General features: G+C 39.9%; 3 protein-coding genes across 8 annotated transcripts in view; 2 read left to right on the forward strand and 1 right to left on the reverse strand.

Annotated features, from left to right (window-relative positions):
• The first annotated feature begins 305 nt into the window (after positions 1-305).
• igsf9ba (immunoglobulin superfamily, member 9Ba) lies at positions 306-71,001 on the forward strand. The gene is made up of 20 exons (XM_040130104.1): positions 306-410; positions 21,435-21,632; positions 28,363-28,509; positions 36,623-36,774; positions 41,415-41,532; positions 46,225-46,366; positions 47,883-48,028; positions 50,520-50,662; positions 51,727-51,867; positions 51,979-52,098; positions 52,246-52,396; positions 54,884-54,995; positions 56,219-56,394; positions 60,584-60,810; positions 61,397-61,481; positions 61,603-61,764; positions 62,160-62,205; positions 63,817-65,442; positions 70,549-70,679; positions 70,776-71,001. The coding sequence occupies exons 1-20, from the start codon at positions 347-349 to the stop codon at positions 70,982-70,984; spliced, it is 4,296 nt and encodes a 1,431-aa protein (XP_039986038.1). The 5' UTR covers positions 306-346; the 3' UTR covers positions 70,985-71,001.
• A 6,643-nt stretch (positions 71,002-77,644) lies between these two features.
• arhgap32a (Rho GTPase activating protein 32a) lies at positions 77,645-102,495 on the forward strand. 2 transcript variants are annotated; one of them, XM_040130097.1, is made up of 23 exons: positions 77,645-77,728; positions 80,335-80,547; positions 84,990-85,103; positions 86,029-86,134; positions 87,427-87,518; positions 87,811-87,895; positions 90,722-90,808; positions 90,920-91,057; positions 91,242-91,334; positions 92,064-92,186; positions 92,379-92,456; positions 92,982-93,063; positions 93,182-93,331; positions 94,299-94,401; positions 95,264-95,408; positions 95,800-95,882; positions 96,346-96,453; positions 96,607-96,752; positions 96,860-97,073; positions 97,618-97,763; positions 97,968-98,042; positions 98,158-98,820; positions 99,001-102,495. In XM_040130097.1, exons 2-23 carry the CDS (start codon positions 80,465-80,467, stop codon positions 101,280-101,282), a joined length of 5,196 nt encoding a protein of 1,731 aa, XP_039986031.1. In that variant the 5' UTR covers positions 77,645-77,728; positions 80,335-80,464; the 3' UTR covers positions 101,283-102,495. The 2 variants fall into 2 exon arrangements, with proteins under 2 accessions (XP_039986031.1, XP_039986032.1); XM_040130098.1 differs by lacking the exon at positions 92,379-92,456.
• Positions 102,496-117,570: 15,075 nt separating this feature from the next.
• The window catches only part of cadm1b (cell adhesion molecule 1b), a 164,630-nt gene continuing 138,021 nt past the window's right edge, over positions 117,571-144,179 (reverse strand). For 3 of the 5 annotated variants that reach the window (XM_040130132.1, XM_040130133.1, XM_040130131.1), the window contains 3 exons: positions 135,588-135,638; positions 121,015-121,143; positions 117,571-120,854 (listed from right to left, as the gene is read on the reverse strand). In XM_040130132.1, coding sequence (XP_039986066.1) covers positions 120,736-120,854; positions 121,015-121,143; positions 135,588-135,638 — 299 coding nt within the window. In that variant the 3' untranslated portion in view covers positions 117,571-120,735. Of the gene's footprint in view, positions 120,855-121,014; positions 121,144-130,843; positions 130,928-133,466; positions 133,553-135,587; positions 135,639-144,179 lie in introns of those variants that run through there. The other 2 variants (XM_040130134.1, XM_040130135.1) reach the window with 2 other exon arrangements.

A 144,179-nucleotide genomic window follows, 5' to 3' on the forward strand; every position in this document is an offset into this window, starting at 1 on the left:
GGTGCGGGGCGTGCGGGGAACCAATACACGCCCCAAAGCCTCGACCGGCAGCCAATCCGATGACGGCAGAGGCGGACCCGCGGCCGCATTCTCACACTTGGTTTCACTATGCGCTCGTAAAACGGCTCCGTCTACTACAAACGCGGCGGTGCAGGTGCTCTGTCTCTTCGGGAGAGGATGCGGACGGAAGGACGGGGGAGGGAAGGGATGAAGGGAAACGCCACGAGGAAAGAAAATAGGATATGAGAGCAGACTTGTGCTGAGAGACCGCGAGGCGCAAGGTCGAATATGAGAGATTGGTCGAACGGGGCACTTTGCGTGGTAATAGCTGGTCGGCAATAGTACTATGATTTGGTATGTGGCCACTCTGATAGCAAGTGTATTCAGCACCAGAGGAACGGCCGCTCAAGGTGAGTTGAAGTGCAGTATATCTTGTGCCGCACATAGCATATGATTTGTGCTGTCTTAGTTTGCGCCTGCTCACGCTTTCTCTAATCGCATGACATTTATTTTTTTATTTTTTTATTTTTTATTTTTTTTTGGTATGTTAGGTCAAATGAACTGTGGGAGTATCTCCCTCTAACAAATGGCTGCACATCTCGTATTTTTCACGTGAAAGTTCAGCCCTGGTGAGAAAACGTCTCAGGGAAAACAACAATTGTCTCGGAGTGGCCTGGCCAAAAATGCACGATGTGGTATCTGAGATGGGATCGTTCACATGCCCCTGACAGAAATACTAGTGTCCACAATGATTGGCCGTGGCAAAGGCGGCTTGGTTGACGTGGCTGCGGGGTTAGGCCTGTATTGTGATATCTGTCGGGCTCATTTGTGTGATAAAACAGCGAGTAAATTGGAAAACAGCGTTCCCGCTGCTGTGGGGGGGGATGTGTGCAGGGTATCATAGCAAGCAGTCCCATTTGAGTTCTCCAGAGAGGGGTGTGACCGTCTCAGCCCTCAAGATGGAAAAAAAAAAAAGTAACTAAATAATGCATCACGTGTCGGATATAATGCACTCTAGGATTTGATAGAGCCCTTTGCAGCAGGCATGGGATTCATGTGCTGAATTTCACATTGCTCATGGACAGGGTCTCAGTGTTGTGTGGGATGCACTGAGCAAATATAAGCTGCAGCGCTCGCCTGGTGCTGATCTCAGTGCTTCAAAAACTAGTCATTCCTGGAGCTACAAACTGCACAATATCCCTTTTGTTCCTATTTTTTTTTCCTTAGCACTCTGTATTGACCCATGTACTTACTTAACCTTGCTTTTCCACTTATGTCCAGATGAGGGAGACATGTGCCAAGCTGTCGCCTGGTAACTGATCTCAATGACCCCCGCATACCCAGTCAAAACTGGTCTGCTCACAGGTCTGGCTCCTCCTGTGATGACAGCCAGATCCGAGCTTAGCACAATGTGAAAACTTCCTCTAATAATGCAGTGGAGCACATTTGATTTAGGAACAGAGGACCGCTCAGTGCTGTCATTGCTTAAAGCACAAATTTCCCATTTTATGAAGGCATAGATGTGGCCCAATAATATTGATTCAGAGGTGTTGTCTGGCATCGGCACTGCACTGAAGGTGATTTACTTTAGAATTACAGGCTGCACCAGAGTCACAAAATCACAACATATTAAAAATGAGAGCTGGTGCACTTCTTCTATTACAATGTCCCAGAATATACTGTCCGATCGTATTCTGGTGCTACACAGAGCCACTGAAAAGCATGTGAACACCAACTGTGGTTTAGTTTTCATCCCTTTTTGCTACTGATGAAGACAACACAGCCACCTGTCATCAGAGTTTAAGGCTTTTTTTGACAATATTTACAGTCAGAGTACTGAGAGTCGAATACCTTTTTGTGCAGCATGTTCTATTTACAGGTTGTTGTTTGCAGAAAGACAAGTGTAAAGTACAAAATAAATAAGGTACGATAGAAAATAAGTCAAAATGTCTGAAACATTAAGATAAAATATCGACTGAAGTTTTGTGTAGTTGGATATTTTGGGCAATATATCTTACATTTAGTAATAAATATATATTTGCCTTCTTGCTGAGAATTACATGAGAAAATTGATACCTCTCTCATGTTTGCCAGTTCAGTATTAAGCGTGAGCCAGCAGCCAGTTTACTTAGCTTAGCACAAAGACTGGAAACGGGGAAACAGCTAGCCTGTTTCCCCGTTTCTCCTAGCAGTACCACTATAGTAGTACCACTATAGCTCACAAACACGTTTGTTTAGTCCTTACAAAAATGAAAATGTAAAAACAATAATTTTTGGTTTTATGGGGTGTTAGGTGCGCGGCTGTTTCTTCGGCCGGGAGTAGTGACTTCCAAGGGTCTTCTCGTCACAATGCCAGGCGACCAGCAGAGCCTCCAGGAAGTCACTCTTCCTAGCCAATAAGTAGAGCAGCATGTAACCCCTTGTAGTTTTTTCACTTTGTTTTCTGTACGGATTGAACAAGCAAAACATAATGTGTTAATCTGTGAGCTTTAGAGTAATAGGCTAATAGGTGGATTTTGTTATTTTTGGGCAGAGCCGGGCGAGCCGTTTCCTCCTCTTTCCAGTGCTAAGCTAAGCTAAACAACTGCTGGCTCCATCTTCATACTGTCTGAGCAAACACGAGTGGTATCCATCTTCTCATCTAACTCCCTGCAAGAAAGTGAACAAGCGTGTTACACAACATGTCGAGCTATTCCTTTAAGTAATAGTAATTAAATAAGCTGATGTTTGCTCACTCTGGGATATGACGCTGCAAATCACATACTTGGAAACCAAAGGCTAATGATATGCATGCCCTCTCCATTGAGAGCCAATCTGATCCCATCCTGTTGGACGGGATATAATACTAACAAAATGGTTGTCCAGACCTGAAAGTTTGATTGGTTTTCCATGGTCAAATTTGGAGGTAATTGTGCCTATAATGTGATTTAATCCGTGTTGTTACTTTTCTCCCTTTAATGCATGGGAGATGCATTTCAGATTTCCAGGTACCAACAGACACGAATAAAAACAGAAGGTCGAAAACTAGTGTGTTCCAAAACAAACAAAAGAAAAGTAGGATTAGGTCAGGTCAGCTCAGCTCAGCTGATACTCTGCTCCTTTCTCATGAGTGGTATTTTGTTATATTTGCACTTTGCTTAGTGTTAGGCATTAACAAAGGACCAATGAGTCTACAGCAAAATGTCGATATGAAATGCTTTAATTACTGTATGAAATTACATTTCAAAATAGAATGAAATTTCCTGAGACAGTTATTGTAAAAATATTCATCTTGGCATCTTGCACTTATCATAACAACTTAAGTGAAAGGTTGGATAATATATTATGAAATTAGATATAATAAGAATCAGTTTGCTGTACCACTGTATTTTTATAATGCAGTGCTCCATGATATACTGTAGATTTATGTTTTTAGTTGGGAAAGATTATATTAAATTCCACATTTACATAATGATAATACAGAATATTTGTTGTTATAACTGAATCATAATAGACTATATTAGGATTAAAGCCACAGAATACAACATTTTTACCACAGAGAAAGTTGTAAATAAATACTTTAATTACATCAATGTCATTTCAACTGAAAAATCCCAACACCAACAGATTTATTATACCCTGGAAATGACAGAATTTGGAGAGATGATATTTTTAATTTTAACAAGCTTTTACTGAAACTCACACTGGTCAGAACTTTGCTCTGGGTGTGTTCTAAAAGTCAGAAACCGGTATAATTTGGGAATTTAAAAAAAAAAAACAACTTCATGAAATTATTTCACACAGCCCTTCTTAAATCGTTAAATAAGACACTGGCACAATATGTGAGTTTTGTTAGTGACACAGCACAATGTGACGCAGATCATGTTCCTCACAAAACTGACTTAAAGTATTATTTACAGCTGTGGTGACCATGAAGGTGGCATCATCTGCATACATGGGTAGTTTGAAAATGTGAGGCGCACAGGCATCGACGATAAAGGAAACCGAAGCAGAGGTCAGTCAGAGGGTATGTCATATCAAAAGTAAGATATACCCAAAGGTTTACATGATGATTGGTCTGATGTTTCTCTCGTAACCTTTTCCGTTGTTGATGCACGAATGGCTAAAGATTTTGTGCTACGCTGTGTTTACGCAGGATGCGTTCGGGCACAGTACTGAGTGTAGGTCACCCGCATTTTGGCAGTGCTCAAAGCACAATCATTGTAGTTACGCACGTAAAACGGAAGAAAATAGGCTTGAAATCGCAGTTACGTCTGTATAAGTGTGGCCTGTGTAGACAGCTTTATTATTTAAAACTAAGCGTATCTGTTCTGTCAGACCAACGTGAGACGGACAGCTGTAAAAACACCTTTAGTGCTTCTTGTTGTTGGTGTTTTCTGGCCAAAAACACAGATTTGGAATTTGTCTGTGATTGCTACAGTGTGTACAGGGTCAGGCCATTCTCAGACAGACAAAGAGCCCTGCGTAATAAAAGGCCCCCGAATCATTTGATGAATCAACCCTGTCTCCTAGAAATTAATGTTTACATAGGCTACACCTAATTTGCAACAGTAAATACATTTAGAAGGAAACGTCATATCGACTGGATTACATTTTCTATTAACGTGATGAGGAAATGTTGTTGATTTATATGTTAATACTGAATGTTTTCCACCTAAATATCCGATCTGTCAGTACAGTATTCACTTATAGTGTCTACAGCATTATTAAAACTTTTTTCTCAAATTTTCTTCTCGACTGGTCAGTAAACAGCTGTTAATGCTAACGTTGGCTCTGTAGCGATAGCAAGAACTTACAAATAGCTCCTTTTAATACAGAAAAGGTTTACAGTTAGTTCACAGCATCTTTATTTACATTTAACCAAAAAACCAAGATCGTTCCCTAACCAAAGAGCTTTTCTTGCCTAAACCTAACCACCAACGGGGCTCTGGATGCGAACTCCGGTGTCTGGTGTTACAGCTGTGCGATTTGTACTCCCACCATCCACCCCAGCCACCTCCCAGCGAGTCCGGTGCAGTTCATAGATGTAGCACTTAATTTGTACAAAAAATATTGCTCAGCTTTTGTTTAACGTAATGCAATATCGGCTGGCAAGGTGCCAATCAAATACAGGCAGGCGCACATTCCTGAAGGATCACTTTGTAACATAAATAATGTTCAAGGGTTTTAAGAGCCTTTCTCATAGTACTATAAACCTCATTTGCACTTTTAAGATTAATTATAGAAAATTGCAGTCCACATCTTTCTGAATTAATAATTGAACAAGTTTAATAATTAAATAATTATTGAACGTGAAGTTGTGTAAAAAAAATGAGTCCAGTTACAAAAAAATGTATTTATGTATATATGTTTACCTCTTACTGCAAGACTCTTTTTACAGCCAGTTAACGACATCAGTCAGTGACTTACACAGAACTGCTCAGGTATGAGCAATCAGTCACGGTAAATGGACAGTCAGAGAAGTTTTCTTGTGCCAAGTGCCCATTGGGGAGGCAGCATATGGTCAGGGAGACTCGAGGTTAGTTCAACAAAGTCAATGGTGGCTTGGCAACCAATCAAGGTGAAGCAAGAGGGAAGCTAATGGCAATATAGAAGTAATTAAATGTCAGTGGCAAGTGTCGGGGATTGGTGTATTTGAAGGACTATTTTGAGCCTGAGTCACTGATGGCAGACTGACTCTCCTCTCAGGTCCTGTGCTGGGACTTGGTGTTTTTTTAAGTGTTTGTTGAGCTGGCTTTTGGCCAGATGGTATCCATCTGTAATTCCCTTTTTGTGGGCCGGCTCCTTGATGTTTCACAGGATCCAGAGCTCCCTCGAGAACCGTGCCTCGGCACGCTTGTTCTTGTCCCTGGGTTTCTTCCAAAGGCACATTTCTTCAAAGACAGAGACGTATAGAGGCAGACAGGATTTGTGAAGGTGTCAAAACTGTCACTCACGTATTTGAGGACTCCCAGTAATGCTGAGTTGGTGTCTGAAAGCCCTCCTGCTGTCTTTGGGCGTCCAGTTTCAGATAGATTGGGCAGTGTTCAGTTTTTGTCAGGATGTTGAAACTGTCTGGGACATTGTCTTAGGCTGCTTTCCATGAAATTGTTGAGAAAATGTTTTGACAGCAGTGTCTTAATTTGTCTGACATCTGCATTGTGTTCAAAAGTTTTAATGATATGAGTAAGGGACATGAGTGCCTTTTCTTCACACATTCGCTTCAATGCAGTTTAATAATGTTTTTATGACTGTTTTGCCACACCGGTTGAAAATCAGAATACAAACCTCATAAAACTAAGAAAAAAACAATAGAAATTTCATCTTTTTACTCTTGGTAAAGTCCAACCAAAAGTCCATTTTGTGTTTAACTTCTATTTAAATATGTTTGATATCAATGAATCGTACTTGGCAATTCATGTCAAGTTGTTTGGCCCTCACCATCTGAAAGAATCAAGGTCTTCTTGGCCCCTGAGAGCTCTTGCAAGTCCTGGCAGTATAACAGTCCGATGATGGGAACTAGATGATATAGTGCCACTCAGTGCGGCTGAGGTTAGGTCAGTTTATTTAAAAGCAATCAATGCTGCAATTGAATACAGGAAAAACAATATTTGAAGGATGCAGTTGGTTTTAATTTTATTTCTGGCTCGATAATGCTGTGAATTTTAATTTGTTACAGGTTTTTATTCTTGTTTTGTTCAGAGGTTGTGGTCAGAAATGCTGTGCTCTCTGCACCAGCCTGTTAATGATCACAAATTGTCAGTTGTATTTATTTTTTTTTTTACTTGCATTTTTTTTTTTTGTACAATCAAAAATTAAGACACTATTCTTCTCCAGCACACGAACATGGCATACTGGAGACCATGTTTTAATTTTGATGGACTTGCGTTGAAGTTCACGCTCGTCTGCACTCGCTGTGTGTGCGCTCTGAAAGTAAAATATTTTTATATAGCAGTATGAGAAGATAAGAGAGGAGATCAGTTGCCCCTTTTAATAAAACATTTGTAGCTTTTCAGTGCATCGGATGCTCAAAGAAAGTCAGGCAAACTATCCAGCAAAAGTCACAAACTACCACTGAAGTTTTTGTCAACGCTGCACACTGCTGAGTACGTGGGCATATTTGTGTGCTGACATAATTATGTGCGTTGCCATAGTGACAACACCATTGTGTACGATGCACAATATATTTTCTGTACTTACTAATAGAGTGAACGGGTTTATATTAGGTGGTATCGGTCACTGCTGACTAAGCTTGACTTGAGAAAGAGCAGTAACGTCTCATCATATTTCCCTTCTCATTCATCGACGGATTTCTATTATTACCTACTGTCAGAACGGAGGAAGTATTCAGAGCCTTCTGTGAACTAAAAGTAGCAATACCACAATGTTAAAATACTCCATTAGAAGTAAAAGTTCTGCACAAAAAATGCTACTTAAGTAAAAATACACAAGTATTAGCGGCAAAACGCATTTAAGGTATCAAAACCAAAAGTACCACCCTCTAGGCTCCGCACCATGGGTGACAGGGCCTTCAGTGTAGCCGGCCCTAACCTCTGGAATGCTCTCCCTAAGGGCCTGCACCAGTGCACATCTGTTGCTTCTTTTAAGTCGCAACTAAAAACTCACCCGTTTAGAGTGGCTTTTCCTGGTGCTTCGTGAAGTTTACGCTGTGAATTTCGTTCTTTTATCTATATATATTTCATAGGTGCTTTTGTTTTATCTTGTTTTATGTGTCGAATATTTTATAGGATTTATAAAGTGTGCTTGGGTGTCTTGAAATCCTTATAAATGAAATGTACTATTATTATTACTCATAATACAGATGGACCGACTGAGAATTTTAGCTTATAACTTAATATACTGTTTTAATTTCATTTATAAAAAAAATGCATCATGTTTTATAAACGCATTGGGTTAAATTTTTAATCTGAAAGATAACCAGTGGCTGTAGCTATCAAAAAAAATGTCAATAAATGCCCTTAACAATTTTGCAGAGTATCAAACTGACGTCTTCAAATGCCATTGTGTTTGACAAGAAGTTCAAATACCCAAAAATACTTAGTTTGTAAGGATGTATGACAAAGACAAGCGGGAAATCCTCTCATCGTTCACATTGTTTTACTATTTTTATTTGAAAAATGACCGAAAGGATTAATCAATTATCAAATAGTAGCTGATTATTTTTGTCTGGGAACTCATTGATTAATCGACTAATCCTTGCAGCTCGAGCATGAAAAGTGTAGTCTTGTAGTTCCCTCTGAAAGGCAGTGGAGTATAATCAGAAGGTACAAAAAAATGGAAACACTCAAGTAAAGCATGTAAAGTAAGGTTAAGTGTACTTAGCCACATGCATTAAAAGACAAATTTACCTCAAGTCTTTGGCTCACCTGAGCTGCAAGAACCGAGACCGGGATCTGAACGAGGGTGACGGTCCTCAGCAGCACATGCAAACATGCAAACTAACTGCATTAAATAAAACTCCATCAGCCAATATAACCTCCTGTTTCTCTTCATTTTTTGCAACATTGTGTCGTTGCTGTTCTCACCTATCCAGTATTTTTTAACTATGTCAAGTGAACATATTTGTTTGACTGATGCTTTAACTCGCCTGCCAAGCTGTTCTGAAATGATCTCCCCCTGATTTTTGCTCCAACCAGTTTCCTAACAGACACACAGTGCAACTTCATCTCTCTCTGTTTTGTCAATTTTTTTTAATGCTGTTATTTCTCACTCGCAATCATGAGAATAAAGCTTAGTAGATGAGCCTGTGCTCAAGGTGTGGATGGCAGAGTCTCAGTACTGGGCATGTGCCAGCTTTCTTTCTGGTGAGGCCCCAAGTCCCCCTCCCTCCCCCCTCCACTCTCCTCTCTCCTGCTTCAGTCAGTCCAGTCCCCGCCGAGTCTCCTGGCAAACAAACCCTGCAGCATTCTGGGAAAGCCAGTTTTTCAGATCATGTGGTATCTGGTTGGATGGACTAACTCACTCAGCCACTAGATTATCATCTCTCTGATGTAGTGCTACTTATAATAATAATAAAAGTGTGTTATTGTGTTGATAATACATATCATAGGTCCAGTTAAATTATCTTAAGTAAAAAAGTCTTAAGGTGGAGGTTGGGTATTGCATATTGCATTTGTAAACTTAAGACAGGAATGCTTTATGTTACAGGTCCTGTAATTTCCTGCAAACTTTCCTCATAATGTCCAAAAAATCAGCTCGTCTTTAACTATTAATCACAAGGAGATGTCCAAGAAAGACCTACGCAATTTGGTTCCAATTATAAGGGAAATTAAGAAAGTGTTAGTGTCTACAGTTATTAAGGACCTGCTCGTTAATTTGAGCTTTTAACAAATGACTAGGAAATTGTGTAGTAGGTAAGTGAAAATTGGTTCATAAACAGACGTCAATATCCGTAAGTGTCCTAGAAAGACTTAACAAAACTTTTTAATTTTGAGTCCCCATGACTTTGAACTGCCATACCTTACAGATCTGCTTGGTAAACGTATGTATTCATTTAATTCATGGTTATGCTGCCTGCTGGTTGAATTGCCTGCTTACCTGTAGTTTGAAGCTCTGTCGGAAGTTCCTTTGTATTGTGTTTCAAACTAATATTAATGATCAACAAAGAAAACACTGCATTCTATAAAATCTCACCAACTCAGCAGTTGTACTTTTAAACATATCTGTACCTAATTTCCACAGACCAGACCTGTAAAATAAAGTGACTTAGTGTGGCACATTTTCCATTGAATCAAGAATTTTTGTTTTGTCTTTCTAACTCCAGTGGATGTTGACGTCTGTTTGTCAACCTTTTTCCCCACTTACCTAGTACAAATGTCCTTTATTTAACAAACAAGTACTTAATAAGTATAATAACCAACATATACTTAATTTCCCTTATACATAGTACTAAACTGCATGGGCCTTTCTTGGAAATATCCTTGTAAATTACATCTAAATACCAACTAACCTTTGAAAAATTAGGTTCCAAGAAATTAGTCGGCAAACACGGGAGCCATTCCACCTTCTACCAATACTCAACGTTAGTTTCTTTTAAATATACCATGCGATCTTTCCCAAACCTTAGCCGAGTAGTTTTAGTTGCCTAATCTCATACATACCTTAACTCTAGGGGGAGCATACGCTGTAAGAACATGCTTATGATTATGACATATTTTGTTGTTTAGTTATGAGGACCTGTTGGATGCTGTCGGGGGAGTGGCGTAGTTGGTAGTAGTTGGAATCAAAGTCCATAAAATTAGATAGAGAGTAATGGAATTTTGAATATAAAGAGAAGTCGCCGACCCCTCTGATTATCCAGGTTTGGGAGTTAGAGATAAGGATAGGGACACTGGGCTGGACTGAACAGATAATATTGAGGCACTTCATAAAGGAATGCAGAGTGGATCTTCTTCAAGAGGATGGTCATGTCTTTGAATTTATACAATCAGCTACATATTCCTGGAATCAATTTTCATGGTTCTTTGCAGTGGTGGTGGATAAAGGCCCACGGGCTGATAGAGGTTTAACTGTTTTAAAAAAAATCTGGCTGCTGTCATCCATCCTGAAGGAGGACTGGACTCTGTCCCAGAAAACACCTCCCATCCTGTCAGGGGTGACCTGATGAAGCAGTTTAGTCAACTCTTTGTCTTAAGAGCTATCAGACTGGACTCTGCTTCCTGCACAGGCAGCTCCAACCTTAATGTTAGATTACTGTTTATTCCTGGTTACTATCTTTTACTTTTTCCACATCTGTCTTTGAGAGGTATCCAGAATGCAGATGCTGAACCCTTCAGGTCCTACTGAAATATCCCAACTACTAGTTTGTTCCAATGTCTGTCTGCATTCATCAGCATTTATAAGCATAATCTATCAAACTTAGTTGGAGGCCAAAACCTGCCTGTGGTCTAGGCATAATTTTTCATGTTCATTTTCAGATAACCCTGATAGTCCGGAAAAGAGGTGCAAAATATATTTGAAGCAAATAAGTTTTAATAAATTTTTGAGACAGATAAATGGAAGTACTGAAAACACAGTTTGTATAATATATACAGATTTTATATACATGGTGACATTATAATACTATGTCCGAAAACTTGTTAAAATTTCCCACAGCCCAAAGTGATCTATTTTGAAAGCTTGTTTTATTCAATCGTCAGTCCAAAACCCAAAAATATTCCGTTTACTATCATATATGATGAAGAAAGGCATCAAATACTCACATTTTAAGAAGCTGGAACTGGCAAATAATTGGCATTTATGCTTTAATAATGACTTAAATGGTTAATCACTTATCAAAGTAGTTTCCGATTAATTTTCTGTTTATCAACTAATCGATTAATCATTGCAACACTAAAAGATTTAAGTACATTTACCTCCATTAACTCATGGATGAAGTCTTTGTATTCTATCATAAATGATAGGGTTATATTTGACAATAGTCCTCAGGATTTCTATATTTTTCATAACGCTTAAAAAGTAACAAAAACATTGACAAAAGACAATAAGGCAAACAAATATGCCAACGTCAAACAACACTAATGGTGCTACTGAATCTAAACTTATATAATAATGCTGAGACATATAAATCATCTGATAAATAAGAAGCCACTATATACTGATATAGTATTGATAATCAGCACTATTTTCATTTTTCCTCAAAACACCAGTACATTATCCAGACTTACTCCACCTTCAATCAAGAACGCATTTCATGCATCTGAAAGAAACCCTTCAAACCTGAATCTGTCTTGTCTTTCCTCTATTTTGGGGAAACACATATATGCATCTGCACAAGAAGTACTTAGATAATTGTTGAATCCACACTGAGCACACTTGTGTCGCTCTGAGCTGCAGCTCGAGTGTGTATGTGAGAGAGTCATAGAAAGAGGAAGTGAGCGTGAGAGAGGGAGGGAGTGAATAGGAGTTATATGGAAGTGGATGCCTGGACTGGAAGATATGTGGAGCTGATGTTGTTCTGTTGATGTCTGAGCAGTTCACATGTTGCTTTGACTTTTTCACTCACACTGTTACATATGATTAACTGATGCTGAATATACACATATCCAGCTGTAATAGGACAAGGCACATGAAAGCACTAATAAGCGCTATTTGCAGCAATATGCTCTTTGTGTATTTACTTTAAAACACCTTGGCTAAAGCATTTATAACTTATAAATGGAAAAAAAATTGGTGTGAGTAACGAAACGACTGCATTATGGGTTGACTGAGGAATTTCTGCGACTTACAGCTCCTGCCAAAGATGCCCTGTAACGTGCACCTCTGGTAGTGCAGTGCGTAGCAATGTTGGTTCGCCCTTTGTGCCTCTGGCAAGGCAAGCCCATTTCACGCATCTCTCTCTCTCTGTCCTCGCTGTGTGTTGGAGCAGGTGTCAGCACATCCATTGCCTCCCTGACTGAGCATTGCTTGTCCGAGGGGGGAACTTTGCCATTAAAGACGGCTAAATAATGAAGAAACCAAATCTATCTTGGATTGTCCCACATCAAAAGTAAAAGCAGCACACACTGAGGTCATTGTCTGCTGTATGCCACCCCCTGGTCAGCATCTTAGTCTGAACTGGAAAGTACCTTCTGGCCTGCTGACTATAGTGTAAAATTGTGTGCCAAATGTGTTAGTGTACACTTTGACTATACCAGCTGTGAATGCGTGCTAGTGAGTAGTTATGTGTAGGGATAAGGGCTGTCACTTTATATTCGAAATACAAACTTTCATTTGAAGATTGAAAAAAAAAAAAAAACAGACTGTTTAAAGTACTTTGCTTTGTGATCCAGCAGAGGGCATTCCTAAAATTCACTATCAGCTTGACCACCAAACATCTGAAAAGCAGTGCGTTGATATATTTTGGGTTCCTCACTGTAGATGGCAAAATTACCAACAAAATTTTAAGGCTGGTCTCGCCGACCTCGTAAAAAGCAGCTGCCTTACTCTGCAACGACGACTACAAAAGGCTGAGGACTCACCTGCTGCATTGCCACCTAGGTTGGGTGGGCTGATACAGAGAGTCAAAGTGAAACCTGGTTCCTGGTTCAGGAAGAAAACCTCAATCCAAATCCCACTGACATTTGTAACTACATTAATAACTAAAAATCCAGCCTTGGAACACAGTCTTTCTCAACAGTATGTTGTGTGGCTTGCTTCATGTGTCCAGATAAGGACAGTGGTTTTCTGGAAATCAACATACTATCATTAATATCAATATTTATGTTTTTTAGCAGCCTTTAACGAAAAAGAAACATCATGGCTCAACAGAAGAGGTGAGGCCAAGAACGAGTCAAAGGGTCGTGGTAAGTTCAGACATGTCTGAACTTTGTAGAAAGTTTTTGGACCACAGGGACTACGCCTAGAAAGGTGAAATATGACCTTTGAAGAGTGTGTTGGTGAGTTCTATGGATATGGACGAGACCAAGTTATGATGATGTAAGTACCCTCACCGCTGTGGATTGTAGTGTTTTTCATGGGAGCTGTAATTTTTTTTTTTTTTTTTTTGTGCTCACAAAGTAAATGTTGTTTAACTTTGTTAAAATCATGAAGGTGTCATTTTTCTCAGAAAGACCAGTGAAAGATATGCTAACTGCGAGATTACACAGAGATGTTTCGTCAGCTACAGACTAGCCTTGACGTGACATTATGACTTCGTCTGTCTGTGCAAACAGACTTACGTCTCATTTCACGTTCTTCCATTCTTACACTTGCTCTTTTGAGTGCACAAGTGTGTTCACTCTGACAATTATGGCAACACACAGTGCACTATGAGTACCTGGATGGTGTACTCATAACAGTCGAAAAGTTCAGTGTGAAACGTGGGACACTTTTCACCCTCAATGGGTGCCATCTTGGCTACGTACTGGAAGGGGAGGGACCCCCAACCTATTTTCAAACTTGTGAAAATGGCGGCCGAGGAGGCTGCAGCTGTTGGGAAGGTCTCAGTGGTGAACACCGCACCACAAAAATTCAACTTATGTGTAAACAAGTGTTTTGTTTTTTTTTCAATAAGTACCATTATAGTGTTGTTGGATAGAAGCCATCAGTATGTTTAATGCTAGCTAGCCAGTTAACAGCTAGCCAGTAAGTGCACAATGGCTGTCATCAATGTGAGACAACACTACCCGATCGAAATCCACGCGCTATGCAGGTAGGTAAGTAGTGTACACAGTTTACTACATGGAAGTGTACTAACGGAAGTATCCAAAATGAGACAGAGAATTAGTGAATAAATCATGACGCGCATGAAGCGTGCGATTTAAACGACCACTCAAGCTCACTGAAGAGGCAAAAACATTAAAGCTGTGTGGAGCGATGAGGAGACTGCAACCTTCCTCAAATAAGTACATGACACAAACATAAATGTCATATTTCCATGACCTTTTCCATATTAGTTTGTTTCGTTGGAGATTTGACTGACGCGTCATCTTGTTGCGCCGTCTTCTTCTGCAGTGGTTTCATGGCACTGGACTGGAGAATTAGCGCCACGAGCTGCTTATCTTGATGCACCCAACTCCTAATATTTGCATGAAAGTAGCGGTTGTAAATGCGCATTAAATAGCATTTTCTTTTGCCAATTTTCTGGAAATTCAGTTAGGCCGCATCTTAGGCTGGACTGAAAAATAGAGAGATGTAGAGTATGTTTTTTTTTCCCCTGCTAGATGCTTACATAAGGGAGACGGAGAGTGATGACTGATAGAGTGGCATGGACCTGAACATGTTGCCAGTTAAAACAACAACAGTGTGGAGGAGATGAGCGCAGCTATCACTCACAGATCATTTCTGTAAGGGTTCAGCAACAATATCACCCCATGTCAGTCTGCAGATGCCCGTCTGCTGTAGTCATCTGTATTTTTGACAAATCACATGCACTTTCTTGTATGTGTATCGCTGAGTGTGTTATCCTGGATTTCCATCGGTGAAAAGTAACTAAGTGCATATACTAAAATACTGTCTTTAAGTACAGTTTTCAAAGTGTTTTCATTTTATGCTAATTTATACTTCTTTTTCACCACATTTTATTGGGAAATGTATTTTTATTGCACTATATTTATTTTACATCTGGACCTAGTAGTTATATTTCGGATTAAGTTTTCTGATTATTAGTTTGTTAAATATGATGTATTTTTTAAAATTAAACTATCCAACAGCACAGTATATAAAGTAGTGGAAAATAATAATGCTTTAATGTTAATGCATCAGTAATGATAGTATAATTAAAATACATAAATACTTTCATTTTAATATTTTAAGTACATTTGGTTGCTAATACTTCTGTACTTTACTATACTAAAATTGTGATTTTGATACTTTAAGAAAAGGATCTTTAAAGCAGTTCCTGATTATGAGCTAATATGTTGTTTTAAGACTTCAAATATATGTGAATACCAAGTTACAAATAGAACTAATATGTTTCAAGTTGTATGTTCGTCAACCTCCTGCAGCCACTGTCTGCTAAAGCCACATGTTGCCATCTGAGTCTAGTCCAGTCCAGTTACACATATTAAAACACAGAACACTCACTCGTATATTTAAAGTGAAGGTAAGTTTGTGCGTTATGGCCAAAAATATTATCACAATATTTCTTTTTTTATATTGGTCAATAATTATCCATGTACATGTACATTTAAATGCTATTAATGATGAAACACATGAAACGTGTTTATTAGATCTCGAGGATACACACAATGAGTTACGTTTTCATGTAAACATTGTACCACTTTATTTGACAGTTCAAGGGATATATTCAATTTCGTTTTGAATCCTATATAGATCGCAAGGTTTGTTGTGGCTCTCATTTCATTTTCATTTCGTTATCTGCTGCTGGGATTCAAACTAACGTTGCCACCAGAGGCTTGCCTGTGAGCTTGGCTGATGGCAGTTAGGACTGCAGACTCTGGCTTTCTGTAGATTTGGCGGAATGGTAAGGTTTAGCGATCCAAACTATTTTCAAGTCACCAATGTTGTGTGACTTCTCTTTGTCACAATTTCATCATCTTGTGTAGCCGACTGACTGTTGTTTTTTTCCCCTTGCTTTAAGTCTATCGCTGCAGCTTGATTTGGTAATCGTGTAGATGAGGATAGACCCAGTTGTAGAGCAGATATCGAAAATTACTCATCAGTTCATCATCGTTATTGTGCAAAGTTTTTCCGTAATCATTATCGAGATCGTTTAAATCACAAATAAAGCCTGCTAACATATTATTTGATGCACATGACCTCCTATACAGCCAAAAAGACAACTTTTATCCCAAACATGTTCATCAAACTCTGTGGGTTGAACTAGCAGACAAACTAAATTAGCCATCATACCACTTGAAACTCGAGGGAGCTGACTGGCTCCAGACATGCTGTCCAACGAACCCGAGCGGGGGCGCTGTGCTCGAATCAATGCAAACTATAAGTCTTCCCAACGTTAGTCGTGTATAATGTGTGGGATAAACTGTGTTATTGCTGTACAGTGATACACAGATATGTAAAGATACTCAGAGGCATATCCCCAGCACAATCAAACACACACACACACACACACACAAGCACTTTCAGGCCATTCTTTGATCTGACCTTCACCACATGCAGGCTGGCATTCAATTACCCCCTTGTCAGTGGCCCATCCAGCCCAGTGGCTGCACGTCCTTGATACTCTCACTCCTGCCTCTGTCCAGTCTATATTCCCTTACGTCCTGGAGCTCTGTCCAGCATAAAGTGGTGCTCATATCCTCACAACTGTGAAACAGACACAGATTTTTCAGCTCTTGATGCTCTTGATCCTTTAGAAAATCTCCAACTGCAGTGAGCAATGGTTGTCATCGCTCATACGCTGAATCAAATCCAAGCGTGAGGTAAATATTAGATATTAGTTTTACTGGGTGAAATATAGGGCTGGTGGCATAAAAAAAAAGGTTTAGGTACTCTCGACCAAAAAATCCAAGCACTTCTCAACAATAATTGTCTCTCATTGAACTCACTCAGTTTTCGTATTTTTTCTCCATATTGTTCAGTGTGTTATTGAACCTCATTACTGTCAAAACATTTCGCCGGCTCTGCTCTGCCTGATTATTGCCCAAAATTGCCTTGAGATACTATTTACTGTACAAATGTGTGATCATTACTGAAAGTGCAGTGTAGTAAAAGAACCATTATCAGCCACTTGAAAAGCGCTCCGAGTTGAAATCTCTTGCAGATTTAACCCCGTGTGCCCCCGCAGTTCTGCTTTAATGATTCACGTGCCAGTCTGGACAGCTGTTGATTGACATCGAACAGATGCCTCCTATTGGTTTATGATGTTTGTTACATCACATTGTGTTTATCACTAAACATTTTTCCTTTGGCTGCTTCACTCAGCTCTGGATATTGTTGTTCACATGTGCTTTGCTAATACAAGCCAAAAAGGTTGGGAGACACGTCTTATATGATATAGATATTTGAAGACATCACCTTCAGCTTATGGAAATTGTATAAGGCATTTTTCACTATTGTCTGACATTTTATAGACCAAATGATTAATGGATTAATCGAGAAAATAATGATTAATTTCAGCCCCAGCTTTCGCTCTTACTAACTCGCTGTGACACTGCCTGTTTAACCTTTGCTCAACAATGAGGAATTATTCCCACTGTATTTTGCTTTTGTACATGATCTGCCTGCAGTATAGGTGTTTTATCTGGCAGGTGACTGAATTATTACCCTTCAGGGATTCATGATCGTAGCAGTAAATTCACTATATGCAGAGGATAGATACATAAGACATATTGGTCTCCTGGATTTATTAGCTGCCTGATCTATGCAGGTGTTACTCAACAGATTTACGCCTTTGTGTATTTTTTCGGGGGTTTCACTTTTCATTTTGCAACTTCAGTTGAATGGATATTTACAGTGCCAAAGCAATCACGAGTTGCCATCATCCCTTAACTGTAAGGATCCCTTTAAATCTAAAGTACTGTTCGTTTGGAAGATCTTAAGCATGGACCGTTGTATCACATTTATGTCTTGTTGAAAGCATAAATAGCTCCCCTGAATAAGCCCCCATAAACCCTACTGGGTCACCACATCTCCATTAAGGAAATGGAAAAGGCAAAAGTATTGACCAAGCTTGTGCTGATCGTCTCCTCATGTGGATCTCATAAACAAACTTGAGAATTGTTAGCCATCCAATATATTGTATTATCTAAAGACTTTAAAGTCTCTTCCCTGTCCTAAACCTGCTCCCCTCACCACAAGCATCTGAAAATAATTTCAGTGAGAAACCCGAGCCACTAAACTTCTGCAATCTGAACTGTCTGCAGAGAAAACAATGGATTTCAGCGGCAGGCACTGTTGTGCCACAGGGTTTGAGCCTGTGCTTCATGTCAAGTGACTCTACTTACTCAAACCAAACAATGTGTCCAGTGTATTTCATTATGGATGGGAGCCTGCTCACTGTTTACTTCTGAAAGCCATAGAGCACAAGAGGACCCATTCAGTAAGTTAAGACAAAAGACACTCCAAGTATCTGCCATAATTTGTTATACAACACCCCTGGTCCTGAAAATCTGCAATTGTGGGTCCCAGACTCAGTTTTCTCAGTTCATATTAAGGACTGAGATGTATCTTTGAGCTCTTTTAACAGTGACAACCCTTTCTATTGCTTGGTCTCACTGGTAAACTTGCATAACTGCGTATTTAACAGCGCTCTATAAATGGTGATTTTGATGTTGATCCTTTTCAAATCATAATATAAACAAGTAGTTAATCAAAAGTAGTTATCGTCATGTTTTTGAAAATGTCCTTTAAATGTCTTGCCAAGAGTCTTGCCACACACCCTTGGCTGTCCTTAAAGAAAAAGTTTGTCATTTTGAGAAATACCCTTGATAATTGCATTTTACCATACGTGAGAGGTGGTGGCTTGCAAATGAAATCAGAATTAAAGCTGCAGCATGCAACTTTCCAAAGGTATAAAGTGGTAGATTAACATTTTGGGAAATATGCTTATTTTCTTTTTTGCCAAGAGTTACATGAGAAGATTCACACCACTCACGTGTGTATACAGCAAATATGAAGCTACATCATGCAGACAGTTACCCTAAAGACTGGGAACGGGGAAACAGCTAGCTTGGCTCTGTCCAAGGGTAAGAAAATTCACCTTCCAGCACCTTGGAAGTTGTTAAACATATGTACGTAATAAACAACCGAGATATATCATGTTAATTAGTGAGTTTTAGAGGTGCCGGTAGGTGGGTTTTGTTCTTTGCACAGAGCCAGAAAAGCTGTTTCTCTCTGTATCCAGTCTTTGTGCTAAGCTAAGCTAACTGTCTTCTGGCTCTATAGCTTCATATTTAATGGGCAGACATAGGAGTGGTATCAATCCTCTCATCTAACTTTCAGCAAAGAAAGAGCATAAGCGCATTTTCCAAATTGTGTAACCATTGCTTTAAGACACCCCAAGGTGCCACGGCACCCACTTTGGGATTCAGTGATCAAAATTTCTTTTCCTTCTTTTCTAAACAGAATGTAACAAGTAGGTTTGATGTCATATGCATCGGCACTGGCACTGTATGGGGTTTTGAAAGGGGTTATTATAAGCATTTTTAAAGGTGTTATAAATGAGTCTGCAATGGAGCGTGCTCAGGTGTGAATTTCAGGCTTTTGGCAAGCCTGAAAGGATTAGTTCAGCAGATTTCTGATTATGTTGTGCTTATAACTGGATGAGACAGGTTTCCTTAGAAGCACATTAAAAGGTCATGGCTTGTACAGTTTGCAGGGTAGCGTCATGGTCACAGAAGCTCTCTGCAACAGTCAACTTCCCACTCGTTGGTTCTCAGCAATCTTTGTGCATTTTGACACGCTACACTGTGCTTGATCAAACACCGACTGCCTCTCAGTTTCATTTTCATGAAGATACTGCTTTGTTACTGGCATGATTTAGATGGTCCAAATTAGTACATATTGTTTTGTTCTTTCTTTGATGTACAGCCTCTGTGGCTTGTAGCCGTCAGTCTGCTTCCATACGAGCTTTTTCAGTTGTAACACCTACGGTAGTTTGGTTGGAAGTTAATTCTGTTTTAGGTTAGTATTCCAACTTGTGCAGCCTCTTGTATTCTGGTGCTGGTCTATTGAGGAACCAGGGGCTGCTAAATGCTCATGTGGAGTCGTGCACATGTTTCATTTGGTTTCCGTTGCTCATTAGAGCTCAGGGTAACATAGCACAGCTGCTTTTATCTTCTTACTAAAGAGACACAATAGTAAAGCAGATTCAAGGACTGAGGCCTGTAACTTGCTGACCACATCTCCACTGTAAAAAGTGTTATCTGATTAAATCTGCTCTGTTTCAGTCCAGAATCTGTGCTGGTTGAAACAAATGAAGTGGATTAAATCTATCACAGGATAATGCAGATTAAACTGGTAAACACAATCACTAAATGATTGTACATATGGCCTTTAGGGGTGGAGTTAAAGCTTTATTCTTCAGACAGAAGAGCTGGGTGAAAACATTTGGGTTTTAATTTCAATGTGCACAGTTGAAAAGGCACAGTGCTTGTGCTCATATGAAGATTCCATTTCACACAGCAGTTATGCTGGTGCAACATAAAGCAGAGAAACGCCCTTACAGACATTAACACCAGTGCTGCTTGAGCCCATAATACCTCCAAGTCCCAGCATATTTGTTCTTCCTTTAAAAAATTAGGCCTGATATTGCAAATGATAGTGCTAATAAAAGTGTTACGTTATTCAGCTGGTGTTTCTCTGGAGTGAAACGTCAGCTTGTCTCTTGATCCCTGAAGCGATTTTCACCCTGGGCGAGGGCGGGTAGTCATGCCTGCTCTGACGGTGGAGATATAGCCGGTTCAATGAAAGCGGGGGTGGCAGCTGGAGAAAATCCATTCCCAGAGTGAGAGTTCTGCTGAGGCAGGTATGCCGACCTTTCAGTCATCTGATAGGTCAATGCTCCGCAGCGTGCATGGACATTCATGGCTAAACGCCAGGCTTGGTGGTGCTCATAGTAAAGCTCATCTGAGCAGCAGCCAGCTATGATCAATGGAACCCCTTGGCAGCTCATAGTGTACAGTATGGCACAGGCACGAAACACTCACCAACAGATAAAGGTGACAGATGACGATGGAGGCATGAGGAAAGTTGATGAAAGGGAAAAGGGTTGCCCATGTTCACGGTGACCATTCAGAATCTGCACAGTGATCCTGTTGTGGGCCATGACTGTTCAGTGCATCTTAAGCAAAATGTAGTTTTAATCCATTGTGCAGCAGTTCAGTCAGTCACCTTTTATTGCCACCCAATTGTTGTTTGTAAATTTGTCTTGGATGACTTGAATGCAACGAGATTTTTCTGCTTCGTCCGCAGGAATTCTCTGCAGAAGAATTTCCATGCACATTGTTCTCTAGCAATTCGGACTGCAGCACCATTGAGATCAGCATTAAAATTCCGTGGTTGTACTGAAAGCTGCATCTTTCTCCTTTCAGGTGCCCACGGAGTGAGAGAGGAGCCCCGGTTTGTGACGGCACGCGCTGGAGAGAGCGTGATCCTGGGGTGTGACGTGTCCCCTCCCCTGGACGGCCAGCAGCCCCCCTATGTGGTGGAGTGGTTCAAGTTTGGAGTGCCTATTCCCTTCTTCATCAACTTCCGCTTCTACCCTCCTCATGTGGATCCAGAGTACACTGGTGAGATAAATGTAGCTAAATAAACTCTGAAAGAATATAGACATTGTGAAAAGTCTGTTTAATCTTTAACGGATTAGGTTTAAAACTTCTGAGTTAATGAGCATCTGGATGCATCTTGGGATGAATCAGGATCAAGATCTTTTCAACTGCCAGGTACAGTAAATAGACAGGACCCTGCAGCAGATACAAAGCTGACAACAGAATTTCACAGTACATACTGATAAACAACTGCCATATAGGATACAAAGGGGGAGCAAAACACATACTGCGTGATCCACATGCTCTAAAACTACACTTCTCACCCTTCCCATGCCTCGTGTTCAATTTTGAACTGCATTATAGGATATGTGAAAGATGGTGGCTTGCAGATTAAACCATGATTAAAGCAAGTTGCAATACACAACTTTCCACGGGTTTAAGGGAGTAGTTTGACATTTTGGGAATTTACGCTTATTCGCTTTCTTGCCAAGAGTTAGACTAGACGATTGATGCCATTCTCATGTCTGTAAGGTAAATATAAAACTACAAGACTTCCAAGAAAAAAGCAAATAAGTAACTTCTCATACTATTCTTTTAGACAGCAGCAAAGATAACAGGACATACAATTTTTTGTTACTGAAGTTTTTTCACCCTGTTTCAAAAATGTCACTGACCAACCAGATTGGATTAACAGAGATCTAACCTGATGGCACTGGTTCTGTCAACTAAGCGAGCGTAACCTGACCAAAACATCTATGTAGGAGAGTACGGAGTGTTTCTCCAACTTTGGTAAATTTACCTATATGAGTCCATCAAACTGATGGATATAGTAATGACATATTAAAAAAACATAACATATTTTAGCTTTTAGGGTCCTGCGTACCAATATGATTATACAGTATATAGATTTCCCTACACTAATGCAGACCTAATTATGAGGTTCTGGCTGAAAGCAGAGCCATTTCTGACTATACTGCTGTCCGAACGTGCTTTGTCCCTTTTCAATCCTGTTTCATTGAAAATATTTCCCTGCAGTTTCAGCATGATCCAGAGTGTTTTCCCTTAGAATGGTACTTGAGCTTTTTGGGCTTTAACTATAAGGCATGGTACAGTACAGTGAGGCCTTTATTAAGTACTAAGAGAAAGATTTGGCCGTCTTTGCAAACCATGCTGGCTCTTGAGCTGCACTTCATTCTGTTCTACCACGGCGTTCAGGGCTGTGCGGGGACATCTGCTGTGTCCAAGTGCATAGAGGGAAATAACGGTGTCTCAGCAGTTTATGACTGCATTGTGCATACATGCTTTCCTGCACACTTCAGTGATGATGCAGCACAGAGCACTTATAGTATAGAGTCAATACAGTAGATTGGAAAAAAAAAACGCTACGTGCTGTACATATAGAATCGGGGTTTTAGAAATTTTTAGAATTTTAATCAAAAACTGAGTGCACTGTATTTGGTCCTTTTAAGTTGATATGGTGATAGCACACATTTGTTAATTTACGCAGCTTGCAGTACAGAGCATTTGGAGTCATGTTTCTGGCCACCTGGTGAATCACTCTGTTTTTGGTCTCTACAACTCCTGAGGGAAAAATCTGGCTCTTTTGCTGCTAAATGCTCCACTTTGTCCACCAGGTAGACCCAAACTTCGTTTCTCTGCTGCCTGGCACTGGGCAGGTAGCTTACAGTGGCTTTTTAGAGCTTTTTCACTGAAAACAGTTGCCTGTTGTAGCCTAAAACTATGCTATGAGAGCAGAGCAGTGAGACTGAACCAAAACAGTAAAGTTGCAGGCAATAAAACCGAAAGCACAGCTGGCTAATTGCATGAGCAACCCCTTTCAAGTTTAATCCATAGTTGAATAAAATCAAGATATTGATTACAGCAACTTTAAAATTTGGACAGCACAATGTATTTGATAACATTGAATATGTGTTTTTCCTCACATTCGTCACAGCATCACACAACCTTAAAATCTCCCTCTCCTGGCTTAGACAATATGTCTGCGACTGCCTTCACTCAGGCTCCTTACAGCAGGAAATTGGTTCTTCTGATGTTCTGATGCTTTAGTGTCTGTGAAAAGATGGCGAGCTGTCAGAACGAGGTCAGAATTATTCCCTCCTGTTCCCACCTCTTTACCAAGCACCGAACCCCTGCCCGACCCGGCAGTATGCTGTGAAATAAAGGCAAAGCACAGCTGGAGGACTCATGTCCCTAGTGTTAGCATCCTAAACGTGGACATAGCAGATTTTTCTGTTTTTCATTAACAGGAGTTGAATGAAAGTGGTGTGAATAATATTGAATTAAATGAAATTCCTCCCTGTGGGCTTTTTCAAGCAAGGTTATCGCTGCAAAAAAGCCTAATGGCAGTGACTCACTGTCAGGGGAACCGTTCTTTTTGTTTTGTAGAGGCTACTGTAGATATTCTAGCTGCTGGACTGTTTCTTTGTTTACTTTAACCTCCTGACTAACAGCAGGGTAGGAGCGAACAGCACATTTCAAACAGCATCACACTCCGCTGTGCTCACTGGGGCTCTAGTAGTGGGCCTCTGCCATGTGCCGTCAAGTCCACAGTTGAGGAATTACCAGTGAACAGATGCAACACAAATATGGCCAGTCTCATTACATAGACTTAACTGTATTTTGGGGATTGCATGTGGATGGTGACAGTATGATAATGATACCAGACTTCAGTTATTTAATGCTCTTTGGGGCTCTTAATAGGTCCATAATAGGTCACTTGGGCTATCGCCATGAATTGTTATCACTCAATATGATTAAAATTGGTGAATAGAGTAAATGTGCTATTATTCCACCACACCGCTGCTACTAAAACAGAGCAGATTATCTATGAATGCTGTACTTACAGAATGAACAAAGTGCAGAGTAGTGCAGATTTTTTATTCCAGTGATACTAAATCCATCCAGTTTCAATGTGACTCAGTTTTACTGGATCAGTGACCATTGTTCAGTTTCCAGTCTTAGTAATTGTTAAGAGGCCTACACTACATTCATTTTAATATGTAATTCAAATGTAAGAGAAGACATTTTCTCATTACAGCTGTGTAAGTTCCCTGTCTAATTCACTGCTAAATGAGAAACAGTACATATCTCCTTGCAGACTAAAATCTATCCTAGATCATTGTGGTTATATGGAAATTACAACATTTAAAAACATCTATTTTTGTGCCCACTCAAGCAAAGACGCAATCAATAATTCAGATGTACAGCTTGTGAAATTTTAGTGTCATATTCTCCTGCTTTGGGACAAGCTTTTGGAAAACTAAATCCTATGTCTCTTAGCACCGCATTTAGCTGTAGCCTGCTCAAGGGTAATATGCTTGTGTGTATATGTAATGCTTTTCTCATGATCTGAACTTCTTTTCCTTCACGTACGAAGGAGGCTGTTGGTTATTGATGTAAAAAGTCACGTTTTTCTTACTGTTAAAAGAAAGAGGGAATTAATGATATTAATTATTTGTGGCCTGGTCATTTGCTTTTTTTTCTTGAATTGATTTGCAAGTTGCAGTTAGTGGTTAGCTTGGCACTACATTTTTTTCCTACTTGGTCTACTTGGACTACAAGCAGCCACATGGGAAAAAAAGCCATGATTTCTCCCAGTTGACAAAAAGAACGACACAAGCTACAATAAAGCTGCTACAAAACCACCATCACTGGCATTTACATCTAAATAAATAAAACACTAAATTTCGCCTGTTTATCTGGTTTGACGACAAGGTTAGCTATGTACTTACCATTGTGGAATAATGCTTGAATGCTCACAAGTCACAATAACATGAGGTTTTGCCGTTCTTTAAATTGTGCCGGCATTGCATAAATGCAGAGAAAACACATTAATAATGGCAGTATTCCATTTAGGTCTTGCAGGTCCAGGGTCCAGTTATTGTGCATGCAGCACTCACTGACTTACTTTACCGGGGCTGTGTTCAAAATCACCCCGTATTTCATATATTGCTGCATTCGTGCAGTATCAGCAGAATGGGAAGAACAGGAAAACCCCTTGTTATTTCAACTTGTGAATGATCATGGATTATTCCAAGAGGGTTTCCCTGAATGCTAGCCTTGTAGTCACACCGGATGATTAGCCGGAATTAGCTACCTGTGATGTTATGTATTTGGAGCAAAACCAGATACAAACAATTTCTGTTTATTTAAATTAGCAGATTATGTTTGAGTTGATATTGGATTTTATTTCACTGTAACTCCCAATATCTCTGACTCAGAATTAAAACTAAAAGCTGACGTGAACGTTTTTTTCTGACTTTCGTGAACATAAAAACACAGCTATATTTAGTGTATTTAGTGTCGGTGTCCCGGTTCTGGGTGTGAAATTTATGGTTTATATAATGTCCTCAAAAATCCCTGTAACAAAAAAACCCCCCACTATTTTATGCGAACATTCCCACCATGCAATATGTTGCATTTTATAGATGTGAAAATTACAGTCCTGCAACACAACACCTGTCAGGTGAGGCAAATAGATGATTCAGCTTCGTCACTTTGGATGTTTAGTATTTCCTGTCAAAAGTTTTCCTATCAGACAAAAGCTTGTGATCTGAACAAGGTGTTGGCTCCACTGTTTTCACAAAAGACAGAACCCTGTACTGCGTAAGTGGTGTATGCCCAGGGGGACGGTCCCGACGTGGATACAGTGCCGTTAACTCTGTTTACAGCAACACCCTCTCACTCCTTGACAAATGGGATTTGAGGCTGATCCTTACCCTTCCCTCCACCACCCACCCCAGTCAACACTTCAACACCCAGGCAAGAATAGACCTGACTTTTTAAAGACAAGCTACCTTTTTATTGCTAGACTTCAGTCCCCACGCCTCTCTCTCCCTCTTTACTGCATTGATTTTCTGCCAACAAAAAAAAAACGTCAGTTTTCTACCCCACTAGGGCAGCAATCCCAGGGTTGGGGTATCTGTCTCACACATTTATATACAGTGTTGGTAAAGCAATTCATCCTACACTCAACATCAATATATTTGCCTGACACTCAGTCTGAAGTAACAGGAAACAGTGCTTACAGTACACCTACACATCAAAGTTTGGAAAAAAGGCTTCATCTGAGAACACTCGTCAGACAGAGCAGAAGCGAGTGTTTTAGTCTGTTGGGCTGTCAGAGGCAGTCATGTGAGCAGCGGGCTGGAGGCTTGAAGACAGACAGCTTAGCAGCTGAAGATTTCACCATGCTTGGTTTCCTGAACTTCTCTTATCCCTTGTGATTTCCTCCTTTTAGAATTCCAATTTATCCTCAGCCTTGAAGAAAAAAAAAAAGGCTTGCATGGAGAAGTTTTATAAGAAATGGATGATTTCTGGGAAGTTTAAGGCTGGTCTTCTTCCACACTGACACCAAATACTTAATTTTAATTCAGATGAAGGTGTGGATCCTTGGTGGTTTTATGCATAAATCCTAATACTTCAAGCCAGATGGTTGTTCATTTACGGTTAAATATTGTGACAGTTAATTGGAATATGTTCATTCACTTTTTTTTTTTTTTGCTGAGAGTTAGATGAGAAAATCCATATTGGTTTCCTATGTGTCACTTAGATATGAAGCTATAGCTAGCAGCCGGTTACCTTACCCTAGCAAAAAGAGTAGAAACAGGGGCAAACAGCCAGCCTGGCTCTGTCCAAAGGCAACAAAACCCACCGACCAGCACCTCTAAAGCTCACTAATTAACATGTTAAAAGAAGATAGACACCACTCTCATGGCTGCACGCTCTCATGGCTGAGATGGAAACAGCTAGCTTCTGTCCCCAACTAACAAGATGTCTACCAGCACCTCTAAAGCTCAATATACATAACATTATATACAGTATGGCTTGACTTTCTCATCTAACTTCCGGCAAGAAAGCAAATAAGCGTATTACCCAGAATGTCAAAACTATTCTTTTAAATCCACAAACAAAATTCTTTTGTTAATAATCCTTTGAGTTCGGAGTGTGTCTATAGAGTCTGCATGGTGTGTATATTACCATTTGTGTTTCCTCCAACCAGTCCAAAAACTTGTAAGTCAGGTTGACTGAAGGCTCAAAATTGCCCGAAGATATGAATGCACGGCAAGTGTTAGGGAATGTCCGTCTCTGTTAGCTCTGGGAGAGATTGGCAACCTGTCCAGGGTATGTTCCTGCCTTCCATCCAGTGCTTGGGCAAACTCCAGACTGTTGTACTCCCTGAATAGGAGAAAGTGGGGAAAAACCATTTGTTTGTCACACCCGACTTGGACTTCGTGCTTCAAAATAGGCTGTGTAATTGTGTTCATTTCAATATCTAGTAGTTCAAAGTCTGGGTTTATGGAGCCCTTTCAGAGAAAGGGAAAACAGGAGATTTATAAAATTTCCCACTTAATCCAAATAACATACAGTACCCACTTTATGTTCTTTATAATCTCTTTAGAAGACAGAGCATTATTTTGAATTTCTAGATCCTTCTCAAAAAAACTACACCATGACTTGTAGGCTACTGTTGATGCAAAAGGCCAACCCAGCATGTCATAAATGTGTTCCATGCTGCAAGAAAAAAGAAAAAGGCTGAGGTGGAGCACTTAGCCCCCAACTGCTATGATGGATCTTTGTGGTGACCAACAAAGCTACTAGGTGCAAGTTTAATTGGAGAAGCCAACCATTGCTGGAAAAGAGCACAGATTTGTCTTGAAAAGCAGAAAAAGATAAATGTATTCTGCCAAAGAGGTTAATTCTGGTGTTACCCCCCCCCCCCTTTCTACAGGTAGAGCCTCTCTGCATGGGAAGGCCTCCCTGCAGATTGACCCAGTGCGCTCCGAGGACCAGGGCTGGTATGAGTGCAGGGTCCTGATGCTGGAGCAACAGTACGACACCTTCCACAACGGCAGCTGGGTGCACCTCACAGTCAATGGTGAGTCACCTGCTCATACAGCCTGCTCTGTGGTAATCTAGTATATGTTCTCAAGGTCAGAAGGACAGGCATTTGTAGTCTGACGATAACCGTATATGCAGCCATTCAGTTTGGAGCTATCCAATAAAAGGCTTTCAGGGTTTATTGTGATGCTGCATAGATAAGTACTTTTCAGTTTTTATATTAATTCTTTGGTTAAGTTTCAGTTTGTTTTTTAGCGTGGAGATGGAGTAATAATAGTAATTATGTAACAGAACATTTACATTCATTTTCTTTAACTTTTTGTACTTTTGAATGATTACAGTGATTTTTTTTTTGCATCGGGTGTAATGAAGAAATTCAGATCAAAGACGGTTATTTATATTTATAATGTACATGCTGGTGTGTTTTTATTGTCTATATCTCATCCTAGTTCTGGTTTTAGTTTACAGTTGTAACTTGATTTTGATGGTAACACTTTACTTTAAGTCCCCATATTTAGCATGTATAAGCAGTAGGTAAAACACTTAATAAATAGTTTATAACACACTATAATGTAGTTGGGACTTTTTATTAATGTATTCGTCAACAACTATAATTCTGACTGAGGTGTACCATAAGTGTTGGCTGATGTATAAACAGATAACAAATGATATGAATGTAGTAAAACAGTATTAATAATATAAAATATATCTTCATAGGAATAGTTATAATTGTTGACTAATACTGTATATTTATAAACACTTAATTTGTCCTCATAGCTGCTTTAAAGCTAAACATTTTTTAATGGTTTAAATGCTGCTTAGACATGCTATATAAGTGGACTCAGAGTAAAGTATTTCTATTATTATTGTTATTTTAGGATGAAGTAAAATATTTCTTGAAAGTATCAAACACTTAGAGCAGAAACAATTAGCTGATTAACTGACTAGTGGACTGACAGAAAAGTATTTCCTAAATGTGAGGATTTGCTTCTCTTTTCTGTCATGTTTCTGTAGCATTGTGAGATTTGGGTTTTTCACTATTTTTCTGACATTTTACGTGGGAAAAATATGTATTTAATAAATTACTTCATTCCCCTTTGCTTTAAATATTTACATTTACAAACATCTTAAAATATAGTCCGCTGTGTTTGGTACAGAGACTGAAAGGACAGAATTAAAGTCACGCTGTTTGTTCTGGGTGAAGAGTTTGGTTTAGTACGTTTTTGCCAGGCCAGTCTGGATGAGTGACTGTTGGACACTGTTATGGATCATTCCTGCTAGCTCCATTTCAAAAATGCCTCGGGTAAAAGAGGGATGAGATTCTGGTTAGAAGAGAATTGATTGAGGCCTGTTTAAGGCAGTTCTGGCCTGAGAGCTATCAAACTGATGACCAGGCGGAAAAAAAATCTGCGCCTTTGCATTTCCTAGGAATGCCCCAGTGGCTTAGAGAACCCTGTGTGAGGTGTATCTTCACATTGTTACACAGCACCCGAGTCTACAGACAGTGATGTCTTTGTGGGTTTTTTTTTTTTTAGGCCCTTTATCTGTTTCATATGAGGAATGCCTTTTAGACAGATACTATATTAAGCTGCTTAATATGTTTTGCAGTAGATGTAAATTAATAAATGCTTGCTGTTGGCGGATGCATGATGCAGCAAAGTAAATAGCTCAGATTCATGTATAGTAGTATGTTTAATTTGGTAGTATTGCATTCCTCTGCATTTCTTATATGAAATGCGGTGGAATATTTTCCAAACAGGCATTTAAAAAAGAAAGGTTAGAACAAAAGTGGTGATTTTCTTGCGTTAAAGCTTCACAGGTTTCTAACTTCAGAAAGCTATAATCCTCTGTGTTGTGAGAGAGAGAGACTTTGCGAGCAAAGTACTGTCAAGCTCATTCACATGTATATTTTTGGTCTGTGAACTTATGAGCGCTGTGTAAAACTCATGCATATTTGATTTGATCATGCATATGTTTTACAGTGGATGCAATTCTCGTATTTGAATAATGGCTGCAGCGCGCTGTAAGCAAAATACTGTGAAAAGAACCATTTATAAAGTCCATTGCACTGCATAATCACTTCGGAATAAAAAATGCTGATCTGTATAAATGGGTATTATCAATGCAGAACATAATTTTCGTTTGTGTGTATTTGTGTGTCAGGGTGTGTTAGAACGTCACATGCTGCAAGGGACTTTCTGCACTTTTTTCCTGTGTATAGCTCATTACATCAACATTGACATGTGAGCTCCTCACTGTGCTCGTTTCTATGTGCCTAAATGAGATTTCTGCTGGTTGAAGTTGTAGTTCAAGAGTGAATAGGTCGTACTCTGCCGCCGAGTCTCACCTGCACACTCTCATGATGTTTGGGGTTTGTGAACGTCTGTGGGCGTGTGTGTGTATGAACGTCTTGTTGTGTAGGCATACTGCATCTCTGTAGCTTGCCTCATCAGTATTCACTCTTAACTTCAACTGCCCCCCCCTTCTGCTGCTCTCCACTCCTGTCAGACCTTTCAACAGAAACTGAGCTCTTTGGGCTGTAGCAGAACTAATAATATCCCTGAATGTCACATATATTTGGCATTTTAAATGATGCCATTTTACATGACCTCGTGTATTTAACTTGTGTAGCTAAACGGATGCTGCACGACTCATGTACATTTGTAGGAACAAATATTTAGTTTTTCTGGGGGGTGTTATTTGAATAATAGACAGACATTCATGGAAATATCAAAAGCAGCAGTTGTTTGAGTGTCTAGACCTCTAACAGGGGAATTAATATGAAGACTTTATGCTAGTGTTGTCCTCTAAATGGCTGTCTGTGAGGGAAGCAGGTGCCATTTTCGTCTGGCCTCCACACAGACACTAAGGGCACCCATTTCCTTTGGCCGTTGGTATTTGCATATACTCCTCCTTTGAGTTCCTCTTTGCTGGCCTTAACTTCCTGCCAAGCGGACAGGGAATTCATGCCCACTCAGTGGCAGGTGTCAGATGGCAAGGCCTTGTGCCCGAAAAAGACACTAAGGCTACTCTCTCTCTCTGCCCTCCCCCCATCTCCTCCTCTCCTCTTTAGTCTTGCCTTCTTCTATTTACTTTTCAAGGATCAGCAGGCTTTTCGGAGATCAGAAAGTATACCATCACGCTGTCGAGTTAACCATCTACACTGACAGATAAAAAATTAGACCCTGCCACTGTGTCGCTGTGTTAGCGACGGCCTGGCATTTAGGTCCCATTTGGTTGACCCAGTTGGGGCCCAAATGCCAGCTCATTTGTACAACAGCTCTGTATATTCCCCATGTGTGTCTGTCCTTGTCACTCACTAATGGGCCCTGTGTGGCTACAAGTGGAGCCCATGTGAACAGTCATCCTCAGGGCCATATGGGACCTCAACGTGCAAAATTAAATAATGCTCACATGCTCACATGGACCCAAAAGTCGTAAAGTTAGGAACTCATGTGTGTCCTACGTAGGCCAATGGACAGATTTTTTTTTTAAATGAAAACATTTTTTAAAATATATGTATCTGCATTAGTGCAATGCCGGGATCGCACAACTGTAAACACGTTGAAGTGAAAGAGGAGTGATTTTTATTTCGTTTCGGATTCCGTCAGCAGGACATTGCACCAAATTTAAAGAATAACTCAACACCAGGCTGAAAAGTAGTGCTTTCCAACCATCTCTAGTTAAAAGTTTCAAGCTGTTTAACCACAAAAAGTCAAAAGTGTGCTCTGTTGCACCTGTAACTACAGCCAACAGTGGTGTCACGGTGAACTGACACACCCTGGGGTTCATCTGTACTTCAAGGTGAGCAGTTAAAACACTGCAGGTCAGCAAAAATGAGATTTTCAGGGGTTGTTAAGTTATTCTTGAAACACGCATGTGGGTGCGACATCACTCTGCACACTGTAGCTGAAATCACTTACTTCCTCACTCCTTTACTATTCCCTATATAATAGACAGTAGCGTATACTATAGTAAACTGGGATTTTAGACATTAGTGTTGCTTCTTCAAAATGGGATAGATTTTTGTGGGATTGTTAGCAAAAAGTATTGTGCATGCTGTGGATGCTACGTGTCTGTTTCATTGTAGGAACTTTATAAGGCATTTATTTTCATTCAGTATTCACATACTCAACTCAGCAAATATAGTGCACTATATTGTAAATATGGGGCATTTTAAACACAGTGTATTACCCCATACACGTCATTGCGATGCTACCATAATTAAAAGTTTATGACTTGTAAATATGTTATACTTACATTTACTTAAGTAAGATTTTCAATGCAGGACTTTAACTTGTAATGGCATATGTTTACAGTGTTGTTTTAGAACCTTTACCTCTGCATACTTCCTCCTTCGCGTGCAAAAGGCAGAGCCCACATTCACTGCAAAGTGAGGACGAACACGCTTAGACATTTATTGCTGGTAAAGTGGAACAGTGAAGTTAGTTGGCAAATTGTGACTGGTCAGGGTCCAACTTGTAGTCCCCATGTCTGTCAACCAAGTCACGGCAAGACATTATGACCCCGTGTTCACATAATGTGACCATCTCAAAGGACAAAAATATCATGTAGTCTGATCCTTCCATAAAAGAAAGGGAGGATGGGAGGATGGTAGTAAGGAAGTTAGTACCTTGAACTAAAGGAAGGAAAGTCTCTTTGTGTGCCTCTTTCTTCTCTTTGTAACGGTTTACACTGAAACGTTTCAGGCTCATAACGAGAAATCAATGAAAAATGTTTCCCTGTTCTCTGAGGAGCAGAGACATGAAGAGGACAACCAAGTCAGGGAATAAAATGATGTGGACACACTCCTGAGTTAGTGAGTAAATAACAGCGAATGTAAACCTTCAAAGAACAGGCCAAACCCCCGCGTCATAGCATCCAGGCCATCTGCTGATGTGCTGTTGTGGTCTACAGAGAAGAACAGTGGGAGTGCAGGATCTTCAAGCATCTCTTAATGTATATAATTGATGAAGTGCCGCAGTAAGTAGGTCGAAGATTTGATGCTAGGCTCACTTTTTCTGTAGAGCAACTCCCAGGTCGCCCAGCCGTAGTGACACTTGTTCTGTGACGGGCTGTACCTGACGGTGTGAAACAACTCCCAAGTTTACCAATGTACCTGCTGCTGTCACCGCCATGTGTACCACCTATTTCCTCTCAACTGATGCTTAGTCCCTTTTGAAAAATCTGAATTAGGATAAAAATTAATAACAGCACTTACAGTGGTGAAAGAAGTACTCAGATCCTTAATTAAAAGCAGTGGTGGAAAGTATCTAAGTACATTTACTCAAGTACTGTACGCAAGGGCAGTTCTGAAGTACTTGTGCTTTACTTGAATTTCACCATTTTCTGCTGCTTTATACTTTTTTACTTCACCACATTTATTTGAAAATTTAAGTTACTAGTTACTTTGCAGATTCAGATTAATAATACAAAATAATTATTTAAAAAAATACATTTTTAATTAAAGAAAATATAATCAATCAATCACATAATGTAAATTATTTTGGAATGGGCGATTCCGCATGAGTACTTTTACCTCTGGTACTTTTAGTATGTTTTGTACTTATGTACTTATGTATGTACTTTTCTACTTTTCCTTAAGTAAAATTTTGAAAGCAGGACTTTTACTTGTAATAGAGCATTTCTACACTGTGGTACTGCTACTTTTACTGAAGTAAATGATCTAAGTACTTCCTCCACCACTGAGTAAAAGTACAAATACCACAATGTAAAAATACTCTGTTACAAACAGAAACATCCTACCTTGAAAGTCTACTTATTATCTGCTAAATTTTCCAGTAAAAGTACTTGTTCTGCACATGCAAAAATATTAATCATGCTGATGCATCAATGTGTAAGCAGCATTTTACTGGTGTAGCCAGCTTTTTCTACTCTATATAAAGTTAGGTGGTTTGGTCCAGTGTTCAAGTTGATGGTTAATAGGACAGGGAGACCTTTCACTAATCTTTGCTTTATTTGTGAAATATTGAACAATTTTACCTCTTTGGGCCTCAAACAGTTATTTAAATGAAACCAGGAGAGAAGTTTAGAGGGGAAATGTGTCTTTGTTGGTTCATTCTTTAACAGTGTATTGTACTGTATCAGCTTATCATACATTGTATATGTAAGATCTTTAACTGAAAAGTAACGTATAACTAATATATTTTGCTCTGAATTGCAGTGGAGTTGAAGTATTAAGTAGCAAAAAATGGAAATACTCAAGTAATGGTATCTCAGAATTGTACTTTATTCATTACCTCAGTAAAAATTACTTAGCAATGCATCACTGAGCACTTAGATATACGAGGTGGATGCAGATATGTGAAGCTCAGTGGTTAAATAATTAGGTTAAGTCAAATCTCCCAATGAGAATCAATAAAGTTTATCTTAAGATAAAAGCACAAACTCACAATGAAGCAACTGCACAAGGTTCCCTCTTAATAACTAAAATGATGCATCATGATCTGTTTACTGTAGCCGTTGACCCATCAACTACATTAGCGAGGGAGACATAAACCAGTCATGTATTTTATTAGGATCTCCATTAATCTAAGTTAGGGACTGAGAGGGAAGTATGGACAGGCAGATGTCTAAATGTGCTAATTGGGCGATTTGTTTACTCCAATACCAGGTGTTTGTGTGCAGTCTGAGGCATGGCAACACTCCCAGCGGCAAGCGGTGACCCACTTGTATAGCAGCGCTTTTTTTTCTCTTTAACTAAACACACTGCCACTATTTATAATCAAAATATTATGTTGAAACAGTGAAAGCAGCTGGCTGAGGAAACTACAGTTCATTGGCATGCAGTAGGTGGTGAAGAGCTCCCCTGTGGCTGTCAGAGAGGCTCGGAAACATCAGGTGGAAAAGCAGCGATGTTGCTGAGTGGTTTCGAAGAATAAATGGCAGATTGTCACCAACCCTGGTACATGTCCACTGTCCAACTGGGATGCAAAACTGTGGCAACCACATCACCCAGTATCTGATTTACTTTTGTCTAAGAGCATTCTTCTTTCTGTCCAGTTTCCCTTAGATACTGCCCTCATATCTCAAAAGCACAATTCTTCCACATGTACACAATACAACAGCCCTGCAAAAAAATCCTACTTTCAAGGAGGTTATAATTTTCAGTTTTTGTTGAAACTGTATTTGTTCAACTTGATGATCCCTTAGGAGGTTGTAGTTTGTGGTGCATTATACCAAGAGGTGTTTCTAATAATTAATTTAACCTGATTGATACAACTGTGGTGAACAATATATTGAAGACACCTCTCAGTATAGCACTGCACAATAAAACAGCACAGCAAACTACAGCCTTCTAAATGACCAGTGAAGCTGAATCAACACCTTTCTGAAACATTTTCAACACAAATTCAACATGGTAACCTTCGTGAAGGAAGGATTTATAGCAGGACTTTTGTTTTAGACTCCATTATTGGTTGGCAGTTTACTGGGTGTACCTAATAAACTGGCAACCGAGTGTATGTTTTTATTAAGTAAGAAATAAGTCATGCCATTTCTGTTTATATCATTTGACCCATTTTAGCAGCAGATTAAAGGGAATGTTTGGCACAGCAGTGCTTTGAGCTAAACGCTAACATCAGCGTGTCAACATGCTCACAATGCTAACACGCTGATTTTCAGCAGGTATGATGTTTACCATGTTCACTATCTGAGTTTAGCGCGCTAAAAATTAGCTAATTTACATTAAACACACAGAACGCTTGAAGAGTCTGGGAATGTGCTTAGTTTTGCAGGGATTTAGTCATAAACTAACCAAAGTATCGGACAAATGAAAGTTTCGACTTCATGGTGGCGCTAGATGAAAAGTAGGGGGATCATCAAAGTCACTGGGATTCATCCTTGGGGGACCACGAATGTCTGTACAATTTTTCATGGCAATCCATCCAGTAGTTGTTGAGATATTTAACTCTGGACCAAAGTGGTGGACTGGCCAACACTGCCATCCATAGAGCACGACTTAAAATCCTATGCATGAAAACAGCAATCGAATCTAGATTTGGGAAAGAATCGGAAATCTGAAACACTTGACAGTACATTTTAATGCAATTTGATGATTACTGTTTCAATCTGAATTTTATTCCTCTACCGTTGTAATGATGACTGTTGCTCTTTCACTTTCTCCACAGCCCCACCTTCATTTACAGCGACGCCGCCGCAATATGTGGAGGCGAAGGAAGGGGGAAGCACCCTGCTCAGCTGCTCTGCCCAGGGAAATCCAAAACCAATGATCAGCTGGCTGAGGGAGGGAGAGGAGCTCGCAACCAACGCAAAATATTCAGTAAGAGAAAACAATGGCCATAATTCTGATTCATGATTTGCACAAAAATAGAAGCAGGGTTTGTGCACAGATGGTGTCATCCAATGAGTCCATCTGTACTGAAAGTATGTGATGGACTGTATCTCACGCAGACATATATCAGTTTATTATGTTGCTGTGCTGCAGAAATATCAAAATTTTTTTGTAATAAAACCTCTGTCAATGGGTCAATACATGCTTTAGTCTTTAAAATTTGTGGTGCTGAGACTTTAGTTGATGATAAGGCGCAGTAGGTTTACATGTAAGAATATGGTAAGAATAGTAAATTATAGAATATTATATATTTTTTTTGAGACATATTGTATCACATACACTGTAAACTGATTTCAGTCAGTATTTAGTGTGCAAGAATGTCAAAGTTGTAGACCTTTGGTTAATTAGGGCCACAATCTGTCATTGGCCCAGCTGTACTGTCACTCAGGCTCGTGCTTCTCTGCAACGTCTTAAGTAAAAATAAATATAAACGTTGAATCACTTTAGCAATGTTAAGAACAGCTACTGGCAGCACACCTCACATTTCTGAGCCCTCTTTGTTGTCTGGTGATGCCTGATTTTTATTCCCGTGGATAAACTCCCAAATGTAGACAGCCCGATGTCATGACAAGATATTTCTGGCACAGCCTCAGTGTGGTTTGATAGCAACAAAATGTCTCAGCTACATCAACAATAAACATCAGGTTTGTGGTGTCAGTCGCACAGAATCAAAGACATTTCACACGCCGCTCCATTACAGATGACTCAGAATCACCGAAACCTTCGACAGACGATGATGCACTGCAGCAACAGGATATTGCGTCTTGAGTAAAAGGTGCAAATGTCACTTTTTCTCAAGTGGAGAAAGTCATGCTCTCTTGCGCTTGAGATACTTTCACAAGTTCTCTCTCCACCTACACGTGTAGCCGACAGCTGAATGCAACAAGGTCACACCTGGAAAACCGAATTGTCAGGAGTCAGTCTTGCAAAAGTAGGAATTAAAAGTAGATGAGGGAGGTCAAGGTGAGCAAAAAATAAAATCACAGCAGCTTAATACAAAAAGAACTCGAGTGCTTTGACAGTAACGGGTTGTTGATTATGTATAAAAAGTACAAGAGCATTGAAGGGCGTTTTTTTTGTACTGCTTGTAATTGTTTTTGGAAGTTTTTTAAAAGTGGCCGCCTACTTCCTTTTCTACATGCCTTCACATTCTCCTATGTCACTGATATGGCAGTCTGCTGCCGGCACTATCAACTCTTTTCAGCTGCCTGTAATGCTACAGTGTACAGGACGTGCCAGGAGCATACAGGAGTGTCTGTTAAGGGCCCTTCTTCCCCTTTTTACTTTTATCTTTCCCTTTTTGCTCTACTCTCTCTCCCTCCAGTCGCCTCTTTTTAACACCATCCCCTCAGTAAATGATTAGACAACATTCTGATGCATTATTAATCTCCTTCTCCTGCATCAATATTACATTAGTCCTAATATGAATGTTACACTAAAAATGAAAATCGCTAGTGAGAGCCAAATGCCATGCTTCACTGGCTTCATCATTATATACTGAGAAATATAAAAAAGCAGAGCATTTATCAGCTTTCTTCATCTATTTTCCAGTTCTCGGTGTATGCTCAAGCAAAGACCTCAAGCTTGGGAAAGCTCCTTCTTGTGGTGAGAAGAGAGCTGTGTGTGTTTGTGTGGGTGTGTGTGAGCGAGCATGAGGGTCTGTTTGCTCACCCGCATGCTCAGATCCATGGAGACATCATGGAGAAAGGGGGGAATGTGACAGACAGGGTTAGAGAGGAGGAGGAAGGAATCCGCATCCTCCGCCTCTATTCACTTCATTACTTTTTTCTTTTGCATGCATGCAGCGAGATGAGATTATAAGGGTCTACTCCAAAGTGCACTCAAATCCCAAACAAAAAATACAAGCGGGAAAACAACAGCGGGCTCCTGCTGTTTCAGAGCCCGATGTCGCTCTCCCTGGATGTGTCCGTGAAGTGTGTGTGACAAAAATTGAGATTCCGCCTTCATCTCATGCCTCACCTTATCTACTGTTTCTGTCCCTTTTTTTTCCCTTCATCTGCTGCACACTTCCTCCTCCTCCTCCTCCTCCTCCTCCTTTTCTTTAATCTTCTCTCCCTCACTTTGGATTGAGTTCAGCTATGGCACAGAAAGTATTGTAACGGACTGATGACCATAAGGTATTATCAGATCCTGTTTTATTTTACTGTCTTTGAGGTCTGCTACAATCAGGACTGCTCGTGTTGACTGTGTTTGATTTGATTCTGATAGACTAAAAAAAGTATTATAACTGTGTGTTTGGACAGAATGCGAGGCAAATTTTAAATGAGGCACGATTGCTTACAGAGTTAATGGAAAGACACGATTAGATGCAAATTTGCCTGAGCTGAAAATGTTTCAACTTGGGAGAAACATTTGCGCGTATCCTGGGGCTCAGTCTGCTTCATAAAGAGACGAAAGGAAACGGGAGTCTGGAGGGAAATAACAGGAAGAAAAAGAGTTTCTGGTGAACAAAAACACAATGATACACTCCCATACGGACAGTCGATGCGTCCGTCGCTAGCTAGTTTACAGTTAATTTCTGTATAGTCAGTACCAATTCAGTACATTGGCTGTTCAGAACAAACAAACATTAACAATGAAGACCTACTGGAGGTGAACAAAATGCGCAAAAATCGCGAGTAGCTTGCTCATAAGCAAACATTGAGTAAATAAGCAACCTGCACTTTTCTCCAACAATTTCTGTGACTTTTCACCAAGCAGCACTCAGTTTTTTTGTTTGTATTTGCAATCCTGGAGGCCAGGGGCATAGAAAAGAGGAATCCCAGAAAGTACAGTAATGATTGTGTTCCTCTATAGGTGTGTATCCACAGCAAGTAAAGATTAAACTTAGGCCCAGCACTGCAGTGCTTTTCTTGTTAGTTTTTTTTGGCAAAACACAGTGTGCCAGGTGAATTTTGCACTTATTTGCATAGTGTAAAGATGATATTTTTCAGCTTTTGACCCCCCCCCCCCTTTCGCATCACTGATGAGCCCCGTATACGTTGCTCAGGAGCGAGGCATTATGAAGGAGGCTGAACAGGAACAGAAAATAAGCCAAATCAGTCGGACAGTTTTCAGTGCAAATGTGTGAATAAAATAAAGACAATTTTAATCATTCAATCTAATTGATTTAATCTCTTCCACCTTTTTTAATCAATGCAAATGGCTTTCCAAGCCTCGAACCGATGCTTCACAACACATCAGTGTTTAGTTTACACTCCTAGCTCTCAGCACGCCACACGTGTTGTACATTGCAGCAGTGGTACACAACGTGTTATCTTGTGATAGACAATCTGAGGGGATGATGATACAGTTTGCCAACAGACTGACAAAAGTTGAATGTTGCTCGGGTTGATCTTCTAGTATCATCTCTTGGCTGTAAAACATTTGCGAGACAGATGAATGATTCTGCAGGCGTAGAAGATTCCCCTCAGCTGCATGAATGGACAGACTACAGCTGTGTGTGACTTGAATGGACAGAGGCTCTCGCAACCTGTTGCATAATTTATGAGGTTTTTTTCTATTAGGTTTGGTTAATGTGTTTCTTAACCACTTATTGGTTCCCATCAGTGCCTGGACACAGGGACGCGCAGCAACATAGAGTTAGGTGTTTCCACGGTTACCACATGCAGGAATCAGACTTGGAGTTAATTAAAACATGACACATTCATGACTTTTAAGTGTTTGATGTATTTTCTTTGGAGAAGTCTCTCATCACAGCCTTGCTTCAAGAGTTTGGGCTTCATATATCTTCCATCTATATCTTTATCTTCCTTCTGTGCCACTTAATAGTTCTACTCTGCTGCATTTGTCAGCTACAGTTACCAGTTACTTTACAAATTAGGATACAACATTTACACACAAAATATGTGAAGAGCTTATGAAACATGATGCTATAGATTAAACTACCCAACAGTTTATAAATTTAGAGCTGAAACTGTAAATTGATTAATCAGTTCGCTGATCAACAGAAAATTCATCTGCAACTATTTTAATAATTGATTGATTTAAGTAATTTTTCCCTCCCAAATGTGAGGGAAAATTTTTTTTTCTGTATTGAGTATTTCTACCTTTGATAATAATACTAATGTACTTTTACTTAAGTAACATTTTACTTTTAATGGAGTATTTTTACAGTGTGGTATTTCCAGGATCAGAGTTATGGCTGCAACTAATGATCATTTTCAGTATTGATTAATCTGCCTGTTATTTTGTTGATTAATCAAATATTGTAGTTTTAAAAATATCTGAAATAGTGAAAAACAGCCATTGCAATTTCCCAGAGTCTGAGATGATGTCTTCATATTTCTTATTATGACTGATCGGTAAAAAACTCAGGTTGGACATTTTTGCTTAGATTACCAAAATTGTTGCTGATTACTTTTCTGTCAGTCGACTAATCGATTAATCAACAAATCGTTGAAGCTCTAATCTTAAAACTTCCACCACCACTGTCATTCACAGCCTGTAACATGACTTGCGGCACTTGGGTTTTTTTCACGTTATTTAACTGCTTTGTGTTGGGTGGTTGGATGTTAAATCTGTTTCTCTTGCACATGTCACCGCAGGTACATGATGGCAGCCTCACCATACTTGGCATCACTAGAGATGACAGAGGGGCGTACACGTGCCGAGCCTACAGTGACCAGGGAGAGGTGCTCCACACTACCCGTCTGCTGGTTCAAGGTACTGTTTCTATCAAATGATCGCACTCTAGCAAGGCCACTGCAAAGCAATTTATTAGTAAGTGCTGTTCATAAATGTATTTTGCATGGATCACCAGATTTTGAAATGAAAAAAAAAACACGTTTCCTACTCTCTACCTGCGGCCAAATATCACATTTGCATCACTTAAGTTTCATTATTTGTACTTGTGGGCATTTACTATAGTAGCATTCAAAAGCAAAGTCATGCAACTCTGTGGTGTGTACTGACGTATGTAACACACCTTCTGGGGCTGTATCAGTCAGTCAATAGCTCAGTCTGGGGCCGCTTGGTGTTCATGTGTGCGTGCTCTTGTGCACAGCCATGTGTATACAACAGGATCTGTCTGTGACAATGTCACTGTCTCGCTCTGGTCCATTAACTAGGATCTCTGCTAGACACAGATCAGATAGATGGCTGTGACTCCTGCCTCCAGCTCTCTCTGTCTCCTGATACAGCAGGGAGTTAACAGTGTGTATTTAATAAGCAACCGAGCCTCTCTTGCTTTTACGGTAGAGGTAGCGTAAGGTCTATTTTAATCCCTGACTTCTGTAGGTGGAAACAGAGCAGAGGACTTACTCTTCTCTTTGTTCCTGGTAGAGTAAATGTATGTGCACACGCACTGCAAACACGCATTAAAAAATCATTGTGTTGTAACCTAGTGAAGTGTGTAACCAGTGGTGCATGTGATGCGACTGTAGACCTCCACCAATTCGACTCCACCCGTTCTTTCACCCACCACGCGCTGCAGCACCGGTGGTGAAATTGTGAACAGTTGTGCCTCCATCATGTGAAACCAGGTTTATTCTACTGATCTGTTCAGCTACAACATAGAGGAAAACCTCACAATAAAAAAGCAGACTGTATATACAAAACTACCTTTCTAAAATTTTTGTGGACACCAGCTTTGGATAATGTTTTTTTATCATTTTGAGAAAAAAGATGGGATATTTTGAGAATACAGTTGTGAAGAGAAAAAGAGTCATTATATTATGAGAATTAAGTTACAGTATTTGGAGAAAAAAGTTGTGTGGAGAAGTGGGGTATATTTTGCTTGGATTAGGTCGACTGCATTTCAACAAAATTTTAACTCTACTCTTGAATTATTATGACTTTGTTCTCAAAATATTATTACATTTTTTTGGTAATATTTTAACTTAATTCTCAAAAATAGCAGATTATTGCGGCTCTAATATCTGCATTATGGTAATATTAGAGAACTTTATCATTGTTAATCGGGCTGCAACTCAGCTTTATATTCATTATTGATTAATCTGCCAAGCATTAATAAATTAACTGATTCATTATTTTATCTATACAGTCTCAGAAAATAGCAGAAACTGCCCATCACGTCTTCTTAGCGATGACACAATGACGTGTTTAAATCCCTCAGTTTTTTCTAATCAACAGTTCAAACCCGAAGATAACCAATGATAACAACAAAGTATCCAATGAAAGCAGAAATTTCTCATATTTAAGAAGCTGATACAACATACTTTTGGCATTTTGGCTTGAAAAGTGACTGAAATTATTAATTTTCAGTCGATCAACTAATGGATTGATCGACTAATCGTTTAAGCTCATTTTTTTATATTACAGTATGTTTAGAATTTTTTCTTCAATGTGATGATGAACCATAAACAAGTCTTAACTTATTTTCCAGAGAATGTACCGTATTATGGTGTATGTCGTTACATAATATCTATTAATTTTGTTTGTTCGAAGCAACTTACACTTCTGCAGCCAGCAACCTCATGGCTGGCCCACTATACCACTGGAGCTCCCTATATCAATATCACTGTATAATAATTATTGTGTCAGACGTGTTATTTAATGTTAATTAGCACGTAGTCATTCTTGTCCACCCCCTGTAAATATAAGGAACAGCTTATAATACAATCATTGCTCTCCAGTGAAGATCATGTATTTCCAATTGTGGAGATTTTGAATTTTTCAGATAAACTAAAGGGATTAGGTTTTCCTTTATGGTTTGAGCTAAATCAGCCATTTACATACATACATTGGGTTATCTGAAAAAAATTTATCGTCACAAAGCTAAAAAATGGTCTGTTTTTTTCTTATGTTTTCACAGGACAGTGACACAACGTAATCAGCTACAAGCTGCTACCTCGAAGTGCAACAACACCACTGTGACACAATGTTTAGAAATACTAAAGATTTTAAATAAGCTTCTTAAAAGTAGTTCTTTTTTTAAAGTTTTTAATATGTGGGCACAACAGCAGACTCTGAAACACAGGGACACAAAAATAAAAAAAAAATTCCCTTACATGAAATAAGTATAAATTAACAAGGAAAGAAAAACAAAAAAACAAACAAGTCAACCCTCATTTATTTTTTCTCCCGATATTTCCGATTTGGACAGACATTTCCAGTTTTTCCAAACGTTGAACAGAAATCAGTTCTTGTACCATCTTTGGAAACATGGTGGAATTGTTGTCTTCCAGGCTCTGAAAATCTTTTTTTTTTTTTTTTTTTTTTTGGCTAAAAGTGTTCACATCATGCAAAAATAACCTAGTTTCTGTGGGAGAGTATAGTTTGTTTATATACAGTGGAAAACAGGCCAAAAATATGAGACCAGAATAAATCTAGAACTGGAAAATCCTAAAATAAATTATCCGTGTTCCTTCTTTAGCTTTGCATCTATCACAGAATTGAGACACTGAGACTTTTGAATTCGCACCTGTTCTCACCTGCCATGTGTGAAGTTGAGGTTTTCGAATCTCAGCCACTGCAGTAAACTTATTAACTTCTGTCATATTAAATCACCATCATATCGGCATCAAGTATGACACACCTCTGGCTGTACATGCACATAAACAGTTTTATCTTCTCCCTCATAAAACCTTCTTAATGTACGAAACACTTAGGTAAACCCAGCAGAAATCTAGAGGGAGGTTTAACAGGAAAACCACAAAAATAAAATGCTCTTCCTGATGATGGGTTCGGCTGGATATTGGCATGAAGAGTGCTGCGAAATAAAATGGAAGATATGATTAGGACTCATACCCAGAGCAATAACAAACATATATCTTAGGAGTCATGATTCTCACTCCGGTGATCGGTTTTTAATTGTTTTGTGTGACACTCGCACAGTGCCATCAGCAGTCCAGTCTGTCTGATGTATAAAGCTGTGCAAGCTGAGGGGAAAAATAACCAGGAGGCCTGTATCTGGGCCCACTCATAAAAGACAGCTTACCTTTCATGGCTTCTTCTGGTTTTTTTGAGAGTTAAGAGCAAACCGAGAGTGCCTCGGGGGATGAAAAGGTTACGATGTGAAGCACGCATAAGCTTCAACACTGACTACTGTTAAGGTTATGAGAGCTGGCTGCTCACTGTATTTTACATCGGACTGTGGATATTGTAAATAATACACAGTGTGTGCTCTGTCTCACTCACGAAAAAAAAAGTTGACATTCCCGAGGTTGGGTCCTGCATATGGTTTAAAGGAGCTATATGTAAGTCTTTGCTGTTGCTACATAGCCAGTCTACAAGTCAGTTCAGCATCAAACTTCATGTCTTTTCTCACCGAGAGCTGTCTCCGGCTGTGGAAAGCAACGCCAGTGTTAACGCTTGTTTCTGCTTCTGTTTCTATCACTCCTTCTCCTCCACTGAAGTTAGCATGCTAACCAGCGAGCCCCAGCCCGGCCGGCCCGTCCCTTCGCTTTCCGATAGCGAGCCACTGTAGCATCCAGTTTGCCCTCAGTCCAACATGAGAGGAGCAAGAAGTAGCTTCGCTCAGAGGGCGTACTCTAACCTCTTCTTTTATAAACGCAACAATGGATGAGCCTCCTGGCAAGTGACCATTATCACCACCAGCCGCTCCCGGCAAGAAACCACGTTCGGCGGCAGAGAAAACTTACATATAGCCCCTTTAATAGCTAAATCCAAGGTGATACTTACTACTTATGAATATTTGGTGATAATACATTTATTTTAGAAGTCAAATTTCAGCAACACAACAACTGTGGAAAAAAACAAAAAAAACACTAATCACTTGGGGATGACGTGCCTTCGGTCCGAAGATTATGTCAAGATTGAGGTGAATTGAAAATACTCAGTTATCTTGTCAGCACAGGTTTGTAGAAAGCCATAAATTGTTACATTTATATGACCATTAGTTAATATTTTTATTTCATGTATTCGTCTTTTAAATGTTTTATGCTTATGTTATATGTAAAAAGTTTCACATATTGGGTTTTGCACATTGCTCTTGTCCATAAAATGAGATGTGTGAAAAAGAAAAGTGTCTTTATTTTCACTTCATTGGACACAAAACTATGCAGATTGTAAAAAGGACATGGTAGAGGTGTAATTTAAAAAACAGTGTTTTTTACTTTTTGCAGCCCTATTTAGCTTTTATAAGCACTGTATATGTATATACATTTAATAAATGGTTTATCACACCCTATAGATGTAGTTGTAAGCAGATATAAGTGCCTTTTTGAATGTTTATTAATGTACAGTATTTATTAACAATTATAACGTCTACTAAGTTGTGTTTATGTACTGCTTATAAATGCTAAACATATGGGGTTGAAGTGTAGTTACTGCCCAGAGGAACAAAGAAAAGCAAAATTACTTTTTACAGTAAACGGTAGACTGAACTGTTACAAGTGCACAACAAACTGAAATGTATGTTTCTGTTTCTCTTAGGACCACCATTCATCGTGTCACCACCAGAAAACGTCACTGTAAACATATCCCAGAATGCACTCTTCACCTGCCAAGCGGAGGCGTATCCTGGCAACCTGACGTACACCTGGTTTTGGGAAGAGGACAACGTCTACTTCAAGAAGTAAAGTTATGATCAAGTACACTTCTGTACCGTAGCTGCTTTAACTCTCTGTGTCAGGAAACATCTTAGTTAAGCACGTGGGTGAGGTTAAGACTTAAGGGCCCCTTTGCTTAGAGGCTCAGTCATTTAAATCACCACCACACAGGCTACATGAGGCTTTTATCCCAAAGCTTTTGTGATGTGAGTGACATTGTGTGTGTCTGTGCCCTTTGCTGTGTTGTATTTTAAGTGACTTTCAAAGGATATTTGGTGCATGTGCCTATATATCTATATCTATATGTCTGTGTGTGTGTGTGTGTGTGTGTGTGTGTGTGTGTGTGTGTGTGTGTGTGTGTGTGTGTGTGTGTGTGTGTGTGTGTGTTCGTGTGTGTTCGTGTGCCCGTGTCCTGTCCTGCTGCGGCCCTAGGGGCATTAAGAGCGGACCTGGCGGGGGTCTGTCTGGAGCGTGCCAGGCGAGTTAGTGCACTCTGATGACAATATCACATGACTCAGGCCTTGTGTCCCCACGTGCCTCTCATGCAGTGATGATCTGAAGCGTAGCCAGGACCTCTGCGGGCAGGTCTTTAGAGAATGAGAGGGTTTTTACAGCGAACAAGTGACGGACAGAACAAGCGGGAAGGAAGAACAAGTGAATGGGGTTTTGACTGGCAGTTAAAACAGGTGTCTCTGGGACTCTCAGAGGGGAAGTGCACTGAAGTGTCCAGCATAATTTTAAACAGCTTTTGTGGTGTCAGCCTTGATTTTTTTTGCAGGATAGGTAAAAATATACTTGGTAGAATTGCATTAAAGGCACCCTTTATATTGAGTTTTTATATTGAACTTCGCAACTTGGGAGCCATTAATAAATAATTAATAGATTAATGGACCTAATAATTAATTTGTTGTTTTTTTCCACCCAGATTCTCTACATCCTTTTGCACAAAGAAAGTTGTCATACAGTTCAATCAGTCAAAGGGATTTTTCCCAGCCAGGCAACCTAAACGGTATTCTTTTGATTGGCCTATACCTGATCTGTAAATCTTTAGTAAAATCACATGTTAATCATTAATAAAGTCATTAGCTACAACTTATAAACCCGTCAGAAAGGGGTCTTTTTAGAAAGAGGTACCTTTTTATTTAAAAAGTTTGAGCTTCTCTTCTGTCGCGTGATTAAATGTTGAATCATTTCACTGTTGGACAAGGAGAGCAGCTCAATTTAAAAAAAGGAAGCAAACTGAGTATGTGCTCCATCATTAGTGTGTTTAATTTAAAATGGTGTCAAGGGGGAAAACATGAAGGCTGTACCATTTGGCGATGATGACAATTAGCAGATTTATTTGAATCTCTTGCTCTGTACTCTGTGTTCTTTGGCTCCCTCTCAGAGCTGGCTGCTGTTTGACTCTCTGCTGCTCTCTTATGGCACCTTGATGTAATTTAGCAAAAAAAAAAAAAAAGGGGGAAAAAAATTAATGAGTGCCCTTTCCTGTTGGTGTGTTTCAGCAACACGGTGTGAAAAAACATCTGTGTCTTCTTGCAGTGATCTGAAGCTCAGAGTGCGCATTCTCATCGACGGCACCCTTATCATCTTCCGGGTCAAGCCGGAGGATGCTGGGAAATACACCTGCAGTCCGAGCAACAGCCTCGGCATCTCGCCCTCAGCATCGGCCTACCTGACTGTTCAGTGTGAGTGTTACCGTGGCAACAAAGTGGAGGGGGAGGGGCGGGAGCGAGCTGTGTGAGGAGAAGGGAGCAGCAGCAGCAGCAGTATGGAGGCTGCTTGTGGCGGAGGCTGCCGTACTGTTTGGCAGCACTGCTCTGCCACTGTAATGCAAAGTAACCTTCTTGAATTTCAAGGTCAGACGTTACAGAGAGGCAGAGATTCCCCCTCATCATTTTGACTCAGCCTCTTTGACCATTTTCATACTCTCAAAGGAATTTAATGATTCAATTATTATCTGTTCCGACTCAAGCCTCATTCCTGTGCACAAAGATGGAGACGGGCTCGTCCGCAGACTCCATTTTTCCTGGTCTCTTTTGAGCCCCCGCCTCCCCCTAAAACGACATGGTGACCTTCCTGTTCATGAGCTGAGACTAATGAGAGAGAAACGACACTTCTGGCCATCTGACGTTCCATCGTCAGCCCTTGTGTGTTGAGCTAATTTGCTCCCAAGTTGCTGCTGGTCATTGATCACTGTGCTACAGTATGAGAGAGAGAGAGAGAGAGAGAGAGAGAGCTCGGGGATTCACAGCACTGCAGGCACTGATTTCATCACTGACTTCAGATACAGCAGACCATAATGAAACCAGTGTCCTCGATGAGGCATGCAAAACATACTCTGAGCTCACATTTATCAAGCATCATAGAGTCACTCCCAGGAATTGCGCTAAAGTTAATTTAGGACTAAAAATACCACTACTTCAGATTAGATACTTGAGAGTCATCTATTAAATGTCCTACACTAACTTTGAGCAAGGAACAGGACTACTGTTTGATACATTTTAAGTGTCTTAATGTTTGTTTTTGCTACATGTACCAAGGACTCCCTGAAAGCAGTATTGATTCCGAGTGGATTGTCCTTATGAAATAAAGCAAATTTAATCAAATTCAATTTGCTGCAATAGCAGGTGGCTGTTGAGGTAGCCACTTGTCCATCAGGCTCATTTACTCCCATTGTCTGACGCTGAATCTGTTTGTTACATTCATTTATGATTCTCTGACAGTTTCATGGGTTTTCTATGAATAGGTAAATAACTTTACCACGGTTATACTGTATGTGCAAAAGCACGATGACAAAATTAATTAGAACTCATATTAATAGTTATAAATATGCCATTTAAACTGGAAGTAAACATTGCCGAGCCACTCACCTGACCTAAAAAAATAAATGTAGTCACTAACATTTTAATTTAAGTCCCCCTATGAAGCATTCAGATCCAGTATATAAACATTTAACAAAAGGTTTATAGCACACTATAATTCAGCTGTAAGAAGTTTACTTTCTGTTAATCTATTTTTATTTGGAACTATAACTACTCCCGTTGGCACCCATATGTGGAGGCTGCTGCGAAAACAGATAATCAGTGACAAGTTAGTTATAATTGTTGACAAATACTGCTCATTAATTAACACTAACAATGTCCTTACAGCTGCTAAATGAATAGACGAGAATAGGGAGACGAAACATAAAGTGTTACCATGTAGTCCATATGTGAATTAAAACAGTAGGTAATATGACCAAGCTTCGTCTAATGGTCCAACCTGACATCGATTTACAGCCTCTATTCTTATATACTAATACTGCCACACTGCATCTTGCACATGCTGCACAGGCATATGCAGCACTAGTAGGGCTAAAGCTGGCTGCAGCCCTGTCTTCTCTTCCCCTATAAAGTTGTTTTGTTCTGTATTGTTACCCAGTCTTGGAAAATGCAATGTACCAATATGAAAGCATCTCTCAAGTATTATAGCCTTGCTATTATTTGAAATGAATTTAAAAAATAATAATAATTAGCTGGAGATAAAACCTTACGTTAAATTTTGTCTGTTGTAATAAAGTGGAGGTATTTTTCATTATACAGATGACATAGTCCGTTCTCACTAAGGACCCTCATTGTTCAATCAAAGTCAAAGTGATCAAAGTGTGATAAATGAATGTCAGAACTGTTGGTTCTGACAGAATCAACAATGTTGCACAGCTCATCATTCGTCCTCCTCTGTATCCTGCACAAAGTCAATCTCAAAAATTATTTTGTCAAAACGGTCTTTTAATGAGCTCATTGTCATCGAGGGCTCCCGAGACTTCTTTCCTATCACGGATTGTTTCTACCTGATCGCCATCTCCTTACAGCTCCTAACAGGTTAGGACGGCTCTGGAGTGCTCCTTAATTGTAGGTGAGATAGAAATGATTCCCTAAGTTGAGAAAGTTGGTAAAACGCTCTGACTTCTAGACCTGACTGGTGCTTCTGTACCAAAAATGCTCTCACTTTGAATTTTTGGCCAGTTCAGAGGGATTTCCTGCTCTGACACCCTGGTCTTTTCTATCAAATAGTACACAACACGTACATTTTCTGCTATGAAATTTCTTTACACATTAGATTATATCAAACATTTGACTCAGACATTATTGATTATGTATCCAGCATCCCTAACAGTGATCTTTCCTTTGCGTCAAGACCCTGCCCGAGTGATCAACATGCCCCCGGTCATCTACGTCCCACGGAAACTGCCAGGCATCATCCGCTGCCCGGTGGACGCCAACCCACCTGTGACATCAGTAAAGTGGGAGAAAGACGGCTATCCTCTCCGAGTGGAGAAGGTCAGTCTGCCTCAGGACTGCATTTACCTCCTTTATAAGTCAGTCACTTTTTTTTTTTTCATGTTTTGGTTTGCTTTCCTGAAGTTCTGCATGTCTTAGTGTAAATTGTTTGAAAATTGGCCCCAAATTCACGTGAGGTGTGATTATGCTGTGATATATTTGGTGCACTTGATAAAGAGGTGGCTCAGTCCGACCTCACTCCATCAGTACTGGAGCTTTGATCAGATCTATGATAGATTTATTATGATCTTAATAATAGCGACATGAACATTGTTTTTTCTTTTTAAACAAGTGCGCTTTGATTTTTGCTTGACTGAGATTTTTGAGTGTTGCTAAAGTCTTTACTAGTTTCGTCCAGACACAACTTAACACAAATGCAATATTTTGATCATTAGACATAAACATTTTAAGGATTTATTATATTGGTGGAATTCCAGAGTGTAATATTTGTATATTTTTAATAACAACCAAAAAGAGAAGAGTTGAACCTATTAACGCAAGCATTACATGTTCATATTCAGGTAACTTTTTATAATAGTAGCAGTCCATGAAAGTCCAAAACTTCTCCTTTTCTTTTCTTGTGTCTGTTTTTTTTTTTTTTACTGAACTGTTAAAAACAGTAACAGCAGTTTGATCATTTAAACTGTCCCATTGAGTTCCAAAGATTATGATCAATTGTCCAGTGACTTTTGCAAATGTAGTAGTCTGCAGCGATTAATACCCCAGCTACGCAGTTTCATTATCATCTCAGCAATATCCTGTCTGTGTAAGGCAGTGTCATTTTTAAACTTTTCTGAAATGTTCCATCGATGCGTATCTCTGTGCTCAGAGCTCTCTGTCTGTTTATCTACTATCTCATCTACTGTCACTGAGATCACACTGTATTTCACGCTGCTGTTGAGGGCGGACTTGCATAAATATTCACCTCTTATTCATCTGATTTAAATTAAGTTTTGTTTTGTTTTTTTGTTTGTTTTCTTGTGCAGTTCAAAAACATTTAGATGGGACCCTGACATTTCAGGAACCCTGAAATCAAGCATTTTAGATGCCCCCTTGTCTTGTAGTACCCCGGTTGGAGCCTGATGCCAGATGGAAGTATCCGGGTGGCAGAGGCCACAGAAGACTCCCTGGGCACCTACACCTGTGTGCCTTACAACGCCCTGGGTACCATGGGCATGTCCCCCCCTGCCACTTTGGTGCTAAAGGTACATCACTGCTCATGTTTGGTAGTGTCTGATGTCCAGTTGCTGCATGTTTTAGCGTTGACTGATCTGCTCACAGGTTGGCACGATGTGTGTTTGTCTGTGTTTATAAAGGATCCCCCTTACTTTAATGTGAGGCCTGGGGGGGAGTACCGTCAGGAGGCTGGGAGAGAGCTAGTAATCCCCTGTGCTGCCTCTGGAGACCCTGATATACCAACCATCACCTGGAGAAAGGTGCGGTAGACAAACACACAGCGTAACAAATCTCCTGAAAGTAAATCATCTTGTGTGTTTGTTTTTGATTTTGCCTGTCGTATACTGAAATATGTCTTTGCCCAGCAATTCTTGACCATGTTACTGTGATTTTCATGTCCATTGAAGGTGGGGAAGCCAAGCAGGAGTAAGCACAACATCCTACCCAGTGGCAGCTTACAGTTTCTGTCCCTCAGCAAGGAAGACCACGGAGAATGGGAATGTGTAGCCACCAATGTGGTCACAAGCATCACTGCCAGCACGCGTATCCTAGTCATCGGTACAAACAATCTGCACAGTGCTCTCAGCTTCCTCAACCACTGACCTTTCTCAGTTACTTTGAGTTCATTTTGATCCCACTTTGTTGTGACTTTTAAATGATTTGCATGAAGAAGAGATGACCCTTATCCCTCAAACTCCTTGCCTCTACCCAATTTCCCCTTGGGCATCATTAAAATTTCAGTTGATCTTATCTGTAATAGCTTCAGACAGTTACATTAAAGCCTGAATCTGTAGCCACGGTGTAATATCCACCCCTCTGCTAAAACCCTGTCTCTACAGCCTTTGTCTGTTCAGTCATTGGGCCAAGGGCATCTTTTTACTCTTAAATTGATTGAATGAAGCGTCGACAAAGGCTTTAAACAGGGTTATGAAGGTCCAGATGCATTAAGATTGCATTGTGAAGTCATTGGTTACACATCTTTGTACCTCCTTTTTTTTCAATTTTCATATTTAGTCAGAAAAGTGTCTTTGTATATAAAAGTTGCGGTACAACACCAACACCAACAATGCGAGTTATAAAGTTCAGATTTTAATAAATAATTAAGGTGCCTTTGCCTTTAAGTACAACTGTAGTGTTCTCTGATACAGTTTGAGATTGTAGCACTTACTATGCCCTTTGCTTGCTTAAGTTGTGACGATGTTTTTACAGCAGTAATAGCAGCCATTTTGAGTAGATAAATGCCTAACAAAAACCGCCTCACTGAATTAGCAGGATTATAGAGGTGTGTAGCCTCATTGGCATATAACTATTATGGGAAATGATGATTATTATGTTAAATATACATATGATTAGCAACAAGAGACACAAAAGTCTTGTTCTCTGGGGGTGGTTTGTGCTTTCAAGCACTCTTTTCAGTCATTGTACACGCATTGCTTTTTCCCGTGCAAACATTTAGTAAAATTGTGCTTTATTTCTGTATTCTAGCCCAGGCTTTTAAAGGAATACTCCACTGAAAATCCATCTGTTGATGATCAAATATTCATCCCCCAAAGGCTAGAAAGATAGCTTTATAATATATGTACAGCATATGTTTCAGACCTTTAATTGCAAACGTAGGTACAACGTCACTAAATGTTTGCCCAGGAAGAGCTCTACTTGTGCATTACTTTTTTTAAAGATTGTTTTTATTTGACAACGAGTAGAAAGAGAAACAGGAAAAATGGGGAGAGAGAGAGAGGTATGACATGCAACAGAGATCCCCTGGGCAGGAATCGAACTGAACCATGGATTTTGTGGCCATATGACATACACCCCAACTACTAGGCTACTGGGATCCTCCACTTGTGCATTTCTTGAGTATTGTTTAAAAAAAACATGCTGCAACTACTATAGCATCTTATTGAAAGACTAGTAAATGTGTATTTTTTACCTTTTTAGGTGTGTTGGTTTAAAGGAATAGTTTGATAATTGTGGAAAAACATTTATTCACTTTCTTGCTGAGAATCAAATAAAAAGATTAATGCTACTCTCATGTCTCCAGCTGGGAGCCATACGTTTAGCTGAATTAAAATTAAGTATTCTGTGTCAGTGTGAAGAAAGACCAGCCTTCTACTTCACAGAAATAATCTATTTCTTATAAAACTTCTCTACCATCCCACCTCTTTTTTTATTTAAGGCTGAGGATACACTGAAATTCTAAAAGGAGGAAATCACAAGGGATGAGAGAAGTAGAGGAAACCATTTCGTCCGTACAAAAACTAAGCTACTTTGGGCTAACTTTTTACTAAGCTAGCTATCTCTTGGCTCTAGCTTCATATTTTAAGCACAGATATGTGATGGTGTGAATTCTTTCATTTAACTCTCGGCAAGAAAGCAAATCATTCTATTTCCCAAATGTCGAACTATTCCTTTAAGTCTGTTAGCCTGTGAAAAGTGAGCAAGTCAGTAAGCCTGCCCCGCAGTAGCCCATTGCCCCGCTGCCTATGGAGCCGTTATACTGTGGCACAGCTGTGTGACCAGCCCTTGGCTGACAGGTGTCACAGGGCGGCGCAGACAGCTGTGCTCCTCAGACCGCGCTCAGGTCTCTCCTTTAGTGAGAAGCAGCTGGCTCCGGGCCCCGCTGCTCGGCTGTTAGGTGGGTGGGATGAGCAGAGCCGCAGACAGCGCTGCTGCTCTTGAACTTGACCTCACACTGGTCACCACCTCAGCCGGCATGACATTATCCACGGAGAGCAGACGCATGATGCAGCACAGCATTTTGGGGATGAAAAATAGCAACAAAATGCGCGTAGTTTGCGCTATTTGACTCGAAGTAGGAGTCTGACTTAGAATTTGAATAAAAGGTTAATACAGCATTCACATTAACAGGATATCCATTGCTTAATTACTGCAAGTGATATTAGGTGATAATTGTAAATAGTTATATATTTGATAAGTAAATTAGTACTAATTACTAGTTACTAGTTTACTTATTAGTACTATAAGTAAATTAGTGCATTTTAAATGTGTTCCCTTTCTCTGTCTCTGTCTCTATGAACCACTCAGGCACCAGCCCACACGCTCCTGGCAATATCCATGTATTGCCCTCAACAACCTCTGCTAATGTGTCCTGGGAGCCAGGTTACGATGGCGGCTTCGAACAGACCTTCTCTGTGTGGTATGGTCCAGTGTGAGTGCACTTAGTTTCCTTCAAATCAATGGCAGCAGTCTACAGATGTGGAAACACTACCTGCGCTATCGGCGTACTTTGACATACAATAGGAGCAGGGTTTTTTTTTTCTTCTTCTCCTTCTTCTGCCCTCTTCATTGATGATAAATGGTAAAATATGAAATCTAATCAGAAGCTATTTTCTCAGGGTATTTTACATATGTGTATGTGCATAATTCATAGTGTGTATTGGGAAGGTAACAGAGTGTCAGGGCAGGAACATCCCACTCGGCATCATTTGAGATATGCACTTGACAGTAGGCAGAACAGAGTGTATTTTCGGATTTTTCCATGCTTGTGAGTAAATCATCCATCGTGGTAGCACTAGATATAAATTTGAATTTTGGCAGACACGACTGTAAAAATGAAGAAAGTGACACATCTGAATTTATGCCAAAGCGTTCTAATGAACAAAACATTTCACATGGAATTGAAACCACACATTTGTGAGTCAAAGCCCTGTAGTTACGTTGATAAGGGATAATTATATCCAAAATACATTTCACATTGTAGTCTAGTGGAGTTGAGTATTGTGAATGTAACACAAGTAAATAACAGTGATTTGTAGTTTATTTTGCTGCATTGATAACTGACAGAAGGCCATAACTTTAATAGGTAAAATGCACAAAAAGAAATGGGTAGGTTTACATTTTAATACTTGTGTGTTATTCTGTCAGTGTCAGTCATCACTTTTTTTTTAAAATTACAGTTATAAATAAGCAAATATAAATCAAGCAAATTTAAAATTAAGATTTTGTTGCCGTAGTGATCATATTTCCCGGATGGATCATTCAAGCAGTTTTAAAAGTTAGAAGATATTGCCAGTCGTCAATGTTCAAACTTCATTAAATGTTCTGAATTCAGGAGTTGGCTTGAACCAAATGGTGTAATTGTCACTGGGCATTGGAGGAGGACATGTCCCCTCCACTTTACGGTACACTTTTACAGTTTGAGTCTGATTTACTCAGTACTTACGCACTCACTTCCTACTGTCCAGCAGAGAGAAATCTATGCCTGACCCTTAAATTAACTGCAAATTTTCAGCACCCACCTACTGAACAACGCTGTCTTGTAACTAATTACAGTTAGAACATTATTCACCATTAAAAAGTTTTACCCTCTAATCATGCTGCGTGTAACTTTCTGTTTTTCTGTCTCACTTCTGTTCTTAGGTCAAAGAGAATAGACTTTGGTTCTCACGACTGGCATTCGATGCCAGTTTCTGGTGCTCAGACCTGGTTAGTGGTGCCAGGGCTGGAGCCTGGGACAGAGTACCAGTTCAGTGTGTTGGCACAAAACAAACTGGGCACGGGCCCATTCAGCGAAGTTGTGACAGTCAACACTGCAGGTGAGTGCAGTTAATCAAAGGTTTTTCCATCCATGTTTTCCACTTCTTGACTTCAAAATCAACCCACTGGGCTGCACTGAGACACTATCTATCATTTTAGAATATCATCGAACACAGTGTGGAAGATACTGCCCTCTAGTGATGTTTAAATTAATGTATATAAGGGTATAATTTCCACTGGGGATGGGGTGGGGCATTTTCCCCTCACTTCAAAATCCCATTCTTGTCTCCATTATCTCACTAAAATCTCTTTAAACAACAACTGTCTGACTGTCCAGCTGCAAAAACTCAGATGAGAGAACGTCTGAGTTGATAACAATGCTCATCTCAGTCAGCTTCAATTACCGCTTGGCGCTCAGAGCAATAACCCTAAAGAGCAGCAGTAAGTGCTTTCTGTCTTTTTTTTTGCCCTGGGTATTCACCTCTCAAGCTACATACAGTCTGCCCTACCTTGTAGGTAGAGGTTGCTGTCAGGAGAAAACCTGCAGACACTGTTCAGGGCAGAAAACGTGCGTCCACCTCTCCATCTCCTCTGCATCATTAAAAAACAAGGCAGTAAAGTACAAAACATATTGTAATAAAGATGCAAATAAAGATAATCTATCATCTACTATCATCTATTATCTATTATCGATCAAGGAGACTAAACATGATTTTGAGTAAGGTTAGTGCATGAACAATACAGCAGAAGTATGCACATGTATATTCCTTTTTCTATTTTTTTTTTTTTGTTATGCCATCATTATTATGGAAAGTGCCATAACCATTTTCATTGTATTTTCGAACCCCAAAAACATATATATGTATATAAACTTTGTATATCCTACAAATAAATGAAGAAATCTCTGTCTGTCTTTCCTTGATTTTTCTCAAAAACCGCTCATCCAAACTACCTCAAACTCCACATGTGTATTGTTGAGGACCCAAGGAAGTGCAGTGTCCACAGTGAAGGTTCGTGGATGAGCGGTTCTTGAGAAACATAAACAGAGAAATATTAAATGACGGTTAGGCCTGCGGCGACTCATCCACGCAGCCGACGTCATCGACGTCTCCCATCATGGTATCATAAGAAAAGAAGCGCACATAAGACATGAAGTGCATAGAGCACGTCAGGAAAGCATTCAAATGTGTTGAACTTTGAAGCTGCTGATATTTCTTAAGTAGTGCTGTAGACACATTTTGGTGCACTGAGCAGTGCAGTAGATAATTCTCACTGCAAACATTTTGAATTCTCATAGCAGGAAAAGCAAAGGTGTAACTAATGACATTAATGATGGCACTGTTCCATTTAGGTGTGTCAATAAACCCGTATGTACAATACCAGAGGCATTTATTAATGTTATTAGTTCCACCTGTGTTTGACAAGTCAACGTGTTTGCCGTGAGAAAGATCCATTAAAGAATAGCTTGTCAGTCAATTGAGCTGAATGTAGCTGCTATTAAGCAAACTCATGTTTTGATATGGGGTGTATTTTAGATGTTAAAAAAGAACAGATTTACATGTTTTAGATTCTTGTGTGTTTTAATCCAACTCGTGCATCAAAGGCATGCTGCCAATGCAGCCTTTGTCTGCCCTCTGCCTGAAAAGATACTAAATAAAAATGTGTATGGTATTTAAAATCAGTGCGTCAGTGAAAAGAAAGGCATGAAGGGAGAAAAGTGCACGGATGGATTTTTCCACCACGCCAGTGGAAAGGACAAAGATGGGGAAGGTTTTGAATGAAGGAATGCATAAAAAAAGGCACACCCAAAGTCCCTGTGTGTACAAAACATCAGACTCTAAGAAAAGAAGCCGCACCGATACCTCAAACAAACCCTTGTAGTCTAACTCTGGCACCTGAAGGTCAGGTTGTATCACATGTCCTTAAGTATGGAAATCAGTGCATTGAGTTTCCTATTTACCAATGAAACCCTTAGCTGTGAAGAACTCAGCTTTAAAAACTATTAGCTTGAAACACCACCGTTTTTTTACAATCAAGAGCAGGGCTGAAACCCACCCGGTGATTTACGAAGACATATGAATGACTGCATGAAAATTCTATTATGGTGTAATACATATAACTATGCCCAGGCAGCATGGGTTTACGAGACACCATAAATTCAATGAATGCTCGCACAGTCTGTTTTCCTCCCGAATATTTTTACATCGGCTAGCCTCAATGGCCAGAGGAAGAATGCCAACTCACAAATGTGCAACTAAAGATCATCGGCTTCTAAATAAACGAGATGTAGCGTACGATTCAGGTCCAAACTTTTGTTTGATTTCACACATATCCTTAATTTTGGCTTTGATTTGGCTTTACTGTCAAAACCGTTTTTCTTCAAACTTCAGTAAAAATGTAATTTTAATAAAGTTAACATTACAACACAAATTAATCCTGAAGATATGCAGAATAACCACCAACTCAAAAATTGAGTAAAGCTAATTTGCCCACTGAAAACTGGATGACTTACTCCACATAAATGCTTTCTTACATAGTCTATCCTCTGCCATTTTGATCAGACAATTCCACAGTCGAATCATAATCTCTAAAACTTGATGAAGGTAACTTCCTCACAATACTGGTCTTCTGTGAAATAGTGTAAACCCTGATTCTGTCACAAACAATGTGCTGGAAATCTTTCCTTCATTCAATAACGGCTAAATAAAGCGTGCAAAGTTCTGACCTAGTTCACACACTCAGATAGCAGTCTGTGAATATAGATGGATGGCAATGGGGAATAAGGTTTCTGCTGTATATTGTGTAACCCATAGTCTAATTTTTGTTATTCAGATGCTTTTGTTGATTTTTCACAACATAAATCAAATTTACAGCCAATCAACTCAGCTTATAGCCATCACCCGTAGTTTTATTACCGAGCAACATTTTTTCCTCTTTTTTTGAAATATAGAGAAAAAACAAGCGAATATGTTCGATTTGTTAAAATGGAAAATACATTTTTGATAACCTAAATGTCACAGAGCATCTTTGTGACCCAGGATTAGGTCCAACTCATTCTCAATTAATGTGTCACTCTGCAATATGTCCTGCGCTTCATGACAAATGGACTGTATTGTCGTTTTACTGTAATTTGCTGTGTTACCATATCACTGATAGGATGTCTGTCACTCATGACATGACATTCAAGAGTTTTCGATTTGATTCATTTTGCTTTGAATTTTTGCTTTGGTCATTTCAGACATTAAATTTGCTTTTCGGGCAAAATTGTACAACAGAGTAGCGAATTTCTGCCTGCACAACTTTGGGTAGTGTGCCTATTTTTAAGTGTTTTTATGGTAACACTTTACTTTAATTCCCCTATTTAGCATTAATAAGCAATCTATAAAAATTTAATAAATGTTTTGTGACACACTTTAAATGTAGTTATAAGCAGGTCTACATACATTTTAAGTGGTTATTAATGTAGAGTATTTGTTAGCAATTATAACTTCTATTACGCCATAGTTTATAATATCACAGCTGTGTTATACTGTAATGTCATTCTTTACCTGTTTAAAAAGCAGGAGTTACAGTTGTTTAGAAATACATTAATAAACTTATATTTGCTTAGAACCACATATTACTGTGTTATAAGCCTTATATTAAATGTTTCTATCCTGCTTATAAATGATAAATAGGGGGATTTTTTTTGTGGGTAACTAGGGAAACTGTGTCTGGTCTCAAAGCTTTTTATCATGATACAGAAGAGCTACCAAATCATTTTTTGTTCCATGCAGCCCTGTTTGTAAATTCATTGAGTCCAGTCAGTTTTTAGCTATGCTAGTGAATTGCTCTAACAATGGCAATTTTGGTTGGTCAGTCAGTCCACCACTTTGGTCCAAACTGAAATATCCCAACAATTATTGGATGGATTGCCCTGAAATTTTTCACAGACATTACTGATCCCCAGAGGATCAGTCCTACTGACGCTGGTGATCCCTCCCCTTTTCCCCTAGCGCCACCACCAGGTTGAAATTTTTTTGGGTTTTAGTTAAATGTCATGACAACTATCAGGATTTTCATGAAATTGTGTACAGATATTCATGGTGCCCAGAAGATGAATCCCTTTAACTTTGGTGACCCTTTTCTTCTAGTGCCACCAGCAGCACAACATTTTCACATTATCCTGTGAAATATGTCAAAATGTGCTTGATGGATTGGCACAACATTTGTTATAGACATTCATGGTGCCCCATTTCTGGTCCACAGGCTCTCCTCTGGGTACCCCAGAACCACTGGTGCTTCTTACTCCACCACGGTGCCTCACAGCCAATCGCACGCAGCACGGTGTCCTCCTCACATGGCTCCCTCCAGCCAACCACTCCTCACCCATCGACCGATACATCATGGAGTTCCGCCTCGGGGAGAGGTGGGAGGTTCTGGATGACCTGATCCCATCCACTGAGACTGAGCTCATAGCGAGAGACCTTGTTCAGGTCAGTTACATACACATTTTGATGTGCAGTCTGTGGGAGGTTTTCTGGCTTCATGCTTTTACTTTGTTGAATGTACATGGCACAGGGGATACTTTATGTTGGAGGAATAATTGACTAATATAATTGAAAAGTTAATGAACAGAATCCTTTCTTGTTAATAATCTCTCAATTTAATGGTGCCAAGCATATCTGGAAATAAATTATTTTCAATATTCTGTTTCTATATAGTTTTATCATATGCAATGAGTTTTAGAGGATTTATTATTTTTTTTAGCATTTTTGCATTTCAGTGCATTTTAATAACAATTCACTACTACACTACTACTACACTACAGTTCGCTCAAAATTACAAAAAGGTACAATCATCAATATTTGTGAATACATACATTAATAAATAAAATAATTATAAAAAATAGAATAATTATAATATGTATCATTATTATGTATAAATCAATTTTCAAAACCTAGCCACAAAGTGCTTTGAACATACAGTGCAGTGTCTTAGCCATGATCTAGTAAGCTATACACAAAAACCAGTGTTCGAGACAGTTGTAAGGAGAGTGTGTGTCGTGTGTCTCTTCGACAGGAGTCCTGGTATGAGTTTCGAGTGATGGCTGTCATGGATGACCTGATCAGTGAGAGCAGCAATGCCGTGGGAGTATCTAGCACGGGTCAGTTTCTTTACAGAACAGAATTAAAAACTACACACAAATGATTGGATCCTGTGGGGAATAGATTTGTGAGTTTTTAGTTTGCAACCTCTCCATTTTACCTTCTCGCCTGCCATGTCAGATCCCTTCACTCCTGCGGAGTTGCCTGATGAGGGGCTGGCGCGGCCTGTGGTGGCGGGTGTCGTGGCAACTATCTGTTTTCTGGCAGCGGCAGTACTGTTCAGCACTCTAGCAGCTTGCTTTGTCAATAAGCAACACCGTCGCAAACTCAAGCGTAAACCAGGTCGGTCTCCCTCTCCACTTAATTCACATGCATTAAATATAGTACATCTCACCATGGATGGATTACTGAACAGGCCTACTTGGTACATGCCCAGTGGTCCAAAGGGTCAGGGGGGGCTAAGCCAGAGCCTCTTGTTTGAAGGGACTTTTAGACTACAGACTACAAAGTGATGCAAAATGACTACAAATAGACACAAAATGGCCACAAAGGGATTCAGAACAACCACAAAGAGACAAAAAACAACAACAAATGTTGCAGCGTATGTATGAGGGTGGGAGGCCTCTTACATGTCTGTGCCCAGGTTCCCATTGTCTCATAATCCATCCATGTGTCTGACTTCTGCTCATAGTGTTCAACGGAAGAAATGCTAAATTTAAATATTTTTATCCTCTCAGATCCTCCCTTGTCGGTGACACACTTCAGGAAAAGCATTGAGTCACCGTAAGTAAAGCCAATGCCAGAGCCCCTGCAGTCTACCAGAGGTGGCTACTACTGTGCATCTTCTTTTGCACCTTTCATAAAATTTCTCTTCCCATGCACGCTGTGAAAAGGCATGCATTTTAGCAATGAATAACAGTAAAACATACAAATAGCACCTGGAAATACACAATCTTGTATTTGAGATGATGTATTTGTAACAAAGTGCAAAATGAGTCAGCATACAGAAGAAAAAGCAGCCCAGGTGGATGACACAAAAAAACCCCATTGATTATATGCTCGAGTTTTTTTGGAGGGTGCGGAAGAACATGTACCGTAGCAACCTCTAGCGGATCATGGGCAGATTAAGGAGAGGTCAAAGCAGTCAAGTCAGCATTTTAAACACATTACCCAGAATGCCGAAGCTGCAGTATGTGTATTGATTTTTGATCCATCTGTATTCTTTAACCTCAAACGCTGTCCGCTTTCTGCATGATCCTCAGTGTTTAATAATGCTGTTTTCTGTTTAGCTGCACATTTAATGTACAGTGTCAGCTACATGTGTGTACTTGTCTGTCTGTCTGTAAAACTTGTGTACATGAATGACTGCATTTCAATCTCAAAAGAAGCTCATTTGTGACAGTAATCTGTGTAAATCCCATTCCTGAGTAAATGTTTGTTTGCCTGAGACTTTAGCGAAATCATTAGTGTCAGATACTTCTGTCTGTTTTTATTAAATGGTCCAGGCAGGTCAGGGAGTTCACACTTACTCCTTCCTGCAAGTGGCATAGATAAAGATGAACCAGGCCCATGTCGTTTGTCTCCCATCGCAGGCCTCCTCTCACCCCCTTGCCAGGGGTAGAGCCCTGCTGGGACGAGCCTGCCAGGAGCAGTTTCTTGCCCCCGCCTGCCAGCCCCCTGTGAGTGCCTGCCTGCACCAAAATACAGAGTGTGCTGCACTGCACTGGCTTGGCTGCATGGTTAATGCATTGCGTAGAAATGATCAACTGCCAATGACTATTTGTTGTAGTGAAGCCTACTGCTGGTCTTATTGCATGCACAGACTTTCACACACCATACGGGGATTAGACTGCATTAGCTCAGCTGCATGTACAGTAGAATGCACTCTTTATAATGTATATCTACATGATGCATTCAGTGACACAGAAAATGTAGACTATGCTGCTCCTGGTGTGGGCAAATGAGGCCTGGTTAGATGTCATCTGCTTTCCTCACATCACCATGTGGTGCAGCATATGGAAATTGGTCTGACGTCTGCTCAAGAAGGTGTAGATTCGATAGATAAGTGATACGGTTGTCATGGTTGCATGGTTGGTTCTCCTGTCATCCTGTCATTCTGACTTGGTTCATTAGCTGCTGTCCCATCAGGACGCTGCCGCCGCCATAGATTGGTCATTATCATAATGCTCTTCATTACGGCCGCCTTGATAGAGTGCTTAGGCTTTGTATTGTGTCATCTATTTATTTTACGAATGAAACTCTAATCATGCCCATTAGTTTACAGCATCAGAGATTTTTCTTTTGTTTTAAAACACTTTTGTGTGTGTTTCCCTTTGGGTTTCTTTTGGTGTATGTTAAATCAAGCCAGCGTCTTGTGTCTGCATTTTTTACCAGGTTATCATCGGGGAAGATAAGTCCAGAGAGCTCCCCTCCGTCTCGGCCACGCTCTCTTTCTTCAGAGAGTTCCCACGGTCCAGGCCTGTATGTCAGGAAGCTGCCCAGCCCTCAGAGAGAAAAAGAAAAAGAGCTCTCCTTCTACAAGAAAACCAAGCGTGCCATAGCCAGCAAGAAATACAGTGTGTCCAAGCATGAAGCAGAGGTCACCACACCTATTGAGCTGATAAGCCGCGGCCCCGATGGCCGCTTCGTCATGGAGAGCAGCCCACCGCCCCGCCGCATCCAGGGCTTCCCCTTCGCAGAGGAGTCTGACATGTACCCTGAGTTCCGGCAGTCTGATGAGGAGAATGATTTTGACCCCGGGCCTCTGCCGCCCATCATGCCCACGCTGCGGCCACAGCTCTCCCCAACGTCCTCCAGCCTGGAGTCAACGCAGCCCCCCACCTACAGCCCCCGCCTCCACAGGCCCATGGAAGGTATGAGTTTTGCAGAGGGCAGTGCACTTCACGCCTCAGGGCAGGCCCCAGCCTCCCGCTACAGGGGCTTTCCCCAGGGCCCATTCTATGGGTATCTAGGCAGCCGCGCTGAATCAGGGATCCCACCACCATTCTACATGCCTGACATCAGCCCACGTAGCTCCGCTCTGTCCTCCCCCCCAGGCAACGCCGAGGGGCCATTTGGTTACCCCTCCATCCCCGAGGAGAGTGGAGAGATGGAGCACCATCAGTACACTGCCTCTGGCCATTCTCTGTCTCACACACACAGCCCTCCTCCTCGCTCACCTGAAAGCTGGCAGCCTCATGAGCTACCCTTCCTGGGTCTAGAGGGGCCACGGTTCATATACCCACCTCACCATCCCTTACATCATCCCCAGGACCTCCCTGACCCACCCCCATACCCTCCTCACTCTCTCCCCCCCAGTCGTCTGCACCTTCCCTCCCTAAAGGATCCAACAAGCCCTGGACTCCTGCAGCTGGAGGTCCCTGTGGCTCCCCCAGGCAGAGACAGGCCCCTGGGGCCTCCGGTTAGGCGTTTAGCTATGCAACAGGCCCAAAGTCTCGGCCAGCTCAGACACACCGCCCACGGTGTGGGTGTACCAGTGTTGCCTTACCCTGACCCGGCAGCCCGTGCAGGGAGCCCAAGCACAGCCCCCAGCAGTAGTCCTCAGTCCTGGCTCAGCCCAAGGGCGGGGCGCCGGGCAGACCCCAGCCTACCCCCGCTAGTACTCCAGCCCTCCCGCCTCTCTCCACTCTCCCAAAGCCCCCTAAGCACCCAGCCAGGTTCTCCAGATATTCTAGTGCGGCCCCCTCCGCGCCCCAGCATCCTCCGCACCTCTCGGTCTCTGGAGATGCCTGAGATAACCCTGCAGCCCTCGGCCACTGTCAGTTTCTCCCGGAGGTCCTCCCTGACCGCCTCTCCCACTCAGAGCCAGGGCACCACGCAACCCAGCCCCAGTTACCACGCCCACATGTCCTATGCGTCCACTGCAGCCAGTTACCCCTCCCAGTCCCCCTCTCCCCCCCCGGAGGGCAGGGATGTTTTCGGGCAGAGGCCATCCCAGAGAAGGACAGAGGAGGAGATGCTACCCTCAGAGCCCTCTCAGCTCCAGATATCAGCCTCAGGGTAGGTGATCCATTCCAGTAGAGAATAGTCACATATTTATTTAAAGAGGAGCCTTGTCTCCTCGTATGCTCTCTAGTCCAAATTTCCTCAGTATTTATCCACAGTTTTACTTTGATGTTTCCATTTAGGCATAATAAGGATGCATATTGTACTTAAATATGCAGAAGGCATGTAATTGCATTTAGCACACATTGTATCAGTAAATAAAAACTACAGTTCTCTAAACTTTGACAATTTAATGGCATGTGAAAGCTCAATTTGATTTTACGATCATGTACTTTTGTCTTTATTATCTGATAATTCATTTATAATCTCATGAAATATTGATACTAATGCAAAATGAAGTCAACTTTAAAAATATGGACTGGAGGAAGATTTAGATGAAACACTTTAGCAACAGAAACCCTCAAGTTTACTGTTTTTAAAACTGTGCCATTTTTTTCTGTCCCTCATTTTGAACATTGAAATTTTGAATTGAAGTATTTTCCACAGCTTGATATAATTTAAATTTGATCAGATCGATTATTGATAGAAGTATGAAAGTGAAAACGTGTGTGAAGCACTAATAGAAATTATTTCCATGCTCAACTCTAACAATTTAGTGTATATTTAATGAACATTTACATTTTTACATTTATACTATTACATAAAATGGTGCCACTTTCTGATAAGTCACCCTTTATAAAGCATTTATAAGCTGTAACTAATGGCTTTATTATGGTTAATAAGTTGTTTAGTAATGCTTTTTAGATCAGGGTTATTATTGTTCACAACTGCAGATGTGAGTTATTGTAAGAACCATCTATTAATGACATTTATAAATACTGTTGATGACGATGTTGATACAGATCATTTGCTAACTTTTGCTTTTGGCTCATTAGCAAGTGAGAAACTGTTGCCCCGTTATTAGTGATGGGTCAACATTTATAACTGCAGAACTGATGGTTTGTTATTAATTGTTGTATTAATGACTGTTAATGTGTTGACGTTGTTAATGACTTAAAACTCATAGAGATTTTCGACAACTTAGCAACTCAAGAGTTGTTTTCATCGATAGCTTATAGCTGTTCCATAAAGCATTAACAGACGATCTATTGACCGTTAATAAAGCAATTAGTTACAGCTTATAAATGCTGTATAGATGGTCATTATAAAGGGAACAAACCATCAGTTCTGCTGTTAAAATTTTTAATAAATCATTAAAAAAAAAAGGTTAAGAGTTTCTCAGTTTTTGGTAACAGTCATTAGTAAAAGCTAGTAAGTCAGTATTTATAATGTGAGTATGTCATTAATTAGATGGTTCTTATGAAAATCCAGGTCTGTGATTGTAAATAATAATATGTTGTTAATAAACACATTCTTGGCCCAGATGCTCTGCAGACCTTTTCCAGAAGGTTAGAGGCCAAACGAATCCATCGGAGGGGTTCAAGAGCTAAAAAGACAAATCAAGTGTCGTGCTGGAAGAGGGTAAAAGCCAGCCACAACCAGGCAACCCGACACAGTTGTTTTTAATTGCTTATAACTGTCCTCGAAAGCAAAAGTAAATGACTTATCAGCCATTAAATCAATAACTTAATTAGTTCAAGTGATCAAACAAATTAGATACAACTTAGAAGCTTTTATAAAAGGTGCCTTATTAGAAAGTGGTAACTATAGGGATAAAAACTCACTGAGAGTAAGTTTTTCATGAGGGACTACTACAATTAGATATAACTAAAAGGGACTTTTTCCCAATACATCCAACATATTGATAGATCAGTGTCCCTGTATGCAGAATTATAGCCGTAACACAGGAAAGCGTACATAAAAACATAGCTGAGGCTCATACCTTTATGCCCCTTAGTGTTTCTGTACTGCACACACTCCTGCGCCCCCTCACATCCACCTCACATCCCTAGAAGCTACAGTGATACAGTAGCTACAGCCACGAGGCAGAGACTTGCTCCTGCACTATCACTGGCCTATAAGGGAAAGTAGCTTATAGGCCTGCTGCTTTACAGAGGGTAAGGGTCTTACCTGATTTGTTTTTGATTGATCTCAGCTATCTGGGCAGCGTTGTTGTGACCCGGTCCCCTACGCCGCAATAGGTAAGGGTCGGACCCATGTCTGAGAGGGGAGGGGTCAGCAGGGGGAGGGCTCTAATCACTCTCTCCTTTAAAGGGGAATCGCTTTGGGCTGTGCCTCTGTGCTGGATTCAAGTGAAGTACGACTAATGGTAATAATGATTGCAGGATGCATTTGTCAATACACTTCCAAGGCACAGTAAGCCTGCTATGCTGTGGCGTAGGCTACAGTAATTAGGCTTGCGAGCAAGCACGAGGAGCGGTTTCGGACTGTGGAGAAGCATTTGGTTTTGTCTTTGGATTGTTGAATACAGACATGTTTCCCTGCACCAAAAAAAGCCTTGAATCAATAGAGGACGCACATGAATGATTGACTGGAGTATTCCCCTTTAAAGTTTTGTTCCATGTGCAAAATGCCATGCATGCATTCTCTAAACTTCTTTCTACGACCAAACAAATAACAACAGTTCTCAAACTAAATTCTTTGTCACATTTGTTGTCCTAAGTGCTTTCGTTTTTCTGTCATGTGACTGTTTTTAATGGCCATTTCCTCCTCCTGTCATGTGACTTGTTCTTTAACGGCCATTTCCTCTTCCTGCCATCTCCTCCCGTCAGCATGGTGAAGCCTCTGTGCGCAGTGTTCATGTTTATGAAAGTGTGCTGTAAAGTGTTTATGTCTATGGAAATGTACTATGTTTTAACACACTGTGGCCTCTGCACACAGTTGGTGTGATAATGGAAGTGTTCTCTATCTGTCCAGGACTGTTGCAATTCTCAGATTTGTCTCGCCCTCTCTGCTAATGGCTCTCAATCTCTCTCTCCACAGTGACAAATGATGGACAGCATCTCTAAAGCTTTGTGTTCCTATGCCTTTTGAAACAATACATGTTGGGCACAACAACTTGGCTTAATGAAAGCATTAAGTCAGGTTTTGAAGCTGTTTGTATTCAGTTCTTTGAAAGGCAAAGACACTGAGCCTCATGAACCTCATCAAACTTAAATGTTGAGTTTGTGAGGGTATTTGGATTTTATTTAACTTGATTGCATATTTCTATGAGACATGGACAACAAAACAGCAAAAGTTTTCGGTATGAGGTGAAACTACTTCTAAAACATACTGCATACTATGAAAGTGAGGATACTTTAACTTGATGTGATTATTGTTTTGCTGATTAAACACTGATTATTTTTCATTCAACTTACTGTAGCATGTATCACTCATGAAATGAAAATAGTTCAGCAGGTTCCAGGATCACATTCCTGTTTATTTTCTGTTTTGAAACACATGTTAGCACACTGACCAAACAGTCAGAGAAATGCTCGTGCACCTTTTGCAGGGGTCAGCAACCTGAGATGAGATGAGGCTGGTTTGCCAGAAGCCTCAACGTTAACGCGCCTGTAGTTTATTTTCAATTTATGCCCTGATAGATGGTTACACTACTAGAGGAAGTTTGCTTGTTTATTATTATAATAGAGTTGTAGCTCTATAATTTGCACAAGAGCCCCTATCTTAAAACCATGCTGTGATGTAGGCTAGTAAAATGTAAACTGGCCGTACCGGTTACTGCCATCGATGTCCTTGCCTTTCACTGTTCAGTCGCGCTATGTCTGGTTTTCAGTATGTCATTAATGAGCCTCTCAACAGTTCTCAGTTCTGGATACGATGGTGTCCTTACTCAGCAGACCATCAAACAGAACCACTGCTTTGTGTATTCTATGTTTCTGATGGTTTTCCACGTCTAGAAGTACACTCTGAAATTTTATAGCCGCCCTCTGTAGACTGATTTTTTTTGGAGGTAAACAGTGTGTAGCATATTTTGACACTGCCCTCTTGATTGACTCAGCTCTACTAATTTTTAAGTTTTTCTCGTGTTTAGTTTTAGAATTACACTTTACACTCGACCCACATTTTCACAGCGAAATGCGCATACAGCTCGGTCTCTTCTTGCTACGAACTCGGACTCCTTCGTGCCGCTGTGGTGGAAAAGGCCGGCTGACTTTGCTCGCCATGTTGCGTGCGCGTTGGTGCAGTGTGGACTCCTCTTTGCGCTGTCGTACGGCAGCTCAGGAAACATTCACCCCAACTGTGCGCTGTTTTTTGGAACATGCAGATTTGACATGTCAACATTAATTCATCACGCTGGTGTAATCTCCTAATTAATCAATTTGTAATTGTGGGACTACGCAAATGTAATATTTAGTGGCAAAATAGTAGCATATGTCTATAGTGCAGTATAGTATTTGCTTTCTCACATGCTTTTGAAAGTGGCTTTGCGTGACATAGGTTGCCGACCCCTGACCTAGTGTATCCTAAAAGTAATGTATTGGAGGATTTTAAAAGAAAATCTACCATTAGACTTCATTGTTACAGGACCAGTAATTTACAGTTCCAGAAATTATTTTCATTTTATGAGTTTTATACAGCATAGAGACCAATATTGCCTGCATTTCTGAAGCAGTCACTATTTAAAGACCCAAACCTGAATGAGCACACTAATTGCAATTATTGTCTAAACTAGAAAAATTTTTTGCGCTGTTGCTAAAATTACAGAATTGACCGGAATTTTAAACAACAATTACGGGATCTACAATTAGTGGAATAAGGGATTTTTTGTATCACAAACAAATACCCTTTAAGAAAAAACATGTACTTTGTATTGCCATAATCTTTATAAACCCTGGACCGGGTCTTTAATATAATGATTGTTTGAGGACAAACTTATAGCCAATAATTTCACCAAATCCACTGTCACCTTATGCCAACTAGCCTTTCTTTCTTTCTCTTTTCTTTTTCTTCCTTTCCCGCTTTCTTTCTTTGTGTCTAACTTTTATCATCCATCAATGCAGATAGAAAAAGTGGAAATTCATCATCTTAGTGAAAGGGCTCTCAATAGAAGTACAAGAGCCCATCAAACCATTCAATAGCACCCACTGGAAATAGCAATGAAAGTGCGATTCTGTCTTTTCACTCAGAGATGGGACCGGACACGACCGTTGAATTAATGCAGAACAACGTATGCTGTGCTGTCTCTCCTCTTCTCAGGGAACCTCTAGGTGCGTCTAGTGATCCTGCCGGGTCTGAGAGCTTACCAGCACTGCTACACCACTGTATTACTAAAGCCAAGGGAATGGCTGCCAACAACAACAACAACACAACCTCCGGACGGAGAACAGGTTAGTCTGATAATCAGCGAAAAGAGAACAAAAAGGTTAATTGTAAAATACGCGGGTGCTGTGTTATTTCTGTGCTTCTGTCTGCTTCCCTTTCAGGCGTGTCTCCCTCTCAGACCCAGCAGCAATCTCAGACACCCCAAGAGAGAGAGGATCTCAACTTCCACAGAAAGAGGAAAAGGCAAAACAAGAAGAACCCCTATCTGTATCTGACCTCCTTCCTGCACCGCAGGCAGTCTGAGGAGGACCAGACGGGCATTCTGGCCAGTGCAGACTCTGAGGGCCCAAATTATGGGACTCTACGCTGACCCGTGTGCCCACCAAGCCATTGGACTCGACTAAACTGACCCCATCCCCCGCGCTCCCTATAAAAACCCCCTCCTCAGCCCTCCCTGCTCCACCCGGGTCTCTCTATCAAGCTAATAAGTTTCTTATAATCTCTATAAAGTTCGTGGGTGTTTGGGTAGCGGGAAACATCAAGCTGAATACTCCGGGGTTGGAAAATCTCATTTGAAGACAAGAACAATGGCTTTTCTGAGTTGTCACCACTTCTTGTCTGTGAGGGATTTCACTTGAAAATGCTCTGAAAATATATAATGTATATAAATAGTAAAACAAGGGAATTAAGCTTCTTCCTACAGTAATAAAAATGTGTTGGTTGAGTATGTGACAACACGTTAAAGATTTTTCACTCACTGGTCATTGAGGGGTCCATATCTTTAGGTTTTTCAGTGGTACAGTGTACTGTTAAGCCTGGTGCGTCCTCGAATGGGGACATGAGTCTACCTTTCCTACAATACAAATAGTGTCAGTATTTAAACACAGGGTTCTTACCACAAAATATACCTCAGAGTAAACGCAGAATTGCTGTAATTCTTGTGGTATACTGTACGTGCTTGACCTTTTTTCATATGAAACGTATGGATAAAAAGGTTTATATCACATACCATGCTCATTCAAATGGATAACAACACCTAATTTGATCTAATTTAGAAGCTTTTTATTATCAGTAATAGCTGCCATAATCTGTTTATTTTTGATTTAATATCCAATGCCAACCATTAGGGGACGGTGTCTTAATTCTTAGTGCTTGATGGCTCAGTGTGTTGACGCTCATCATTATAGCACTGCATTAAGGCAGAGAACACAGCCTTCATGAGAACTCTCAAAATAACTGGGGACTTACATGCTCAACAGAGGTTGGACTTGTAGGATTAGAAGAACAGGGTGATGAACTGTGAAGTGTGCTGTAGTATGTATTTCATTATTAAGGAATCATTTGTGAAATGTGGCACATCTCACTGTGCCTTTTTTTTTTTTTTTTTGCCTTTTTTCTCTCATTTTTTCAAACATAAACTGCCTTTTCCTTTGCCTTCTCGTATTTATCTCTTTGGGGGGGGAGGGACTCCAGTATTATGTGTGTTTTTACTTTCTCTGCCAAGGACACATGAGAGAAAGTGCTACACAGGATGCATAACTCTTGTATTTTTTCGTTTTGTTTTTTATATTTTGGGTATTTTTTTTTGTTTTTACATTTTTAAATGGGTACCTGCTTCAACTGTGTATATCCAAGTAATAGGAGAGAAACTGAATATCTGTAAGAATAAAACATACATAAGTTTAGATTCAAAAAAGGCAAAATAAATCAATTAATATAACTTCAGTGGAAATGTACTAGAGTTTTCATGCAGAAAGAACAAACCAGAACAGTAAGGATTTTAATGTTTAACAACAGCTGTTAGAGGAGAATGTGAGTGCTTCATAAAGCTGTTAACAAGCAATGGGAAATATTCAAACAATGGCAAAGCCTGACTGTTTATCTTTAACAACTGTATATTACTTGCTAGCTACTTCTCTGTATGTTTGTTAATTTTTCGACACTAACCGATAATGAATGTATGTTTTGCTGTACAGGAAATGAATGTCCCGATGTCACAGTACATTGAATGACCCATTATGTTGTTTATAGTGCAGCTGTGATTGGTGAGACGACCAGTTGACACATTAAGTCCAAATTGTTTTACTTCTCTGTGTTATTCCTGTATGCGATAAGAACTGGCCCCACACGGGTTCTCAGCCAAGCTCCCTTTGCTCCGACGGCCACAAAAACAAGCGTTTTCCTTTTATTGCTAAAGCTACTTCAATCACTCAAAGACATATCAGATAGATTTCCTTCTGCTACCTACAAATCAGAGGCTTTCCGACAAATATCCACACGTATGAATCGACTCAGTCTGCTTACTGAAAACTCTTTTGACAAGTGAGAAAGTGACGATTGCCTGAAAGTGAGCGTCAAAGTGCATATTCTACTTTAACAAATTGGTTTCATGTAAGATACGAAGAAAAAAAATCTATATTTGTTATGTACTGTACATGGTGTGTATTGTATTTGTAAAGATAAATCAAACCATGTTTTACAGGAAGACGTTCTTGTATGAGGGTGTATGAAAAGTACGGGAAGGTTCCCAAGGTAAAAGAAATTAGATTATATATAAAAAGTATTTGCTTACAGTACGGCTTTAAGTGGATAATGTTTCTAAAACATTTTAAGGTGCCTCATTTGTCATACTTTAGCAGACCTTATTTTATCTGAGAAGAAAAAGAAACCTTAATGTTAGTACCGTATAATGTATTATTGCCATAGCCCGCTGGCTGCACAAGTTGAGTAGTATTTTCTCTGATGTATAGTACGTGAATGCCCATTGGAAAAAGCTTTAGAAGCAGAAGTGTGTTGCCCTCTATAATATTTCTGGAACGAAGTAATGCTGTATTTTGCCCGTTCATGAGCACACATGTAGATTCACTCCAGATCTCTTCGCCTTCAGGAGTCCAAAGCAAATAAACTGAAGGAAACTTTTTTTACAAGAGTCACAGACATGCTATAGTCATGTACAATACGTGCTGTGGAGGAAATTGTGTTTACATTAGTTTGATAAAGAAAGGTGTGTTAGGGCATAGTTGCTTTGAACGTTACGACTTGGTGCTATGTTTAACTTTGTGGTGCTGTAGAGGTAGAGGTCTAAAGATTTTTTCGTTTTCTGTTTCCACAAAGCAACTCTTTCGGCCCTGTGTGTTTGAGCGACTAAACTAGCTCCGGTAGACACTATAGGTCCTTATCATAACAGTATCATGGTGTGATGACAGTGATAGACAATAATGGAAAATAGTAGTATAACCTCAAATAATAGAGACTTGTGACATTCAAATGAACTCAAGATGACCTGTTTTCTATAGCGTGTTTGCAACGTCTGTCTGTGCTTCCAAGGTACCCTCTCTAAAATATATTTGTGATGATATCGAGAATATTAACCCAGCCTAAAAGGAGAAAACATAACCTGATTTAGATTAGTACACACCAGAGGAGACATGGGAGGGAATCTGAGAGCATCGTCAGGTCACGAGGGGATCTTTTCTACACACTTCCTGTAGTTCCACAATCTTTGGTTCACAGCACTGTTTTTTCAAGCACACTACTGCAGGGGCGTAGCCGTCTCACGTCATCCCACCACCTTTTTGACGGAAGAATTCCTACTAGTACTGTACAGTATAGCCATGACTAGTCACCAGAACACATTTGTATTTATTGCTGATTCTCCTGGTAGAAAGGTATTGGCAAAGCGCAACAGCTCTCCATGGGTTTTACGAATGGATGTCGTCTTCCCGGCTCTTTTTTGCATATTCAACAGAAACATGTACAGTGTTTAAGAGGGCTGCTTTGGACGTACTGTTAGCTCAGTTTCCTTTTTTGTTTTGTTTTTTCGTTGTTTTTTCTTTTCCAGTTTTTCTGCTTAAAGCTTTTAGTGCATCACTAGGTGCTGGTAGGATGATACTTAGAACCGATTTGATTTTTTATGGTATTAATCTTGCATGTAGAGACAATACAAAAATGCCTATTTAGCAATCATTCATGGACATCCAAGCTGGTTGTTATTGGACGGAAAATAGAAATATGTAGTATTTTCTATATTCTCTGTTTTTTCATGTGTACCAGCACTGAGAAACTAGAATGTATTATTATCGTAGGCTACAATAAGCACTACATCGTTGACTGTTTTAGCTAATGCTCATACTCAAGCAAACCAAGTAGTGCTTAAAAGGAAGAAAATTTACTACATTTCATTTCATTTTCATCCACTGAACTCTGTGCTTTACATCACGTTTACATTCTGTATTATATGTTGTTTATTCTGTTTTTTTTGTGCATAATTTCCATAATGTCCTTCTTTAAGTTGAAATGTGTATTCAACAATGTTCATATGTAAATATTTCAAAGCAAAAACATTTTTTACTTTTCTCCGTTTTAAAATGATAACCTGATGTTTTCCTTTTTTTGGTCAGTTTTTTTTTTTTTTTAGACTTGTCATTCTGTTCTCTCACTACATCAGGTAATACGCTTCACTTAACTTTTTGTAAGCAATTAACTCATACTGTATGGTGCTGTACCAAAGCCTTATGTATAATATTTGTATTACTTTCCTCTCATTTGCCACTGCGTTCCAGTGAATTCTGTATCGTCTGAGATCATGTCTTACTCACTCTTCATGTTCAACTGCCATGGATCTCGTTTCTTTATTGAGTAAAAACAGAAAACTGAATGAACAATGATGTAAAACCACTCTGGCCTGTTACCAACTGGCCTGGATATATAGTGACAGTCGCCATCTCAAGCCTGTAATAGGGAAAACGCACAGGCTTGCTCCTGGTAGCTCACAGTGACGTAGACATGGGCCTAGCACATGATCTATGCTCTATCTATGGCATGTCTGTGAGAATATGAAAGCAGTGTTGTACTCATGTCACCATACCATTTCAAATGCGTAGTCCCATACGAAATTTTCCTCTCAAATTTTTGTATTTTGATATAATAAAAAAAAAATCAAAAGAGGTTTTTATTTTTCTTGTGGTTTTGTCTCTTGAAACAAAGTCCCATCCAATCTATGAAGAAGAAGGTGTAGTTCATATGCTGGACACAGGGTGTAAGTATTGGGCAGAGAGTGGGTGAGATAGTGTGATGATTGGAGCAGCTTCATTTTTTTTGGTTTGATTTGTTGTTGTTGTTGTTTTTTAATTTTTGGGGAAACACAGGGGGCAGCCCAAAGTAAAGTTCCAGGTTTAAAAAAAAAAAAAAATTTTTAAATCACAATTATCAACAATTTATCGACAAACGCAACTTAATTCAGAAGAAAAATTCCTCGAGGAAGATCGAGGGCTCTGTTAGTAAGTGCATGCATGTTGATCAGTGATTAATATTTTGACCCCGGCTCTGCCATCTCCACCCACACGTTAAAGTATTAACTGTGTGGCGGCCGAGCCAGAACAAGGAACACAAATAACCTGAAAGAGGATGAGGTTTGTCAGAATGACCTTTGTGCTTTTGTTCAAATTCCCTCTGGCAGGCTGGGAAACAAACAAATGAGCAGCCATCTGCATACACCTGAGGAATACGGAATGAGCAATTAATCCACTGGTCAAAAAACAAACCTTTGGAGGCCTGAAGATTCTTGAATGTAGAGGTTTAACTGTTTAGTATTTTTCACCTGCTACTATCACAATTGCATTTCTTAGGTATAATAAGTCAATTATGTAAGTGACTATTCAAAGCTCTTTTTTAAAAAGTAATTCTAAATTTTCAGTCATCGTTTGGTCTACAGGATGTCAGAAAACAGTGAAAAACGCCCATCACGATTACCATAACCAGAGTGACAAGTTCAAGTAGCTGGTTATGTCCAAACCAAACCTCAAATTTGTTGATGTTTGGTTATTGTAACACAAGACAAGTAAAAGTAGCCAATCCTCACTTTTGAGAAGCCGGGACCATGAAATGTTTGGCATTTTTCTCTTAATTTGATCAATCAGTTATTAACATAATTTGAATTTTCTGTCAACTGACTAATCAAGTAATAAACTAATCATTTCATCTCTAATTTTATAGACCGTTGGTTTATTTAATCTATAGCAAATGCATCATATTATATAAGCTTGTCATATGTTTTGCATAAAAAATCTTAACTGGTATCTGCAGCTGTCAGACAAGTGTAGTGGAGTAAAAAGTACAATACTTCCCACTGAAATGTGGCAGAGTAGGAATATAAAGTCGCATAAAATGGAAATACTCACGTTAAGTACCCCAATTTGTTCTTAAGTGCAGTACTTGAGGACATGTACTTTAGTGCTTTTAGTTGTATTCCACCACTGTGAATTAGCATATTTCCCCAAAATGTGGAACCAATGCTTTAAGAGGCTGCAGATCTAAATGTTTTTGCATTTTTTGCATGATAACAGACACAGACGATTATTCGGTGGTCAAAAAAAAAGTAGATTTCAAGGAGGATTTCAGTACATGAGCCAAAGACATCATAAAGGGGTCCCAGAGGAACAGCTGAATTTCACATTATCTCCTTCAGCTGAACGGGCCCAGTGAGATGAGATGATATAGTATCATATTAGGATGAGTTATTTGCACACCAGGTTTCACTCCTCTCACTGTTACCACCCACCTTCACTGGGTGGTTATGTAATTCTGTACCAAGCATTACCTAACACCACACAACTTGCCAGATGGGGCTCCTCGGGGTCGTGCATATTATCAAACAGGGGAGCCATGCACACTCCCGCGCCTCCCTAATATTCGGGTCCCCGGCTTTGAAAAGGTCCGGGAACCCCTGGGGCTAAAATATCCCAGGCGCGGGCACGAGAGCCGTGGCGCGCGCTCCCGGGGGCGAGTGCAGTTTCCCAGCAGTCAGTCAGTCAGTCAGTCAGTCCGAGCGACCGACCGGCAGCCAGCCAGCCAGCCAGCCAGCCAGCCAACCGGAGTGACTCCCACGCTGCCTCGGCGATGTCGCACCCGATCACAGTTTTCACCCTGAAAACATCTACCTCAGATGGTCAGCCGTAGCCCGCGCGCGCGCCTCTGTGTGTGTGCGTGCGTGCGCGTGTCTATCCAGTCCGAGGATTAACGCAGTGCGATGCTGACAACATGTTTCCTCGTCGAGAAGCTCAGCGGCGCGCAGCATAGAGGAGGCAGCGGACTGGAGCGACGCGCACGGTTACAGGTAGGCTGCGTGGCCGGGGACAGTCACTAACTGTCACGTACTGTACAGGACACAACCAGGCTACTGTTTCATCTGCTGCCACCGCAGTCACCGTGTGATCATAACGCCTGCTTGAAGCGTTTGGGGTTTTTTTAATCTTCCTTTTTTCCCCCCCAATTGGTCATTTTGGCAAAGGACTGTGCGCGTGTGTCTGTGTGCGTGCGTGCGTGCGTGTGCGTGCCTGCAGCTGACCGGTGATCTCGTCAGGCCCAACAGGTCAGAGTACAGAGGTAAACTTCTTCTCCAGTGGATCCCAGTGCAGTTCGCAGCTGCTTTAGAGGACTGGTAATGTGTGTGTGTGTGTATGTGTGTGTGTGTGTGTGTCGGATTGCATCACGGGTTATGAAAACACATCGGAGTTCATCTGTCGAGAGGATTTCGGGGATGTTTATCTAGGAATCACTGTAATGCTGCGGGTTTGCGCATAAATGATCAAGACCCGTGATCTAATGCAGTACGGTGCAACAGCCCTGCAACAAGTGCCACCTTTGGAAGACTTTCAAATGTCATATTTTTTAAAAGGTTTTGTATTTATAACGCCCATTTTGAGCAAATATAAGAACTGTTCATTAAACTCTAGGGTAATCTCTGAGGCTTTACATTGGATTGCATTATTTAGTGAATCCAGTACCGCAGATATAATAGGTACATGTTAGGTATTACATGTAGAGCGGAAACGATTAGTTGATTAATCATTGAAACAGCCGACAGAAAATTGATTGGCAACTGTTTTAGTAAACAATAACTCATTTAGGTATTTCCTTGAGCAAAAAATGCCCTTCTAGGTGTTGGAAGCTGTGTCGCAAAATCATAGGTATATGCGAGGTATTTCATGTTCATCAGAAACGATTAAACATTTAATTGTTAAACCTAAAAGTAAATCAACAACACTTTTGATAGTTGGTTAGGAGTATTCCACGTAAAAAAGCCAAACATTATCTAGTTTCAGCCATTAACTGTCAGGATTTGCTACTTTTCTTTGCCTTACATGATAATAAACTCAATATCTTTAGGTTTCGGACTATGGATCAGAAGAAATAAGGCCTTACCTTTGGCTTTGAGGAACTGTTTTTCCCTATATTCGACAATTTTATATAACAAAACCGTTAATCAATGAATCAGGAAAATAATCTACAGATAATTTGATTAGGAACAATGTCATTAGTTGCACCCCAGCAACATAATGTGAAGCCGTTACCCACAAATGAGCAAAACTTTTTTGTGTGTTGAGGGACCAAATAATAGCTACGTTAGCGATTTTATCTTGAGCTAAAACGATTAGTCGATCAGGCTAGACAGAAAAGTAATTGACTTCGAATGGGAAACTATTTTGACAATTGATTAATTGTTTCAGTCTTTTTTTAAAGCCAAAATTCCTTAAATTCGCTGGTTCAAACTTTGCAAATGTGAATATTTGCTGGTTTTCTTTGTCAAATGTGATAGAAAACTGAATATCTTTGGGTGTTGGACTGTTTGTGGAACAAAACAAGCAATTTAATGACATATACTTCAGGGCTTCAGAAAATTTTCGGGTGTTTTATAGACCACGAATGAAAATAATCATTAGCTGCAGCCCTGCGTTTTATTGTGAAGCCTGTAGCCACAGTGTGGAGTGTAGGGACAAAATAACAGGTACATGTTAGGTATTTTATGATGTAATGTAATCCCGCACCACAACACAATCACTGCCTCGAAAATGATTAGCACAGAGTTGTCCAACTCTGACATAGCTGAACATGACCTTGACAAAGGTAGTAATTGCTGCCGGGATGTTGTATTGGATTGCATTAGGTGACTTTAATCTAGTATCACTGTGCGGAAGTCTCTGTGACACTCAGTGTTGAGTTAGTGGGCCAGTGGCATAGTGGCATGGCTATATCCTCCAGTATTACTGTCATATTCCCAAAATATTTGTCCCAACAAATAAAATTTTCTCCTCTCTCTATATCATCCATTTTTTTTTTTTTTTTTTTTTAAAGGATGTACATTTGTGCTTTAAACAGAAAGGCCTGTACTTCACTGTAAGGCTTAGGTTGTCTTCCTTGGTGACAGATCAGCTTGTTGATTAAATATTTGGGTCTTTGTTGTCTACAACTTAATCGCCCTGCTGTTCACCCAGCTCTCTGCCCTTCATCTGGCATCTCTGTGACTCCGAAGTGTTGCAGGACGAAGATTGAGCTCTGACACAGACTCAGATGAAATAAAGTTAATCTCACTCTGGTAGATTTCAAGAAGATTATAGGATCATATGACCCCACCCACCCACACACACACACGCACGCACACACACACACACACACACACACACACACACACACACACACACACACACATCTCCTCCCTCGAGAAGTGAAGTGACTGAAAAAGCTCCAGTAGACTGATTTTATTTTTTTTTAAATGGTTGATTTAAAAAAAAAAAAAAAAAAATTTTTTTGCATTGTGGTTTGACGGCAGCAGCACACCGGGCATCTGAATCCTGCACCACCATCTCAGGCAGATTGAGTGATGATTTGTCAAAGCTTGCGGTCAAAGGTTCCTCTCAAGGTTTCATTTCCCTCCTTGTGTAGCCTCATCCTCAGTCTGGAGGAGCATCAAGTCACGATGGACGGGAGACATGTTACCATGGCAACCGCAGGCCTTTCTCCACTGCATCTCTCGCTTGCGTGTTGACTGCATTCCAGAGCTCAGAATGAGAGCATGAAACCAACTTTCCCCTCGCTGACAACATGGGCCTGTCACTTCTTCTTGGGGATCTGCAGCAGAATCAAGGCATGTCAAAGGTGCAGTTAAAGCTGCAATAATATATATTTTTATATTAACCATGGATCGCATGGCTATTTGTGGGACTCGTAGTGATGAACCCACAGAAATTTATCACCCGACTTTGCAGTTCGCCTCAGCTCTACAGCGCGCTTCGGTGTCTTCCAGCTCACTGTTTTGGGTTTCCGGCTTGCAACTTCACTGTTTTCGCTCAGTCTAACCGCTCCAATCTGTTTTGTTCCCAGCCACAGGAGGCCGAGAAACCCACTATACACTACCTGCCTAGCACCAAACAACAGTCAGACAGCGTTAGCAACTAGCTGGTGAACATTGTGGAGCATATAGCAGCTAAAGAGCCAGCTATTTCCCTCAGGAGTTGGTAGAGACCAAACAGAGAGCCAAAAGAACAGTGAATAATGGACTTACATTCATCATTTCAACAAAAAGCATGACTCCAAATGAATGTTGCTCTGTATCTGCCGGATGTGTAAATTTGCAACTGTTTTCCAACAAGTTTTGTGTTTACACCTTCTTTCAAAATCAGGTTTAAGTAATATTTTGACATATAGTAGCACAAAATGACTGATAGTCACCTGCAGGGAGTTGAAAAGCTAACGATGAACATTTTAGGTACAGAGATATCTTGTTTACCTTCTGGTTTGTACTTTAGGCACCAAATTCTCCTTCTGTTGAAAGTTAAAGAAATTCTTTATCTCTTACTCCGCATACTGGCATTTGCAGCTATGTTATTGAAGACGACAGCTCCATAAGCCAAAAGAGACAATGACAAAGCAGCATTATTTTTATTCTCCTCTTCTTTACACTTTTCTGCTGTACCTCCTCGTATTAGTTATGTTTCTATTATGAAAATGTGACTATGTTATGTCTGTCAGTTACAGTCCACTTTACACAATGTACCAAAAGTCTTTTTATGCAATTGCAATACCATAATCACCTTTAGAGGTCCATGAATGTTCTACAGTATCCATATATGAGCTATATTAGCATTTATGTGTGTCAGTTACACTTAAATGTGTTTGGGTGGAGTCCGTGTTGTCAAACCCTGATAAAGAAAAAATTGAAATGGCAGTTTTTATATTCCCTCTTCTTCTCCTCAGCCGTACTTCCTCCCTCCTCTCATGTGTGATAAAGTAGCTGTGACTCACTTAGACACATCTGCTGTGCGTTTGTAGCTACAAATATGTAGGCAGCCATTCTTCATGTCAACACACTTGCTGATACTGGTTTCATAAACAGTGTGTGCAAGATCGTGTAGGCTGCCCCATTTTTCTTGAAAGCGCCATGTAGGCCATCAGATACCGGAGCGACATCCTTCTGTGCTGCTCCAGTCTCCTGACATCAGAACAATGTCTCTGCCTTTAAGTGTGGCAGGTAGAAGTCGTCTTTCATCTTGCATCTGGAATAGTTTTGCTTTATACTTTAGATCATGTGACTGATAGAGAAGTAGTGGAAAGATGATTTCTACCGGATTTGCAGCAGCTGTGTGCAGTGTAGTTTCCAAGTCTTGTAACAGTGTCAGAGATTTTGTGGTGCTCGGTTTAACATTGTTTTATTTTTTCTTGCCAATAATGCTGCACAAAAGTGTCAGTATATGCCACCAATTTTAATCTGCCATGGACAATGTCATGTACAGAGTGAGATCACCACCTAAAACTCTGACTATTTGCATTCATGACAGTCTTTTAATAGCCCAAGCCATTTGGGGCCTTTTCAAAAATACTCTACTTTTCATGTACTGTGGTGTCCATAATACCGAGGGTTTCTTGCTGTGAGGCATTCACTTGTTCACATGTTCCTCTCTGTTGTCTTCAGTTCATCTCCCACAAGGGCTTTCAGATAGAAAACAAAGAGACCAAGACTCCTTTACCAGGCAGGCAGCTTTAAAACACACAGTTGGCCAGCCGTCTCTGCAATGTGAGGTACAACATGTTCCTACACTTGAAAAGACTCACTGTCTGATGTGGTACAATCAGCAAGGTCAGGCATTGTACCGTGTACCGTGCAACATTTTTTATCATGGACTGAATGCAGCCACTGGGAATATCTGTGCTCCGTTAGCACCACATAGCCAAAATGTTGTAAATGAATTAATGACTATCACCATATCTCGATGACCGTGCAGGACAACTATGCCTTTGTGTCGTCCTACGAGCACATTATTTTACCAGTACTCCTAATGCTCCCAGTTTCACATAATTTAGTGACACGCTCATTCAAAGGACTTTCTAAAGAAGTTTTTCCCAAGCGACCCCTATAAAACAGTATTATTGAAACCACAAATTAATTTGCTGTCTGTGTAATGCATTGGTTCTCCTCTGGCAAGGTTATCGTGTCTATATTGGAGCGGAGATACAGTATGAGATGTGGACAGATTGGAGTCCGATCTGGCCTGTATTCCTGTCTGCCTGCTCACATTCTGCTGAGTCAGGAGGCTTTGTGGAAGTCAGTCAACAGCAACTCAGTGAGGCTGCAGGCCAGAGGGGCTTGTGGGAACCTGCTGCTATAGATGTGGTTGGGGTTGATGAATCTACTCATTACTCCAAGCATTTCTATGTTGATTACCGAACCTGCATAGGGAAGAGGTAAAACTGCCCCTGTGTTCAGTGGAGGGATTTTTTTTTTTTAGTGCTGTAGCTGGACCTCTGAGGTGCGAGTAGGGCCCGTTTTTTTTGAGTCCACATGCCCTAAGGTCATTGTTTAATGCTAAGCACCCACTTAGCGTTTGGAAGCTGGTTATGGGAAGATTATAGAGGAACGTTATGAAGAGTCTAGTTTCACTTCATCAGGGCATTCCTTCTGTTTGTTTACAGTACATAAAGAGAGGAGTAGTAATTATGGAGTCTGGTAAAATGCAAGAGCGACAGGGGCTGTCCCAGTATCAGTCTTCTCATGGATCGAATATGGTCCATGAAGAAATATATTCATTAAAAAAAAAAGTAGCAAATATTACATTTATGCTTTTATATTTCTTGTTTAATGCTTTGGGCTGGTAAATAGCTCGATTTCAATGCCGTCTATTACATTTTTATTCCACAAAAAAACAAAGAGTTTACGAACCGGTTCCCCTGTGTAATACATCATGTGATGGAGTGCTACATGACCCCTGGTTTTTTGTGCGCCAGTTAGTTGGCAGCAATTTGATTGAACACAACATTATTTAGGAATATGCTCCAGGTGAGTAGGGTGGCACGGTGATCAAGATTTTGCATGTTTTCCCTGTGACTGTGTGGGTGTTCTCTTACATTCACAAAAGACGTGCAGGTTAGGTCGACTTGACGACTCTAAATTGCCCATAGGCGTGAATTTGAGCGTGAATGGCTGTACGTCTCTTTGTTTTAGCACTGTGACAGACTGGCAACCTGTCCAGGGTGCACTCTGCCTCTCGCCCAATGCGAGATGGGTTTTTTCCCAGGCCCCTAGATAAGGATAAGCATGTGTAGATAATGGATGAATGGGACACCATGTGAGCACCACATAACCTCAAATAAAATCTTACAACTATATTTTAACCAAGGGCCCCTCTAAATGAGAGTTCTAAAAGATTCAGTAATAACACACAGTCCACTTAGTTGATATGGTATTTAAGTGGTTCAAATTTGCAATTGATCAAATGGTGTAAATCAAGCTGAAACACCGTGAACCTGCGTTTTTGGGGCCTCGTTACCATGTATAGATCCAAATGCTTCTAAATTCAGCCAGAGTGCATAAATAGCTTTTTTTTCCTTTTTTTTTTTTTTTTTTTTTTTACATTTTTTTGCTTTTGTTGAAAGAGTAAGAAGATGACAGCATTGCCTTAAATCATTTGTGAGAAACCTGTGATGGATCAGTGGGTGCTAACTCACTGTGTGTTTGGTGAACAACATACTGTTTGAAACCTCAATGGGTTTTTGCCTTACATAATGGGGGTGGATTTAATTTCTGGGCGGACTATCCTTGAAACACTTCGTTCAAACTATCTCATTCATACCAACTGTGTTTTAGTGTCTGGGAAGAAAGTACCAAAAGAAATATATTCATGAGTGATAAAAGCAAAGATAACAACCCTAAACCTGCATATGTTATCCAGGGACATGCACTGAAGCTGCTGTGACAGTCTTGACATATCCTTGAGGAGGATATGGGTATGTTTTCCAGCTAAGAGCTGTCAGTTCTCTGATAAAAAGAAGCTGATATTCTCATGAACTCATCCTATGAATTTGCAGCCTGACATGCATTATCTCTGAAGCAGCCCCCCGGCACTGTAGCATGATGTCATCGCACATTACAGTCTGGGCTCTGTGGATTGTATCCTTGAGAGTCGCGCACGCTGCAGCCTCAAGTGGGTTAACGTCTGGCGGCTTCATTGCATCGGACTCTTCCTCCCATCTTGTACTCTTTTACCCACCCACCTTCCTTCCCTCGCTCTGTCTCCCTTTTCCCTCCCACTCACGTTTCTCTACAGCGGGCTGTTGCAGCAAGGCAGCATCATGGAGGCTGGATGTGTGGTTGCCGCGGTGATTGAAAATGCTGCTTCAGGACCCCAGGGAGAACCAGGAAGTAGTGACATCCTTGAGGGGTGAGTTACTCTCTTTTTCCTCGCTTCATGTCAGCTGATCTGAATTATGTAAAACCCTACAAACGCGCAACAAGAGAAATGTGTGTGAGTATTACGTGCCTGCATGGGTCCTTGACATTTGTGTTTGCATATGGATGAGATTCGGCATGAATAAGAGTAGGAGCAGTGTGATATTAAGCCTAAAGCATGACCCTGTTCTCAGAGTGAGACAGAGAGAAAAACTGTTGAAAGCTCCACCAGGTACAAAGCTCACTGCATTGCCTATGAATATTCATTATGGCTAGTTAATTAGTTGTGTCACAAATTACACTGTGTGTCCGCATTCTTGGCCTCACGTCCTGATGTCATCACGCTGAATCACTGTGACAAATCCAAGGCCTGTCTTCTCTCTTCTCTGTGTTGCTCATAAAAGTTGAGCTGAGTGGACCTCACCCTCTGCTCCTGAGTACATTGAGTCACATTTCAAGTGAAGGCTTAGTCAAGCGCTCCCTTGTGGGTGCATTGCCTTTATGACTCTCTGAACAGACAAGCTTTTTCTATCCTGAAGCACGTTTAAAAGACTCCACGGCTTTTTGTTGACCCCACAGAAGATGTAACCATTTTTCAGACTGATCTGTATCAAGGATGAATTTACTGCCTTTATTCCAATCTGGACCTGATTGGAACAGAAGATTATATGCTCGTGTTTTATTGATGACGTTACAGATTCAAACACCACGGTCCAAGTACAACATGTTTTCTGGGCCATGCTGGTGCAATGTCATGATTTGAGCCCAAGCCACATATTGTAAATTCCTCCCCCTCACTTGCTCCCTCTGGTGTATTTTTAAGAAAACTACAAGACTTTTTTGAAAACCTCACGCTACATGGACGTGGACATGTCATCGTTCTTTTATGCTGATTCCTGGCCTGTGTCTCTCTGCAGAGATGTGCTACCATCTACCGACCTGGACAAAGACGATGCCTTACCTCAAGCCACCAACAATAATTCTCTAGAAGAGAAACAGCCACAGGAGCCATCCACTGCCATGGTACACACCCACACACACAACTCTGACTCATCTCTTACACAAACACACACACACAAGAAAAAAAATACACAAACACATACCAACGGACATGTCACGCGTCCTCCAAGAGGCTGCATTGGTTGTGATTCACATGTCACACAACGCGATGTCACTAAGGTCATATGGCGGGCACATGAGAGTCATTAGTCACAGTGATAAAGGTGTGGACAGGAACAAATTTTGCATTTGAGGACGTCTCACCTGAGAACGAGGTGACATGTTTGATAACTGCTGAGGTAAAGGTGTTATGACAAAGTTGTCATAGACAAATGACGTCTTCTCCTCTGCCCCTCAGTTTACTACTGTTTACTCCAGTTTTATGAAAATGGCCTCCACAGCATGTCTTTCTTTACATCTTCATATTTCTGTGATTGAATTGACCTCCTGTTTTTAGAAAAAATATTTCTTGGATGAGTGACAAAACGTCTTCAGTCTTAAGTACAGTAGATTTCTATGCATATGTTCTTTTCTTTATAACCTTTTTTATTTAGATTTTGATATTATTCATCCTCCAGCACACAGGTCGCATGTCCACAAACGATCCACTGATACAAACATTACCAATATTAATAATATTAATAAAAGTACTTCATAGACAAACATATAGATCGAGACCAAGAACCACCTCAATGTTCACAGATGTATTTATATCAAATAATGACTTAACCTAACGTAGCGTAGCGTAACATAAGCAAAACATAACATTACCATTACATTGTTATAACATTAGATAGCATGACATGATACTTGCAGAAAATAACCTTACATAGTTTAAAATTACAAAGCATAGTACAACATTACATTAGAGTAACACAACATAACATTAGCATCAAAGATAATACCATAGTTTAGCATAGCATAACAACATTAAGATAATATCAGAAAGACATAACAGTAGTATAACATAACAAATTCGCATTGGGTAGAATCACATGAAAATATTATGGAAGCATATGGTACCAGGAAATAATATTAGCATTAAATAACATATCATATAATATAGCAAAGCATAGAAGCAAAGCATAACATTACATTGTAATAACATAACATTAGACTAGCATAACATAAGATGCATGACTGAAAATAATCTACAAAGCTGCAAAACTAACTAACAAATAAGTTTGTATCTTGCATTTTTTGCTGCAAAACCACTGTTTTATGGTGATCGACATTATTATTCTTGAGTGTAATCTCTTCTCCATCAGCCGCCCTCTGACTGACACTTACTGATGTTTGCTTTCTCTGTTTGGCAGGTGAGGAGTGATGATATTGCAGAGCATCCAGTCGAGCCCCTCCTGCGCTCCTGCGTCAGCACGGCTAGCATGAAGGTCAAGAACATGAAGAAGTAGGTGCTCCCCGTGACGGTGTTGCTGCTATTATAGGCTGTAAACCAGGGCTCTTATTCAGGCCAGTGAAATGAGGGCCTATAAAATGATGGGCGCGGCACAGACAGACGAGCTGGCCTGTTGCGTCTCTCACCCTGCTCTCACACATAGGCCTAATCTCTCCCTTCCTCTATCCCTCTTTTGCTCTCTTTCACTTTGCTTTTTCTCTCCATCACAGTGACACTGTGTTGAATACTGAAATACTGATGAGCTGCTGTTGTGCTTTGTGTGTTTTTTTTTTTTTTTTTTTAGGCTGACGTTCCCCAGGGGTCACTTCCCTAGGTTGGCAGAGTGTGCCCATTTCCACTATGAGACTGTTGACTTTGGCAATGTTCAGGTGAGCCCTGAAAATACTTAAACTGTGACCTCTGCTGCAGTATTATTTATCTAATATATATATATATATATATATATATATATATATATATATATATATGTATTTATTTAATTTATATATTATATATTTACTAGTCCCATTCATGTTGAAGCCATGATCCGAATCCGGCAAGGTGTTAATCCTCTATATTACAGTATATTGATGTCACAGTCATCAGAGCTCTGTAAACCTGGGATCCAGGCTTTTAGTTTGACTGGAGCACAGTCAGCCAGTGACTCAATGAGATACAGTTGTTTCCTGGATAGACAGCTGAGTCTATCTAGGAACCGAAGGAGATGACCGATTTGAAAGTAAAAACCTGTTGTGACAAAACAATAAGTGGTGTGCGAATATATGGTTACAGTTAAATGTAGGTAGAGGTAAATGGTAATGAGTGGCAGGGAGGTACTTACTGGTTGGCTCAGTCATGTGTGGAAGTGGCTGTTATCCGCCTGGTTAGCCTGAGTGCAGTTCACTTTGCTTGCCAGCAGAGTGCAGCAGTCATCTCTCTCACAGCCAGAAGCTGCCAATGGAGTTTTAACACAAAAGAGTGCGTGAGCAGTGCGTGCATGCCGAGGGGCTGAATCCCTACATGTAGCATAAATGGACTACAGTGTAGCTGTGAAATCCCAGGATGCCCCTCACTCTGTTGGGCATAAACGTCCTGCTGTGGTTGCACGTGACCCCTGTGTCTCCATCGTGAAGAGCGGAGGGAAGTGAAGCAGCACAACAGTTTCAGTGACCTTGAAAAACTCCACAGGGAGAAGAGAAGCCGAGCTGAGCCGGAAGAGAAATATCAGTCTGGGCAGAGACTGACTCTGAAAGCTGCACCCACTGCCAGCACATACATATGTAAACACACAGCAAGCACATACCACTGCGATTTATTTTTATTTTTCTACGTTATATTTGATTAAATTCTTGAATTAATCCTCTTATGGTATCTCCTATGATGCATTTGCCTGTCTCTACATTCACAGACTGTGGCGGCAGGGAGGGAGGGTTCCGATCAGGTCTCATGTATCCCACTCACTGAATAGCACAAGGACAGCACACTGCCTCTGTCTGCAGCCTGCCCGACTGATTCCTCTCCAGATTAGCTCCAGTCTTGCCTTGAGAGTGGAATGAATTACAAATTGTTTTGAAATGAAGACGGGTCGTCTATCTATCTCATGCAGCTTTGCCTCCGTATGATGGATGACCTTGTGCATCTGTGTGTGCCGGTTGAGCCCGTATACTTCCAACCCCCCTTTGTCACCGGAGAAAGGAGTGGAGAGAGGGAGAGCAAGACGGAGAGGGGGGGAGGGAGGCAGACTACAGGAGAGGGAGGAGGGGGAAGAGATCGAAAGAGGGAGGCAGGAAGGGGGAAAACACACAGTGGGAAGCATCCTCTTTTCATGTTTTGCGCTTTCAATAGAGCAGTAGGCGCGTGGTGATCCAAAGCCCTGTGAATGAGCATTTTACGTAAGGCGGCAGGGGATGGCGAGTAAGGGGCAGCATGTGCCCTCAGCCAAGATTTGGCTCGTTGGAGGAGCTTACTGAGGACTGCAGCTGCACGCAAAGAGAGAGCCACTTCCTCCAGTTGCGGATGGATATCTGAGATGCCTTAGTGGCAGGTAACGAGAACGTATGGATGATTACGCACTAATATTAGCTTATGTTGCCAGATGTTTATGAATAAATAACATAACGCAGGTATGTTTCCGTGCAAAGGGCTGGGGTCTGAGATGTCCTTGCATGTTTTAGATTAGGAGGACTGGAGGAAGTGATGCTCACGCATGCCTTCAGTGAAAACTAAGATTTTTGCTGTTTCATTTCATAATATTTAATTTTTATCAAGCTAGTTTTTTGTTTAATCATAAAATGATCTTGGTTTATCTATAATTCTCTGTATGATTATGCTTCCCGTCGTCCTTTTGGCCTTTTGACCCGCTTCAGTACTTCGTTTAGCTGTTTGGATTTATTATTTCCTACAAATCCTTGCAGGGAATAAAAGCTCTTCCATTACGACTCATTCAACAACAATTTCTCGTTCTGGGTTCTTTGTCAGCCTGGTTTGCTGTATTGCTGTTGAGCAGTAACTAGGTCGCTGTGCGTTGTGTAACAGTTTATGTGGATGAGTTTCAGTTATAAATAACCAGAACTTCCCTTGCCTTCCAGGTCTTTGAAGTGTGTTTTACAGTAATGTCCATCAACATATTCCCAGCCTCCTGCGAGGCTTTGATCTTCCTAGTTTTGGGGGCATGTAGAGTATTGGTGAGGAGCAGAAGACAAAATCTGTGCCAAATCTACACCGCCTCCAAGTGCTGATATCTTAGTAGGTTATGTATTATACATTTCATACTGCAGGGTTTATGGTGAAGTGAGAACATGAATCACTTCTATGTTGGCAGCAGAGGCAATACACTTCTTTCCCAAACAAACTTTATCATAGAGGCTGACATATTCAGCCAACATCTGTCAGAACTTCTAAAGGAGCTCATTTTTTAATTAAAAACTCCATTTATTGTATTTCTCAAAAAAATGTGCCCTCACGTCTTTTTTTTTTCAAGCATTTCTTTCCATGATTCTGTGTTGCTCGAGACTTTAAGGTCTCTATACTTTGCTGTTTAGTGTAAAAGTGGTTTTACTATTTCATGGGAAAGTGGGGTTGGACATGACGTTTTTCTTGTATACCAGCTCACATACAGAGAGGCTGTTGTAATATACGCATCCATTATTTAGAATATGGGCCCTCTCAATATTAGCTCTGCCTGTCTCTTTTTGCTGGTTCTTTTTGTCTCGCAGTTGGCCTTCACCGAGGGGCAGAGTGAAGGACCGAAGGCTGGTTTGGACTCCAAAGAGCTGGTCTTTCTGGTCCAGATCACTTGCCAGGTACCATTACTTGCTAGACTTGTGAAACAGAGTAGATTGTATGGTATCACAAACTGGTTAGTAATGTCTTTCTACTGCTGGACTGTAGTTTCTCATCTTTTTCTTTGTCAGGGTCGGAACTGGCTGGTGAAGAGATCCTATGAAGACTTCCGGGTGCTGGACAAACACCTGCACTTGTGTATCTATGACCGCCGTTACTCCCATCTCACGGAGCTGCCACGATACGACACGTTGAAGGACACTGTTGAGGTACCGCAGAGCTACAGTGGCTTTATCTGTAATCTGTAACACATACAGCTAACCACTTTATGTCACAGATTATAGACAAATTAGGATTTATCTGGTAATCAAATTATCTTGTTCTCTTTGATGTTGCATGGAAAATGACACTTGATTTGTTAGACTTTTATAAATTTATAAAGTGTCCCTTCAGTCAGTAACGAAGATGTTGGCCACCTACCTGTCCCGCTTCTCTGCCATCGCTGACAACAAAATCAACTGTGGTCCAGTATTAACGTGGATGGAGGTATCAGTTCTTCTTATCAGTTGTTTACTCATATTTGCCATTGATTCTGCACTCTACAGAATAGGCCATATTGTTTAATATTCACTTTTCAATATATAAGTATATTTTTCTTTACTTTTTCAAGTAAAAAAAGGGAAAAATACTAATTCAATTAATAAAAATTCAGGTGGAAGAAAACAGTACAATAAGAAACTTTATCTTTTTTGTTTTTTGTTGCATCCTGTCTGTATCAGTTTTTGTAATAATATAACTATATATAAGTATAATACTAACTTTATTTACATAGCACCTTTCAAAATAAAGTTACAGCGTTCTTTACAATAAAAACAAAGAATGAAAGTCACAGTTAAAATCAAATCTAAAGCTGACAGGTAACCAGCGAAGGGTATCAATGATAGGTGTGATGTGGTCGCCTCTCTTAGAACGCGTTAAAAGCCTTGCAGCAGCGTTCTGTATTATATAGTTGTCGTCTTTGGATGTTTTGACCTGCTGAATAATGTGCGTTGAAATAGTCAAGTCTGAAGGGAGATTAAAGACCTTTTCTACTTCTGCATTTGAAAGAAATGATAAAGGAAATAGTAAAGGATACATGGGTGGTACCTCTCCCTGCTTCCAGTCTTTGAGCAAAGCTAGGCAAACCTATGTCTAACTATGAGGAAGGCTTTTCCTCAAATATCAGGCTATTGTTTAAGTAACCTTTTTTTTTTTTCCTCTTTTTTTTTTTTTAAGATCGACAACAAGGGGAACCATCTGCTGGTGTCCGAAGAAGCCTCAATCAATGTCCCCGCCATCGCTGCTGCCCACGTCACCAAACGCTACACAGCCCAGGCCACAGACGAGCTGACCTTTGAAGTAACTTCTGAGATATATCACTTATTATGCATCAGTCACTTTACCGTCAGCTCGCAGCTCTTTAATCTTTGAGCATTTTTTTTTTGTCACTGCATGTTTTGCCTATGCATATTTCTGATTCCGTCATAGTTCCTTTTTACTGAGCTCAGCTGTGATTAGACTATTCTCGTCATCACACTCTCTGTGATCCAGGTGGGGGACATTGTGTCAGTGATAGACATGCCTCCTAAAGAAGACACCGGCTGGTGGAGAGGGAAACATGGTTTTCAGGTAAAACATCTGCTGTGTTTCACCTCATTCACACTGTGGTCATATCAGGTAGACCGCAAGCTTGGCTTTCATCATATCTAATAGAAAAAAATAGTGAACTACTTGTCTCCTCCTCCAGTGATGATAAAGTAGAGATAAGTAAAATTTTTCCTCATCTAAATTACGTTTTGGAGTCCAGCAAATTCATACTGAGAGATAATGACTTACTGACTGCTTGGCTTCCTTTTTGTTCCTGTTGAAATTGTGTGAGTTGAACCCCATATTTTTAAAATCCCCTTAGCAAAAAGAAGCTAGTTTGTCACTGCGGTTGAGCGTCACCCAAGGATGCTCGGCACAATAAGAATGTAAGCTTGTAATTTTCAGCCCGAGGCAGCTTGCACCCTCATGCTTACTGACCCATTTTTGCACCTTCGCCCTACAACAGCGTGCTACGCCACTGAACAGTGGTCCTTTAAACTTACAAGTGTGTCGCCATCTCTGCCTCTCCTCTTTACTCCACTCACCCTCTCCTCTCTCTGCTTACAGGTTGGTTTCTTCCCCTGCGATTGTGTTGAGCTGATAAATGACAAGATTCCCCCCAGTGTTCAAAGTTCAGTGCCGAAGCCAGGTACTTTGCAGTGTGTGTGTTTCCTGCTGTTGATCACTAATTTAATACTTGCTCCCAGGATATGAGTAGGATTGATTTCAATTGGCTGTTATGCGTGTGTGTGTGCTATCTTAATCAGTGTGTAAGAAGCATGGGAAGCTGGTAACATTCCTGAGGTCCTTTATGAAGTCTCGACCGCCGCCGCAGAAGCTGCGGCAGCGCGGTATCCTCAGGGAGCGAGTGTTTGGCTGTGACCTGGGGGAACATCTCCACAACTCAGGACATGAGGGTACATTATTCCTACAATGGTTTCTTTTTTTAATTTTCTTCCCCCTTTTCCAATGTGTAATTCTTACCTGCTGGCAGTTTAATGTTTCACATTTTCGAATTGTAAATACCCCAAGAAGGGATTACCCAGTGAATCTACTGCCCGTATAGTGGATTTGTGATACACTACGGTGATACTTGATGTGAAATGAGTCAGTGGCGTGAATGACTCTTTTACTTTTGCCAGCAGGGTTTGATTCTGCATAAATTTCTTGTAGATTAGCCAAAAGTTGTTTCTTTAGTAGTTTTTTTAAAAAAACGTGTTGAAAGGCCTGTGGCGCAATAAGGAGGTTTACGTCATGTCATGTCAGTTAATGCATGAGTAGTGGATTAAAGTTACATGTGTACTATTGTAAAACATGATGTAGACAAGTGTTTCTCTCCCCTTTTGGCTTGTGACCCCTTACAATGAAGTAATGCCTATTTGTGACCCCTCCCCACGTGAACAGTTCAACCAAAGAGCGATTTTTGCTTGAAGAGGTAAAATTATAGTATATTTATATTTCACATGAAAAAAGAAAGGATTAGTATTATTATTTTTTGTTGTATTATGTTGTAGAGGAGAAATGTGTTTTCTTTCTTTCTCTGATAATCGTCATGTGAACCGTCAGATTTACCCAATCCTTAGACCAAAACTGACAATGCCTTAGTCTGTCTTTTAATACTTTTTGACTCCCCTGCCCGGTTTGTGGCATTTGTGACACTTATCTCAAAAAGATAGGTCACAAATATATATATAGCAAATGTTACTCAAACAGTGAGTAAATGGTGCAACTGTTGGGTACTATTTAACCTGCGGATTAAGACACATTTGGTGCACTAGTGATCCTAAATGAATGAAAATGAGTTGCTCATACGGCACTTTATTTGTGCTTTATAGAGAGTTATTATTTCAGACTCCCCTCATGACTGTCTCCTGTGTCCGATAGTCCCACAGGTTGTTAAGAGCTGTGCTGAATTCATAGAAAGGCATGGAGTTGTGGATGGAATCTACAGACTGTCTGGGATCTCCTCCAACATCCAGAAACTGAGGTTTGTGTCTGTTTAACTGATGATATTCATTTGGAATACAACCTAAAATAATGCCCCAGTTCCAGCAGCACCTGACTCGTAGCGATCCTCAGGACTAAGCACTGAACCTGCGGGGACGTGGGCTTTTTCAGTCGCAGCTTCATCCCTCTGGAACTCTCTAGACCCGAGACCCCCTGTCTCCTGTAAAGCATCTTTAAATACACTGAAAAGTGCTACATAAAACTGATTTTTTTATAATTACTAATATGCTTTATACAGAATGATTTGTTATATAACACGAGTCTGATGAGGGTAGGGCTGCGTTTCTATAGCAGGGGACTTGGTTCTGACTCAACTCTGATAAGTTTTGGGTTTCTATTTAGTTTTGAAAAGTTAACATGATACAATAGCAAGCATTGATCAGAAAGCAGTTATTAGAATAGACTGTAAGAGTCCACTATCAACATGATGGACACTGTTGATGGTGTTGTTTTTTGGCTGCTTCTTCTGAAATTCACCGAATACAATTTATTCCAAGTTGTGTAACTTCTAATGCCTGTATTGATCTTTTTTATCTTTGCCAGGAGGCATCTCATTGTTTTAGGAAATGATAAATATCTGGTGACATGTTGATGTTTCTCACAACACTTCGCTGAAGAATGTCGCTGTTTTTTAAATGGGGAGGAATATTATTAGAGATGGCAAAGAGAAGGAAGAAGATAGCAGATCAAAATAAATCATTATTTCGCAAAACAAATTACCAAGTCAAAAGTGGATTATAGTGTTAAAAAATCCTCCCTGTTTTTGTGTTTTCGTACTGACAGATGGGCGGTAGGATGACTGCCACGCTGTTCTATATCTTCTTTTTTCTGTCTCTGTCTAGGCACGAGTTTGACTCCGAACAGATCCCAGACCTGAGCAGAGACGTCTTCAGACAGGATATTCACTCAGTGGGCTCCCTCTGCAAGCTGTACTTCAGAGAGCTGCCCAACCCTCTGCTCACCTATCAGCTCTACGACAGATTCTCAGTAAGGACCAGAGCAGCGAAACTGGGGCACAGACTTATGATGGGGTTAAATATGGGAATTGGAACTGGCATAGTGATTAAGCACTGTGAAGAGAAAAACCTGCAGGGGACAAATTTCTGGTTATTTAGTGATATTAAAAAAAAAAAAAAAAAAAACCCCAGAAGAAATCATTTAAAATTTCAGCTCATTTTTAAGTGCTACTCAAAATGCATTACACTTTCTAGGAACAGCCGGGGATGTGCATGCTAATACCAAACAGCAGATTAAGCGAGCCAAAACACTAGATGCTGTGAATATATGAGGGAAAAAGAGGGCGGCTATGTTAAGGCAACTCCCTCGGCTGTGATTATCAGCCTCTCAGCAATGTGCGCTTTATCCCCTGTCTTCACAGGAGGCTGTGTCTGCAGCCACAGACGAGGAGAGGCTGGTCAAAATCCACAATGTCATCCAGCAGCTGCCTCCTCCTCATTACAGGTCAGGTATAAGGCTCACTGCTGCATCCTGGTGGCCTGAATTGGAAATGTTTGATTTCTAGAAAAGGGAGTGCTGCGTCAAAACTGCCGCTTCTGCTATGCTGATTCGATTCTTGTGAAGATAACGTGCCACCAAAACCTTTTCTTTTACTTACATCTCAACCACGCAGAAAATCCCTCTCTGATATGTGACTCAGCTCTAGATAAGTCTTCAAAAATGTCATTCTGAGTACAGCACAACATTTATGCAAAGTGACACTGATCCACTCTCTTACTGGATGCAGTGAACTCATCAGTTATGACTCCATCTGCTTGTAATACACTGGTAATCTAGTAGTGTTAGATGACCTCTATGACCCTCTCCTATGACCCAGGAATGAACTTTTTTACCATCTAAAAGGGAAATATTTTGAAATTGACGGGTGGAATTTATATTAAATATTTGCCTATTTCTTTATCTACAGGACTCTGGAGTTCCTCATGAGACATCTTTCCCACCTGGCCACCTTCAGCTCAATCACTAGCATGCACACTAAAAACCTGGCTATTGTCTGGGCGCCTAACCTCCTCAGGTGACTACGACTATCTACACCGACGTCTGGTTGCGTGCAGAGCACTTTTAGCACTGCTGCTTCACTCTAGCCTTTCTGTGACAGTGAACTGGGGCAGGTCTCAGTGGTCCAGAGCTGTGAAATAGGTTGTGGTGTACTGTAAATGTGTTTCAGGTCCAGACAGATTGAGTCGGCCTGTTTTAGTGGCACAGCGGCTTTCATGGAGGTGCGCATCCAGTCGGTGGTGGTGGAGTTCATCCTCAACAACACCGAGGCACTCTTCAGCCCGAAACTCAATGCCATCATAAGAGAAAGCACCGGTAGGTCGCCTTTATTTATCTCAATAAAGGAAGAAATAGAAAATAGAAACAAAATGGAGGAGATCATATGCATCTCTAATGAATTTATTCGAACACTTTGACTACAGGTAACAACACTTTATCCAGACCTAAGTCCCTGCTGGTCTGCTCCCCGTCCACAAAGTTACTGTCTCTGGAGGAGGCCCAGGCTCGTACTCAGGCGCAGCTGGGCTCTCCGGCTACCACCCCCTGCTTCAGCCACAGTGACTACATCGAGGTTGGGGAGGGACCCGGAGCTCTGCTTGGCAAGTTCCACACAGTCATCGAGCTCCCGATGGAGAGGTAGGTTTGTCGACCGCCTCAGCAGTCCTACATATGTGTTCCTGTATGAAATCCTCTGCGTCTTGAGTATCACTCTACATGCCATCATTTCTTATTTGAGCTGTTCAATCATAATGCTTTGGTAGTGTGAGCAATATTAATAGTAGATTGACAGAAAATGTGTAGAAAACAATTTGGATAGTTGATTAATCATTCATGTCATCGATGAATCAAAAATCCCAAACATTTGCTGGTTACAGCTTCTAAAATGTGTCCAATGTTAGGATTTGATACTTTTCTGTGTATTGTATCCTTCAAAATTGAATGTCTTTGATTCAAGGCTGTTAGTCGGGCAAAAAAAGTTACACGATTTGAACATGTCACCTTAGAAAGTGTAACTGGCATTTTTCACTATTTGCTGATTTCTTGTAGACCAAATGATTAATCAGATTAGAAAATAATAGAAATAATCATTAGTTGAAGCCCTAACGTTTTATTTTTGTCATTTTTATTTATTTCTGCTTGTATGAAGTTTTGAAAATGATTTGTTCCTGTGTTGTTGCAGCAAGCGGCCTCCTGCTAAGTCTAAGAAGTCTCCTGTGGGGAACTGGCTCTCCTTTTTCCACCTGGGCAAGTCCCATTCTGTGTCTAAACGTAAACTGAAGCGACACCCCAGTGAGCCTAACGAGATAAAGAGCATTGCACTGCCAGGTCAGATCACTGCTGCTGTTACACAGCCAAAAGGCATAAGGGTTCTGTACCTGTACTTTTCAAAGCTTCATTTTCTGTACTTTTTAATAAATTTGAACTCCTCAATTCCTTCTCTTAATCTTGACGACTGTATGTGTCGAAATGTTCTTTTAGAGCTGATGATTCATTTTTATGGAGAAAAATAATTTGCTTAAACATTTGTAGGTGGAAGAGGGGATAGCGGCACATTGCGCTCTACCAAAAGTGAAGAATCTCTCACCTCTTTGCACAATGTGGAAGGTAATAATTCATTCAAATCGTGCACTGCCATTGGCTCCTAGTGGTTTATATTATCTGTATATTGGTGACTACTGAAGACTCGGTCTAAATGTACATTTGTTTTTTCCCATACCAGGGGAACCTCCAAGTTATCGCCCCCTCAGACCTCGTTCGACTAGTGAGGCCATTTCTGCCTTCAGTAGAGATGACCTACGCAACTACGCAATCAGTAGTAAAGACGACAACAAAAACCACATACTAAATGATAGTGCCCGCACCACTGCATGTATTTCACCTCCACACCAGGAGGACGATCTCGATCTCTGTCCACCGGCTGTAGGCATCTCTACTTTGGACTTTGACCCCATGTCTTTTCAGTGCAGCCCACCCTCAGCAACCCCTGGACCGCAACACAACAGGGATGGAAATAAATGGAGGAAGAGCGCGGGCTGTTCTAGTGAGTCAGAGCCAATTTCCTCACCAAACAACAACATTAGCTGCTCTCAGTCTCCAGATATTAGCCCTGTTCTCGGGAAAGGTGGGAAAAAGGTTACCACCAAGCCGCTCTCTCCTAAACTCAGGAAGAAAACATTTAAGACGCAAGCAGATGTTCAGATTGCATTCACCTCTCTGCCACCTTTGCCCTCATCTTCTCCCCCGCTCGAGAAGTGTGAAGCTCCAGTGGCAGATGGGAAAGAACCAAGAGCATCCTACCAACAATGCAGCCCAATCAGCACAGCGAGCCAGGCATCAGCCCTGACCGACCTCAGTCAATCTGCACAGAACCTGCCTGATCCAGGTCAGTACCACTCCTCTTTAACATCATACATAACATTTGCTGTATATAGTTAGTATCTATTTAAATAATAATGCATTCTGTAGTTTCTTATGAAAGCTTTTGTGTCTTGTCCCATCATGTCTTACCATAGCTTTGTTTGTCCTGTCATACTGTAGCGTTGTTTGTCTTATCCCTCCCCAGGAACAGATAGACTTATGAGTTCAGTGTCTGTTCTCCCTCCTCACCCTCCCTTGACGAGTGCTGCACGCAAGTTGGCTTTGGCTCTGGCCGAATCTGCCCAGAAGGCCAGCAGTGGCTCCCAAAGAAGGAACAACAACACATCGCACCCTCTCCAGAGACAGGAAGCTTCTCATGCCCAGGACAGACCACCCCGGCCCTCTGTTCTCGATCTCAAAGTGTACCCCCAGGAGTACTGCAGCCCTCATGTCTCCTGTTCTGTTTCCCAGTGGCAAACATCAGCGCACGACCCCGTGGAGAGCCTCTGCTGCCCTCACCCCGTTCATCTCCCACCTGCACATCTCTGCTCTGAGCTTTCGCAGGTCACTGACGGGCAGGAAGGCATGTGCAATTTCACGCCTAATGTCAGTCCACTTGGGTCAGGGAGCAGTACAGCGAGGAGGGACGGCAAAGGGGAAAGAGAGCTTAGAGATGTCACACAAGCAGAGCCCACCTATCAGAGTGTTGGCGTTTCGACACCCACTCAGCCTGTCTGCTCGGCTCAGAGCCCGTCAACTTCTCCTGTATATGTGAACACCGACTCTATCAATGTATTTAATTTCCGTGCTGTGCTGGCTGAGACCTCCATGCCTGCCTCCGTTACGGAGGTCCTTCCACGGCCATTACAGCCCTCCTCAACCCATAAGTACAGCCCAGAGGAGGACAGACCTCTGGGCATGGTTGAGGATGTCTACAGTAATCATCATCATCATCGTCATCATCATCATCATCATCATCGGCCAATTCAAGCAGGAAGAATGCCTGCACCTCACTGCCCTCGGCCCGACGCTCTACCACATCTTCTTTCGGGGCCAAAAAGCGTGTACAGGCAGTCCTCTGAAAGCCGCTACAGCACTTTAGGTTTAAGGCACCCTTTGTCACCTCAGTACAGACGTTACCATGGAGATGAGCACCTTATCAGTGGCTGCCACAGGCAACAAGGTCAATGGCAGAGTTCAGAAGATAGAGGAGTTGGGCATCCTGCCATCCGGAGGGCTCGCTCCTTCCATGCCCCTCAGATTAGTCACTATGAGCGTGCAGAGACAGAAGTCCTGCCTCCTGACACCATGTTTTACATTGAGCAGACGACGAACCAAGAAGTGCCCTATCAGAGGCTGATTCAGACCGGCATCCACCCTGTTCAGCCGCAGTTTGAGAACACAAGTGCTGACTACCGTTACAGCACCTACTCAGATACGAACCCAATAGATGGTTCCCGCTATTACGCGGAGCCTTGCCGGCAAAGCGGCATCCGACACAGTCAGTCTTATACCATGCGTAACACGAGGGGAAGCGCACAATCAGATTACTACAACTACTCCCCACATCGTGTCCCCCCTGTCAACAGGGAGCTTTACATAAAAAGCAGGGACACTGTTGTTTATGAGGCTAGAGATTCAGAAGTTTTTGAAAGAGTCATATATCAACCAGTCAAGCAGGAGAGTAAATCCAGATGTAAAAACACATGTCCAGCTGTGTCTCCTTACGAGAGTCCTGTCTCGCCGACTGACACAAAAAGCCGAGACATAATGCACACGAGGAGCAAGTCAGATCCTGGAAATGCCTGCCTTCTGTCCACCGACAGGACAAAAAGCCAAAATGTTGCTATTGCTACATCCCCAACTTTCCCGAGGTCTCAACAGGCAGACCCTGATGGCACCAGGCAGCTGTGTGGTCACCGGTCAGGCGCAGAGGTAGTACCATCCAGGCGAATTCATATCAAAGAGAGCTCCTCACAGCAGCCACCGCTTCGCAAAGTCCCCTCGCTCCCAGAAAGGGGCTGTCCTAACTTCAAGAACATCGAGCACAAAGACAGAACCCATACACAAAGTCATGACAAGGATCGATTAATGATGACCAATGCTGTCAACAGCTACTCTGGTATCGGGAAACCCAGCATCCTCAGGAGGCCCGGGCGGTCGCAGAGCACCAGAGAAAATCGTCACTACTATCATTACCACGCCAAATCCCCTCTAGATGCTGAACATCTGGGGTCCTTTTCCACTCAGCTCAACAGAAGGACTCAGAGCACTAAAGTCAGGCCCACACAATATGACCACATGGAGGGGTATTACGCAGCTCCCAAACTTAAACCCACAAGATCCGGTAAAGCCCTGGCCGGATATTTGCCTGGCCAGGGCTGCATGTCTCCCCGTGGGCACAGACTGCTGTCCACGGCTCTGGGTCCCGAGGCTTTTTGTAATGCTGCACTGAGATCAGAGGCCGGGGTCTACGAGGGATTCTGACCGCTGGTCTTATCTGATTCTACATCGGGGCCAAAGGAGAACAGCACTTTATCCTCTGCCAGACCAACAGACTGTTGCGTTGAAATTGTGTTTTAACCTTCAGGAGCTGCTAAAAAAAAGTGTGAAGTGAGGCTGCTGCTGGGGATTCATACTGTTGCCATCATTGGTAGTTTCATATTTTGCAATGGCTTTTGAAGACGCTCAAAGGGAACAAATGAATCGTATGCAGATATGGTCTTACATTTTCGAGATTTGAAAATAACAGTAAGAGATGTGTGAGAAAATGATGGCTTATATATTTTATTTAATGTCTAAACAACAAGAGATGACAAGCTAAAGTAACAGGTTTTATTAATATGATTTTAAAGTACATATAGGAATGTGTATAAAATAACATTCATTTTAAATGTATTATATTTGTATAAATAACACACAGCTAACATGTTGCCAATGTACTGTACATTTTGTTTTCTATTCTAGTCTGCTCAGACTTCAACAAGCACTTTTGAGGATAACTGTGGATGAAACACATTGTCTTAATGTGGTGTACATGAAGCCTATTGATATACAGTATATATTTTTTTCTGTAAGAAATGGCTTGCTCTGAATCATCGATAAATACTAAATTAGCACTTTTGGGGGTGTGTGTTGGGGGGGTAAAATGGATGATAACCTCATGGTTTCTAACTTTTCACATTTTTCTTTCGCACATTGTATAATGCAATCTTAACATAACATTGAGTGCTATGATTTCAAGATCAAAGGTACCATGGTAAAATATGTTAGACATAAATGCAAATCAGCTCATTCAGTTAGGTTAAAAAGTGTATTTTGTATGGCAATGTGGTTTTGTCACAAAAATGAACTTTTCTTTCCTCTTTTAAGGGAACTTTTAACAATGTGGTGTTTTACATGAACTATGATGTTGTTTTATTCATTAAAGTTGCTATTTCAAATCCAAACACGTAGATGAGGATATTCTATTAAGACATATTAAATGCGTTATTTTAGTGAGAGTCATAAAAAAATAAAGATATATTATCAATGATTATAGTTTGCTGAACTCTTGTGTCATGGGTATATTTTAAAGGAGACAATTTGAGATGTACATGTTAGAGAAGTAGCTCCCAACCATTTGCCATCTCACCCTTTGAAAGTGCAGGCGGGCAATACCACAACAATTAGCTTTTGATCCAGTACCAAGTAACATCATGCCTGTCAGCTATACCGATACCAATTCTTTTTTAACAAAATAATGGCTTGTATTATTATGTAAGGAGAGACATTTTTTTTACAGTGATGTAAATAAATGCATAATTAATAGGCAACTTCTGAAAACAATCTCATCACCACCAAATGATTTACCAAACATTAAACATTATTTTTGCTGCTCTCTGTTAATCACTTAATCACCTGCATGTTAAAAGACGTAACAGTTTATATGGTAATAACAGGGGTTTGACCACTGATTGGCTACCAAGTAATACCAGGGCCAGGATCACAGATTTTTTATTTATTTACTTTTTAAAATTTTAAAATCAATTATTTAATTAATTTATTTTATTAAAACCAGGTGATGAACTGTTGTGTAAGGGAGGGAAATATGTCATGATTTATGAGTTTCTGAATGGATTATTAATAGGCTACTTCTGGATATATTACCACCTTAAATTCATTATGTGAATATTCTGATCTAAAGCGGTGATCGCTGCGCACATGCACACAACAGCAGCAGAGATGCAAATATTGCAGCATCTAGAAGAGTGTTCTAGAGGTGCAACTAAGTTATATTCAAATCCACTAATCTGCTGATTATTTTTTTACTTAATTGATTAATTGTTTAGTCTATAAAATACCGGCAAATTAAAGCTGCAACTAACAATTTGTTTTTTAAAAATCAATTTATCAACCGATTATTTTTTAGTATAGTCAATTAATCCTTTGGTTAACTTGCCAATAAGTAATAACCATAACTTCTACTATTATACTATTAATCTTTAACGTTTTATTCAAGCATTTTTTCATAGAAATAGTTTTATTTTAACATAAATTTAACAAAATAAAAAAAATAAAGCGCCAAGAATTAAAAGGCATCTGTCAGTAATACACATATCCATGAGTCCAACATAAATTCACCCCAACATTAATAGTGCAAGAAAGATTATAGGGCATGTATTAGTAAGTGAAATGTTGATCAGTTCAAGTAACATAATCTAACAAAAAAGAATCTTAATTAGCACTAATCTCTGTATTGAAGCAAGAGTTCAATCAGCATTACGGTGGAGGATGGTAAGCACGTTTATATGCTCTTTAGTCAAACTAAATTCTTTTCTTAGTCATGATGTTCCCTGCAGCTGAGAAGAGGCGTTCACATAGGGTCAATGTTGCAGGGACAGACGGGTCTGACTTTGCCAGGATGGCCAAGGTGGGAAACCGTGCTTCATTTTCCTTCCACTACTTGAGTGGGTTTTCATCCTTTGAGATAGGCAGTTCTCCAACGTATATCAGTAACTCATTCCTCACCATTTCACTGTAATCATCATTTTGAACATTTTGTCCAACGTCTTCCTCACTGTTGCTGTGCTAATTTGAATGTGATCCAAGCAAAATGTCCTGCAGAGAGACTGGCCCCCTGTCTGAAACTGGTGGTTTGGCACTTGCTGTTCCACACCCTGACCTTGCTGTGTTTCCTCTCTCTCCATTCTTTTTGCTTGGGGTGCAAGAGCTTAAACTTTGACTTGCACTTTTAGGCTCTACTCTACTGGCAGGAACTTTAGTGTGCGAAATCTTGGGTCAGGGTCTTCTGCAATAATGCATACATTGTGTGCATCATTGCTGAATTTGGTCTCCGGCTCCCATCTTGAAGAGCATCTCCTTTGCTGCAGCAGCCCGAAAGGCCTTGACAGGCATGGTCTCAAATGATGTGCTCTTTTTGGACTTTCTGAGGCTCTTCACCAGTGGAGTTAGAGCAGAAACAGTACAGGTATTCCATCAACATATTTTTATGTGCATTTAGACGTATCACATTAGAAAAGGTTGATGGAAAGGGCAAAATTTGAAAAAAGCTTCCTCAATCGTGCAAAAAAGTTTTGACGCTCACTTGAGGAGATTACCTTTTTTGAAAAAGAGTTAATGCTCTTAATGGGAGATCAAAACACCTTTTCTGAATAAATTCTGACGTAGTGAACCTTTATCTTACATGACTGATCAGCTGTTCTGCTTCTAGAGAAGAAGCTGTTTCCAGTGTCCTCCTGTCTCCAGATAGAATGAAACATGGCCGATACTAGCTGCCACGAAACAATAATTACAACTTGCCCAATTGGAAAAAAAATCCCGCAGCCCTCTCTCCATTTTTTTGTCGTAGATGGCCAAGGTGACTGGTCTTAGTTCTTCTTCTTTGAGGTTTCTTGACGGTTGTCAAACAACTAGTTTCCAGTTCACGACCTCAACTTCTTCTACTGTTTATTACAGCCTTGTGTAATGTGGCCTATACGGCAACTTTCTGACGACACAATACAGCCTAGTTTATTCGCTCCAAAGCAGTTGATGGAAACATGCCTAATTTGCATTTTCTTTTTTTTCCTTTTTGCCACATTTCAAAAGTTCACTTCAATTATATTGAAACACGAGTAGCGACGTAGGCCTCTCCACTCAGAAAGACAGTGGCACACTCAAAGGGCTTTAGGGCTTGTTCCAGTTCTTCAAGTAGGCTCCACTGATCACTTTTCAGATCCAGGGAGTGCTTCACTTGCTGTGTGACTTCAGGGTTTGAAGTGGTTGCTGTCACGGGGCACCTCTGTTCCAGCACGCGGTTGATCATGTAGGATGAACTGTTCCACCTTACCTCTTGTATTAGTTTATGCTCAGGAGTATCCATTCGTTGCTGCTTTGCTTTCAGCTTGGTGCTGGCCAGACCACTCTTCTTGAAATGTTCTACAGGGCATCTTTAAGCCCTGACTGCCTTGCTGATCTGGGCATCCTTCAGAGCATAGTTGACACTAACTGTAGTGTATGGCCAGCGCACCAGAGAGAAGTAACCCCATGCCTCTTTTCCAACATCCTTAGTTCAGCAACAACACTAGGAGCATTGTTGTGTACAACAACCATTACTTTAGTCATGGATATACCAAATTTCTTTGCCGCTTCTTCCATCCAAGCAGCAATATCTTCAGCTCTCTGTTGCTCTTCAAGTGGCATTGCGGTCAGGCTATATGAAGCCAGCTCCCAGTCTTCCAATGAAGACAGGGAGCATAAAGTGGCAAGTGATGCCTAAGTATGCCTTAGTGGCAATACTTGTCCATGCATCTGTGGTGAGAGTAATTTTTGTTTTGCCCATTTTGAGCGAAGCTTTCATTCTCTCCTCATATCCCCTCTCCATCAGTTTAGTGAAGTGGGCCCTGGGGGGGAAGTCTGTACCCTGGGTAAAATGTGTTGACCATTTCATGGAAGCCCTGACGTTCCACAATAGAAATTGGTCTCAAAACCTTGACAATCATTTTGAGAATGTTATCAGAGTCCACCGGTCATGTGGAGCATCATACAGTGCCATTTTCTTTATGGAAAAAATCTTGCACACAGCTTTGCCTCTTCCTGAAACACAAAAAGACACACACCATAAAACCAGTGACATATTTTAACATGAAATCTATTAATAAAGGAACCATTTCAAATGATACTATTCATCATTAAAAAGTTAAGATTTATTCTGACTGAGGAATGGTGTTTACTATATTCTGCCATTAATTAGTGTAGATTGTGCCGTTGTGTGATTTGCTTCAATGGCTAGTGCCAATTGTAATCGTTAAAGCACTCGTATTATTCGTTTGCAGAAGGTTGCTTACACCGACATACAGCGTAACGTTAAAGGAAATCTACGTTGTTTACGCACAAACAAACTGCTTACAACCTGCAAATGCGCTGGAAAGCAGCCTTGCTATACAAGCCATGAGCATCTGCTCTAGGGAGTCTTCATTGTGTTCTTGTCTGAAACACAACAGATAAGGAGGCAGTGACAACTCACAGGCACTGGCTACCAACCAGCAATCAGAGAAGATACTTATGCCGCTGTCTCGTCGTTTAAAGGTTGGAGAGCCCCAGGATGTTTTTTTTTTTTTTTTTGAGATTGTCATGGATAGCAGTTGTACTGCTGTGGTAGGTCATTTCAGTTTTACAAAGCGTGCAGAGCACCATTTTATAGGCCCCCTGTTTGAAGAATTCGGTTTCGGGCTATTTGGGACAAAGTCTCATTTTCAGCATGCCCGGGAGCTGCCATAATTGGGGATAAACATAAACAGTGTGACACATCGACACATTCCACGCAAATCGACTCAAAGACCAAAGTGACGTCTTCAAATGTTTTGTCTGACCAACAGACCGAAACCCCTTAGATTTTCAGTTTACCATCACGTGTGACAAATAAAAGCATCCAATTCTCACATTTAAGCAGCTAGAAACAGCAAATATTTGGAATGTTTGCTTTAAAAAAAGACAGTTATTTGATTATCAAAATAGTTGCCGATTACATTTTTTTAAAATCAATTGTATAATGGATTAGTCAACTGATCGTTTCAGTTCGAGAGTTATCATGTGCCCTACTGATTCTAGTACTGATACTCAAAACAAGTTTGTATAAGTAGTATCGATACTTTGGGGATTAATCTGCCCACCCCTAGCTAATATATAAGAGGCACAAACTGGGCTAAGGAAAATAGTAGTTTTCCCTTCTCTGACTGCTTGATTTTAATATTTTCTCGAGGCCTGAGGAAGTAAAACTATTTGGTTAAAAAAATTCAGGAAAAGTCAGACAACAATTAAAATAACCATATCTTTTTTTCCTTTTTCTACTCTGCTTAATTGTCCTACACCCTGACCCCCAGGTTGGGAGCTACTATGTTAGAATGCTTGCAGTGCTTGCACAGTGGTGTCTACTCACCACCAGGAGGCACTGTAGCACTGCAGAAATTACGCTACTCCTGTTGCATTCTGGGGAGATCACAGACTTTGATTTGCCTCTCAGACATCTCATATCTGTTCAGAAACACTGCAGAGAATCCTGACTCTTTAACTGCTTGCATTGCTTTTGAATTTCAGTGGAGATGATAACTACGAGGATTTGATGTAAAAGCATGTAAAGAGCCCATTTGTTCAGTGTGATAGATCCCTCCAGTTGACAATAGTAGTGACCAGTGCTGCAGATGACATGAGTATGACGATATTCCTCATATACCATAAGCTTGTGGCTACAGAAAGCCCATTCAGTCATGGTTTAAAGTGACTTGATTTGCTGGAGGATAATCGGAAGGAATCAGCCAAGGTTGTCCAAAAATGCCTTGGGAGTTGTTGCTTTGTTAGAAATTATTAAAGTGTTCCCCCCCAGATCAAAATAGCCTCCAATTCACAGCTGACTGAAAGGCTTGGTCTGTGGCAGAAACCATTAAGAGAGCCTGTGGGCTCAAAGCAATGTCTCCTGGCAGCTCTGCATTGCTCCTGGAGCAGTGAGCCATTGTTTATTCATCGCCACATTGGCATTCAAAGTGCATCCTCACTGTTCCCTCTCATAACCAACAAGTTGCAATTTTTATGCATGTGAAGGTTGAAGGCAAATTATTTATGGGAGACTGGACCTGAGGATAGAGAACGGCCTCTAGCAAAATGGTTTACATTGAGAGCAATCCTTTTCTATAGCCTATAGAAAAGGATTGAATTCGCTGGATCACAGCAAGATATGTATTATTCAGCGTTTCGGAGAAAGAATTGTTGCCCTGCTAGACAGCCATCTGCTTTTTGGACGTTGTGATGCATTTGAGACATGCTACCTTTCAGGATCAGGTTAAAGTCTTATTTTTCAGCAGGGGGCAAATGAAATGAGTGGAAAAACGGCTCTGCAGTCCCCCCTCCCTCTAGGCTGTCACCTCTCCTCACAGCAGTGAAGATTTTAAAGTAAGAAAAATCTGAGCAGAAATTGCATGCACATGTCTTGATGTGTCTAGATTGGAAGAAATGTAGAGCAAGTCAAGGTTCAGCTGCGGAGGGACGGAACTTTCACCTGTATGAGAAATTATTCAAGAACATCTGGTGTCGTCCAGATGCAGAGCTGAGATGTATGAGGCATGTGGTGTCAAACACCAGCAGGTGCAAGGTGAAAGGACTGTCACATCCCCAGGGACAGGTGATCTGCGGGGTAATAGTAGCCCCACACACTTGAGGAGATGACTCTTTAGAGTTTAACAAAACTACATTATAGACTCTTCACATTCTGGAGGAACAATTTACAATCCTTAATGGTTCTGTCCGTGACTGCGGTCTGCAGATCTATTAGTAATATAGCACAAGGCAGTAGCTGTGTTTCTCTGGTTCACGGCACTTTAGTGGCTCCATAAAGAACCATTTTTGGTTGTTCATTACAGTGTAATGTTCCATTACAAAACATTATTGGAACTTTATGAATGTATACTTCCTTATTGTTTCTTTGATGGATCTTGACTGTGAAGTGCAGAGCATATTTAAATAGTATAATGGTGCAGTAGAAGCCTCTACTTCAAAAAAAACAAATCCTTTAAAAAAAAATATGCATCCTACTGAGGCTTATTTTGGAATTCATATCAGTGTAAATATGGGTTTATTTTTTTATTCTTGTGAAAATGTATGGAAAGTATTGTCTTTTAAAATACTGCCACTGTATATAGATAGCACGTTGTGATGGCCTGAAATTGTACCTTTTTAAAATAGATGTTTTAGTGAGCAGATAAAGCAGTACCTTAGCTCATTACAAGGAAAGCATCCATTTTTGGAGCTTTTCCTTGTTTATGTGACAGAGGAAAAATGTGCTCCGAACCCTGTTGTCTGGCTTGGTGCCACATTGTCCTCAGTGTTGATGGTTCAGAGATGAGTTTCACAAGAGCTAAAAAAAGTAGATGGCAGTTTCTACTTTTAGGCACGATCCTGTTATCTTTTCAACATCTCACTGTTTATGTAGTTAGGAGAAGCTGCAGCCTTGTCTTCCGTAATCACCAGTGTATTTCATGTTTGGTATCCTTTTCTATACTTGTTTGTAAGATGTAGTGTTAACATTTATAAGATAAAGAAAGTTCTTAGGGATCATCTATGGCTCACTTAATTACCTAGTTAACATGACAATGGATTTTCATTTAATTAGACGACCAAGAGAACCTTGTTAGTACTTAAGATAGCCAATTAGGCCCTGGCTATGGGCAGAAATATATATTTTATTCAACTGTATCCATGGTTTTTGAAATAGAAAATCAGCTGCTTTTTAGCGGGAGCAGTGGTGGCAGGGTGGAGGAGAGCGGGGACACAATGCTTAGTGATTGAATAAGTGATTAGACTTCAGGTTTACACAAAGGCTCCTCACTTGCAGTAATGGCTGCCTATTAGGGTTCAGTTTTCAAATTTGACATTCACATGCATATCAAAGTTACGAAGCAACTAGGAGACTGTGTGCTGGCCCATACATTTCAAGGCTCAGTTTGTGTAGCAAATAATGCCCTTGACCTTTTAACTGATGAATAATAGCCTGAAAAACAGAATGTAATTATCCAAGGCATTACAGTTGGTTCAAAAGGTAACCACCAGTTGAATAAGCTTTAGCCATGTGAATCCATTTGAGGCATTTACTTGTAAATGATGCATCTGTTATTTGGGTCATAGCTCTACGGTGTTGAATACAGTTCAATGATTCTGAATTTCGCAAAATTCAAAACCATAAGGCATTACTAATGAGGAAATAGGAACAAAAGCCAAACAATTCAACAGGTTCCAGGCTATGGGAAGCTGGTTTGATCGATCAGAAATTTAAAAAAAGAAAAAAAGGAAAAAAAAAAGAGTGTTTGTTTAAAGCTCCCATCTGGATCACTGAGCATTTAGTCTAGCCATCAGATGAGAGGCCACGGTAAACAATGGCACACTCACTTGCTGCGCAAACTCAAAGGATGCACGGTTGCTAATGTTGTGCCACTGCTGCAGGTGGACACACAGCACTAATTTATAGTTGGTAAGTCACCCTCAAGTCAGACAGGTAAGATATGACGAACATGACACACACAGGGTATGAAAATTATATGTTGGAAAGAAGAACCTATTACTGAGCAGAAAAGTAATTACATCCATGGAGTCATTTAACCGACCAGAACAGGGAGCCTCACTTGCTTCAGGCCCCTCTTTCTGTAATTTCACAAGTATTTAATTCATGCATTTAAGGCCTCAATTTAATTTCTACATTAAGAAACAAAGCATGCATAGAATATAATTTATCTTTCTGACATGCCCTTTTTAAATGGGACTAAATCAAATATGCTTCAGGGTGGAGGCGGAATAGTTTTCTGAAATATCTTTTTAAGGTCTCAGTTTAGCAAGCACATGTAACAGGTAATGGGGTTAAAAGTAAACTAATTACATCTTGGTACTGCAACTATTCCTCTAAATACTAATTAAGTGTTGTAGAAAAGTGGGTTCCATCTTGTTTCCATTAACTTCTCTTTTGTTCTTTTCTGTACACATTTTTCTTGTTTCGCTAGCCCAGTTTTCTTTTGTTCACATCACAGTGACTTGGTAAGGGTGTGCTAACACTGGGTACTTACTAGATCTCCGGCTCAGGCTTTCATGTCTTAAAATGAATACCCAGTGATAGCAATAGGGTAATGTTTTAGATGACGGCTGTCCACATCTCGTGGTGGATTATGTCTCTCTGCATATTTGCAATCTGGACTGTTGTGTGAACGTAAACTCGGTGTAGATGTGTAGAGATGACCACACAGGCAAACTGGATAAACAGCTCTGTTCAGCAATGCTTTACCAAGCAAAAACTGAATCCCTTGCACAGCTGAACAAAGGAAATAAACACTAAACATTTCTCTGAATTTGTCTGCAAACCTATTCAATCTTTCTTTATTTGCTCTTCCATACAAAGTAAAAACACAGTACCTAAACTATTTCACATCTTAACTCACTACAAAAAATTAATATAACATAGAAATTTGTCATTTTGGCAAAAAAAAAAAAGCACAAGAAATTCACAAAACTAGAAAACAGAGCTAAAGTCCAAACTGCAGTGGCTGAACTCCAGCTAGTTAAGGCTAGCTGATGCTATAGTTTTAGCTTAGCTAAACCCAATTTACCCACTTGTCCCTCTGAAAAACAAATTCTGAAGATCTTGTCAATTGAATTTGTTATGCCACATAAATAAGACATAATGTGATGATGAGAAAAACGTAACAAAGTCTTTCTAAAACTTATCTTGTTAAAAACTAATTAGCCTAGTTAAGCAGAGTAGCCTTTGACTCTAGTGCAATTCACATGATTTCATATGTTTAAGCTACCTTACACATTTTAATGCTCATTTATTTTTAATTAATCTCGTATGTATTCAAGATTAAATGGTTAAAGAAGCTTCTTAGTACAAAAGGACAAAACGGATTTTGTTTGATGATACTGTGTTTTACCAGCACTTTAGATTGTTGTAGAGGGCAGTATCTTAATTTTTTTTAAGTTTTATGGAAATTCTATGAAGATTATTAATGATCAGCATTAAATGCATAGAATTAAGATTTTACAGTGTATTTATCGGTTGTACAGACCATTTTATCAATTCACTCTTTCTGTATAATTACTGTTCTCTGCCTTTGCACAGTGAAGTATTTTTACACTAGTGGAATTTGAATGATTTCATGTGGTTTAGCTACTTTCAAATTACATATATTAATTTATTTAATTCAAGAACAATTTATTAAACTAACTTCTTAGTACAAATGGAAAGGGGGCTGAGGAAGAAACAACGTTTTTGTTTATAGATACTGTGTGCTCATTTAGACCCCATAGATGGTCATATTGGACAGTATCTAAAAGAAAATGTATAAAATTAAGGTGTTACAATTTATTTATCTGAGGTACAGCATGGCTAACTAAGTTAAACTTCAATCCCTTTTTCTTACTTCATTCTTTCTGTAGAGTTACTGCTCTCCGCATTTGTGCAGGGCAGCGTCTTTACTTTTTCCTGTTTTCTGGAATTTTCCTAGAATTGAAAAAAATGGGTTTTCATGATCAAACATCTTAGTAAGAGTTTGATATACCACATAAATAAGACGGTAGGCAAATCTTGAATCATAATGTAGAAAATAGTAACAAAACTTGCCCACCTCGAAGCTAACTTGCTAAAGCTAGCCTAGCTTAGCAGAGTGGCCTTTGACTCTAGGGGATTTCATGTTTAGCTACTTTTAAATCACAGTACATGTAATTCAAGATTGATTTATTAAAGTAGGTATTTAGTACAAATAAGAGCTGAAGACCACATAAGAACACATTTTTTTGGGTAGATGCTGCGTTTTTCCTGCGGCCTTTAGATGATCTACACAAAGAGTGCAGAGGCCTCAGTATTTAGTAGGTTCTATAAAGGTCTGTTGGAATTATTAATAATTATTATAAGGTTTATAAGGTAAAAAAATCTGTTATACAGTTTGGCTAAGAGTCCTCAAACCTTTTTTGTAAAGCAATACACTGTTACCATCTGTAATTCTTGTTTCAAAAGAAGATGACTACAGTGGTTACAGAGCATGAAACAGATAATTTTTTAACTTACCCACATCTTCCCAAGTGGAATTGAATCTAACTTCAAACTCTGTCAAGCTGATGAACTTCATCCTATGATGCCTTTCTCTCCAGGTGGAGGCTGTGTGTTTTAATTCAATGCAAATTTAATTAAAATATGTAACTTTTAATTACCTAACTAATTAATTTAATAAGTGAAAATAGACTCAGACTGATAAATTATTGAGGTGGCAGTGTTCCTTCAGCAGCTCACCGGCTCACTAAAGCTCCATGTTACTGACTTCAAGGCGGTGTACAGACATTTTTTTTTTTAGACTGTAACAGGCTGTCCCACAAAAATAGAACACTTTCATATGCTGACAACAGAAACACACAGAAAGTGAAAACAGAAGTGAAAAACCATCCATACAGGGGTTTGCAGTGTGTCAGAAAGAAGCTGGATCACTTAATAAACTTGTAGTGCAACAATAGCATTTTTATGGCTATCTCAAAAAGATAATCACGTACAGCTAAGTGTTCAAATTAAAAATCTACTTTAATTGAAAATTAATTATGCATCAACAATGCTAAATATGCTAGAAAGATTACATGCAGACGTAGCAGAATAAAAGATAGAGATAGATAAGGGTGGGGAATGTTTGCCTTGCTTATTGTATCTGGTTGGTGACTGTGAAGTGGAACATTAATGTAAATTTGGCAAAAGAAAACTTCTCATTGCTTCTACAGAAAGGAGTCACCTTGAGATTTGGTTGAGGGAACTTCAGAAGATACTGCTTGAAGCTTGGGCTCAGCAGATAATTACAGATTTCCTGTCAGAGACACTTAACTTTTTTTTTTTTTTTTTTTTTTTTGGAAGGGGGGAGGGAGATTTTTTCATAGCTTTTTCTAATTAATCACCTAAAACCTCCACATCAACATCCAGCAAATTTCGTCCCTCTGGTAAACATCAATCTCTGAATAAATATCAGAGTATTAAACATCAAGCAGCAAGATCACTGACATTAGAGCCCATAGTGCTGTTCACAGCATCTTTCAGGTTTGGAGTTAATCACCACACGAACACAAGTCTCTTCTCCCTGACACTTTCATACAGGATTAACAGGCTGGTTGTGTGTGCGTTAATTAATGCAGATTTCTCTGGGTCATACCGTAGCACGCAGAGATAAATGTGTTGCGGTTAGCACAGGCTTCAGGTGCTTGTCCTTCATCATTGTTTGAAACAAGTATTGTAGCTCATCTGTTTCATGGCACCTTTCCCCCAACATTAATAGTTATGTATAGAAGACACACTGAAGAAGTCAGACAATGTTTTCTACAAACCTCTGTTTTGGCATGGCTTGGCTTTGTTCGACTGGCTTCAGTTTTAATGCTTTTTGTTCTTGCATGTTATCTTTTCTTGCAGTATTTCGCAATTGGTCAGTTTCAATTTGCAAAACTATTAATGCAAAGAGCCAGAGTGACTTGCTAAATTCTTACCTTAAAACACAAAATGCTGTCCTTGTAGTACAAAACACAAGTTTTTTAAAACTTATTACAACAGATAACTAAAACAATGCCACTTGTTTTTTCAAGCCTTTCTCTAGATTTTAACACTATTACCCACATGAGCAGTTGCTCCATGTTAATTACTAATATCAGTTACCAATTACTAATGTCAGTTGTAATTTACTCTAATGTTACATACTTTCCATTAGACTCTAGCTTACTGCATTTTAGATGGTGAACAGTAAACTTACACAGGCTGTTAATATATCAGGTTTATTGCCTTGAATGAAAAGTGCATACTTGTTCCCCAGGGAGGATTTTTGCAGTTACTAAGGGGTATGTGGAAAGATTGTGATTTAAAAGCGATTAAAATATCCACATATTGAGTCAACCGTAACACCTGAAAACTAGTTACATGTGTTTGAGATTGTGTGAAAACTAGTTAGCAAGCAGAGAAGTCTAAACAGTTAGCTGAAAATAAGGAATGAATTGTAAACTAGACAGCTAAAAACATAATTGATGGGTGAAAGAGGTAGCCAAAAATAATGGATAAACAATTTACATATTTGGCTTAAAGTGAGGGATAAACATTTTAACTAGTTAGCCAGAAGTAATGAGTATTGGTTGAAATGGCTAAAAGTAATAAATAAATGTTCGTTTGAAATGTCCAGGCTCTGACACTCCCAGCGGGTGAAGCTGAAGAACTAAACATTGAGAATTCAGTTGAATGTGTAATGATATCCACTCTTATTTAACGAATGGTGTTAAATAACATTCAGTTTGAAATATTAAATAAACACATTTGGAAAACGATGTCGACGAAGGGGTACTTGAGTTCATCTGACAAGGGCTATGGGTCCAAAAAAAGATGAACAAATGTTCTACATAATTTTAGATACTGCACACTTTCTTTCATTGCTCTATGTATAACCTTTGAGAAAATTACCATTGCAGTCTCTCTTTCTGATAAAATACAATGATGTGATGCTCTGATAACTCTACTGCATGATGCACTGTGTTACCTAATTTGATATAAATTGTGACATTTCAAAGAGTTTTGTGAACTGAAACCCTGTCATCGGGCCGTTTTATTTTCAGGTACAGGCTTTTTATCTTCTATATAAAAATGGCCTAAATCTTCTGACGAAAAAAAAGTAGTGGTACAGGAGGCCCTTGAGCTTTTCTTATATAAGGAATGAAAATGGAAAAGGACATACTGGAGGAATTTGTTGTCCTGTTAACCAGTGATCCAGCCCAATAAATAACTGAAGAAGAATTATTCAACTCCTTGAATATTTGTGCTGAACAGCAGCGACAAAGAGGGAGATCAGTGCGCAGACAGAGTCTGTTGCGTTTGCTGTTGTTCACCCAGTATTTATTCCCACATCATTTAATTATACCTCAGCCAAGCCAAGTACTACATGCCATCAATCTCAATCAATCAATTAGCCAACTAAACAAGCCATGCTCAGACATTCGTTCACTCTTAATTTCCCCATTGTGGTAATTACACTTAAACATGTCATTCCAAATTAAAATTGAACATTTAAATGGAATTAATAGCATCTAACTGAAACATCACCCTTCTTCATTCTTGCATTCATGATACACTGAAAACTGGTACAGCCAAACAGCCAATGCTTATACCTGCTTTTTATTCAGATGATTAATTTCAAGAGTTCAACTTAAAAACAAATTCATAAAATTAATGAAGAGAAAATCCAATAATCTGCCGTATTTCAAAAATCAATAGGCAGGTATTTAATGTTCCTTGAGGGAAGCATTATATTTCAGTGATTGTATGAGTAAGAGAAAAATGTGGCTGGTTTCTAAGGTTAAACTATTCCCATTAAAGTTTGAATAATGTTATTGACCTTTACCTGGGATGGATCACTTAAAGTAATGGGAAATGGTGGCACTGACAGGATTATGATGACAGAATAGCTTATGGTTATGAATTAGGTCTTGTTCCTCAAAATGCCTATCAATTTTTCAAATCACTAACATCTACATGTTCAGCCAGAAACCTTAACAGGGGCCCCCAAGCCTGTCTGTGTCAGTCATTTTGTCGTTTAAAACATTTCTCTCCTCTATCTTTACCACACTGCATTTGTCAGTCACTGATGGGAGCTCAGATTGCCGCTGCTCAGCCAGATCGAATTTACATGGGGACAGTATGTTTGCCTCGTCTCAAAATCGTTCTTCTTTGTGAGTTTGACAACTATCAGCAGCTCAGGATGAAGTGAGCGGGTTCAATCCAGCTAATGTATTCAGCACGTTGAACAAGTGGAGTGAATTTGACAAATACAAATTTACAAGTTCTACCGTTCTCAAGCAGGACAGGACTACAAAGTGAAGCCACATTTTTGATCAAGTCAAAACAGCACACGACTTTAAACATTGATATGTTTTTATTAAGACAAGTACTCTTCTGATTTTTTTTTTTTCTTTTGTAAAAATGTTGGTGTTAACCAATACAAAATATGCATGGTCATATGAGAAACACCCTCTTCACTACACAAAAGAAAAATGTCGCCTGGGTACAGAGAGAAATTTAGGATTCGACAACAAAAACAACCATCTGGGGGTAATAATATAACCAAGCCCCCCCCCCACCGCTCCCTCCCTCCCTCCCTCCCTCCCCAGGCTTAAACACAAGTATCATCCAAATATTCAAGACATGTTACAGATCATTCAAAAAACTTCATGTCACAGTAAGTACGCCAACTTTTCATCTATGAAAATTTATGCATGAATTGAATGATGCAAACAGATGCTTGACTGGCTGTGGTCACATCCTATAATTACTAAATAACCAATACAGTATGAGCAAAAGTGTTACTGTGGAAGAAGAAGAAGTAGTTTTATGAACATCATCGTGATTTTGTTGACACTGACTGTACATAATTTTCGTTTGCTTAACAAATCTAGTTTTCTTTCTTTGTGAACTAGGTCTATGCAAAATAATATTTAACGTTTACTGTAACAGTGCACCATATTAAGAACACATAAACATGTACAACTGAGAAAAACATGTACATCTTGTGATTTCTTCACTTTTTGAATAGTTGTGGTACTACAGTATATACTTGGGGCCTTAAATTTGCATTCTACCTGAGATGCAAAAAACACAACTATTAACACTCATGAACCTGAGAGAGTGAAAACAAACATACTAAATATCAAGTATTGAAAAAAAAAAAAAAAAAAAAAAATCAAAAATTGGATTAGAATGTTTCCGACAATCTTTTAATGTTCATCGATTAAAAGCAGCAGTCACTTCATAACCATTTAAGATAAATATCCCCAAAATAAAATTTGTCATGCACATAACTGTTTCCATGACACCAAAAATCCACAAAAATGTACTTTTTTCGTAGCTTCTTATAGCTTTTAGTACTGTATTCCTCTCTGATAATACCAGCGAGCCTTGTCCTTTAAGATATCCAAATAAATAACAAATGAAGTGAAGCAGAGAAAATAATTACGACCAAATTGAAATTGTTTTGTGAATGCTAAGACAATAAACACTACATCCTGTCATACGACACTGGAGTCAGTGGAAGCTGCCACACCACCCTGATAAACAAGGAAATACTTTTTTCCCCCTACATCAAACTCATTCCAGCTTTTTTTTTTATTTTATGCTCCATGTTGTATTGTTGATGGAGGTCTATGGTGCACGAACATAGACAACATGGATGAGTATTGGCCCTGTAAGTTAGTAAGAACAGAAATATAAAAGATAGACTGTAAGAGTGTACATGAGGATACTCAATACTAACCATATGCCTCAAAATCAAAGAAGGCACTAAATTAAGTCCTTCAGTCTTTTCCTTTATAATGATAAGTATCAAGAGGTGGGTTTAAGGCAGTGGTTATCCTTTTTCATAATACATTTACAGATTTTTTTTTTTCATAATTCAGGCAATACAATGAAGTCTCTTACTAATTACCAAACAGGTTTTATTCTTCTAGCTGTGACAGAGTCAGAGGCGTGAAGTGTGCATGGTGTGCACACTGTGTCTCTGTCTGCGAGCATAGGATCTTCTGATTTGTGTTCGGGAAAAAAAATAAAAATAACGAAATTTGTAACAGTAGACGGCTCCTCTGTGAAGGTTTGAGGCTGCTGGTTGACAGTAAGAAAATGATCTTTCCCAAACCAAGTCTAAAGCTCTTCGCAAATCTTTGATAACTTGCAAGGCAGAGGGCCCTTACAAGTTATCAAAGACAGCCCAAAGGTAAAATGTCTTTACAGACAGCAAGGAAATATAACTGATTCATGTTTGCAGTGATTGAATGTCTTTCTACTTGGGTATGGGCAAGGGCAAAAAAGTCTGTGTAGCAAGGATTTCTAAGCCAGGAAATAAGCAGTAATTTTTTTTTTCAGCTTGCTATGTGTATATATGGACATACCTTGATACATTATACATCTCAAGGAAACTGCCATTGAAGGTGTAACATTCTGTCCTCTCTTTAATACAATACAATCAAATGAAAAGATGAGACCTTGGAAAATAAAATAAACCAAAGTCCTTGTAACATTTCCAGTTAAATGCTCAATATGCTGTTTAATCACATAAAAAAATCGGTTATTTAGAGAGGAGCATTCTGCAAAAGGGACTCTCAGCCATTGCTGTATACAAGTAGTTTTAACTGTATATATGCACGCTCGCATAATTATTATTATTGGTCTAGGGTTGACCATTTGGGTGGTATGAAAATGTGAAAATTCATGTTGAAACAAAAAGCACGCACAGCAGGCTGTACCAATATCTAACAAATAGCACATTTTAATAAGATTTTATGATCAATCCAGCAGGACCGGTTGCTGTTTTAGGTACTACAGAGTACTATATATATTGTATACTCTGACCCTGCAGGCAATTAATGTCTGCCAACAGAGATGAAGTTTGGCTCTAATTATTAGAGCAATGCTTTCTGCCATGTTTTTTCGTCCAACTGTCGCATGGATGAAAAAAAAAAAAGAATTCTGATGCAAATAGTCACTAAAACTGAATCTAAATCTTGATTCAGGGGATGTTTTTGAAGAAAACAGACAGTTTGGGAACTACACTTAGCCTACTATCTTGAAGAGAGTTAGACGAGAAGATTGATACCACTCATGTCTGTATGGTAAATATGATGTTGCAGCCAGCGGATGGTTAGCTTAGCTTAGCACAAAGACTGGAAATGGCTAGCCTGACTCGGTCCAAACCTACGAGTGCCTCTGAAGATCACTAATTAACATGTTTCATCTTGCTTAACTTGTACAAAATCCAAAATGTAGAAATGACACATTGTAGTTCCATGGAGGGTCGTTGGCAATTAAATTTTTTAAAATGTATTAACCATTGGACTGAGCCAGGCTAGCTGTTTCCCTGTGTTTCCAGTTTTCATGATAAACTAGGCTAACTGGCTGCAGCTTCATATTTATCACAATGACATGCAAGTAGCATCGATCTAACTCTCAGCAAAAACAGTCCGCATATTTCCAAAAATGTCAAAGATTTTTTTTTTTTCAGAACCAGATTTTCAGCGAATGAGAACAAAAAAGAAAGAAAGCAGATGACAGTTAATGTTATCTGCCGTTGTTAATTTACTGGTGTCCTCTCGATCAGGAGAAAATCCTGATAAAGAGCTTTAAAATGAACGGTTCAGATTTTCCCTATAAATAACTCCATAACTAACTCCATATCATGGCACATTGCAGCCATCTGGATGTCTTAGACTGTACTCCACAGTAGCCTAAACCAATGCTAAACTGACCTCACATCTAACTGTCAGAGGTTTTCTTGAAGCCAACAAGGGACAGGTTGTACTATGGAGTTCGTTGTGAAATGATACTTAACAAAACTCCTACTTCACTTTCAGGAACAAATACATTCTATGATAAGCATGGTTAATCACAACTGTGGAGTGGAGAATGATGAATCTGTAGGGACTATTGGACTTTGAGCCAGTGAGGAGAAATGTGTTGACACTGCGTTCCAGTTACCAAACTCTGGAGGTTACTCAAAAACAACCGAAAAAAGGATGAGCTGGCTCCTCAGATCTGGGTACATGGGCTAAAAGCTAGCTGCAGCACACATAGACAACAAAATAAACAAAAGAAATAGAACAAGGCACAAAATTTTCTGTAAAATAATTGAACTGTACAGAATAGGCCCCAGCAGTCCAGGAAGGGTCGGATAGGAGACTCAGCAATGCCTCTTATTACCACTTGGCCATGGCGGTCCTACTTTCCACTTTTTTCTTTCTTCTCTTCCTCTTTAAATATCCCCCTCTCTGCCCTCAAGCCCTCTCATAACCAATCAGAGTTATACATAATGCTCCTACAGTTACAGCAGCAGCACCATCACCACCACAAGCAGCAGCATTCCCACCCGTCTCTCCTGGCCTGTCCAGTCTAGATATAGTACTCCTTCTTCTCGTCTGTGTTGTTGTGTCCTCCCTCCGCATTGATGATGGCCGTGTCTGCATCAGCTGCATCGTCCGCCCCTTTGGCTTCATGTGTGAAGTAAGTTCCTGCAAAAGAGTACTGACAAATTAGAAAACACACCTCCTCCACCTCTTGTGTCACCACTTCAATCCTATTGCACTCCACTTTTCAACAACAACAAAAAAAAAACACTTGAACTCTAAGATGTGTTCATGATCAAGTGTGATTGCACATCCGTCGCTTTACCTTTGTGTCTGGCAAAGTATCGACCAAGAACAATGAGTGCACAAAGGATGGCAAACATCACCACAGCAACCACTCCTCCGATGACAGCATGGTCAATTTTCTGTGGTGCCCCCTCGCCGGCTCTGGAATCTGAAAACAGGACAACAACCGTTAATAATTTCATGACCAGCAAACCCTCTCAGCCAGTCACGAAGCTAATACCGTCACACAGACATGGACCGCACTGGCCATTAAATCATTAGGCTGCCGAAATAAACTGAATTGGTTTGTTTCCTCTCACAGCGTTTTAGCATGACCTAACTGCAGAGAGGAAACACTTCAAAAGGCTGTTGAGAAAAATGCCAATTTATATCGTTCATCAGTAAAAACGAGATGATGCAACAGCACAAGTTGGTCCACAGAGGATGGTAAATGGTTCATAATTTGTAACTTAATATCTCACAAAGAGGTTATTAAACCATTTAGTTCTTTTATTACTGACAAATCCTGCAAACCACTGCCAATAATCTATCTTTATAATCCCCCAAATTCGGCCTTTTACTAACGTTTAATTTATTTAATTTTCCCCCACTCAATTCCTTCCCATTTTTACAAACAGTTTGATCATGCCATTGTCCGTGAGAGAATTCAAAGTCAAAATCGATATTAATTCACAAAATCCATTAGCTCATTACATTTAAAGGAATAGTTTGACATTTTGGGAAATTTTTAACTGTCTTGCCAAGAGTTGAATGAGAAGATCGATACAGCTCTTATATCCGTACAGCAAATATGAAGCTACAGCTGGCAGCTGGTTAGCTTAGCTTAGCATAAAGATTGGAAACGGGGAAACAGCTAGATCGGCTCTGTCCAAAGGTAAAAAATCCACCTAAAAGTAACCCTAAAGCTCATTAATGAACACACAATAGCTTACTTGATTTTTGTACGAAATTAAAGTGTAAAAATAACCCTTTGTTGTTTTATAGGTGTTCTGTCCCAGACTGTTTCTTAGCTGCACACAACAGTCTTTGTGCTAAGCTAAGCAAACTGGCTGCTGGTTATAGCTTCAGAAATGAGAGTGGTATCAATCCTCTCATCTAATTCTTGGCACCAAAGAGCATACTTCCCAAAATGTTTAAAAAAACAGTATGTATTATATGAACATGTATAAAATTAAGTCTGATGTCTATCTAAGTTATAAACCATATATTTGTTGTGTTATATGTTGAAACCAGCTCGTTATATGAATGTTTTCAGAGTTTCATTTAGCTGAAATGGCTGCCCGAGCCTCTTGAGTGAGCAATGTTGAAAAATGTTTTAAGACAGTTATTTTACCATGAAACAGTGGGCACCGTCTGCAATTTCAGTGAGAGTTCACACACTGTAAAATGCATTGTGATTTAAGAGGCCATTTCTGGAAGTTATAGAGTTCAATCATAAGAAATAGACACAAGTTTGGAGATAAATTGGCACCCGGTGTCCCCATGCAGAGAAATACGTGGCTGCCTGAGGTGTCATACAGTATCACTGTCTAGCATTTAGTCAGATTTATCCGTGCACCACAGAAGAACAAGGCAAAATTTGAAGTCTTTAAATTTCCAGTCTCAGAATAGTTCGGAGGCATTTATCAATAGTCTATATCTGTGCACATTTTGACTGATGGAGGAGTGGCTGGTGAGGGAATGACTGCACTGTTCTTTGCTGCATGAGAGAGCAGCTCAATTTTCCATCACTCACTAGTCATGCTTTGAACTTGAATGATTTTGATAAAAGACGAGCAGAGAGTGCAGACTTTCTCATCACTGCGAGGGCGCAGTAAAAGGAGCTGAGGAGTCTAGTGACACTTTCACATCTCAACCTAAGAACAACACCTTATTTAAGTTGCAGTCAGTCAGCACGAGGACATCTTGGAAGTGGAACTGCAATGAAGCTAATTAATGAGAAAATTTTTTTGTTTCAGTTGAGTGCTCTGTTAAAATTGACTCATCTTCGCCAAGCAGTCCACTGCTGTGCATTGGTGTGTGTGAAGCAGGGATCTGCACAGCGCAGTTTGTTTACTGTATTGGGATGTCAGATAGCACAGCTCATTCCCGGAGGAGAGGGAACGGCCCATGCTCCATGCTAATGAACATACATCCGGTAAATGGCCTGTGCACAGCGCTGCCTCCTCTACCCTCCCTCACCCCCCACACCTTCCTGCCCTCGCCTTGCTCCCCACAGTCTTCCGTTTGACACATCCACAAGGAAACATGCAGGGTCTCGGCCACCTCTGCACACAGAGGGAGAGTTTTATTTAACAGGTAGAAAAATCTGCCCAGAGTAAGCACTTTTAGTCCCCAATATGGGTCTTTACCCATGCAGAGGACTTTATTAGGGTGCTAAAATCATAAAAAGGACCAGTGTGAGATGATGCAGTCACTGTTTACAGTGTACTGATTTGGATATTCACTGAGCCTGAAGTGTTTAAAACAAACATAGTTTGCTTGTTAAGTGGTAACTTAGCCCAGAGGCCCACAGACAAAACTCTTTTCATGACCTTAAATATAATCAAGACTGGAAGATGTAAAATTTTACAAGGCGTGCAACTTACTGAAAAATGGTACCTGATAAATATTTATGCTCAAAACAATGATGACCACAAGTTTTTTCACAATCCCTTTCTTACAATCTCATCTCTGCCTGGTAGCTAAATAAAAGGAGGGGACATTAAGTGTACACTGAACCCAGAACTAGAAAGAAGAGTGTCGATAATTCTCATTCTAGTAGACAAATCATCCATCACTTTATGGAGGAACTTAATCTGAGGGACACGAATCCCATTGTCTTCAAATACTCCTGCTACTCAACTGCGTATAAATCATATTATTGCATTAATTATTTTTTAGTTTCTGCTACTTTCTTCCAGTATTTTAATTTCTGATCATGCATCAAACTCATTAATATACGAAGGTTTAAGATTAAGGAGAGATCTCCCCTGGGTGTTGATTTAAACAAAAATGTAGAGTTATTGTCAACCAAAGACAATCTTGGTTGACTGAAATCGCACCAACTGCTCAACCAATCTCTTGGTCGAAGGGTTAAAAAAAAAATCTTCATGTTATCTCTAGATTAACTAAATCGGACACAGTGCACTGAGTGCACTCTACCTAGTAGCCTTATTAGCCTAAATAAATTATATGATAAAAAGCCAGTATTTGCAGCATATTAAATCATTTTAACCTAATAATTCTATAATGAAATGATAACAACAGACTCAGAGCTGACAAGTTTACATCTGCCCATATTCATATGATTTACGAAAACAGAACTATATCAACTGGCGATCCCAGAACAAGAACTATTGAGGAATACACTGTCAAAGACTCAAACGTTAAACATGAAAGTTGACAGAGAAACCTAACGCAGACAAGTTAGCCTGCTGTTTTTAGATGATGTGCCGTGTTGTTTGTTCAGCTGTGATGTGCAAACTGCTGTTTCGTCCCGCTGCTGAAGATAATGGATCAATCCTGGAAGGCTATTGATGTTGCGCTTTTTCCTCCTTATGAAAGTGACCCCGGCAATGGTTCAACCAATGAGAATTCGGTCGGACAAGAGCATATCGACCGACCAGTCGACCGGGAGACTACAGCCCCACAAAAATGGCTCCAATTCATCTCTTTCGTAGACAATCAAATTATTGTATTTTTTGAAATGAATACAAATGGAACCTCAGCTTGTATTAGGTGGGAAGCCTTTAAAGCTTATATAAAAGGGTCAGATAATTAGTTTTACAAGTTATAAAAGTTAGAGGCGGAAATTGAGTCACTTGAAGGGGAATATTATCAAACAGCATGTCCAAAGGTACGTCAACAAATTCTGCTGCTAAGAACACAGTATAATGAACTTTCTCTCAAATGTCATGCATCTTAAGCAGATTTTATAATCAGGGGCGCCTTCGACAGTTACAAGATGAAAACAATATTACCTCAGTTGAAAACAGCAATGGACAGACTATTGTTGACCCTCTAGGAATTAATGAAACTTTCAAGAGCTTTTCTGAAAAATGATACAGTTCAGATATAATACATATGGGACATGAGCAAAACTCCTTCCCAGATGCCCTTCAAATACCTAATATTTCAGAATGAATCAGTACAGATCTAGGTGCAGTTATAATTACGGATGAAATATCTATAGCAACTGATAATATGAAACTAGATAAGAACCCAGGCACAGGTGGGCAGCCAATGGAAATTTATGAGAAGTTTAAAGCTAAATTGCTCCTCCCTATCTTAGATATGTTCAGATTCATTTGAAAGGGGAATCCTACCTGCTTCATTAAGAGGGACTCCAATTACATTGCTGCCCAAACCTGGAAAACCTTGTTGCAGATCTGAAAACGTAAGACCAATAAGTCTCCTAAATGTGGATTTAAAGATACTTTGTAAAATTGACTATTGAATATTCTTCATAATCAGAAGGGAAAGCCGGATGCTGCTTTACCATCACTGGACGCAGAAAAGGCCTTCGAAAGAGTAGAGTGAGCTTACTTATTTGAAATATTAAAACATTTTGGTTGCGGGGAAAATTTCTGTAGATAGGTTAAACTTCTCCATAATGACCCGTATGCAGAGATATTAAAAAATGGAACTATATCCAAACCATTCAAAATTCCACAGGGCTGTCGGGACATTGTTGGAGTTAATTATACCCCCATGGGGAGTCAATTATCTCTTCCATAGACAGATGGTATCCCCTACCCTTATTGCTTATAGGAAGAATGAATGTACAACATACTGCCCAAACTCCTGTATCTGTTTCAGAACATCCCGTTGCTATTAACCTATTTTCAAACTTAAGGACAGTTTTCGAAAGAAATCTGTGGAACAACAGCCGTCTAAGGCTACGTTTGTCACTCGTCACCTTATGACAGAAGAGTGCCCCAATCTACTTTGGTACTATTGGGCAGCCCAACTGAGTTCTCAGAAACATGTTTTATTTTTCAGATAAAGCCCCTCCACCTTGGATGAAAATTGAAAATTGCTCTCCCGTCCTCCCTGACTCTCCCTCAGTATTTACACACAGCAAAATACTGAGTGAAAAAGAAAAATACTGAAAAAGAATTTTAAAAATCCCATAGTTAGAAATACAATTCCAGTGTGGTATCTAGTTAAGAAATATCTGATTTGAAACCCTCTCTCTCCCTCACCAGGCAGAGCAGATGCAGATTTTTATGAACTGGACTGAAAAAGGTATGAAGACAATGGGGGACATCATGGTATCATGTAGTGGGACCTTAATTTTGTTTAAGGAATTGGTTGCCAGTTACAGTATCCCAAACAAATATTATTTCAAATACGTACAGGTGAAGAACTTTATTAGATCATCTCAAAATCAGTGTTGGTCAATCCCCACATTGTCTATTGTGGACACAGAAATGCAAAACGTCTGCTTTTCAGAGGGTATTATCTCAAAACTATATAATCCTTTAGTTAGGGATCCTCTGAGTCTTCTTTACTAAAACTTAATACCTGGAGAGAGGGACTTACAAGAGGATTTCCCCCCCGAGGACTTGGAAGGAGTGTGTGTTGAAGCACAAACACAAACTTGTCAATACTCGGATCAAATTGCTGCAATATAACTGGCCGATGAGGACATATATGACACCGGAAAAGCTAAACAAGTACAATAATGCTATCCCATACTTGTGTATCAGTGTATCACTATGTTTGGGAATGTGATGAGGTTAAACTGTTTTGTAGGGAGGTTAAACAATCTCTGGAGAGTATATTGGGCATACACTTAACACTTGACCCCAAGATTTCCATTTTAGGTTTACACCCTTATAAACATCATACACCTAAAAAAGCTGGTGCTGCGTTGGATCTTTGTTTACTGCTTGCAAAAAGAGTTATCTCACTTTTTCAGACCAGTAATCCAAAATTAATTATCTGGGTTAAAGAATTGTCCATAAGTTTACCACTGTAAAAGATTACTTACATTACTTTGAAGGTAAACAATTGCTCTTTGAAGAGATTTGGGGTCGTTTTATAAATTACATGGAGAATGTAGATACAAGTAATGTGATGAATGAGGCAGACAAAGTATAAATGTAAGTGGTCCTCGGCGGTTGCTTGAACTGACTCCTTTTATACTTGATTGTTCTGCTCCATGTGAACTGTGTCTTTGAGCTCGACAATGACGTACAAACAATGAAATGAAGACATGAATAAACAATAGCGGAACCCTTTTGAAAAGCAAAGAAAATCATTCGATTTTTATTTATGTTAATTAATTATTAGAATTTTATTTATTATTATTTTATTAACTTTATATTTAGTTATATATGTTTTTCGATTTTTAATGTTGGACAGTCTGTTTGCCTTTTGGTATCTCTTTTTTTGTTTTTCTTTGTTGTTAGAAGTAATTTGAAAACATTAATAAAGAAATTGCTGGAAAAATAAACCTGTCCATATGTCCGCCTTTCACATTATTGTTTAGTACTTATTTGTTGATGAAAAATTTAATACATTTTGTCATACTTCATAGGTTATTTTATTCACCTTTAGTCTTATTTTTGTTGTGAAAAAAAAAAAAGGTTGTCAATGAATATTTTTTGTCATAGTTTTCCAGTGACGAAATTAACACTACTTTAGGCTAAACTCAGGTTTTGCGGTATCATGAAACTGGCTCACTTTTAACTGGGACAGATCACCATGGTAACTTATGCTGCAGGGCTAACCTGCTCCAGAGCGGGTAAAGTTTAGAGGGTCAGATCAAAACCACTGATCAATCAGATCAGTAGTCAGGCTGGAGTCCATTCCTACAGGTTCCCAACATAGGCATAGTAGTTTACTTTAAAATACAGTGACAAATAATAAAGAGCAATAGATATTTTTATAGATCAGTAGAATCATTTTGCTGCTTCAGGCTTTCCATGCGACAATCCCGGTTTCAAAACAGAGCTTCTAACAAACAGAGGAACAGTTTACCACACTAAATAAAATACTAAAATACATAATGACGAATATAGCTTCATTTTAATTGTAAAAAGTTCTCTTTCATTCCTGAAACTGGAACTTCTTTTTATACTCTTACTCCATCACTGTAGCTCAGGAAAACCCAAGGAGACTTTGTGATGATAATTGGAATTAAACACTAAACCCTCTTTTGTCTTTTGTCAAATGATCTACACACTGTTAAATATTTCCCATGATTATAAATGCAATCTGATCAGATTGACCTCATCAGACATTAACTACTTCTCTTAGCCTCTCTGCTTTGGCAGCAGAAAGTCTGAAATTACTCTTAACTTCAATAATTGCATCACATATTCAGAATAGTTTGTTCATCAGAAAAAAGCAAAAACTACTCTATACAAAAGGCATAGAATAATAATCACTTCTGCACTTATTTATAGCCTTAGCTTTTATATTTGGAAAGTTATTTCTAAAGTTTCTACAGGTTCTTATTCTATTCCAGTTATGTGATCATATTGTTTACATTTCACCTTGTTGAATATCACTTTCTGTTGTCACTATAACCAAATTTACCCACAGGTATCACCGTTTCATCTCATATCATGTACTTCTTTCATGGTTCTGAAGATGTGGCTTGTTATGACCCTCGTAGCTGGATAGCTCAACCCAGAGTTGACAGAGCCAGTTGACAGCCAGCTTCATGATACAGCTTTTCAAGGATGGCTAATCTTAGGATCAGTGAAGCCAGGTAACCCCAAGAGAGCCGGACTAAGTTCAACTGACCTCATGGTACAGTTGAATCAACACCTCAACGGGCAGTCATTCTAGCTTGCGTTTTGTAACACGTGTTCACGTTATTTTGTCCAGTGAAAAGGGAGGTTTAGGCTCCAGAAGTGCTGATGTGTATCTGACCCTGATCTCCGAACCGCAACAATAACAGATTTTCTTTATCATATTGTCGTTACTATCATTCCTCCTTCTTCCTGTGTAAATAAGTTTTTCATTCAGTGCTCTAACACATCCAGGATCAGGAGTGTGATTCCCTGTGGCCGTCCATGTTCAATATATATGCATTCATAATACTACAAGGTGCTTAGAATAGGAAAAAACCTCCAAATGACAGACAGTGTTATTACAGCAGCCTTTGTGGCCTCACACTTGAAATAAGCAGAATTTGATTATGTCTGTAATGTAGCCAGTGTCCATACCGCCAGCACAGCTCTGCTCGCGGGTCGATCGGGGAGTGCTGACTTGCCCACACCGGTGTCCTGACAGGATGTGCACCGCCGTTGGGATTTATGGGGGAATAAAGAGGATTTGCAACTGATGCCTCTGTCTGCGTGGTGGTGAAATCTGCTCCGCTGAACTCCCAGTACCACATGCTTTACAGTCCAACCATTCTGTCTCTCTACTGGAATGACTAATTGCCACTCTGGTCAGTAACAGACCATCCTATCAGACTTATCTGCCAGTGTGAAGATCAGAGCCGCGAGCTTGTCACCAGACTGATTACATGGAACATAATTTCAGTTTTCCCATCTTTTTTCTATTCATAGTTTTCTGCTCACACAATAAGGCATATCATACACACACACACACACACACACACACACACACACACACACACACACACACACACACACACACACACACACACACACACACACACACACACACACACACACACACACAAACACATTACAATTTATAGATGTAATTACATGGACATAATTGAAACAATGACTCTCTTCCATTGATAGAGCAAAGCCTTCGCTTGCACTGAATAGACTTGCAGTAACCCTTTCCTGGACAGTAGCAGGACAATGGAGTATTGCAGCAGAATCAACTTAGGGACCGTCAATAGCCATTTTGCAGCACTAAACTGCTAACATCCATGGCTTTTGTATTTGTTGCCTTTTGAAAAAGGAATTGAACATAATGAAATGAGCATACATGGGCAATCTCCACCAAATCATTTTTCGTATTGCTGTTGTAGCAGACCATCAACAGAGCACAATATTGTCCTCACTTGAATTCCAATGTCACTGCTCGACCGCTAAATAGATTCCCTGAGTCCTTTGTAATAACCCAAACAAAGATTTGTAGATGTACAAACACAGCTGTAACATTTAACAGAGGTGCTGAAATACAAGTGAAGGTCTGACTACAACCAATATAATGGCAAATGAATGGAAATTGTGACAGTGAATTTGAATTCCTGGATGGCTATTTTATTGTATCTTTTGAGATTGACAAAATTCTCTGCACAAAAGCTGCTAGCAACCATCTCCACTTCATACTACCCATTCAACTTGTTTTCCCTCCAGTGGAGATCAAGGCGAGGGAAAAGGTCCACAAAATAATAGAAATCACGGCTCTCTTCCTAAAGTTGCCTTAAGTAAGGTGCCACAAAAGTACACTTTATCAGCTGAAAAGGATAACACAATCTGAGTTCACTGGCATATAGCCATCAATCTCCAAACTCTGAAGTGCTAAGTAGAGCTCTCATTATCGTTTACAACAGCTCCATGAAAAAAAAAAAAAAAAAAAAAAAAAAGATATTACTGCAACAAAACACTTTTAAGTTCAGGGTGGGCTGGCATTACTAACCTACTCCCTGGAGACCAATTAAAATGGACCATTACCAATTTTTCTTTCTTTAATAACTTTAAAGGAAAGAAAGAAAATAAACTGCAGGTCAGAAAAAACACAATTTCAACTGAATCAGAGTAAACAAATGTGAGGAAAACCTAATTAGAATTTCTAAATGATTCTTTAATTTTCCAGTTAAGTACTTCAAAAAGAAATGATACATGTTAGAGTTAAAACAATGCTGGTAAATCTTTAATGACTAATTATGTTGAATACTAAATGCACTCGTAAAAGTCTTTGTTGAAGTCAATAGTGTACATGGAGGCTTCAATCCCAAGACTAAACAACATTGGAAACCAGCCAACACCTAACATGTACCAGGGCTGAGAAAGGAAACAGAAAAACAACACATGTATGAAATCCTGCCAGAAATGGATTTCTAAAAATACCATCTGGTGATTTCCTCATTTGGAAAAAAACCCCACGTGTTTGTCAGAATAAAAACATGGGAATATCCCTGAGTTCCAGTATGAATGCTGTGCGCCACATATTAAAGTCTTACGGATCTACAAAACCCTGAAAGCTTAGCCAAGCAAAACAATAAAAAACTTTATTGTGGTTACTAGTATTACCAAGTCTAAATGGTGCAGTATGAAGGCCAGACTCAGGTTCATGTATAGTGTAATGTTTGCTTGCAAAGCTCTTGTTGGTAGTTCATTTACAGCACTGTACTATCCATTAACCAGAAGGCTGTTGACCTCAGAAAACACTGTTTAACTCATCACACTCTAAAGCCTCTTTCTTTAATGGTTAGACTTTTCTTTATTCCTTTAGACAAGGGTGTAGGTTTGGTTTCAGAGGTTGAGGGACGCAGTGAAGTAAAACAACAATGACACCACAAACATCTTAATGAATAGAGCAAACCCCAAATTACCCTGAAACTGGGTATTATGTTTTCCCTGATAATGGTAGTATAATAAAAACTAGAAATGTTTTGTAAACCTCTGAATTGTAACCCTACTTAAAATAAATTTTAGTTTCCTTTATAGATACCTGTTACTTTGATAGATAAGTGTTGTACTTGCATTTTTCTATGAAGAGAGCTGTGATTTACTCTTGTAGTGTCCTTTAGGACAATATTAACTGAAAATTAAAATACAGATTAAATGTTTTTTTTTCAAGATTTTTGTCAGCCCCGATTAGTGTCTGCAGGTATTAATATCAGGCAGCATATTGCCCCAATAACAACCAGAAATAAGGTCATGCAAACCTTTGCTCGTTAAGGTTATTGCTTTGAGCACAAAGTAACATGAACTATAAAAGTGAGAGCGACAAAAATAGGAAATAGGATTTTGGAAAGTGACAGGGACAATGTAAATTACACCCATGCTTTCAGTGTATTCAGCACAGGTCCTGCGGTAGCACCCTAAACAACAATTTAACCTGAACTGCTGATCTGTGGAAACATAGGGTCTTTTCAGTCAAGTCTACAACATAATTCCTCATTCCCTGTCTTTTTTCTGGCTCCTCTCGACAAGCCGGGGGAGAGGGGGGTTACTGAAGGCTTAGCCGGGATAGGATGTCCCTGCCTTGGATCATCTCTGAGCATCTGACGAGCTGGAGCATTATTGCCACAGGCACCACTCTTTATTCCTTCAGAGCTGGGGATTCTGGGTAAACTCTACCCTCTGCCCAAAAGAAACGTAACCACTGACAAAGACCTTGTGGAGAACTTTTTTTTTTTTTACTGTGATTTTTATACTGCTGATGCTTCATTCATTATTCAATTCATGATACACATTTCAGAAACCGCTACATAATAACTGTGTTGAGAGTAGGATGCCTGAATGTCTGTAACTGTTGGGTCACTGTGAAAGAAGGTCACACATATGTGTCAACTAAAAGCTTTTTGTGTAGGGGTAAATATTGGTAACACTATTTTACGGGTTGCATATTTTCCAGCTAATTTCCTGGAGACTTTTTTCATAATTTCCTCAAAATTAGTTGGTATTTAGTTGTAAATTAACAGAATATTTCCCAGAAAGGCCTATGCAATTTGTTACTAATTATAAGGGAAATAAAGAAAGTGTCAGTTCCCACATTTGTTAAGTACCTGCTTGTTATATTCTAGTTTTTAAGAAAAAAAATACGAAATTATGTAGTAAATTATGAGGAAAGTTTATGGGAAATTAACTGGAAAACACTGGACCCGTAAAATAAAGTGTCACCAAAATATTCAATAAATATACAAGGAGAGAAACAAGGCCTAAAAACTTTCCAACACATGAAAGAAATGCTCCTATGACTTATCTTTCCCAAGAAGTCTACAAACACGCACAAACGCACTGCATCTTTTAAACTGAAACACCTGACAATATGAACTTTTGTGAAACCTTAACATGAAACAGCATTGAAGACAAACAACTGTTGGATTCTATGCTTTAGCGTGACAATTGCTCCCCCACTCTATAGAACCATATTTAGGCCTTGAACTGACAGAACAAGAGGGGGAAAAAAACCTATCAAAGAAGAAAATCTTGCAAGTTAAATCATAGCATTTTGAAAATAAAACCATATTTTTGCATAAATTATGAGCCACAAAACAGGGAAGGGAACGGGGTAACAATATTCAGAAACCCCCTTGCATGTTTTCTTTCATACTACAGAGGGAAAATAGCGTGCCCATGCGGATGTGCTGCTTATATGGATTAGTGAATGACATCAACTTGAAGGCTTAATGGGTTCATTCAGTAAATTCATCCCAGTCATAAGTAAGTAAAATACTCAGATCTGGGTGGTGCTATCAAAATACAGCACAAAAACATCATGTTTATAGGTCAAATCTATGATCCGTATGTGGAGAAAAGGGAAATTCCTCCACTAAAATTCAAACCTAACAACACAAAACAACAACTAAATCTACTGCATGTTTATTCCTTAAATTTACTGAATCCCCATTAGCTGCCATGGCCGTTGCTAATCTCTCCAGGGTCCACACATTAAAACATCTAAATAAAAAAATGCACACAAAAATAAAAAAAAAGATTAAACAAAGCAACTGATCTTCATACAACACAGCAATAAATAATATCAGCAAATGGTTCATTACCACATATAATATAAAAAAAGTTAAAGTCAACGAGTGCGCCAACCAAGAACAGATAAATGACAACTAATAATTATAACAATATAGCCAGATTTAAATAACTAACAACTATCCATAAAAGTCCTGAAAATTACAACAACCTCAGATTGGAGGATGTGTATAATACCTGGTTATTCATGATTTTCTTGTTTACACTTGCAGTTTTCAGTTAGAATTAATAGTTTAATAGTTTATCTATGTGTGACAAGAAATCTATTCGACAATTTACTGATGGGACCTTTAAAATTAGGATCGTACTGTATATGACAGCAGTTCAGTGGCCTCTGATTACAACAGAAAATAGCAGCTGGTGGTGGCAGCGGCCGTGCCAAGTCACACTCCTGTTATAATGGATGACTAAGAAACTGTGCAGTACACATCCTTATTGGCGAGAGGAAAATGCTATACTGTGCCGTTATGCTGATTAAGGTAGCGCAAAGCAATCTACCGCAAGCCAGCTTAGCATTGCCCCTTTGACAGGGTATTTAGAAGAGTAGTGAACTGCAAGAAAGCTGAATTACATCCTCCCAGCATGTACTGCATAAATCACGGGAAATCCTCTTTCAAGCCTGTCTTTCGGAAATTACTGGAATGTTGCAGCCTAAAATACGGAGACGGCTGCCTCAGTGTTACTCCGAAGAGACAAGCTTAGGGGAAAATGCAGAGTAATGCACAGCTCTGCAAAAGCAAACTTCCTGTTTGACTGAGCCACACCCAGAGAGAGTCAGAGAGCTGAAATGATGCTGTATCCATGCAGCGTGATCACTGACACACTGCTGATACAAAAACTGAGACAGAAAAAAAGCACGTTTGAAGTAGAAATTTCAATTTAAAACATTAAAAACCCAGGAGACCTCACAAACATGACTACACACAGCGCTATTTATTTGACTCTTGACCCTATTTTTAATAAATAAATACATAATGCACAAACAAACTACTGAGAAGCCACTTGTTTGATCAAATGTATGAATGAATCTTATCTGAAAGCTGCCACATTACCATATTGGAGCTTTTGATGCAGGCTCACATAGAGTTTCAAACTTATTATGTGAATATTGCCACTTCACATTTTTATGACTGCATGAATTGCAGAACAGTCATGACAACAGAGCCAAAATTGCCATATCTCTAAAGAAGCTATTGATAAACCGATCTATTCTTTAAGGATAGTTTTTGTATCAAAATGTCACATTCTGGCATATCCAAATGTCAACTCCCAAGCTTGCCTCGCCATCTGTGTAGCCTTAGCGCTGCTTTTGAAATAATAGCAATTATTTTTAAATGGTTAATATTGAAATAAAATTTTGCAACAGAGCTATTACAAAGTCTAAAATAGTGTGTACACAAGATGGCAACAGATTGCTCTGCTATAAACTCCGTAACTGAACTGCCTTTCATTTATTTTATATGTCTTTGAGAAAATAGTTATTGATGTTTTTTGGCCTCGCAAAGACGAAATGTGACTGGCATTTGTAGGGGAGATGCAAAGGGCATTATAATATGATGGATGGGCCAGTTGAGATATAGCTGCAGATGCTGATAAGGTAGCAGAACAGCAAAGCGGAGCTGTACCTAAGCAAAGCAGTACTTTTTTTTTTTTTTAAACATCAAACATGTGCCTAGAAAGGGCTATGACAGGTGGCTCTGACACACCAGCGCTGCCTGTCCTCAATGTCACCTATCAGCAGCATCATCTGATTAACACTGGCCATCCACAGACTCTCTTAGCCTTAGTTACAACTTCTTTCTCACTCCAATCACCTGATCATACATGCATGCAAGCACACACACACACACACACACACACACACACACACACACACACACACACACACACACACACACACACACACACACAAATTGCTGAGAGGGACAGTAGTGGGGGCATACAGTACCTTGCGTGTTGACTGGGTTGGTGGTGGGTGTGGGGATAGTAGTGGGAGCATCTAGATGAAGAGAGTAAAAAAATAAAGAACATGTAAGAAATAAAGGAAGACGAGAGTAAAGAAATAGACAAAAGTCATTGAAGATGAGAAGCTGCACTATAAAAATCATAACATGCACATGTTTTAGCTGCTGTGGTGAGCTAGTTTTCAAGAGTCTAAGAGTCCATGCTGGCAGCTCTGTGAGGCTGTACTTAAAGGATAGGCCCACAGTTTTTCAAGTCTATCTTCAAACCATAGTCATGTCCCCATATAAAATCCACACTCCTCTTTCCAGTCAAAAATACATTCAACACTTTGTCTGAAGCTAATATGAGGCTTCAGCAGTCTGAGTTAGTCAGATCGAGTGAATCTCCCAAAGTTACTGTCATTTTAGCATGAAATCTTTTTGTGTTAATATTGCTCAACTGCAGCTCAGCACAGAAACCCTATCAAGGAAACAAAAAGAGGGAAATTAGTAATAACAAGACTTACTTTGGAAGATATGTACTAAGTTTGATGAACTCAGACTACTTAAATTATACTTTAAGATAAACAATGATAAGATGAGATAACTTTGGGGCCATTATAAACAGGAGAAAAGATTACATTGAACAAAAGCTGTTTGGCACCTGAATATTGTTTTGACAGACTTGAAAAGATGTGATCATATCTCCTTTAAGCAACAGCAGTACTTGAGCTAAAAGCTAACATCAGCATGCTAACATTCTCACAGTGACAATGTTAACATGCTGATGTTCAGAAGGTATCATTTTTTATCATGTTTGCTATCTTAGTTTAGCTTTGTTAGCATGCCACAATTTTTTCTAATTTGTACTTAAGACAAAGTACAGCTGAGATTGATGGGAATGTCATTAGTTTTTAAGGTATTACAATTAGTTTTTAGTCATTAGTTTTTAAGGTGTATTTGGTCACACACCAAAGTATTGAAATTTTACCATCTGGTCAAATTTATGGTCGTGTTAGATGAGAAACGTCAAGGGATCACCAAAAAATGTAATTCATCCTGAGAGGAATGTGAACCAAATTTCATGGCAATCCATCCAATGCTTGTAATGATTTTATGACTTATGATATTTGATTAAAAACCAAAAAATCTCAACCTCGCAGCGGCACTACAGGAAAAGTCAGGGAATTACCAAAGGTACTGAGCATTCATCATCTGGGGACCATGAATGTACAAAATTTTGTCTCAATCTATCAAGTAGATGTTAAGATATATTTCTAGATCAAAGTGGTGGACAAATGTGAAAATGCTGACCTACTGCTAGTGTTTTATGAAAAGTCAGAGGATCACCAGAGTCATTATGATTCATCCTCTGGTGACCATGAATATGTGTACCAAATGTTATGGCAATGCATCCAATAGTTGTTGACACATTTCACTAAAAACAAAAATGTTTACCTTGATGTAAGGTGGTGCTACAGCAAAAGTCAGGGGATCAACAAAGTCATTAGTATTAATTGTCTAGGGATCGTTAACCAAATTTTAATGGCAATCCATCCAATAGAGCCCGCTGCTAGCATGTCTAAATATATCAAGAAAAAGACTAATATTTGTACTGGGGTTGTATCATATTTCATTATGGTTAGCTACTGTATTTCTTTTTTTTTTTGATAATTTTTCTAATTAACTATGAATAATAATGTCTAGCAATCATGGAAAGGTGTTGCCATTTTCCAGATTCTCAAACCACAAATTAAACCACTTCGGTGGTCTCCTGCTGAAGCACAGCAGAGCCCCAAGCAGCATCCTCTGCCCCACACTGTACTGATTAGGCCTGCCACTAACCCCCAAACAAAATAATCAGAAAGACAAAATGGAGGGCAATTCAGGTATGTGATGGTACTAAGGAGGGCTGAAAGCTTCCTCATCAGGGGAATATGTGCCTGGCGCCGGTGCAGGGGAGAGATAGCACGACCCCTTGCTGTGGGAAAGTCACAGCAGGGGAAATTGGCTGGCTGTCTCCATGCCTTTACTGTCTGCACTCCATCAAAAGACAGCAGTGGGGGACCACACACTCCCAAACTAATGATAAAACATCAAGGACAGCATAATGTTGCCGCCGGGGATGGAGTGTATGGCGGAGGTGGTGTTGATGGTGGTAGGGGGGTATCAGGGTATCAGGAAGAGATTCTCCTCTGACAGTATTTGAAGTGGGGGGTGGGGCTAGATTTCTTTCCCTGTGACCGAAGGCAGTCTGATAGCTGAAATGTCAGTGTCTAGAAGAGGGAAATTGGCCATTCGGGGAGGAGGGTCTTCACAGAGGCTGGGATAGGATGTGGCACATATAATATCCAGCCGAACAAGAATTCTCCATGGGCAATTTCCAGGCTGGATGACTCTAGGCTCCGTATTATGAGGGCTGAAATATGAGTGTATTTTGGAGAGGCCATATTTTCAGGGAGCATTTATATCAGTGAGGAATTTGATATGAGAAAATTTTACCGTAAAGTGAAACAATGTAGGAGAAATTGTTTATCCATGCCTGCTTAAACCTGCCTGCCAACACGACAGGAGGGAAGATATTTTGCTTTTTTGTCTATTTGTTTCTCTCGTTCAAAAGTTCCTTTTACATGAACTTTTATAGAATTATTCTTCGAAAACAGAGGGAAAGGAATGTAAAAGAGCTTGCTACAATTTATTTAATGAATTCTTATTGTGAAAAATTTAATCTTCAAGCTGAGGCGTTGAAAGTCGTTCCTCATTATATTCCACATAAATTCAGTGTGATTCACAAGGACAGTCTTTCATAAGAACAGGGAGACCCACGAGTCCTGTCTGCTCACATTAAATCTCGCGATAAACCCCTTGTGATTGTTTGACTTCTTGTCCATGGAAGATTTACAGGTCAAAAAGTCATCTGCGGGCTAAACCATGGCGGTGAAAGCAGCATTGTTCGCTGGCCAACAGGCAGTACGTGTGAATTATAGCACCAGGTCACCTTTGAGAGAGAAAGGCCTATGTCTGGCCAGCTCTCTCCCACACCACACACTGGCCAGGGAGCACAATTCACAGCCTGCTGCAGACACACCCTCGTGGACAACAGCATGACAAGTCTCTTTTTCAGCCATGACGGGGCCACATACAATACATGCAACACAATGGGACTTGATTTGATGTGGATTTACATCGGCCTCACACCTGTCTGGGCTGTCGCACAGTGAAAGGTCATTAGTCTTTTTGAAATAGGAAGAGCCCCAAGGACTAGCACCGGTTGAGTGAGGTAGCAGGATGGAAGAGAACTGATGGACGATTCAGCTTAGCTCTATCAATCATACTCAAGCAAATATTTAATCGAGAACAAAACAACTCATTAAAATAAAGCTATTTGTTGCATGGACTTGTTTAAACAAAAGGCATTTTTGACAGGTGTGTGATGGCTTTAACAGGAGTTAACAAGAGTTCATAGATTAAAAAACAAAACAGTAAAAATGCCAGATGAAAGAAGAAAACGGTCACTTTGTAGACAAATATGACAGTATGAAGTACATAGGCGGGATAAGAGAGGTTCATTGCCGGAAGGTTGAGGTTGTGAATTGCTGCTGAGAAGCAAAACAAAAATAGCACAAGGTTATCATACTAAAACCAATCTGTGTTGCAGAAACACACACTAATTAAGCCACTGTAGCAAGCATGATTAGTCTGGGACAACAAACCCTCATATGGACCACAACATGATTTTGTCTGGCATTAAATCCTCCAGAAAAGAGGAGTGGGAGTCGCAGACATAATTATACGCAGTTATGAGCACCTTTTACCAATCTCCTGTGTCTCATTATAGCGAGCTGAAGTCATAGAGCTTCCAGTGCTCGTAGACCAGAGAAACAGTGTTTAATGGAAACTTGTAAAATATGTGGATAGGAAGGTACTAATTGAAGAAGTCATGGCCAAAGGCACAAACACTGATAACAAAGATACTGTAGGTTTAATTCTGGACCAGAGGACCTTCTTTTCCCTGCTTTTCATTCCTTCATGCAAGTGCTATGGGTGCAGCATGAAGCAAATGATACATGAATTTAATAGCAGTAGACACTCATCATTCATGAGAATCTTTAATGCCTGCAGGCAAATCAGGGATAACTTCTGAACTAGTAGAATATTATATTTTTTACTTTAAAGATCTGTGTTTGAGACAACTTGTTAATTCAAAAAAACAATATGAGGGGATTTACTTAAAGGGAGTGTATGCTAAATCTCAGTTTCAGAGGAGTCTTTGCACAACAATTAGGAATTTAGTCATGAAAGCTCGAATAAGTCTGCATTGAGTAGGCTCTTTGCCAGCGTATGCTGTCCTTTTGTTTGGGAGTGATAATTATGGGCCCATTGGGAACAAGCAGATGTCATCATCTGCCTCTCAGAGCATGATGATGAATAACCATGGTGAGGCAGATTTACGAGAGTCACAGGAAACCTATGTCACATTTACAAAGTCATACATGTCAACGTCTATATATATATATATATATAATTATTATTCTGAACATCAACCAACCTACAGACCTGCTGAACATCAGACATAGAGTATGATGATGTGACTTTGTGCTGGGAGTTATTTCTTCAAGCGACTGCAGATATTACAGCAATGAAAAGCTGGAATACAAGTGCTTCTCGGAATGCTTTGTACCTGAGAGATTTGGATTAGTGAGGTCCCGCTGTGTTGGAAGCGCAGTTTATAAAACATTCATAGTACCCCACATGGCGAGTCTTCCTCCATTTTCAAAACATCAACAACACCACTAAACCATTCAGGGGGGAATGATTTCACAAGTTTTTAAAGTTTCCAGGTGTAGAAATTCAGTTCCAGGTTACTTTAACATAGCCGAAAAAAACTGCACTAGTCCTGCATCCCACAACACTCCCTGTTTTTCTTCTGTAATTTCTCCTGACTCGATTGCCGCCTTTGCCCAAGACCTTGTCCTTCCATTTTAATCCTATTCACTGGCTGCCCTACAATTAGTGAAATAGTGTTTATGTGAAAACCATTACAAATGCATTTATTTTCTCAAATGCACATTTTCAGCAAGTGCCATAAAGATTCGCTCCTCAGAAAAAAAAAAAAAGTTACATTGCTGGTTTTTGACACACAGGTCATGGCTGTCAACACAACTTAAACGAGCAGACTGAGTAATAATGAAACCAATATCACCAGTCTGAATGGCATGGTTTGTGCCTTAGTGTAACCCACCAGGATTTGGATATTTTAAACAGAGACAGTGTGACAATGTTGGAAGAGGTGTACAGAGAGATCTCACTATTTTATCTCAACAACATTTAGCTGTTCTCATCTTCCTCTACCCAGCCTGATTCCTCACACCTGGCTGAAACCATCAGCAGAAAAAGTATACTGCCATAGCACAGGGTTCTGAAACCATACTTGAGTACTCATTAAAAAAATTACAGGCATGGCACTATATAAAGAACTATATTTACTATCTGAATCAGTCCCCACAGACTGGATGATGTGCAAAAATTTGCGAAATATATATAATACATATATTTATATCTAATAATATATACAGTTATAGTAATCATAATCATAATGATGATTATTCCCCCCAGAACTCTGGTGTGCATGAGAAAATTTGCGTGCACAACTTATTTTTGTTAATTTCTGATGCCAATCGTGAATTTTTTGGTCTTGTAATTTTTCAAATTTGTAATGTACAGTATTAAGTATAAACTTAATGCTGAGATGCATTATTAATGATTCCCTTGAGATATGTTTTAAGAGATATAAAAATGTTTTTTCAAAAAAGAAAATCCAGATTCTATGAATATTCAAATATTGTTCACTTCAAAAGTTCAACTACTGAACTGAGATGTCTGTTAGTTCACTGGAAATTCTATTTACATTTACATTTACTCGTTTGGCCGATGCTTTAATCCAAAGCGACTTACAAATGAGGCAACTTAGAGTTCAGCGTCTTGCCCAAGGATGCTTCAGGACATGGACAGGAGGAGCTGGGGATCAAACCGCTAACTCTGCGATTCGTGGACAACCCGCTCTACCATCGAAGCCATGGCCGCCTAACACTTGTGTACCTTGCATATTGGACTATGATTTTCTTCCAAATTCTGTCATAATCATGCTTGTATAGTCACATCTTAATTCAGATTAAGGAAAGCACAGGGGAACTTTCCCTCTTCAGCAGATGAATGTGAAAACAGACTTCTAGACCCACTGTACATACATGCTGAAACGTCCAAATGAAGTAACAATAAGTAAAACACATTTTCAAGTAGAGGGGGACTTTAAGTTCTGAGTCTCATTTCATGCATCTCGGATACTTAAGACTGAGATATAAATATTAATATTTTAGTCAATCAGTTCGGACAAGCAAACCCTAATATAGCATAAAGAAACATTAATATTCATCAAACTGGCATCTGTTTAACATAAAGCCTTAGAGGCAACCAAGACTTACCCTAAAACAGGTTTAGATTTCTAATTAAAAATACATCTTTTTTAACATATAGTATAAATTACAAACTAAGTGTGCAGGCAGAAATTTCTGTACATACTACTTTTAAGTCTATACAGCAGAATCACCCTTTTCCTTGTTTTGGATACGGTATGTGGCAGACAGTGTTTTTGGCACACAGGCAGAAACAAATTGAAACTTGGGAGCGAAATACAAAATGCTCTTTCAAACAGCAGGGAGCAAGCGCTCCAAGGAGAGAAAGCTAAAGTCACCAACAATGGCTGCACCTGCTGCAAATGTATTTTCCCCTCATCCTCATCACCCCCGCCAGCTACCAAAAACAGGAAATTATGGTCCAAGAAGTTTGTACTTCACAGATGTCCCGTTACACGATTTCTAAATGATGAAGTACTTCTCGTTTTCAAAACTTCAAACAGTTCCCTCCTGCTGTCCCGCCTTGGGGATTCAAGTGCAAAGATGCCTGGTACACCTTTCGAGTCGAGTCGTTTGACAAAAAGTTTAAACTTTTTAAGATTATGTGTGATTTCAGCCAATTAAATTCACTGGCAGTAGCAAAAGTAATTATATTTTTATGTTTTTGTTATTTATTTGATGTGTTTTGGCTTAGTTTTTTTCTTTTCTTTTAATTGTCATTTTGTGGATTGTGATGTGTTGAAAAGAAAACAAGAAATGCACAAAAAAAACTATTAGTGTACCATGACTGGCAAACATGTTAAGGTAAAAAGAAGAACAGGCCTCAGTGTAGAGAGAGTCAAACCAAGGGGAACAAACCATCCGTGGCATTTAAAATCAAGTCCTGGGAGAGATGGTCCCTCTATTGCCCTTTACTGGTTGGCTTCAGAACACATTGAAATTCCACCCACTTCAATGTAAGTCAACAGCACTAAAGTCCATCTTTATCGTAGAAAATGAGGTTGAATAGTCATAGCCAGTTGTCTAGTCATAGTCCATATTCTTATGATGATTTAGGTTGAATAATTTCGATTTTAGGAATATACCGTATGTGTGTGAACTTGATGTTGTGAATGTGACGATGAATGTCTGCACAATCCTTGTCTTAATTGGCAATGTTTTAGTCACACCAGTCCTCTGTTCAACCAAACTGCCCTGAGCTTAGCCCCAAAAGAATGGTTGGTTGAGTTGCATTATGGGTAATGTAAGCGTCATGGTTAGACAAGGAAGAAGAATGCGTGGAATAAAAAAGACGATATATCTGATTCTGCGGCGTCGATTTTTATCCTTTTTTCTTTCAAGTGTCCATTGAGAGTCTGACAGTGTAATAGGAGTGCATTAGTAAATCAGTAGAGTATTCATATAAAAGTGGTTATTGATGGGGGGGGGTGACAATAAAGGGTAAACTGTTCCACAGAACTGGAGAAGCAACGGAAGAGGCCACTGGGCCAGACAAGGGGGTCACACCAAAACAGGAAACACATTCTTTAACCATGCAAGGTGAACTGAAAACGAGTGAATTTGGGTGGCAAATATTCATATGAAGTAAATGTAAGGGCTGAATTATACCCTGTCATAAACTGAGTTTAAATCTGGGTCATAAATGTCAGAAATCAATAGCTGTTCCACACTGGAAGGTGGAGTGAAAAACTGGTCGTCATAGAGAGGGAGATGTGATATTGTTTGAAAACGGGGATAATGGTGCACATTTTCAGACGTACAACTCCTGACTCCTCTCTTGCTTCCACACAGCTTTGCTGATCACAACGTGAAGTGGGTGTGAATGTTGGATCGTCAGTTTTGGAAAGTTACAAAAATGGTCGAACACAGATTCCCCTAATCCAACAAAGGAAAAGTGTGGCGGGGAGAGGGTTTCCGAAGCTCCCCAACCATCTGACAAGCACTTCGAACGGAGAATACCAGCCCCTCAATGTGAAAGTACAGGTAGGTCAGCAGCGTCTGCTGTATGACAGTATGGTATATGACTGTTCCGCCTGATTCATTTTCTACTCTGTTGCGCAAACTCTTGCTTAGTAAACATCCACTTTATCCATCACTTTCCTCTCCGTATGGTTCAAACTCATCCTCATGCATTAATGGTACAGCGGAAGCTCAAATCTTCAACATAAATTTGGAGCCTGGTGG

This window comes from Xiphias gladius, chromosome 7 (assembly GCF_016859285.1).
Source record: "Xiphias gladius isolate SHS-SW01 ecotype Sanya breed wild chromosome 7, ASM1685928v1, whole genome shotgun sequence".
In the NCBI taxonomy this organism is placed as follows: domain Eukaryota; kingdom Metazoa; phylum Chordata; class Actinopteri; order Istiophoriformes; family Xiphiidae; genus Xiphias; species Xiphias gladius.

Bases quoted from the DNA above. Each gene is read 5' to 3' on its own strand.
- igsf9ba (XM_040130104.1), top strand. From the start codon at position 347: ATGATTTGGTATGTGGCCACTCTGATAGCAAGTGTATTCAGCACCAGA. The intron at 52,099-52,245 runs GTGCGGTAGACA...TGTCCATTGAAG, and splicing joins CAACCATCACCTGGAGAAAG to GTGGGGAAGCCAAGCAGGAG. The intron at 54,996-56,218 runs GTATGGTCCAGT...TTCTGTTCTTAG, and splicing joins GAACAGACCTTCTCTGTGTG to GTCAAAGAGAATAGACTTTG.
- arhgap32a (XM_040130097.1), top strand. From the start codon at position 80,465: ATGAAACCAACTTTCCCCTCGCTGACAACATGGGCCTGTCACTTCTTC. The intron at 94,402-95,263 runs GTTTGTGTCTGT...GTCTCTGTCTAG, and splicing joins TCCAACATCCAGAAACTGAG to GCACGAGTTTGACTCCGAAC. The intron at 98,043-98,157 runs GTAATAATTCAT...TTCCCATACCAG, and splicing joins CTCTTTGCACAATGTGGAAG to GGGAACCTCCAAGTTATCGC.